Here is a 120,371-nt window from a genome sequence, read left to right on the forward strand (position 1 = left end):
CCTTCCCCAGAACATTTTCTATTGATGCTAAGAGTCACATTGAGGAAGTGGTTGTTGTGACCTCCATTCTGAGGGGTATGTTCATTCACAATGTCTGCCTTAAAAAAAGAATGAGAAATTACCAAAAAGTGGCCACATAGTGCAAAAGGCATCTGCCTTCTTGTCTTGGCTTACAACCTCACAATGCGTGACACGTTGTACAGCTTGTAGATTGGCTATTTTTGCTACTGTCATGTGACACTATCGCTCGATGAAGTAAGGCATTCATTTACAACAACAAAAAAACATAAAAAGTTGAAACATGGAGATCTGAGGTTTCTGCCGGACAGCTACAAAATGGAACAATTCATTTTCATTTCATTTCAAACCTTTATTTATACTCGAAGGACATTAAGGTTGCCCTCATTCTCACCGAGATACATCACAGTACAACTTCATTTTCACATCAATATTCATATCAGTGATAAAACTAGACAAAACAGAAACAAATACAGAAATGTTCCCCTATCGTGTGATACAACACAAATTTAGAAGCAGTTGCAGACGCTTATGGGTAGGTCTGCAATCAAGGATTTAAATTGACCATATGTTATGGGAGAACAGATCTTAAATTTAAGCTGTGGGTCATTCCAGGTGGTTGGGGCACTAAAACAAAAAGCTGTTTTCCACAGTTCTGTCTTTACTTTGGGGACCTTTAGCGTGAGCCAGTCACTGGAGCGTGTCCTATATGTTACAGGATTCCAATCCAGCAGAGATTTCATATGGTAAAGTCCCATCAATTGCCTTCCATTGAGGCCTGAAGTTCCGATTCTGCAAAATGTCTTCTAAATCCTAACGGTTTTCTGAAAAACATATGTTTCTACATCAGTGGTTTTCAAACTTCTTCATGTCAAGGACCCCCAAAATGATATGAATTTGGCAGCGGACCCCCATCTCAAAATATTTTGTTCCAGGGACCCCCAAGACGCAAAGATTTGAGTTACAAATGTTCGCTTGAAAAAAATATATATTCAAAGATGTGCACACATTTTCACGATTTCTCAAAAATAGCAGATCTACAAGCTCGTAGCGCGGCACTCGGTGCCGCGCTATGAGCTTGTATATCTGCTATTTTTGAATAGCCAAAGTGTAAAATAATGTTTTTTTTTAGCTCAAATCAAGAAGTGACACAGATGGTACCAGTGTTTGTTTCGCCTGTCAGCCAAGGGAGGCCAACCCCACTCTATCATACATGATGCAGTGATGGCTTGTTCCACTGTCCAGCTCTCTACAACTTAGCCTTGACACTAGTGTTGACAGACTCTATCACTCCAGCTGTCAGCATCTGCTCTATTTCCACCGGACTAAAACCACGCTCCTGTAGGACCTGACACGTATGTTCTCCGATAAGGGGGTCACGTGCCAAGCAAGGTTCCGCAGGGGTCCGAGAGAGGAGCGGAGCCGGTCGGGGGCTCTCCTCGCCCTCTGGATCCTTAATGAAAGAGCCTCTCTCCTGGTTGTGGGGATGGGAGCTTACTTCGTCGAAAGACAACACGGGCGTAACGCAGGCATCCGTCCCCTCAAAAACACTCAGCCAATGTGCTTGGGGTTTAGAGGCAAAACGCTCTGTGAAGATCTGCCTGAGCTCAGGCCAGTCTCCTGAGCTCATCTGAGGAGGCAGGTCGTCTCTCGTGTCCAAACCCAAGCCTGCAAAACAAAACCAAAAAAAAGTGAGGGGAAATAAAAAAAATAGAAAGGTGTGCTCAGTAGAGCTCAAAGCTATATTAGGAGGCATGCCTTATGCACGTAAACCCATATCATTTACTTTGTTGACTGGGGCCCAGAGGTCCGTACTTGGTCTCCTCCTTGTTTGCCAAAAAATGACAAAAAACTCCCATATCTGCTGGGCGAAGTACAACAATGTGCAAACACAGCAGCAAGATTCTTGAGTTACTGTGATAGGAGAAGGATATCAAACGGAACACAACCACCCTAAAGACTAATCATTGTGTATATTCCTGCACTATACCTGCACCCAGTGATCTTGGTACATAGGAATTGATCTATTGAAGATTCTGACTTTCAAATGTACATATTTTTTGTTTTGATTGTATTGCTGTATTGTTGTATTGTGCTTTCTGCTTTGGCAATGTAAACGTATGTTTTCTCATGCCAATAAAGCCCTTTGAATTGAAATTGAGTTGAATTGAATTGTTTGCCCGTGTTATGACCCTAGGGTCATATATTTACCTGTGTGTGTCACCCTATGTGTCTTTCTTCCCTCGTGTGTGTGTGTGTGTGTGTGTGTGTGTGTGTGTGTGTGTGTGTGTGTGTGTGTGTGTGTGTGTGTGTGTGTGTGTGTGCGTGTGCGTGTGTGCGTGTGTGAGTGGTGAGGAGTGACTGATGAGTACCAGCTGGAGTGAATGAGTGGTGGCTGAGTGTCTTGGGATTCTAAACCTGTGTGGCATGGCTGTTTGGGGACTGGGAAGGAGGGAGTCCAGTGTTTTTGTTTTGCGACTTTAGGCACACCTAGGCCCGGGCGTGACAGATGGGGGGCTCGTCTAAACTTCCCTCGTTTTGGTAAGTTCACCATCTTGTTTCTGGTTGGCATTATTTCATTTTTCTGCAGTGACACAAATTGTTGATGTGGGACTTTTTTAATAGGCAAGTGTCATTGAATGTTAAGTTAGGAGTGCTCATGATAAAGAAGCTGGGGGGAGAGGGGTTGATACATTTTTGATCTTAGGGGGGAGGTGTTATGACCCTAGGGGTCATCATCATGGACATAGGGACATTTAATAACAGACTTTATTGTCCCACTTTTAAAATTTACTATATGAAAGAATCAAGGTCCTTGGCCTGCTTCCTGCATACAAGAAATATGATGCTGGTTAATATGCAGACTCTACGTCCTCCTGGTTTAACTCCTCCTGGTTTAACTCCTCACACGTGGGTTATACCTCCTAAAACCATCCCTAGGACAAGCAGTCCCAAAACCAACCACTGGAGGTCAGCAGTGACAGGATTACACAAGTGCATGGGACTACTAACCCCACATGCTTCATGTGATGGAAGAGAATCAGGGCCCTACTCAAAACATTCATTCATCCCACTCAGTGGTGTAAAGTAACTAAGTATATTTACCCAAGTGCTGTACTTAAAGGTAGGGTAAGTGATTTGCTTTGGTTAAAATAAGTGTTAAATAGTTCTATATTCTGATAGTACTCATTGCTATAGAGTGTTTGTTCAGTAAAAGGAGTGTCCTTGTCTCTCCAGCTCTTTATAAAACAGAAAATGCATTTTCATTTCAGTTTCAGTTTCATTTCCAATTTTATCCAACCAGGACAGAGAACTCAATCAGGATACAGATTAAACAAGTTAAATTGGAAGTGATGACACTAAGAAATGAGCAGACAAAATTGGAACTGGAACACTATACAAATTAAGCTTAAAAATGGGTACTTTCTCCTGATTGGCTGAGATTATGACACCTACCGAAAAATGTATTTTCTGTTTATTAAAGAGCTGGAGAGACGGGGAGACATCTGTTACTGAACAAACACTCTATAGCAATGATTACTATCAGAATATAGTGCTTTAACCTTTTAACAAAATACTTTTTGTTTTAACCAAAAAATATCACTTACCCTACCTTTAAGTACATTTTGATACCAATACTTTTGTACTTTTACTCAAGTAAATGTTTTATTCCGGACTTTTATTTGTAACAGAGTACTTCTACGTTGCAGTATTGATACTTTTACTTGGGTAAAAAACAATTGTAGTACTTTTTCCACCTCTGCTCCTCTCTCCTATATTGTGTGTTCTATACCATTGGTTCTCAAAGTGGGGTCCGGGGACCCCCAGGGGTACTTGAGGGGGTTCCAGGGGGTCCCCAGCTAAATGATGGACAGGGACCAAATGGACCCTTATGGGTCTGTAACTCTTGAGAGTGTACAAATGGAACCAAATGGACCCTAACGGGTCCATTTGGTTCCATTTGTACACTCTCAGAGTTAAATTAACATTGGTTTTACAATGTGAATTGGGGTCCCAGAGATAGGAAATGACATTAAATGGGGGTCCGTAGCCCTAATGCATGTCAAACTGGGGGGTCCTTGAAATTAAAATGGTTGAGAATCACTGCTAGAGAGCCGTAAAAACCTTCTCTTATTGGGGGTCCCTGGCTTATCTTTTCAAATGGGGGTCCGCGGGGTAATAATTGTCAATTAGGGGGTCCTTGACGTGAAAAAGTTTGAGAACCACTGTTCTATACTCACCATGGAGGAGCTTGTGGTAGAACTGTGGCTCCATGGCTCCTACAGCCAGATGTTTTCCATCAGAGGTCTCGTAGGTCTCATAGAACGGAGCTCCTCCGTCCAGCATGTTCTCTCCTCTGGGTTGGTCCCACATGCCGATGGCACCAGACTTCCAAATGAAGGAACCTGTGTACGCCGCTCCCTCCACCTGTAGATAGATAGATAGGACACAAGTTATGCTTATGCCAGAAATTACAGATCTACAAGCTCTTGTAGATTGACTTTTTTTGTTTGGCACACGACACTGTCTGTCGCATGGCAATTTATAGATCAGGCTTTGGACCAGGGTTGCCAGATCTGCTTATTATAATTTCCCCGCAAGATTTGATTTGAAAATAGCCGATCTACAAGCTCACAACGCGCCGCGCCGCGACGCGTTGTGAGCTATACTTTTACTTCTACTCCACAACATCTCAGAGGCAAATATTGTACATTTACTCCACTACAATTATTGTACGCGACGTGTTGTGAGCTTGTAGATCTGCTATTTTCAAACATTTTAGAACTTTTACTTTTGGTACTTAAAGTACATTTTGATACCAATACCTTTGTACTTTTACAAAAGTGAATTTTACAAGAATTCCTTCTTGTAACAGAGTAGGCTACTTCTACATTGCAGTATTGATACTTTTACTTAAGTAAAACATTTGAGTACTTTTTCCACCACTGCGTAAAAGCTCTTTCAAATAAGAAGGATAATTAAAGTGAATACATTTGAAAACAAAAAGCAACCAATGAAAATTGGAAGAGGATATATAAGTAATTGAGCGTATCATACAGAACACAGTGATGTGTACGTCCTGTAAGGCCACCTGAGTACAAATCTACAGATATCATTGTAGATAATCTACATGTAATGAATGAAGATGTGTCTCAGAGGTGTTCTGATAAATGATGTCACCATAATCAATGATAGGAAGTAGAAGCTGCTGAACAATGTGTTTTCTTATTTGAAAAGTAAAACAATGTATTGATTGATCTATACTTTAATCTGAGACTATCATTTGCTTTATACTCCTAGTCCTAACAGAATCAATATGAGGCTTAAAAGAAAAATCAAACCTAGATAATCTAGATAAAGACAGAGCCAGGAAGAGAGAGAGACAAACACACGCACACACACACCACACACTACACACACACTCTCTCACACGCACGCACACACACACACACACACACACACACACACACCACACCACACCACACCACACCACACCACACCACACCACACCACACCACACCACACTACACCACACACACGAGAGTGAATGATCTTATTTGTAATACAAAATACACATGCAGCATTGCAAACTGTTTAATTATTTGTTTAAAACTGTGAGCTTGTACATCTGCTATTTTTGAACATTTTTGAAAAATCTTGAAAGTGGTGTTTGAAAAATGTTAATGAATAATTTGAAATTACAAAAAAAAAGTTACTGAACTACTGATTTAGAAGGCATTTGTAGAATGGCCCTCAGGTCTTAATGTATTCATATTGCTGTGGAGTGTGGAGGTACATATGAATTCCAATGACCTTACAATGGGCACGACGAGCCAATTCATGTGGTGAAATGGGGGGTGTTTCAAATAATAAGTGGGTTCACGTGACTTAGGGGTGACCAGGGGTCCTTGAGGGAGTTCCAGGGGGTCCCCAGCTAAATGATAGATTAGGCACCAAATGGACCCTTATGGGTCTGTAACTCTGAGAGTGTACAAATGGAACCAAATGGACCCTAACGGGTCCATTTGGTTCCATTTGTACACTCTCAGAGTTAAATTGACATAGATTTTACAATATAAACTGCGGTCCAAGTGATAGAAATGCCATTAAATGGGGGTCTGTAGCCCTAATGCATGTCAAACTGGGGGTCCTTGAAATTAAAATGGTTGAGAATCCCTGCTAGAGCCGTAAAAAATCTTCTCTTATGGGGGTCCCTGGCATATCTTTTGAAATGGGGGTCCGCGGGCTAATAAGTGTCAATTTGGGGGTCCTTGACATGAAAAAGTTTGAGAACCACTGACTTAACCACTTCTATTCTTAGTTAAACAGACCAGAGTTGCTACTGTACTTGGACCGATATTGTCCGTCTACAATCTCTTCGCCAAAAATATCTCGTTGCGACGCGTTGTGATCTGCTATTTTTGGCTAAAGTTCTCCTCAGAAAAGGGATGCTAGGGTTCAAGTGGTTAATGTAAAAAAAAAAAATCACACCCAGTGTGAAGTGGGCGGTGTGGTCACAGTGGTCATCACAGTGATGGAAGTGATTCACTTAAAAAAAAACATAAATGTGTTTTTTTTTTAAGTCCATACTGCTATTCATAGGGCTGCACGTGTCATGTGTTTCGCTAGCCAATCGCAGTCCTGAATTTGCAAAGTCAGCCAATCACATTACAGCTAGTGGTGATGACACTAGCTGTAATGTGATTGGCTGACTTTGCAAAAGTATAGATTTGCATTGACTGTGGAAGGGTTAGGGTTGTAGACTGCGTTGTAGACTATTGGCCAATCACGGTGCAGGATTGGTCAGTGTCCAAACCTCACTTAGAGGAGGCGGTTACACCGCCCCAAAAATCATATCACACAAAGATTTGGCGGCCCCCCTGTAGTAACTCTGAGGACCCCCTAGGGGTCCCGTCCGGGCCGGACACCCTGTTGAAGACCCCCTGGCTTATAGATAATAAGCTTACCATGCTAGCGTCTATGACCTGTCCCTTCCCTGACCTGGTCCTCTCCAGCAGCGCTAGGACCACGCCCAGAGCACAGGACAGACCCCCTCCTGCAAAGTCTGCCAGCAGGTTGAGTGGGGCATAGGGTCTGTCCCCACTACGACCCAGCCTGGATAACAGACCTATAGGACAGGGAAAAAGAAACAACAGAGGCAGTGGTGGAAAAAAGTACTCAAATGTTTTACTCAAGTAAAAGTATCAATACTGCAATATAGAAATACTCTGTTATGAGTACTGTGAGTAAAAGTCCGGAATTCAAAATGAGTAAATGTACAAAAAGTATTGGCATCAAAATGTACTTAAAGCACCAAAAGTAGAAAGTACTCATTATGCAGAATGTCCCATTTCAAGTTTTTAAAATTACTAAAAAATCTTTTGAAAATAGCAGATCTACAAGCTCACAATGCGTCGCATAGCGACGCATTGTGAGCTTGTAGATCGGCTATTTTCAAATGGCCGAAATGTATATAGGGCTGAAGTGGTTAATGTATGTTTTGTAATAATAATCAAAATCTACAAAGTAACTAGTAACTAAAGTTTTCAAATAATTGTAGTGGAGTGAATAGCACAATATGTGCCTCTGAGATGTAGTGAAGTAGAAGTAAAAGTATTGGAAATTGGTAATACTCCAGTAAAGTGGAAATACCTCAAAATCGTACTTACAGTACTCAAGTAGATGTACTTAGTTACTTTCCACCACTGATGTGATGTATTATGTACAAATGCATCAACCAAATAAAAGTCCACAACATACAGTGAGTTTGTACCTGACATGGCGAGGTAGTTGATGTCATGGCCGGCAGCAGTGGAATAGGAGCCAGTCTGTCCATAGCCTGTCAGACGAGCATAGATCAGTCCAGGATTCTCCTTTAGCAGATCGTCTGGCCCGAGGCCCAGCTTCTCCATCACACCTGAGAAAAATACAAGATCTGATCAAAAACTATTCTCTATGATCATCTCAGTCAGCCAATCAGAGGGGGAAAAAAACCCTGATGGGTTCCCAGATTGGCCAATCCAAAACCTGTAGGAAACAGAGTCCAAAACGCATAGGAAACTGAGTTTACAGAAGTACAGAAACATTTTACCAAGTATTTGGAGTGCCTGGCATTTTATCCAGGAAATCATGTAACACCTTGGAAAATGCACTGTAAAGGTAAAAAGTCCTTTTCAGTGGTGCTGAGGTACAGACATACAATAAATGCAAATAGCAGTGAAAGATTGCATGACTACTGTATATTATTTAAAACACATAAAATATAGCAGCACTAAAGAGAGAAAAGCACACAAATTCACAGTCCAAAAAATAATTAGAGGAATACAACATTGAGAACAATCAGAATAAAACACACTAAAAGGGTAAAAGCAATGACAATTAAAAATCAATAAATTTGGCAATGAAACCCTGGAATTGGCTCAACTTTATTAATGAGGTCAAATGGCCTCTTGCACCTGTCTCAGTCTTTAATAAACTAAATGAATCAAGAGCGCAAACATTTCTACACTATTTGCATCTGTTCTGCACAGACAGACAGACAGACAGACAGACAGGACTTTGGTACCTCAATAAAACAATGAAACTGTCTACATAAATGGTGCCAAAGGTTTCAGTATAAAGGCTAGCAGTACATTGTTGCATATACTGTAGAATGCTTTAGAGCGAAGGTTCTCTACTGTCTACCACTAAGCTACATTCTGTAGGAACCAGACTAATGCCAGCCTTCTTTTAAACCGTTGTCCTTGTTAAAATTTGATTTATTTAGGAGAACCAACATGTTTTACTGACTGAATGACAGAAAAGCAAACATCTTCCTCATGGTAAAGGTTAGGTACTCTAGTCCATGAACTACTGACTGCATGTTGTAATACTACTTTTTCTGTTCAATCTTTGATTGTACTTGTCAGGAGTTATTGTAACTAACAAAATAGGCTAAGGCAAAAATAATGTTTTCCATCATGAGTAGAGGACGTGAAGGTACTGTAAGTGATATTTTTGTGGTTTAAACAAAAGTGTACGAGTTCTCTGTCCTGATTGAATGAAATTGGTATCCCTTCCGACCTATCACTGTATACGTATTTTCTATTTAGGCTACTAAAGAGTTGGAGAGACAGGGAGACTCCTGTAACTGAACAAACACTCAATTGCAATGATTACTATCATAATATACAGCTATTTAACCCTTATGTTAACAATGACATATCACTTATAGCCTTTAAGTGTTAACCACTTAAACACTAGCATCCTTATTCTGGGGAAACAAAGCAAAACAACATAGCAACAAAGCAAAGAAAATTGCGTTGCAACGTGTTGTGAGCTTGTCAATTGGCTATTTTCAGTGAAGACATTTTTAATGTAGAGCAAAAACAGAAAATACACTAGTATAGAGCTCTGAGGGACTCCACTCAACAATGAATGGGATTTAAGTGGTTAATGAGTTCTGACCTTTACGGTAGGGTTCCAAGACCACGTCTGATTGGACGCAGAGTTTCCGGAGCACGGCCACGCCCTCTGAGGTCTTCAGGTTCAGCGCTATAGAGCGTTTACCCCGGGCCATCGTGTCCATTGCCATGGCAACCCGAGTGCGGTCCACGCGGATCACCTCGGCACCGAAGTCGGCCAGAATCATGCCACAGAACGGTGCCGGAGCCAGGCCTGCCAGCTCAATGACTCTCACCCCAGACAGTGCCATAGTAGGACAGACAGACAGACAGACAGATACAGGGTGCAGAGCTGTGGGGAATAAGCAGTGGTGGAAAAAGTACTCAGATTTTTCACTTAAGTAAAAGTAGAAATACTACTACCCTCATTTTGGCCATATGCCCTTTTTTATTAGAATTATATACCCAAAGGCCACAGTGGCATTGATGCAGTGTGCTAGCTGATTTCACCATTTTTTCCTTTAGCTTTTTTTCCTGTCTATGTTTTTTAGACACCAGTGTCTGAATTCTGAAATTCTGTATTTAGTTATACTATGCATTTAAAATGAAATTGTTTTATTTGACGGCGTTGCTGCCCTGCATGGCATTTGGCCTTTGTGCCCTCAAAAAATGGACTACACCAAAGGCCATGTGGCCTTGACCCTAAAACAAGGCCTGGTTAAGTAAATGGCCGTAATTCAAACTTTACTTGAGTAAAAGTACAAAAGTATTGGCATCAAAATGTACTTAATGTACCGAAAGTAGAAAGTACTCATTATGCAGAATGTCCCATTTAAGTTTTCAAATGTATAAAAATCTTTTGAAAATAGCTGCAAACCTACAAACTAGTAACTAAAGTTTTCAAATAATTGTAGTACAATATGTGTCTCTGAGATGCAGTGGAGTATACGTTAAAATATTGAAAATTGGAAATACTCCAGTAAAGTAAAAAATAGTACAGTACCTCAGTAAATGTACTTATAGTTATTTTACACCACTGGAAATACGACAATAATAAAGGCATATAATCTATATCAATACCAGAAACCTGTGTGTGTGCATGTCTGTGTGCCTGTCGGACTGTCCCGTGCATAACCTGAGCTTTTTGAAACTCTGTTTTTAACTATGTTTGACCAATGACGTGAACTTGAAAGTTGTGTAGTTGAGCTTGGGCTTTAAGAAGACAAAGTCCAAAGGTGGTGCAAGTCTGCAATTTACTGTGACAGTGTTTAACATTATTGTTTAACAGCCACAGTTACTTGTTTTTTTTAATGACATGTCTTAAATCATGACATGGCTGCAATGCATTTAATATAACACGTAATAAAACACTGGCAGCTTAAACACCAGTAATAACTGTATGTTAGTTGACTCAAAGTCACCCAATACAAGGATCTGGAGTTGGCTGTTGCCTGCTGCATATTGACTATTAATACTCTGTGTTCTATCTACTGTATATCAGTGAATGACATACATTTACAACAGTACATAACTGGTCTATCAAGCAATGTTAATGACAGGTGCTTACCTTTAGGTACACAGGCTACCAACAACAGCAGCTCTGGCTTTCCTGTAGCTTCATTGGTGATGTCAGAGTAGGCTGCAAGATTTCTGGGAAATGAAGTTTTCATATCTAAATCAATGGACCATGGTCCACAGCTTTGTAAATGTTCATGTGTATCAATACAGCATCCACATATGAAGTAAGAAATGTAACACGTGATTTTTGGAAGAAGCAATTAAACCATTACTTATTAGGTTATAATTTATGTATTTATTATTATTTAAATTCATGGAGCGGTGCTCCCTTAAAAATAAGTTTTTGGCTTTGTTATTATCCCTGTTTTCTGCGGAGGGTCATCATTGCCCCCTGCAGGTCGTAAAATGGAACAATAATTTGTATTTTCAAAGGTGAAACGGGGTCAATTCTAACGAAACCATTGCCTCATATATTTGGGGAAACCGCAGGTCAGTTCTAGTCATTTCCTAACATCATTATAGAGCAGTGTTTCCCATTATCTCCCCAATGGCTCTTCAGGAATCCTCTATCACCAGTTCATCCTCTGTGCATCTGAACTAATGTGTCCCCTGTATGAGGCCACCGAGGGCAAAGCTCTCAGGCAGGATATTGGTTGGACAACATGATTTCATAGACACCAAGCTGGCAATTACCCTAAAATGAATAGGCCTAGCCTAAAGAAACAACGTGTTTCTTTTTACAACAGCTATACCGTTGTAAATGTAGGCAATAAAGTCTACCGACAGCTATCATTTCAAGTTGTGTGTCTGTTTGTTTGTGTATGTGTGTGAGAGATGGAGAGAGACTAGAGCTGAGAGAGAGAGAAAGAGACAGAGACAGAAAAAACACAAGAAAAATGGAGAAAATGAATTTACGTTATGATAACGTAAATTCTACTACTTTTTGTCTGTGTGAGGGGAAAGGAAAAAAGCTTCCGATTTTCAGGAGTGTGAACAAGAAGACCATACCTGGCAGACATGCATCCTTTGACCTTTACCAAGAATTCCAGATCTTTTTGACAACCTTAGAGGTTGTTCTCCATTGTAGATCAAGGTTCACATGACAGATTTCACTACACCCCGGAGCTGGAATGATTGATGAATGCCCCAGCTGCGTTTCTATCCATCGTGGTGCATCCGGCTTTGTCGGGCGTCTATGTGAACACAATTGGCCTGTGTTTGGGGGAGGGAAGCTGGGCCGGGCGGGGAGGGTGATATTGGTCATTGCATGTACTCCCACGGGCTGGGGCGGCACCTGTCAGCAAGGAGTGGGCGGAGGGGTATAGGATGAAGGCTCTACGTCCTCCTGGTGGGGGCTCCTCACTGGCAGGTGAGTCAGTAGGATACAACAGCAGTGACAACACAGAAATGTGTGTCGGCAGTAATTAATTGGCATAAAGACTAAATTGGGGAGAAAAAGGGCCCGCCAGTCGGCCCTCCAATTTTAAGCCGATTTTGATATAGGTGTAACATGGTTGTCTGATGTCTGCACGTATGTGTCAGCTATAGTGTGAGAGAGAGTTCTTGTTGTTGTGGGTGCATTAATGTTCATCTCAGTGCTCTGTAATCTCTCTTATGTGATTACAGAAAAAAATGCTAATCTGTAACTTGTTGCATCTTTAATGTGAGTAAAATTATCTGTGGCTCCGATGGAATCAATTTTTAAGAAAAATAACTGAAAGTAGAAATAAACCAGTTGAATTTCCTACTGGTACCTAGCTGCTGGAATGTCCAGTTGGCCGGGCACATGCACAAGCTTTATATGTGGCTCTCCGTTGGTCTATAAATAATGTTATGATGAAGTCTCTTTTTCTCTTGACCAAGTGTCAAGCTAATTATAGAGCCATGATGTGTGCAGTACCCGGTCGTAAAGGGGTTGTAAGTGATATATGACTAAGAGTTAAATAGCTCTATGACCTGATAGTAATCATTGAACACACCCATAGAGTGTGTGATCAGTAGCAGCGGTCTCTACCCTCTCCAGCTCTTTAGTAAACCTGAATCTATTTTCAGGTTAAGATACCAATTTCATCCAATCAGGAGAGAGAAGACAAATAGTGTGTGGGGTTCTTTCTCCTGATTGAACAAAATTGGTATCCCAACGTGAAATGTTCTGTTTACTATAGAGCTGGAGAGCTGGATCTCATAGTTTATTTGTTGCAATAAACACATGTTTCTCAGCCACTTTTTACATTTCAGTTCAGCAGTGTTGATTTTGACAGCAAATTTGTATTTAGTTTTAGTCATAGTCTTTTGAATAAAATTCCATTTAGTTTTAGTCATATTTTAGTCGTCTGAAATGTTTTAGTTTTTGTCTAGTTTTAGTCGACCAAATATAAGATTATAGTAGACTAAATCTAAAAAAGTTGATTTAGTCGACTAAAATGTATGTTGGCGGTGCCGTGATGGCGTCGTAATGGCTGATTTTACACTTGGTTGCATGCTGAAAATAGCAGATCTACAAGCTCACAACGCGCCGCAGCGCGACGCGTTGTAGATCGGCTATTTTCAGAGCACAACACCTGAGTGCAACCAAACATAAAATGCCTTGTCTTTTAGTATTACTGGATCTCTTCTCCACTCGTCCCTCACTAACATTTTAGTCTAGTTTGTATTTGTTTGTCAATACATTTAATCTTAGTTTTAGTCATCGTAGCTTAGTTTTTTTTAAGCAGTCAAATATTTTTTGTCATAGTTTTAGTCAACGAAATCAACACTAAAGTTCAGTTGTGAGCTTGTAGATCGGCTATTTCTGGGTTGCGACACGAGTATAAATTACGCTTTAGAGGGCCACGCTCGTGTGAGTGAGGGGGAACAGCTGTTTCGTCCATTGGAGGAATCATTTTCACCGTTGAAACACAACAAATGCTGCAGCAGAACACCTGCCAACATGCACTTTGGACGGTCACAGGGAATAGGCAGAAATGGATTTGGCATGCTACATAAATCACTCTTTGTTGGTGTGTTGCTCTGCATTGCTCACATTGTTCAGAGGCAAAACAGCATAGGTGTTTCTTTATGCATTAACACATTGAATGTAATTACATTGTCCATAATGCATAATTAAATGGTTATCTACTGTTTACTTCGACAAGATCAACACAATTTATTATACATATTATGCATGCAAGTGTTAAATAAAAGGCAATATAATTTTTAAAAAAGTGTAAATATGGATGTAAATGCATAAGATCCATGCATTCTTGAGGTTATTAAAGACAATTGATAATGATGTCATTTTTCTTTAGTTTTTGATTCTGGCTGCATTGAAAGACAGTCATTGTTGATATGCAGTCACTTTGAGTAGGTCGCTTTTGACCTACTTTCTCATTGACTTTACTAGTGTTGAGCTCCCCCCAGCCCCCCCCACACACACAACCTGCACGAGGGCCGTTACCACCCCCACGTCAACATGCCCGGCATGCCTCCACCACGTGGTCGGTGGTGTTGTTGTTGTGTCTTGTGCCAGCCCAAGCCTCGTGTCCTTCTAGGTTTTGCACATGCATTCGGGGGGCCTTCAGGGGGGTCACATAAACCAGTGGTTCTCAAACTTTTTCATGTCAAGGAACCCCCAAATTGACACTTATTAGCTCGCGGACCCCCATTTGAAAAGATATGCCAGGGACCCCCCATAAGAGAAGATTTTTTTTACGGCTCTAGCAGTGATTCTCAACCATTTTAATTTCAAGGACCCCAGTTTGATATGCATTAGGGCTACGGACCCCCATTTAATGGCATTTCTATCACTTGGACCGCAATTTATATTGTAAAATTGATGTTGGTTCCATTTGTACACTCTCAGAGTTACAGACCCATAAGGGTCCATTTGGTGCCTTATCTATCATTTAGCTGGGGACCCGCTGGAACTCCCTCAAGGACCCCTGGGGGTCCCCGGACCCCACTTTGAGAACCAATGACATAAACGTATATGTGACCCCATGCTGAGTTATCTAACCAGATTAATTTAGGCAGTTATCAGAGGCCACACATTCACGTGTGGACGTGTGGAAAACAGTGGGAACAGTGCCATTTGGTGTTGTTGTGGCCAGAAAGGACGCTGACCATTTGGCATGGTCAGTGATTGTTGTGGGCAGAAAGGACAGTGAGTGTAGAAGAAGGCTATTGTGAGTAGGCTGTGATTTTTGCTGGCAGAAGACTCAGGTTTTGGAGTGTGATGGTAATTGGATAAATACTTGAGATTCGAATCCGGATTTCCCGCATTGGGGCTAGGGTTAAGGCTTCAGACTGCTAATCTGCTACATTCACCCCCTTGTTGACCCAGTGAACAGTGAATTGAGCAGTGAGCATGTCTTACTTTCTATTTTTACTGTTCTCTCTCACTGTGAACTGTGGAAGTGAGACCACTGAGTCAACTGATTCATGATATGTTAACTACGCACCCAAAACCCTCACTATCGTTTTCACTTCCACAGTTTGTTGAAGGTTACTCGTTCTAAAGAACAGGATTATCAAAGGTTAAAGGGCTTAACAGGATGTTGACGCATCGTTCAGTCTTTTTTTCTTGTTTTTAGTCATGTTTTGGTAGCAACCTCAATGATAGGCCTTTTAAAAAAGAAATCTGCACCAGCAATGGAATGCCATTACGCAGTGGTGTAAAGTAACTAAGTACATTTACTCATACCTATACCTAGGCTGTTTGAAAATATCCGATCTACAAGCTCACAAAGCGTCGCATCGCGTTGTTGTAGACCTGCTATTTTCAAACATTTTAGTACTTTTACTTTTGGTACTTTTGATACCAATACCTTTGGTAAATTTTGAATTCCGGACATTCACCTGTAACAGAGTATTTCTACATTGCAACATTGATACTTTTACTTAGGTAAAACATTTATTAGTACTTTTTCCACCACTGCCATTACGGACATCCTCCGTGCCCCTCCCTCCCGTTTGTATGCGAGAGCTGGCGAGAACATCTGGGAACTCAGATTGTTCTCCATGTGACATCAGGGTGAATCAGGATGTTCAAGGAGACATCTATCTATCTATCATACTTGTAGCTGATTCAGCTTGTCAGTCGTCAAAAGCAGACCTCTGTCAGTTAGTGTTGATGCGTTGTAACAGAGAGGTCCTCTGTTACAAATGTTGCACATATATATGATAACCCAGAGTTGATTTAATTGCACAGCATATTGGCACTTTAGTCATTTGCACAGCGTATTTTGCACAGACATTATTTTATTGTTAAATACAGGGGTCTTCAACGTTTTCAGGCCAAGGACCCGCTAGCTGAGACAGAGATGAAGCAGGGACCCCCCCTACTCTATATTGTATAAAATTGTGTTTCAGATTCAACTTTTTTTGTTTACTTGGTCTGCCCTTTTTCCCCTCCACACCTCCACCTCTTTGCCAAAAATAGCCGATCTACAAGCTCACAACGCCTCGCAGCGCGAGGCGTTGTGAGCTTGTAGATCGGCTATTTCTGGCTAAAGTTCTCCTCAGAAAAGGGATGCTAGGGTTCAAGTGGTTAAGGTAAAAAAAAATTTTATATCACACAAAGATTTGGCGGACCCCCTGTAGTAACTCTGAGGACCCCCTAGGGGTCCCGGACCCCCTGTTGAAGACCCCTGGTTTAATACATGTATTTGTTTCCTGTTTGGCTGAGATGGCCACTCAGCTAAAGAGTTCCACCTGGGGAGACAGAAGTGTTTGACAATCATGATGGGCAGGTACAATGTGTGTTATACTGTAGGTGCAATAGAGAGACGAGGTGCAATATGGTTGGGAAGTGCAATGTAAGGTTTATTGTTAAGGTTGGATTGAATGCCTAACAATTGCCTGTGTGTTTCAGCATGATTGGGCTGGACCATGTCGTATGATGTGTTGGTGTGATTGAAATGATGTTGTAGGGTGAAGACTTGTAATACTTGTGTGTTTTAAGGCCATTTATATGAATGTATTTCTTGTATGTTTAGTTAGGTATGTATTATGTTTTGGAGACACCCCTGTGAATGGTGCAGTACAATGGTACAGTCCAGACTATTAGCTCCAGCTGGCTATAAAGGGCTGCCATTTCACTTGAGGAGAGTTGAGGGTGAGAAGCTTGACACCACCATGCTTGGGTGTTTAGCTAAATGTCTTTTGTCATGTTTTGTGAAGAAATACACCTTTGGGTTAAACCCTACTACGAGTGCCTCTGTGCTGTTCCAGCCGCTAACACGGTCCTCCTCACATGCGTATTTGTTCAGATATCCTATAGACCCCTTAACAGACGACGCCACACTGGCTCTAAGCGTCATACTGGCTCCAAATGAAACCCGTTTTGTCAGGTCTCGGTAGGGCGTGCAGGACTAGCCCACACACAAGAGGGGGTTGGGGTGTGCTGAAACCACCCCGAAACAACAGGTTGAGAATTGATTGCATGAAACAATCACCTGTGCATCCAGTCTCAATGTTAGTAAACAAATAATTGATCTATTACCCAGGTTAAGAATGATGGAAACGGTTTAATTAGAATTAGCTTAAATCAACGGCATATTTATTTTTTACAAAATACCAAAAGCAAGAGATTGAGTATTGTATCAAATAAAATGTAATAACCCCCTGGTTTGTTTCACGACACACGGTCGCTCCACAAGACAGGAAAAGGGCGCGTCCAACCAGCACGACACAGAGATAGGTGTTAGGCTAATCTGAGGGCGAGGAGAATTCTGACGTCTGAGAGCGTGTATAGGGTCATTTTTACCCCCGGCGTTTTGAGACTGCCTTGTGGGAGGGGAGTGAGCAGGACAAGCAGCAATAGACCATATTCACCCCGGTTGCCACGGCAACGGGGTGGCACTTTCAATGTTAAATTCCAAAATGGCCGCCGTGTGAATATGGTCTATTGGCGTCGCCTGCCTATGTGACTCCCCTCTCCCCAAGGCGTTGGCTGTAACTTCTCTGTCATTTCAGGTCAGACGTAGTGTCCTCTCTGGTCATCCTAGGTCAGACGCTGTTTATCCTCTTTTGTCATCTCTGGTGTTGGGCTGTGGCGGGCCGTGCTGGGCGCACCCTAACAGAAAGTTGAGAAAGTTTAGCTAAGTTCCTGTCTACTTGGCCTGCAGTAACTTATCTTGTAAACACTTTTTGGTGCACCAGTGGCTTCGGCACGTCTCAGTGGCCTTGCCACTGATCAAGGTCAGCCAAGTTCACAGTCAGGACAGTCATGGGGTTAATACATTCACATGTTTTCACATCAATGTAAAACAGTGGTTTTCAACCTTTTTCATGTCAAGGACCACCCAAAATTGTAATTTGGCTGCGGACCCCCCATCTCAAAAATATTTTGTGCCAGGGATTTTTCAAAAATAGCAGATCTACAAGCTCATAGCGCGGCGCTATGAGCTTGTAGATCTGCTATTTTTGAATAGCCACACTATATTAACTCATTTAGCTGGGGACCCCCTGGTACCCCTTCAAGGACCACTGGTTGTCCCCGGACCACTGGTTGAGAACCACTGATGTAAAATAAAGTTGCAGGAGGACGCTTTGCCGTTCTTCTGACCCACCATCTCTGACCCCACTCTCTCTCATTTGACTTTAGCATAACTATTGTACAGTTCCACCTATTTCTTCTAAAACTAAATAAAATATAGTTATTGTTTTTCATATTTTGTAATGTTATCCTAATAACTGTCAATTTTAGCGCATTCCACTGTTTGAGTGGATCATAGTTTTGTATAGACAGATATTTTTGTAGGATTTGAGGGTACATTAATAGACATTTGTTATAATTATGCCAAACAAATCTTAATGTTAAAGGTAGGGAAAGTGATATTGTTTAGTATTTCTTTTGTTTTGTTAAAAGGTTAAAGTACTATATTCTGATAATAATCATTGCTACAGAGCGTTTGTTCGGTCACAGGGGTCTCTCCAGCTCTTTAGTAAACAGAATATAGAACATTTTCAGAAACAAACTTTAAGCCAATCAGGAGAGAGTACTGAAAATGTATTTTCTGTTTAATAAAGAGCTGGAGAGACATGGCCATGGGAGACTCCTTTTACTGAACAAACACTCTATAGCAATGAGTACTATCAGAATATAGAGCTATTTAACACTTATTTTAACCAAGTATCTCACTTACCCTATCTTTGATGTTGAACTGTCTCCCCCACCCCTTTTTTTGGCATGTTTCCCATTGACAGGGTTTTATTCATTTCATGTAGTTTCTGTTAAAAGGTTATCAGTACAGTTCTTATCAACTACCCTTGCATGTTTTGTCCTCCTCAAGCAGTGTTGCCACTACTGCCACTGTGGCCTTGATCATGAGCCAAGGATGTGCTCCATAAGGACATAGCATAGTTTTCAAAATTCTCCCATTTGGTATTAAGATCACCCCATGGAGACTTGAATTCATGGATATTGTTTTGTTTTTGTCGCATATTCCTAAGCCAATAATTTTGATGACCGGCAGCAGTTCCGGCAGGAGACGCAAAGAGTCTCCTTTGTGTCTCCTACCGGAACCGCTGCCTACCGGTCCGCTGGTAATCAAATTATTGGCTTAGGAATTCGACAAAAACAAAAACATATCTTTGAATTCTTTTGGGTGAACTATCTCTTTAAAACAAATGTATACTTACAGTAGTCACACAAAACCCATTTGGCAAGTGCACCAGTATTGGTATGCTTTGGCCTTCTTTGGTGTTCACATTGTTATGGTGCAGAACCATAGGGCACTGTGGGTAATCTAGGTATGTGTGGAAAAAACAAAAACATTTCCATGAATTCAAATCTCCATGGGGTGACTAATCATTTGGAAAAAAAAGTAATTTTGGGGGTGAACTATCTCTTTTTTAACTCCAATCTTTTTTATTGAATTAAATGACTCACCATGTGATGATATTACAGCAATAATGTTTCCCTTTAGTACAATTGTGTGATTTACCAAGTCTTGAATGTGCAAAACCTGGACACTATTGCTTCAGTCTGGCGTATAACTTCTCTGGTGGCAGAGCGAAGGGTTAACAGGGGTCATAGAGGTGTGGTATAGGAATGATTTAAGGGCTGATTCCCACTCAGGATCAGAGCAGCTCACGTGACTTGTGTGTCGGCCATTGGTAATAATTCTGACTTTGACAACACACCTATTTTGAGTGAGGCGAGTGCAACAGTGTAACAGACATTCCCTGTTGCATTGGGGGCAGTGGTGGAAAAAGTACTCAAATGTACAATACTGCGATGTAGAAATACTCTGTTGCAAGTAAAAGTAAGGTATTAAAAAACATACTTGAGTAAAAGTATTGGTGTAAAAATTGACTTAAAGTAGAAAGTAACCATTATGCAGAATGTCCCATTTCACAAGTTTTTTAATGTATACAATGTGTAAAAAATCGTCGCGATGCGACACATTGTGAGCTTGTAGATATATTCAAATAAGTCAAGTGAATGGCAGAGTTCACACCAACTATAAAAAAGGAAAAAAATACAATGGTGAACGATATACTTATCGTTATAGTTATAGTTATAGTGCTCAGTGTGAATGGCCCTTAAGACGGCTGATATCATACAGCAGACAAGTCCAAAGTCTGGCCCGGGGGCCAAAGGTGGCACGCGTGCAGATTTTATATGGCCTATGACTTCCGTCCTAAAATGTATTATTATTCATGGTCTGGCAGTCTTGTGAAATTCATAAACTGAATTTGTGTTTTCGGAGTGTACACTCACTCCTATTCTGCATTGTGTGTAAGGATTCCTAAACTGCTTGTTGTCTCATTCTCAAGATGTGAAAACTATTTATATTTTTATTTTTTTGTAGAATTCTTTTCACATGGCTTATATTTGGCTACACTGTCATTTGAACAAAACACAATTTATTGGACTATAAATATAAAAGCAACATGCATGTGAAAAACGTCTGGATTGTTTTTGTTTTGTTCACAGCACAGTGGGACATTAAGCCACACACCAAAGGGGATTCTAACCCCCGGGTTAAAGTTACAAACCAGTAGGCTACTGTATGTGCTTTCTTTGGTTCTTTGCTAAACATAATTTGTCAAATGTCGGACATTCCTCCTAAGGTTAAGGGTTCCATACCCATGCTTCCAAGTTCCCATATGGTGGACTAACCAGCGCAATAAGAAATACATAGATCCGCAAACTGAGTAGTCTTGGCCGGGATGCCAATACAGATGTCATATACAGTATATAAGAAGGGCCTATATAAGCTACACTTCATACGCAAATATAGATCATTTGATGGGGAGACAATGGCTCTATTTTATAGATTTGTCACAAAAAGCATCCTTACCATTTACTTTGTCACTTTGTCACTTGATTAGTAAACTAAAAAAACAGAATAGCCAAGATAGCAAACACATAAAATTAGCAGGGTTGAAATTCCTCTGTATACAGTAGCCTATAGGCATCCCAAACATTGAAGAAAACCAATGCCATTATTAATGATAGATGTATCATTTTGGCTATACGGTAGTGTGTTGAGCATGTGTTAAAGCGAGGGGGAGGGCGCCAGCATGTTTTGACAAACAATGGCATTCCCCTTGTTTATCAGTACATGTCACATCACACAATAGGGCTTCAAGAATTAATGAAAGCTGTGTCCAAAAAAAGTATAAATAATGCAGATTGTTTATAACAATGGCTGCACCTGACTAGGAATTCTGATCTAATCAGCCACGTCAGTGACAGACGGGTCATCTGGACAAAGATTTGTTTCACTATAGACTAATTACTCTGTAAGAAATGTAAAGATACTGAAATATAAATTAGTTCTAATTTGTATTTTTATAAACTGGACTCTATGGGCCCCTTTAGCAGGGGTTTTCAACTGATTGTGAACCAGGAACCACCACCTTGCCTGAGAATCAACCTGTGGACCACTGTTGTGTTGGGTGGGGATATGTGGGCTAAGATTAGGTGGTTTGGGGGTGGCCCTTGAAGATTGCTTGAAATATGCTAGTGGTCCAGAGGTGAAAAAAAGGTTGAGAACCAACCACTGATCTGTTCCTCACTGTATCCAACCTTCCATATTAAACTCATGTATACTGATTTGAAACATTTATGAGTGAGCAAACACATTTCCTAATAACGATGACACTTTCCCGTCTTGAGATTCTAACTCCCTTTTCTGTGGCATTTCTTGACCTCAGACTTCCCAGTAACTGACTTCATTGACATTTAGAAATTAGTGCACTGCTATCAAGTAGTGGTCCATGGACCACTAATAGTTCACCATGGCATGATTACAGGTGGTCCATGTCTGTCTTTTCTTGGCGATAGTGGTGGTGGTTAGGGACAGAATCTCATGTCATTTTCTGACTCCAACCTTGCCCTGTACATAATACTTTTATATAATACTAATAATATATTCTTCAGGTATGCCAGTGTGGCGATACCACTCTCATAGAGATGGCCTACATCGTTACAAAAGGTAAATTACATTTAGCTTCTACTGTGTATGAAAACTCCTCGTCCAATGACCACTGATAATGTTTTTAATTCCACTGTCCTCATATCACACAAATACCAAATGACTAAGATTCTTCAAAATAAAACAACGTAAAATGATGATCAAAAACTAAATCTTCACTTTATACATTACTGAATGGACCACATGAAATACCTTAACGTACCACCCAGTGGTCCACGGACCACCAGTTGAAAACCTCTGCTTTAGAGAACAACATCAGTGTGTCTTTGTCTTTGAGTTTACTTCATGCTCTCTGCAAGATGAACCCTACTCTAGCACCACCCATAGGGAAAAATGTCCATGTGCAAACCACTTATATGGTTGGGTGTTTTCTTGGACCATTTCCAACAGCCTTCCTTGTTTCCATTGGGTTCTGTTTGTTAGTTTATCAGTCATCGGCAAGTTTCCTGAATAGCCTATCGTGTATTCTCAAGCGGACAAATAATAATAGGAAGTGAGATTAATGTTGTGGGACGAGCATCTTTACAGATAAAGCTGACAAAAAGTGTGTTTTGGCACCTACACGTGTTAATGCCAGTACAGAGACATACACAGTCAGTCACAGATTCTTCTGTTCTGTGCAGTGAAAGTTTTAGAGAATGAGCTAATGGTTCTGGATTATGATTAAGATGTGAAACCTGGCTTATTTGCCTTGCTAAAGAGCCTAAATGCCTAAAACCTGCATGTGCAGGGCCAGCCTGGTAGCCAGAAAATGCAGAAATGTACAATGGTGATTGTAGTGTCCAGTGCACACAGGTGTTACCTGATTATTGAAAGCGGACAAGTAAAGAAAGTACACGGCAGCTCCGTCTCCTAGTGTTTGTTGATTGGTGTTCTAAATGTAGAACTCTACATTTAGCAACGAGGAAAATGTCCTACTCGTTGTGGGCTCTTTTAACAAGAAAGTGAATTAGTCTGCAAGAGTTTTGCGAAAAGCAAGCAAGTTTAACCTTGTTGAGGAACAATGAACACTACAGTAATGTAATGTTTCTTCTCTGGCGATCGGGATGCCTGGGTGGACCTGGAATGATTCCCTGATGAGTCAAATAAGGAGACAGGAAATTGTTCACGATTGCAAAGGTTTTGTCCTGCTTTGTTACTCTGTCACCACAAGTAGGGGAGCTGCAACTTTCACCTATATACAGCACTATACTCTGAAGGTGCAATTCATTATGGTCACTCAACCATGCTTCTTAAACTTTATTACATACTAAACATAACTTAGATCTGTATTATAACTTTTGTTTATACTGTACTTTTACCTTTTATTGCCTACTATTTTTTTCAACAATATTTCACTGCTCGTACTGTACTGTTTATGTATGATGAGAGTGTGACAAATAAAGTATTTGAATCTTGATTGAATCACTTCTGATATGACTTTCCATCCTAATTTGGAGCATATCTCAGTGCTCACCATAAGAATTGTCTGTGTTGTGGAATCTCTCGAGAAAAAAGGCACTTTGAGCAAAGATGACGGACCAATCTGTAAGTCACTATTTATTCAACACGAAGTGCTGAATAAATAGTAATATGTCCTGTCCCTTTCCCATCTTTATTGAAATCAGAGACCTTTAGTGACCAGCAGGTTACACAAGTGTCCAGTAACTGGTCAGTTTGACCCATCCAGGTATCATGTGTCATCATGTTTCATCCTTCTTAATATAGCAGCTCAAGCAGACAGTCTGACCAGTAAAACACAAGTGTTGGAGTATTTACTCAAATACATACACACATTGTATCATTTGGATCTTGCATATCACTGCATAGTGTAGAACATTGGTTCTCTAAGTGGGGTCCAGGGACCCCCAGTGGTCCTGGGGTGGGGGGGGGGGGGGTTACCAGGGGGTTCCCAGCTAAATTAGTTCATTTTGCATTCAATTCAGTTTAACCACTTGAGCCCGATATACATTGGCTATTTGAAAATAGCCGATCTACAAGCTCACAACGCGTCGCTTTGCGACGCGTTGTGAGCTTGTAGATATGCTATTTTCAAAAGAAATTCCGATGTTTAACAATTGGAATATTTTTGAAACATTTTAACACAAATCTTGTATGGGGGGTCCCTGGCACAAAACATGTTCAGATTGGGATCCGCGGCCAAATGCATATCAATTTAGGGGTCCTTGACATGAAAAGGTTTGAGAACCACTGCTATAGAAATTCCTTAACATCCGTCAAAGATAAAATATAGCCATGAACAAAATACCTAGATAGTAATTATTATTATATGCCAAGACAGGATATGTTTGAGGATATAGTTCCCACCATGGTCAAGGCTGACACTGTGGAATTACTGGGTGGCCAAAATCCAAAGTAAAAGATCGTGTATACGAACCTGAAGGCTGTCTGAAGGCCAATCAAAATAAAGACGTGTTTTGACTCTCGCATTATGCTCCCACTCGACAAAACATTAGGAGAACTGTGGGTGTCATAGCTGAGACGCTGTGAAGGTCGAACGAACGAATTTCACCCACTTTTTTACCTTGTAAACCTGTGATGTGACGATAAAACTGATTCTGATTCTGAGGTCTTTGAACACCTGCTCTCACCAAGACAGAACCTCTACATAGGATCCTGCTCCTGGTCACCTCAGGTGATTTTACAGTATTAAAGGGATAATTCACCGCAAAAAAACTTTTTTTCTATAGATTAGTCACCCCATGGAGACTTGAATTCATGGATATTATTTCGTTTTTGTCGCATTCCTAAGCCGATAATTTGATGACCGGCAGCGGTTCCGGTCATCACTCTTTGTGTCTCCTTTGTGTCTCCTACCGGAACCGCTGCCTACCGGTCTACTGGTCATCAAATGATGGCTTAGGAATGCAACAGAAATTTTAAAATATCCATGAATTCAAGTCTCCATGGGGTGACTAATAATAATCAATAGAAAACAAGTATTTTTGGGGTGAATTGTCCCTTTAAGTGTTGTTTTCTTCTAATTGGAATTTCTTCTCTCTGAGAGTCTTACATTTGGACACTTATATTGTACAGTTATTGTACTCCTGATTAACATCAGGTGATACCTTTGCACTGGCATTATGTAGATGCATTATATTAAGCCACGTTTTCACTACAGTACCAGAATTTGTCCAGCTAAATAATTTGCATAACTTGCTGGATTAGCAATGGGGAGAGACCGTTTTCACATGCCCTCATTGGCAGCAAAAGTTCTGGTATTGCCTGACCTATCGCGTCAACAAGTGATATTGAACTCCATGTTACAGATCAATCAAGATGATGTTACAGCATCATATCCTGCACAAAGGTTAATTTGTATATAGTCACATTTTTATTTGTATTTAAGATATTTTGGGGGCTTTTTATGCCTTTATTGATAGGAAAGTAGACTGACAGGAAATGGGGAGAGAGATGTGGGGGTGACATGCAGGAAAGGTCATCGGGCTCGGCAGTGGAACCCGCGACACACTGTCAGGCTAGGTTACCAGCCTAGGTGCCCAGACGGTTACGCCAACCGTCCGGGCCATATAGTCACATTTTTAACATGGGTTTACCATTCTTTGCAAATGTTTTTTGTTCCCATGATTCTGAGTTAAGACAAGCATGCCGGTGAACACTATCCAGTGAGTGACTGGGAAAGGATAATGTGAAGAGAAGACAGGACTTATCCTCCAATCCTCCAAATTACAATCATCATCGTCATTAACAGACTGTCTGAGATAGGGGAAACAACTCAGATAAGGATAAACAAAGAGGCCTGTATAAAATAACATTAACTCAGACTACCCGGGTAGAAGTGAACAGTGCTTTATGGTTTACTTTAATTCCTCCTTCCCCTTCCTAGCAGTAGCAGTAGTGTTTTGGCTATTTTGGTAAATTAGGCAATTAGACTGGCTATCATGCAGTTTGCATGATATTCTCCTTGTGTTCATGTGTCCTCCCAGTGCTCTGGTTTCTTCCCACAACAAAAGACACATGGCATGTTAGGAAGAGGAGCCTAAAGTTGACAAAAAGTTCACCGGTCTTCTTGCTGGATCTGGTCCCCCAGGTTCCAGATCAATAGCGGCCCGGTGCTCCTAATAGTTAGGATGGATTCAATGACAATGAACTTGGCAATAACTTATGCAAATACTTTGATGTCATTGCATTACATTCAGAGACACATCTAACGAACTGCAACGGTGTAATAAAATCAACAAACTATACTGTTGTCACAATGGTACAGTAAGACACAAAGACACTGTGTGTGTGTGTGTGTGTGTGTGCGTGTGTGTGTGTGTGTGTGTGTGTGTGTGTGTGTGTGTGTGTGTGTGTGTGTGTGTGTGCGTGTGCGTGTGTGCGCGTGGTGTGTGTGTGTCGCTGCAGAGCGAGAAAGATGCCGTTTAGTTCTTGACTTGAGATGAGAAGTGTCCTAGGTGAATGCATCGCTGGTATAATTGAACCTTTGGCATGTTTTCACACGTGGTTTTTCTATGTGTCTTCACAGTGTTCTTACTGGCAGGGAGGAGCAAGGTGTGTAACAAAACTAACAATGCTCTGAATATCTGACCACAAGAGTGAGGAACAGGAAACGTTGTTGTAGCTGCATTTATAAGAAATGAAGAAAAAAAAAATCTAAAATGACACAGATGCGTTCCTGGTCTTAATGGATTCCTTCGTAGCAGTAGTATTTTGGCTATTTTGATAAATTAGGCAATTAGAGTGGTTATGCAGTTTGCATGATATTCTCCTTGTGTTCATGTGTCCTCCCAGTGCTCTGGTTTCCTCCCACAACAAAAGACACATGGCATGTTAGGAAGAGGAGCCTAACGTTGACCAAAAGTCACCGGTCTTCTTGCTGGATCTGGTTACCCAGGTTGCAGATCAATAGCGGCCTGGTGCTCCTAATAGTTAGTGTAAAGAACATTCAGGGCATACTTGCCAGCATTAGCCATAGAGCCATAGAGATCCCCATAGATGGAGACAACCAACCTCCCCAAGTCTGACATCATAGAATCTCTCCTAGACGGCTATACAAGGAGATACACTACCTAACATACCTAGCCCTGACATCAGAGAACCCCTCTTGGAACTCCATATATGTCCAGGACCGACATCATAGTCCCAGATTTGGGCATAATTGACATAGCCCGCTCCATATATGGATATGACTGACACTAACTGACATCACCATAGTGACACCAGGGCCGCAGCCAATGGTATAAAGGAAACGGAATTCCCTGGTTAATTCAGTTCCATCAGAGAGATAAGCATCAATACAACTCATCAGTAGTTGGTTTCCACAGCCTAAACCATTACATATCGGTTTTACCTACTACTTGGATAATCTCATAGCGGCTTTCGGTCAACCAACCAGCCGATTATCTGTTTATCAGTTAGGATGGGTTCATCGAAAAGGACAAATGTAAATTAACTTGCCAATAACTTATGCAAATACTTGAATACACTGCATTACATTCTGAGACGACTCATACAACTTTCAAACTGTGTAATAAAATCAACAAACTACTGTTTTCACAATGGTAGGACACAAATTATTATCAAGTCTGTAACCTTTTAACAGTGTCCTAGGTGAATGCATCGTTGGTATAATTTCACTTTTGGTATGTTTTCACACGTGTTTTTTCTCTGTAGCTTCTGTTTTGTACTGGCAGGGAGGAGCAAGGCGTGAAACTAACAAGTAAGACGTGCGAACGCGGGAAGCGAACGCAGCTCGAAAATAACATAGCAAGAAGAAATTGACTGTAGCTGCTATATTTCTCTCAGAGGAGTGTAATTAGTCACCCAGGGGCAGGCGGATTTCAGCCAGACTGTAGTGCACTCTGAGATCTGTCAGCAGCCAATGAGAGCGTGAGTCACATGGGGGCGCGGCTGCACACAGGCAGTGCACACACTACTGCACACAGACAGACAGACACACACACAACCCGAGCACGGTTTCATAGTAAGCTCCACTTGCGCCGCGTTCGCAACAGGAGGGTCAATGCTCTGAATATCTGACGTGGGTGTGGGGGTGGGGGTGGAGGTGGGGGTGTGGTTGTGGGTGTGTGTGTGTGTGCGCGTGTTCTTGAGATGAGAAGTGTCCTAGGTGAATGCATCGTTGGTATAATTTCACTTTTGGTATGTTTTCACACGTGTTTTTTCTCTGTAGCTTCTGTTTTGTACTGGCAGGGAGGAGCAAGGTGTGAAACTAACAAGAGGGTCAATGCTCTCTGTGTGTGTGTGTGTGTGTGTGTGTGTGTGTGTGTGTGTGTGTGTGTGTGTGTGTGTGTGTGTGTGTGTGTGTGTGTGTGTGTGTGTGTGTGTGTGTGTGTGTGTGTGTGTGTGTGTGTGTAATAATTATAATATTACACAGTAAAGTTGAACAAATACCTGGATGGAAAAATGACTACTGTCCAATGTCTGGAGATGCACTAATTGACAGAGGTCACTGTCTATTATGTTCATGTGAGCAAACAAGTAAATATACAGCCATAGCCTGAAACCGAATACTCCATGTCATTTTCACACAGATGCCATTTTCCTTATCTCCTTTATCATAGTCTACTGTATACAATACAAACTTAGGAAGCAAGGGACAATGGCTATCTTTGCTTTATTTTCAAATAGATACTTAGATGAAAAAGCCCTCAGTGTCCTTCTCATGATCAATTTATAATCAATGGAGCAATTATTTTGTGTTTCCTGTCCACCTTTGGAGTTACATCATGGCAAGGTAACTAAACAACCTAAACCTCGACCTAAGTGGTCTTGCCCTTTAAGTCATTTCCACATAATCAGTGGTGGAAAGTAACCAAGTACATGAACTCAAGAACTTAAAGGGCAAGACCACTTTGGTAGAGGTTTGGGTTGTGTAGTTACCTTGCCATGATGTAACTCCAAAGGTGGACAAGAAATCATAAATAATTGCTCCATTGATTAGATATGAATTGATAAATCAAAATATGCTCCTCATTGACTTACATTGTACAGTGAAACAGTTCTCGAAGTCATTCTTTAGCACGTAAACGAACACAAACAAAGCTGATTCAGACAATATAGAACATCATCAACCCAGTTCTGTTTGTTTTTTGATTTTACTATTTGAATACATTTCAATATGAATACTGCTGAAGATATTGGAAAGGTTGTCTATCAGAGGCTGCTCTGTCACATTGAGTATATCCAATTTGGAATACTTTTACTTCTACTCCACTCTGAAGCAAATATTAGGCTATAGCCTACTACTTTTTTCATTTGAAAACTTTAAGTAGGCCTATAAATTGATGCTGATAGGCTACTTTTGCTTTGCACTTACAGCCTACTCAAGTTAAATGTGAATGGACTTGTAGAGTATTTTTATATTGTGGTACAGGCTACTATATTTTTATTATTATTATTATTTTTATCTGATCGTGCATTTTATGACGTCCATCTTGGCCCTGATTCACGCAGGCGAAACCAAACACCAGTGGTGTAAAGTAACTAACTACATTTACTCAAGTACTGTACTTTTTTTGTTATTTTTTACTTTACTTGAGTATTTCCAATTTTCTATACTTCTACTTCACTACATTTCAGAGACAAATATTGTGCTTTCACTCCACTACAATTATTTGAAAACTTTAGTCACTAGTTACTTAGAATTATTATTACAAAACATACATTAACCACTTCAACTCTATTTACATTTTGGCCATTGATGCTACACATTGTGAGCTTGAACAGTAGATCTGCTTTTTTCAAAATATTTGAAATGCATTGAAATGGGACATTCTGCATAATGACTACTTTTACTTGTGGTACTTTAAGTACATTTTGATGCCAATATACTTTTGTACTTTTACTCTTGTCAATTTTGAATTCCAGATTTTTACCCCTAATAACATAGTTCTACATTGCAGTATTGATACTTTTACTTAAGTAAGTAACATGTGAGTACTTTTCCCCACCACTTGAAGGTCCTGTCAACTGCTGTTTAGCAGGCGACCAATCAACAGCAGTCCCTGAGCATGTGCCACGATGACACACAACACAAGCCCCCTACAAATACACCCATGCAGTGGCACCATTCATTATACAGCTATACATTTACAACAGCCTGCAGGCACAGGGATCTGGAGCTGTTACAGAGACGTTTAGTTGATTATTAACCATAGGCTGGGTAAACTAATACCCCCCCATTTGCTCGTCGCTGTAACTTGGGGAAGTTAGATCAGAGCAAACCGAAACTTTTGTTTCATTGTGTCTGTTTCGTCAAGTGCAGCAACTTTGTTGCGAATAACGGACCTGTGGGAACTCAGCAGACAAACTTATTGGGAAACAGCGTTATAGGCTGCCAGTGCCTCTAAGAGCTTGACAAGAAGCTCTATCGCGAAATCTTTGTATCTTCTTTGCTCTTGACATTTTTTTTGTTAAGACATTTTAGACAATTTTCTTTAGACATTATTTTTTTTTAGACATTTTTTTTTTTTACATTATTGTTTTTTAGAAGAAAAAAAATCGGATTTTTTTTTTTTTTTTTGTTAGACATTTTGCTAGTCTTTGCTCTTGACATATTGAGCTCTATTTAGTCTAGTTTTTAGGTCGTTCTGCTGTGTTCAGGATGAGGAGGTCCTGTGCTCTGTACACAGTGGGGATCATCTGCGCTAGCCTGCTCTTCGTAGGCATTGGTTTATGGGTGGCTCAGGTCTTCAGGACTGTGATGCACAACCGTTTAAAGAAGGTAAGTTCAATCAATACATATGGCTACAAGTGGTGTAATTTAAAGTAACTAAGTTTTACTTCTACTCCACTACATCTCAGAGGCAAATATTGTACTTTTTTACTCCATTACAATTATATGAAAACCTTAGTTACAAATGACAGATTATTGTTACAAAACATACATTACCCACTTCAACCCTATAGCCTACATTTCGGCCATTTAAAAATAGCAGATCTACAAGCTCACAATGCATCATAATGCAACCAACTTAAGTAGTCTAATAAAGTATACATGATTAGAACATGATAGAACATTTGACATTTAAGGTCTAATATATAAGGATAACAATTGCTACAAAACGTGTAAATCCAATAATTTTGGACAGACACAAGAAGTTGAAGGGTTAATTTTTAACTTCTAATAATGATGTATGGGCTACTGTGCATGTTCAAATTATGTATACTTTATTACTAATGACAAATCTTCAACAACAACAAAAAAAAACATTTTGCACAAAATAGCACCTTTTACATTGAGGTGCCCACTTGTCCTTAGTGCCACTAAGTGCCCACTCTTCTCGTGTCCTGCATGGATAACTGCACGTGTGCCACGTGATTTAGTTCACGTAAATTATCCAATCATTATGAACCGCAAACTTTGCCAATATTCACACAATACATGGATTTTGCCATAATGTCAGGAAAACCAAAACTTTGAAGAACAACAAAAGGAGGGAAAAAAAGAAAAACACGAGTTTCAGTGGGTGCCTATAGGGTGCCCGGGGTGCCAGGCACCCAGCCATGACCCACAGACAGACCATAGATGATCTATTGTTTGTTTATGTTACGAACAGCTGCTGACCATTTCCCATCACTAATTTGGACCCATAGCCTCCCATAGCCTCCCACACTGAACTCAACTCAACTCAACTGAACGCACGCACTTTGAGCGTGCGTTCAGAGCAGTGGTTCTCAAACCTTTTCGTGTCAAGGACCCCCAAAATGATGTATTTGGCCGAGGACCCCCATCTGAAAATGTTTTGTGCCAGGGACCCCCAGAAGAAAAGATCTGTGTTAAATATATTTGCTTTAAAATAAAAAAATATTGAAAGATTTGCTAAATGTTCCACGATTTTTCGAAAAATAGCAGATCTACAAGCTTGTAGATCTGATATTTTTGAAAAGCCAAGTATAAAATTTAACACATTTTGCTGGGGACCCCCTGGTACCCCACCAAGGACCCCTGGGGGTCCCCGGACCCCACTTTGAGAACCAATGGTTCAGAGGAATAGATCCTGCACCACGTGCGTGTGATCGGATTTGTGCTGCACGCTGCACGGACTCTTCGAAGTTCGAACTCCAGTAAAGTGGGGAAAAAAATAACCTTGAAATTGTACCCAATTACAGTACTTGAGTACATGTACTTCGTTACTTTCCACCACTGCTGCTGAGTGGTGTTAGAGAATACATGATTACCAGTGGTGGAAGAAGTAGGCCGCTACTCAGATATTTTATTGAAGTAAAAGTATAGCAATACCACAATATAAAAATACTCTGTTAGTAAATGGCCTGTGTTCAAAATGTTACTTGAGTAAACGTACAAAAGTATTGGCATCAAAATATACTTAAAGTAGCATACCAAAAGTGAAAGTAGGCCTACTCAAATGTTTGAAAATAGCAGATCTACAAGCTCACAACTAGTCATGATGCGAGGTGTTGTGAACTTGTAGATCTGCTATTTTCAAATAGCCTAAGTATAAATTAGGGCTGAAGTGGTTAATGTATATATGTTTTATAATATAATCATTTATATCTGCAAAGTAACTAGTAACAACGTTTTCAAACAATTTTAGTGGAGTAAAAGTACAATATTTGCCTCTGAGATGTTGTGGAGTAGAACTAAAAGTATTGAAAAGTACTGTAAAAGTACAGTACTTGAGTAAATGTACTTAGTTACTTTACTCCACTGGATTTGGAAGTATATTTAGTTAGCCTATACCCTACTCTTATGCATACAGCCCAGCAGGTCAGGTGAAATAACATATCATTATGTCTCCCTCCCATCCCATTTTGGCAAACATATAGTATAGGCCTACTATATGGTAATACAAAGTGTCACAGACTTCAAATGACCAATGAATTGCAAATAACATGAAGCTGTTAGTTCAGATGCAATCACATTGCTGCATACAAAGGCAGTGAGAGTCACCAGCATTGCTTTCAATGGAGTGGAGCTGATCGAGTCGCAGTGTTGTTATGATATTATGGGAACACATGGCTACTGTTGTTGCTGTGTTTCCGGTTATGCCTCTGAGGAGGAGTGGCTTCATGGCTTAAAAAGCAGCTCATTACCAGAGATGATGGGAGTTATAATGGGTTTTTGTAGTCCATTATAACAGGCCCAGGCATGGCATAATGTGGCTTGTCATATGTTAAAGTAATTTAGCTGTTTATCAGAAATTATGTTTCCTGAGGTGAAGCTAAAATAGGGTGTCTCAGTGTCACACATTCTTATGATTTTGCTTTGACTACATATTATGTCATCAGAGATAGCCTAACTGGAATACTGCATTAATAGCTATAGGGTTTGGTTGCTAATACAGTAGGCCAGGGGTCTTCAACAGGGGGTCCGGGACCCCTAGGGGGTCCTCAGAGCTACTATAGGGGGTCCGCCAATTTCTTTCTGTGATAGGATTTAGTTTTTTTACATGAACCACTTGAACCCTAGAATTCCTTTTCTGAGGGGAACATTAGCCGAAAATAGCAGATCTACAAGCTCTCAACGCCTCGCAGCGTGAGGCGTTGAGATCTTGTAGATCGGCTATTTTTGGCTAAGAGGCTATAAGTGTAGAGGGAAAAAAGAGCAGACTAAGTAAAAAAAAAAACTTTAATCTGAAACACAATTTTATACAATATAGAGTAGGGGGTCCCTGCTTCATCTCTTTCTCAGCTAGGGGGTCCTTGGCCTGAAAACGTTGAAGACCCCTGCAGTAGGCTAAAACACCATTTTAGATTTAAATTGTGTCAAAGTGAGCAATTAAATGCATTAGTCCATATTACTTGATCATGTAATGGATGTAAGAAAATCTGTTGTTATTAGAGAGACTTGTTATAGAACCATTTTTGGTTCGCGTTGTGAGCTTGTAGATTGGTTATTTTCAATAGATTGGTTATTTTCAAATAGCCAATGTAATAGGGTTAAAGTGGTTAAACTGATTGTTATGCTATACTAACTCATTCCCCGGACCCCACTTTGAGAACCCCTGTTCTATATCAACTTCAAACTGAGGACAGCATAGCATGAATTCCAAGAAAGGCCAGGTACGCCAAGTAATATAGAGTTTAAGTGGTGAAAGCTTGGATAGAGACCGAGAAAGAAAGCATTCCCTGTCCGTCCTGTCCTGAATTAACTTGGAGAATGAAACTATAGGAACTGTCTGTTTTCACTTAGTTTAAAGCCGTTGAGAAGACATGAAGATTTTACATGTATTAGAAATGGTCAGTTACTTGAATTTTGATTATTATTACAAAACACACATTAACCACTTCAGCCCTATATACATTTCGGCCATTTGAAAATAGCCGATCTACAAGTTCACAATGCGTTGCGATGCGACGCATTGTGAGCTTGTAGATCTGCTATTTTCAAAAGTTTTTTGTACATTTGAAAACTTGTGAAATGGGACATTCTGCATAATGAGGAGAGAGAGAGAGAGAGAGAGAGAGAGAGAGAGAGAGAGAGAGAGAGAGAGAGAGAGAGAGAGAGAGAGAGAGAGAGAGAGAGAGAGAGAGAGAGAGAGAGAGAGAGAGAGAGAGAGAGAGAGAGAGAGAGAGAGAGAGAGAGAGAGAGAGAGAGAGAGAGAGAGAGAGAGAGAGAGAGAGAGAGAGAGAGAGAGAGAGAGAGAGAGAGAGAGAGAAATAACAACAGTGGGCAGTTGAAGGAAGTGCATGGTTGTTGACTAGATCAAGATGCTGAAGGGCGTGGGGAGAATGTGGGGTGATTGATGTTTTTTCAATTTGTTCCATCTGCCAGGTGATTCCCCAAACAGATTCCCCAGCCTTTTTTTTTGCTATAGTCCTCTCTCACACAGGTTGGCACTGTGGGTGGCTGGAAGATGTTTAATCAGCTGCAAGATGTTCTCCGGGCTTTCCTCTCATTCAACTCAATTTCTCAAATTCTTTCCTTTGCTGCCCTCTTAAAGGACGACTTCACCACTTTTCAACATATCTTCATATAATAGGTCCTCACTAATGCTCATGATAAAATGGTACAATTTTTTTCTAATCTGTCTGTGTCTCAGAGGAGGGCTGTAGACAGTTCAGAAACCCGTCTACCAGTGACATCATCAATGGGGAATCCAAGCTAATAGAAACTTCAGGCTTTGTATTCCTGGAAAGTTGCAACGCAATAATAGATCCCATTGTTCTCGCCTTAATACAAATCTGAATAAAAAAATTGCAATCTTTTTTGGGGGAAAAATCCTGCCTAACGATGATGTCACGGGTAGACGGGTTTCTGGACTGTCCACAGCCCTCCTATGAGACACAGACCAAGTAGGAAAAAATTGTATCATTTTATCATGAGCATTATTAGTGAGGACCTATTATATGAAGATATGTTGAAAAGTGGTGAAGTCGTCCTTTAAGTATTGGATTGTCAGTCTGAGAGATGTAAAGTAAATGTATAACATATTCAAACATATTGTCAAATAACACATTATGTACTGTATTAGAAGAATTTGGCTGATATACACCCAACATTATACCAGCCATCACTTTTTTATACCTGACCCCAAGAACTATTCGTTAGTAACGTTTAAAAAGCCTATACCAGGGGTCTTCAACAGGGGGTCTGTCTCACAACGCCTCGCTCACAACGCTCACAACGCCTCGCGCTGCGAGGCGTTGTGAGCTTGTAGATCGGCTATTTTTGGCAAAGAGGTGTCGGTGTAGAGGGAAAACGGAGCAGACCAAGTAAAAAAGTTTAATCTGAAACACAATTTTATACAATATAGAGGGGGTCCCTCTCTCAGCTAGGGGGTCCTTGGTCTGAAAACGTTGAAGACCCCTGGCCTATGCCATTTAAAGTCATTATAAATACATACATATAAATACATTGATACAAATTATTTCCACCCACTAGCATCTCAAAATCTTCTTGACTAGTTTCAGCACCATAAAGTAATTGTTCTAAGCCTACAGTGATTATAATGTCACAGCTTCTTTGTCATCTTAATAGCAAAGTGTACTGCTGTGTAATAGACCGACGGATGGCTATTGTAATAGAAAAGAGGATTTTATGTTTGATACAAGCGCTGGTTAACTTGCATGACCTCAGGAAAGACCTTGTGTGACCTGGCCCACTTTATGCTCAAAACAAAAATGTGTCAAGGTGTCGTGTGACACATTGGCAGCAGGTGGGAAAGCTTAAAGCGTTGAAAGAGCACATGTTCAAACTGTTTGGTGTGTACATACGTAGAGGTAATGGGTGAGGGTATACACACACACATACACATATATTGATGTAGGTAATGGTTGAGGGTGTACATACATACATACATACATGCAGGTGATGGGGGAGGATAGTCGCTACAAGGAGTTTACACACTTTCTCTAGTTCTGCCAGAGGTTGTCTGAAGATTGTTACAAATGAAAACAATAATGCCGTTTCCCAAGCCTTGCTCTGGCTAGCTTTGTTTTTGCCATGGCCAGCTCGTTCATGTGTGTAATTGTCTGAGGGGGGAAAAGCTCTTTAGCTCTTTTTTAGCCTGATGCCAGTTAGCCTAGAATCCAGAATGACCCGCTTACATTCATCTTTTGGATCTTTTCACAAAATCCAAAAGATGAACATTGCCAGTCAGTCTGGATTCCAGGCTAGCTGCCAGTGGCCCTCTGGCCACATAGCCACATAGCCACTTCCCACCAACAACCATTCAAGACCTAATTGGTTCGACATTATAACAAAAACAATAGGATCTTTAAATAGTCAAATCAACAGGTTGTTGATGTTTGTAGTTAAAAAAAAGAAATGCTATGTATGTCATGTCAATGGGGTGACTATTTGGATAATCAGTTTCCAATCAACTGAGCAACTATTGAAGATTCCTCACCGACATTTGGACTAACTACACCAGTGGTTCTCAAATTTTCTCATGTCAAGGACCCCCAAATTGACACTTATTACCCCGCGGACCCCCATTTGAAAAGATAAGCCAGGGACCCCAATAAGAGAAGGTTTTTACGGCTCTCTAGCAGTGATTCTCAACCATTTTAATTTCAAGGACCCCCAGTTTGACATGCATTAGGGCTACAGACCACCATTTAATGGCATTTATACCTCTGGGACCCCAATTCATATTGTAAAATCAATGTTAATTTAACTCTGAGAGTGTACAAATGGAACCAAATGGACCCGTTAGGGTCCATTTGGTTCCATTTGTACACTCTCTGAGTTACAGACCCATAAGGGCCCATTTGGTTCCTGTCCATCATTTAGCAGGGGACCCCCTGGAACCCCCTCAAGTACCCCTGGGGGTCCCCGGACCCCATTTTGAGAAACAATGAACTACACAACCCAAGTGTCATTTAAGCTTTAACGTGTCTGTCTTATGCTGAAATAATGAGTACAGTAGCATCTCTGGATATTGAGTACATGCTCACATAAAATATTGATACCCAGACATGTTCAGAACATTCAGAAATCAGAAATGCAGGCAGCTTGTAGCTTGTACATCAGCTATTTTCTTTATTTTGTTTAACTTTTTTAAGATTTTGACTGGTTGAAAGTGGTTCAAGATAAGGACACATCAGCTGCATAATTTCAGATATCAACGTCAACAAAATAATCAAATAATGGCCGATATCAGGTTCTAATCTACATAGAACTTACAGTAGTAGTAGTAGTAGGATGTGTTCAACAACACCTGACTTTGTGGCTTATTAACCAGTTCGATAACACTAAATATAAGGCCAATGTTTGTTTACCCCGCTAATTTTGTTTGCAGTTGTTGAGATTGGTGACCTATTAACGGGAACCCCGGCTCACAGGCTCAGCCTAAATACTGCTAACCCAGATGTGACATCGATAAACATGCTTGTTTTTTTATAAAGGAATGAAACGTGTGTAGCCTATGTTTTGTAATCCATGAAACGATATTCAAACAATGTTTAATACAGGGCTGGAAAATGTTATTTTAACATTTATATGTAGGCCTATTAATGGATTTTGTCCAGTTTTGAGGTTACTACAGAACTGTGTTATGTTTATCAACCGCATTTCACAAAGCTGGCTCTACTCCAGTGTTGATTTTGACTATCTACAGTTGATTTAGTCGACTGAAGCGTATTTTGGCGGTGCCTTGATGGCGTCGTAATGGCTGTTTTACACTTGGATGCATGCTGAAAATAGACGATCTACAAGCTCACAAGGCGTCGCAGCGCGACACGTTGTGAACATAGCTTTAGTCGACGAAATCAACACTGCTCTACTAAAAACACCATTTGTTTTGTTGAGGACCCTACATCAGTAAAATATTTGTGCATGTGTGAAGGGGTCCATTCCACGGAGACCCTCCTTCTGCTAAGCTGGGGGGGGGGGGGGGGGGGGGGTAGGCAGCCTCGCAGCTTCCGTGTGAGGCACCGCATAGGTCACAGGGGTCAGAGCGGAGCATTTTCTGCTCTGCGGGGTGAACGGAAATTACTTTTACAGCTTCACCCAGCTGACGGCTGCTCAGAATGGCTCTGATCAGCGCACGGGGTGGTGGAGCAGTTATAGGGGTTAAGTGTCTTGCTACTGTGACACTTTGACACGTGTGAGCCAAGGGTCGAACCGGGGGACCTTCCTCAGATGACCTCTCGACCCACTCAGCTATACGGCCTACATAGTGTGAGAGTCACCATAAGCACAGAGGTCAGCTCCCACAGTGAGTCACTTATAAACACAGAGGTCATGCGTACAGTTGCCTGATAAACAGTGGTGGACTCAACCCCATTCAACCCCGTTACTTGTGGAAGTGAAAGTTGCTGTGTCAAATTTGTACTTGAGTTAATGTACTGGAGTAGCCTACATGAATTTAAAGCTACTTAAAGCTGCACTATGTAACTTTCCTCTTCTACCCTGGATTTGAACCCGGTTTCCTGCGCAAAAATAGCAGAGCTACAAACTCAAAGGCTACTTTCACTCAAATTAAAATGGGGCTTAACTGGTTAATTCATTGGGCCCTATTTTCGCCGGTGCCTTACCCATTATCCCTAAACTTCTTTGCCATGTTTTACTATTTTTAAAAACATTTTCAAATAGTTCAACTAGACGATCTACATGGACATGTTGTGAGCTTGTAGATTGGCTATTTGAACTATTTGAAAATGTTTTTAAAAATAGTAAAAAAATGGCAAAGAAGTTTAGGGATAATGGATAAGGCACTGGCGAAAATAGGGCCCATGTACTTTTTCTCTTACCATACACACACATCCTCAACAGTGCATGCATAGTGCAGGACACAAATACATAAGTACACACCACAGTAACCACGTCAGATAGTTTACTTCCTTACTTTACTTTCAGAGTGAGAATAACAGTGGAGAACCTTACTGTGTGGGTCAGAGCTTAGCGAGGGGATTGAGTTCAAATGAATCAAGCCATATAAAATATGCGGCGGTACGCAGCGACTTAACCAATGAACCCTATAGAATCCCTATTCTGCGGGGCCAATATTCAGCAAAAAATAACTGGTCTACAAGCCAGTGTTGATTTCGTCGACTGAAACTATGACGGAAAATGTTCGTCGACTACCTTTTTTCAACGAGGAAAACTAAATAAAAACTAAGCCATGATGACTAAAACTAAGACTAAATATATGGACAATTTCCTCAACAAATAAAAACTAGACTAAAATGTTAGTGAGGGACTAGTGGAGAAGAGATCCGGTAGAACTAAAAGACAAGTCATTTTATGTTTGGTTGCGCTCTGGTGTTGCGCATTGAAAATAGCAGATCTACAAGCTCACAACGCGTCGCGCTGCGACGCGTTGTGAGCTTGTAGATCGGCTATTTTCAGAGTGCAGCCAAGTCTGAAATCAGCCATCAAGGCACCGCCAAAAGCATTTTTAGTCAACCAAATCAACTGTAGATTTAGTCGACTAAAATCTCATGATATTTAGTCGACTAAAACTAGACTGAAACTGAAAAATTTCAGATGACTAAAATATGACTAAAACTAAACAGAATTTTATTAAAAAGACTATGACTTTAAACTAAATCAAAATTTGCTGTCAAAATCAACACTGCTACAAGCTTACAGCTCGTCACAATGCGACACGTAGTGGGCTTGCGGACCGGGCTATTTTTGGCAAAAGGTTTGTAGGAGACGTGGGTCTGTGTGGGTTTTATAAATATTGACAATAAAATCTAATAAAGTCCGCAGCACTGTTTTTTTTTCAGCTCCACTTGTTTATTGCTGTTGGTTTTGTGATGGATTTATTCCTGATGAAGATCCAGTAGGATTGAAACTTTGAACGAACAGCAACAAACAAGCGGAGCTAAACATGCCAGCGTTGCAGACTTTGTTATTCTTATTCTTATTTGTATTATTATTCTTTGTTTGTCCAGCAACTGGGTGAGAGATCGGATGTGCATGCATTGCCTTGGAAAAATAAATATATATATCTTGAACCAGTGAAAAGCATTAAAGGGATAGTTCACGCAAAATCTATCGATTAGTCACCCCATAGAGACTTGAATTCATGGATATGTTTTTGTTTTTGTCGCATTCCTAAGCCAATAATTTGATGACCAGCGGACAGACCGGTAGGCAGTGGTTCCGGTAGGAGACAGAAAGGAGACTCTTTGTGTCTCCTACCGGAACCGCTGCCGGTCATCAAATTATTGGCTTAGGAATGCGACAAAAACTAAAACAATATCCATGAATTCAAGTCTCCATGGGGTGACTGATCGATAGAAAAAAAAGTCATTTTGGGGTGAACTGTCCCTTTATCAAGAGATTGTGACTAAATTATAACTACTGGATCCATTTTATTTTTGGGACCTTTTCCACCCGACAGCGATGAGATAATAGGGTTCAAGTATTTGATGTTGTTAAAAACACTGTAGCTCACCACCAGTGCTTTTCATTTGCATGGGGTTTTAAAAAGTGTGTGCAAAGAGCATCTCCACATCAAAGCACTTTGCAGTGTGTGTATTCACCTGCTATGTGTGTGTTTTCATATCGGGAGTTGGCTTTGGAGAAGCTGAGATAAGAGAACTCTGTTCCTTGTTTTCCATGAAGTAGTTCATGTACAGTCAGTGGTGGAAAAAGTACTCAAATTCTTTACTTAAGTAAAAGCACCATTACTGCAATATAGAAATACTCTGTTACAAGTAAAATTCCGGAATTCGAAATGTAGTTGAGTAAAAGTACAAAAGTATTGCTATCAAAATGTACTTAAAGTACCAAAACTAAAAGTACTAAAATGTTTGAAAATAGCAGATCTACAAGCTCACAAGATCTACAAGCGATGCGACGCGTTGTGAGCTTGTAGATCGGCTATTTTCAAATAGCCTAGGTATAAAATAGGGCTAAAGTTGTTAATGTATGTTTCATAATGTCATCCTTTCTAATAATTTTCAAATAATCGTAGTGGAGTAAAAGTACAATATTTGGATCCGAGATGTAGTCGAGCAGGAGTAAAAGTATTGGAAATTGGAAATACTAAAGTAAAGTATAAATACCTCAAAAGTGTACTTAAGTACAGTACTTGAGTAAACGTACTTAGTTACTTTCCACCAATGTGTACAGTAGCACACTAGGGAAGGTGACCATGTTGACTGTTTTCGACCATGAAAGGAGGCTCCACATGGAGAGACCATGCGCTCCCCCTTCCTCAATCCAAGGTGACAGCCTTTGTCCTTAGCCTCTCAGTCGAGGCTCTGAGTAGACGGGACCCCCGATGGAAGAGGGGGGCCTGGACTCCCAAAACAACCCTGACCCCCCACCCCGTCTCCCTCTCTACACTGTTTAGTTTTCTTGGGTTCACATCATAGAGAAGAGAAGACAGATTCAACTTTAATACAGATGTGAGTGACAGAACTAGGCCACCGGACCTTTTGTCTATGGAAACAATTAAGCATTATCCACCACTTAAGCTAACCTATATACTGTGTACTAGTACAACGAATAACGGAAAATAGACAATCTACAAGCTCACAGCTTGTCGCGATGCGATCTACAAGCTCACAGCGTGATCTACAAGTTTACACGCAGCGCATTGCATTGTTTTGATTAACAATTATTAGCTTGTGGATCTGCTATTTTCAAAAGATTTTTTATATACATTTCAAAACTTGTGAAACAGGACATTCTGCCTAATGAGTACTTTCTACTTTTGGTACTTTAAGTACATTTTGATACCAACACTCTAGTACTTTTACTCAAGTAAATTCTGAATTTGGAGTATCAAGTAAAACATTAGAGTACTTTTTCCACCACTGGTACATACTACATACTGTATCTGCTGGTCTTATGCTATATGCATATGTTGATATCTTGATTTTTTTTTTTGTTCTCTTTGACATACTTCTTTACGGCAGGGGTCTTCAACAGGGGGTCCGGGACCCCTAGAGGGTCCTCAGAGTTACTACAGGGGGTCCGCCAAATCTTTGTGTGATATGATTTTTTTTTTACCTCAACCACTTGAACCCTAGCATCCTTTTTTTTTAGGAAAACTTGAGCCAAAAAATAGCAGATCTACAAGCTACAACAGAATTTTATACAAAATAGAGGGGGTCCCTGCTTCATCTCTCTCTCAGCTAGGGGGTCCTTGACCTGAAAACGTTGAAGACCCCTGCTTTACGGTTCAATTTTTCTCCATGCTCTCCCCTCTCCCTGTCCCTCCTTTTTTCTTCTTCTGCCTTTTCTGGAAAAAAAAACAAAATGCTGGAGCTTGCGCAAAAAAAATGCATTTCACACACTTCTTCTTTACACCTGTAGATTCTTGAGTCACATCATGGTTGTTGTCTGTGGTGGTTGTAATGTTTTGGCACAGTGGTTGCTGCTATAACGGGGGATGGTAGGGGGGATTGGTGGTGTTGGTAATGTTCTGGCACTGGGGTTGTTGTCACGATGGTGTGGTGGTGTGGGACGGTGCTGCCAGGGCCTCTGAGGGCTCAGTCCCGACTGAGGAATGTGGTTCAGATCATTAAGGTCACAATCAGCGTTGCCATGTCTGCTTATTCTAAGTGACTTTGGACTTGCTTTTCGGTAAAGTTTCTTGTCAATATTGGTAGTTGCGGGTTGCGTTTTTTTGGGCTTGTTGTTAAAGTGTAGTTATTTGGAGCTTGCTTCCAATTTGTGTACTTATTGTTTAAACCAGTTCTCAATCATTTGCATGTCAAGGATGCCCAAATTAATGTATTTCTCCACAGATCCCCCATCAGATTTATTTTTTTCAAATATATTCCAAATATTTAACTTTTTCTTTTCAAGATCGTTTTGAAAATAGACGATCTACAAGCTCACAATGCGTCGCGAAAGCGACACATTGTGAGCTTGTAGATCGTCTATTTTCAAATGTATATAGGTTTAAAGTGCTCATGTAGCCTAGTCGCTTCTTTTGGGCTTGTTTCCATAGACCCGGTTGCTTATGTCTCCCACAAAACCTGGCAACGGTGGTCACAATACAACCCCAACTAGTGGCTGGCCCAACTTACGCCATCACATGATCTGTGGGCGGGCGGCTCTCCCAGAGAGCTGGTTGTCGGGGGCAACCGCCGACAATGGAAAGGCTGCTGGGGTGTCTCCAGACTCAATTAATGTGTGTTGTCTGGGCTCTGTAGTCTGAAGCTCCTCCTGCAGCTCTATCCTTCATCACCCCAGAAGGAGCATTATCTCAAGTTTCAAAACATGGAGTTGATATTCAAAACCAGCATAATGTCCAATTATGCATGTCTAAAGTTAAATGGTTCATCCAAGAACCATTACTTTTCAGGAAATTGAAAAAAGAACCCCATTTGTAATGGATCCATTCAATGTAGTTATTACTTAGTTACTTATTATCTTGTTAATACTTTAAATTGGTTAAATATTACAGACCGACGTAACCACTTTCAAACTGACATAAGAACATTATAATGTTCTTATTTTGTTCATGTAATTTGCGACGAAAGCACTTACTGTACTGATGAGACCCAATTATTGAAATGCCAGCCTCGACACTATATGTCACACTGGTATACGTTTAGGGATAGATCTGTGTTGTTTCTGGTAATCTTATTGACTGCTCATTTTGTATGTCCATGGCAAAAAAATGCAATTTGCAAGCCAGTGTTGTAGAATTCTGTGTCTGGGTCTTCGCTTCCAGAGAAATAATGATCAAAGACGTGAGACAGTAGATGTTGCTCAAGCGTGGCTTTATTTATGCTATGAACAGTATGCAGAGCAGGGACGTGCACAGATAGGTGGTGCTAGAGCACCTGCCCTTTGCCCTCTTGACCAGAAGTGCCCTTTTTTTCAGTTTACACCAGGGGTCTTCAAAAGGGGGTCCGGGACCCCTAGGGGGTCCTCAGAGTTACTACAGGGGGTCCGCCAAATCTTTATGTGATATGATTTTTCTTTTTACCATAACCACTCGAAACCTATAGCATCCCTTTTCTGAGGAGAACTTTAGCCAAAAATTGCAGATCTACAAGCTCACAACGCCTCGCGCGAGGCGTTGTGAGCTTGTAGATCTGCTATTTTTGGCTAAGAGGTATAGGTGTAGAGGGAAAAAAGAGCAGACCAAGTAAACACAAAAAAAAGTATAATTTACTTGAGCACCTGCCCCTCAAAATGTCTGTGGACGCCACTGATGCAGAGGTTAAGTCTAACCTTACAGAGGCATAAGTGTAGCATGCGTGATACAGATGGTCTCCTCTTCAACTTCGTGACATAATCTATTGTTTAAGATTTGACATGAGTAATGACTGTATTGGAAAGATTTATTTTTATGATCAGCACTTCATTTGAGTTTTACCTTTAGCAGAACAAATAATAAAACAAATGTTCAAATAAACATGTTATAAAATTAATATTCAAAGAAAATCTACACACAAAAAAACACAATACAAATATACATGCACATTATATATGAGAGATATTGGAAAGATAACGGAGAGGAGGGCTGATGATTTCGAAAACACTGGACATGATTTTAAAATCATGTCCAGTGTTTTGGGCTTGTTTTTCCATAAAGTTGCAAACAATCAATATTTTCGTCTAATATCTGTTCAGCTCAATATTGTTTCTTTACATCCTTTATTTGGATTCGCTGTCAAATCGATCAATTAAGTGTAAGTGGAATATTCACTGTCCACTATCTATTTTCATGGCATCAGGTTTTTCAACTGGTTACTATCCTCTTAATGATGGTTTCGCATGCTATGTCTTCTCAGACTTCGGTAGGCATGCCACTTGGTTTATTCTTATCCTTAATTGAGAATGTGTAATTATCTCTAATTAATGATACTTAGCTCCACTCTTGAACGTTTGCTCCGAGAGTAAGAGTAATTTGTTTATTTCTTGTCTGGTTGACAATTTATTGTAGAACATCTTACATAAACATATCGTGACATTCACTCGTGATCTTATCCTTAATTGAGGATGTGTAATTATCTCCAATTAATTATAATTCTGCCTCCACTCTTGAACGTTTGCTCCGAGATTTAGACATTTGTTCATTTCCTGACTGGGTGGCAATATAGTAGTTGATAGTTGATAACTATTAATCGATTAATTGATAAGCAGTGTTTTTTAGGACCAAAAGGAAAATTCCTGTCCGACCCAAGCCGGAAATGAGGGCAGAAACATAATGTCCTTGATGTATATAACATTAACGAGCATCAACGAGCATCAGCTGGACACAGACACACACACACCTCCCCATTACCCTTTATTATTCTCTCTGTCCCTCTGTTCCTTGAATTGATGCCACAACACCAGCATTGATGATGACCACTGACTATGATATATGTTTGTTTGTTTCCAGGAGATTACTTTGACAGAAGGCAGTCGGGTATTTGGTACATGGAAGAGCCCTCCACCCCCGGTCTACATGCAGTATTTCTTCTTCAACCTTACAAACGCAGATGAGTTTGAGAGAGGAGAAGCCAAGCCCATCCTGACTCAAGTCGGACCCTACACATACAGGTAAGATGCAGGGGTGGACGGCAGTGGTGGAAAAAGTACAAAAATGATTTACTTAAGTAAAAGTACCAATACTGCAATGTAGAGATGCTCTGTTACAAGCAAAAGTCCACACAATTTCTGTGTACTCACTCTGTGTGTCATTGGTGGGCTATGGTTAACCATTATATGGTTCAGAAGCTGTGTTCACGTTCACTCTTCCATTGGAAATAATAGACTCCAACCTGCTTCCTGTCTCCTAAAAAGGCGTCAACCTACGTCATGCAGATACTGGAAGTAAACCGGAGATGGCATGTCTTGCTATATCCGTCTTGGGGACAGTTCAGACACCTGCCTACCAATGACATCATTGATGGGGATTCCAAGCTGAAACTATACAGCCTTTCTCTTCTTGGAAAGTTAGCGTGTTCAAATAGAAGCGCTTGTTCTTGCATTAATAAGAAATAAATCAAAAATACAAATACAAAGTTCAAAAAGCTTGTGTAGATCAGCTAAGTTTGGCCAATGTTCCCCTCAGAATATGGATGCAGGGGTTCAAGTGCTTACAAATCTGTGACTAATAATTTTATAATATAGACCCCACTCCTTTGGTGTATTTTTTTTGTCACAGTACGTTTGCAAATTATGTGAAATTTGTCATTTACCCATCCTAACTATTAGGAGCAGTGGGTGCTATTAATACAGCACCCATGGGGAACAGGTAGGGGTTAAGCCAGGGACACACTGGCTGCCCCGGGGTTGAACCTGCGACCTTCTGATTCCAAGACGACCTGTCCCTCTCAGCTATGCTATGGCCTTCCTGTATTTAACTTAGGCTTTATTGCTGCACTGATATGTGGAGACAGGCAGACACACACACACACACACACACACACACACACACACACACACACACACACACACACACACACACACACACACACACACACACACACACACACACACACACACACACACACACACACACACACACACACACGTACACTCAGATCACAGTTGTTCCTCATTATTACCTGAAGTTCAGAGCAATGCAATGTAAAGGATCTTCCATATGATCCTTTGCATTGCTCCACGCCCCCATTTAAGACCATAAAGGTGTTTACACTCAAAATATGGGTGTAAACACCTTAGTGAATGACACTATTGCTCTATTTATAATGGCCATGTATACAAATTCCTCTAATGAGAGGATTAATGGGGGTTGTCATCAGGTTTATTTCCATGAATTAGACCTCACAACACCTCAGAATGCCCAGTCGTAAAGTTTACTGTCCCAGAATGACCTCCTCTGCCGCTGTTCCCGACACTGCTGAACCTGTCCATGCAGCGTGCTTTCGAATAACACCGCACTCTATCCGAAGTGCCTTGTAGATCGCCTTTTAAAACACCAATCTGTTTGCTGCAGGCTATCTATCTATAGCGATTACGACGCAAGTATTATTGTCTCTATGTTTTCACTTTCCGTCCCCCCCCCCTCGGCCAAGCTAACATTGGTCAAGCCTCACGTGACACGTGACAATACGTTGAAAGAGTGTGCTCGGATTGGCTAGTGAGACGCATGACGTATAGCGGCCTATAAATAGATGTGTCACTTTGAAAGAGTCTTGGTCTCTTTCAAAGTGAGGTAAGACAGGAATAATCACGAAATGGCTGAGAAATGGCGGTGCAATACATTATGTAGACACACTGGTGTCATCACAATACGTAATATAAATAGCTTAGACAGGATTAATCAAGAACAGTACATTCCAGTACAAACTGATATCACAGTTGATGACAGTTGATAGCACGGTTCTGCTGGCGGAGACTTGTGCTCAGAGGAGCACATTTTCTAGTTATTTCATAATATTAGTTAGTTATTTCCTCCCTTTCTCTTCTGGATGATTTTCCTATCAATGGAAGTTTAATTGAACTGTTTACTGTAACTGTACATATTTTTATTTTCGATTTCTACTCGTTTATTTGCATAGTATTGTACTTGTACTGTATATAGCACTATGGTTTATTTCCATTGGGGTCCTTTAAATAAACGAGTAGAATAGAAATATATCTAATATCATTAAGAATAGGTGTTTTAAAAGGCGATCAGAAAGGGGGAAATAATAACTGTTAAAAGCAGCAGCAAACAGAATGCTGTTTTAAAAGGCACTTCGGATAGAGCGCGGTGTGATTCGAAAGCACGCATCCTTCCCTATAAGCTATGTTACTCCATTAATGTTAGGCAGACATATAGCTTAGCCTTAGTGGGTAGAGAGCCCCCCCCCCCCCCCCCCCCCGCCCCCCATTCCGCACAGTATACTTACGTACTTACATACTATACGCCCCTGAGGAAGACACTTAACCCCTAATGGGACACTATAGTGCTTAGCATTTTGCATTTTTACAATTAGGCTTACCAGAGTTGACAGTTTGCTTAACCTTATCTGCCATGTTCTGTCACTCGGCCGTTGAGATTTCGTCTTCATTTTGAGACTGAACTGAATTAACTAACTAATAGGTGTGGTTACTGTCAACCAAACTCATTTATTTAATCAATTATAGACAGGAAAAGAGAGACTTCACTTACAGCAAAAAAAATTCCAACCTCCATCGGTTATCTGAATTTAATCAATTATAAAATAGTGAAAATAGCAGACCTACAAGCTCTGTTAGATTCACAAGATGTACGAGGCTACGAGCATATGTAAATCAGCTGTTTTTATTATTGTTGTATTATGTATTATTTATGTAGTATTAAATAGGGCTTAAGTGGTTCATCAGACAAAACGATTTAGTCTATTATAAAGATCTATTCTAATTGTTTCAAGATTATTCGACAAGGCTCATTTGAAAAGGTAATCGATAGAGTAACTGCTAAGAAAATAATTGATATTTTCAGCCCTGATTTGGAATACAATTTGGATGTTCATTGTGTGTTGTGTTTGCCTTTATAGGGAATACAGACCAAAGGCCAACGTGACCCATGTGGAGGACGGAACCATGGTGTCAGCCTACAGCCCCAAGACCTTCATCTTTCTGAGGGAGAAATCTGTAGGTGACCCCTCAGTGGATGTCATCACCACAGCCAACATTCCAGTTTGGGTGAGTGAGCCTATGGGTCACATGTTCATAAACACAACAAGTCGCTGCTGTCAGGCAGAAACCTTGTATATCCATATTTAAACTCGTTTTTAGTTTTTCATAAATGAAATGGCCTATTTCAGGGGTCTTCAACGTTTTCAGGCCAAGGACCCCCTAGCTGAGAGAGGGATGAAGCAGGGACCCCCTTTATATTGTATAAAATCGTGTTTTAGATTAAACTTTTTTTGTTTACTTGGTCTGCTCTTTTTTCCCTCTACACCTAAACCTCTTTGCCAAAAATAGCCGATCTACAAGCTCACAACGCCTCGCGCTGCGATCTGCTAGATCTGCTATTTTTGGCTAAAGTTCTCCTCAGAAAAAGGGATACTAGGGTTCAAGTGGTTAAGGTAAAAAAAAAAAAACATATCACACAAAGATTTGGCGGACCCCCTGTAGTAACTCTGAGGACCCCTAGGGTTCCCGGACCCCCTGTTGAAGACCCCTGGCCTATTTCATTGTACGCCAACGCAAAAGCAGCCAAAAATAGCCGATTTGCAAGATTCAACGCACTATTTTCACTGCTTTTGAAAGACCTTGACAGTGGAAGTCGTTAAGTCTGCCTGCAGGTGTTAGTAAAGACTCCTCCCTCCCAGGGGTCCTTAGGGGGTTCCAGGGGGTCCCAAGCTAAATTTGTTAATATAGCATCAAAGTCTATTTAACCTCTATACCAGGGGTCTTCAACGTTTTCAGGCCAAGGACCCCCTAGCTGAGACAGAGATGAAGCAGGGACCCCCTACTCTATATTGTATAAAATTGTGTTTCAGATTAAAGGTTTTTTTTTCTTAGTCTGCTCCTTTTTCCCTCTACACCTATAGCCTCTTTGCCAAAAATAGCCGATCTACAAGCTCTCAACGCCTCGCGCTGCGAGGCGTTGAGAGCTTGTAGATCGGCTATATTTTCCTTGGAGCTTTTAAATCTGCTATTTTCGGCTAATGTTCCCTTCAGAAAAGGAATTCTAGGGTTCAAGTGGTTAATGTAAAAAAACAAAATCCTATCACACAAAGATTTGGCGGACCCCCTAGTAGCTCTGAGGACCCCCTAGGGGTCCCGGACCCCCTGTTGAAGACCCCCTGCTCTATACTATAATCAGCTATTTGAAAATAGCGGATCTATCAGCTCACAACATGTCGCGATGTGACGTGTTGTGAACTTGCAAATCTGCTGTTTTCGAACATTTTAACAACGGAAATCTGACACAAAATGACAAACTCCCATCTGAAAATATTTTATTGGTAATTGTATGTTGGGTTGGTGGTCCTTCACATGAAGGATCCTTTCTAATCCTTTTAGGATCATTTCTAAAAATAATAACTGGTACCGGTTTCCATCTATTCCTCTCCATTTCCATATCTCTAGGCTGTGATGGAGAAGATGAAGCCGCTCGGCATGTTCAAAAAGACTGGTTTCAACTGGTTATATAGCGCCCATTTGAGCATTTTCACCAGCCGTACTGTGGACGAGCTGCTGTGGGGCTACGTAGACCCTCTGCTAGAACGCCTCCACAAAACCAAGCCTGAGGTGGAGGAGACCTTCGGCCTCATGTACAAGGTACCACGACTATTCTGTAGCAAATGATCCAGCTGAAACAGTGGTGTAAAGTAACTAAGTACATTTACTCAAGTACACGAAGCGACATGGAGCTCGCAATTGAGCAACTGCGGGGTACGGGGAGGGGCCTGAAAGTGAGTGACGGGTGCGTCACTGGTTATTGGGACAGACTGCGCTGCATTTTAGAATGCGCTGGCTGCGCACAACCTGAGTTTATCAGCCGGCAGCCATAGTTTGGTGTGACCGTGCCCTAACAGAGTATTTCTGCATTGTGGTATTGATTCTTTTACTCAAGTATAACATTTTGAGTACTTTTTCCACCATTGGAGCTGACAGCTGACAGTGCTGGAGAAAGTACTCGACCCCAGTACTTGAGTCAAAGTATAGATACTCCTGGCCAAAGGAGCTATTAAGGCCTTCGGCCTGGCGGAGACAATAAAAAGTCAAATAATATCCATTAAAAAATTTAAAAAGAAGAATACAGCTATTTTCACTCGTTTGGGGACCTGGGGAGACATCAAATTCCTCTTTTGAGACATCAAATTCCTCTTTTGAGACATCAAATTCCTCTTTCCTCTCGAGCTAAAACGCTTGGGAACCACTTGAACTATGCTACTAGCTAGCCAATTACAATGCTCATTCCCCTCTGGCATACTGTATGAGATGTAACCGTACGAGCCAAATGGAGAGATGCAAAATTAAAAAGACCAGCACAAGTCCACATTAGATGAACACCAAGACCCTCAGACCAAGCTGTTTTAAGTCAGTCTTTAGCTCTCTTTGAGTGCTGACATTGGACCTCTTAACCCATTAAGACCGGGAACGCACGCATCTGTGTCACTTTAGATGTCTTTGCCTATTCAAAAATAGCAGATCTACAAGCTCATAGTGAAAATAGAGATGAGAATATTATTGATTTTAAGAATCAGACACATTTTAATTACAGAGCGGCACAATTAATATGTATGAAAGAGAGGGGGGGGCAGTACAGATGGTGTACACCTGGTAATAACATGTTGCTCTACTCTGTCATGACTGTAGGTGTTACCTGCATACATGTTATTATTAGGGCATGGCCTCCTGGTGGAGATTTGTGCTCTTCTGAATGAATCTTTCTAGAACTCCAGGTGCATTAGGAGCAGGAGGAGTAGTGGATGTTTGAATGATGGAGAATTTTATTTTGTTAAAACAGATAAAGCATGACTGTTGAGATGTCGGATCTTATTCTTTCTTTTTCTTTCTTTTTAGAAAAATGGAACTTACGGTGATGAGTTTGTTTACCACACTGGAGAGAGAAACTACCTGGACTATGGCCGAGTCCACACTTGGAGAGGTGAAAGGTAAGTCAAATGCACGCACACACACACACATGCACGTGACGTGACTCACACACGCGCATGCATGCGCGCACACACACACACACACACACACACACACACACGCACACACGCACACGCAGACGCACACAGAGGCAACAATTTTTTGTTTTTATCAAATCCGCTGATATTGGCAGTTTTGGAGTACTGTCCCTGTCTGTTTATCTTACTGTCTGTTTGTCTATCTTGGCCCGACAGGGCAGGACATCCTGATACTGTGATGATGGAATGATTTAATAATGTGTTTACAGTTACAGTGCTCATCTCACGGTTGTGAGCTTGTCGATCAGTTATTTATTTATTTTTTGCCTCTTTCTCATATTATTCGACAACTGGTCAAATTTGGCAATTTGACCAGTTTTTATTGTATAGTTTGTTGATTACGTTTGAAGCAGTAATGGTCTTTTTTTTTATTATTAAAAAAACACTCTACTAGTGGCACAGTATGTTCGTCCATCAGTGCCTAAACAAGATATCTTAAAAGTTGTTGGCTGGATTGCCATGGAATTTGCTGTGCACCTTCACGTGCCAAAATATGAACACTGCTGATTTTGGTCACCCCCCCCCCCCCCCATGGCCTTTCCTCTATCACCTTTTGGCCAACATTTACATTTTTTGTTCTTTCTTTCAAAGGGCAATTAGAAGGTTTTCATCTTATGTTGTTGTTGTTTTTTCAGCCAGCTGTCATTCTGGGCATCGAACCAGAGCAACACTATCAACGGGACGGACGGCAGTGCGTTCCACCCACTGCTGAAGAGGGACGAACGCCTCTACATCTTCACCGCAGACCTTTGCAGGTGAGATTACAGCCATGTGTTTGCTGTTCACTCTTTAAGTCAGAGGTTCTCAAACCTTTTTCCTTTCAAGAACCCCCAGTTTGGTGTGCATTAGGACCATGGACCCTCATAACTCTGGGGGTGTAGGAATGGAACCAAATAGCAGTGGTGTAAAAAGTGTTTAAGTGTTTAAGTGTTTACCTAAGTAAAGCTATCAATACTGCAATGTAGAAATACTCTAAATGTACTAAAAGTACCGAAAGTACTCATTATGCAGTATTTTTGAAAATAGTCGCATCGCAGCGCATTGTGAACTTGTAGATCGTCTTTTTTCAAATGGCCGAATTGTATATATAGGGCTGAATGTATGTGTTGTAATAATAATCCAAATCTACAAAGTAACTAGTAACTAAAGTTTTCAAATAATAGTAATGGATAAAAGTACAATATTTTCCTCTGAGATGTAGTGGAGTAAAGGTAAAAGTATTGTAAATTGGAAATACTCAAGTAAATGTTTTTGCACCACACCATTATGCGACAAAGAAATTAACCAGTTTGTCAATATATATTTAAAAAAAATCTTAAATAAATTAATTAATCGATTAATATATATTTATTAATCGATTCTTCGATTAATCTGAGAAGTAATTGATAGAAAAATCACTAAGAACTAAATCTATAGTTTCAGGCGCAACAATACGTTCCTGGACAAAAGCAAGCAATGACAAGAGATTTACTACAGAAAACAAACAACATCCCCCGTCCTTACATCCTCAATGCCAAGACGGGAAAAAGGAGGAAGAAACCCTGGGAAGGCTCACAAAAGAAGGGGGTCCCCTTCTTCCAGGCCTTACAGGCGATAGGTGCCGAGTCGGCAATATTGAAATGCAAACAAACAAAGAAAACGACGGTAATAGCGCGTTCACACGGGCCAGATACAAAGATAGAAAAATACACAGCATCCGTCTCGCTGTGTCGCTTTGTATCTGTCGGTCGTTGACCTCATCTTCATCATCCGAGCTACAGTTGTATCTTTGTATCTGGAAGTTGAATCCAGGTCAACTTGAATGTGTATCTTTGTGTCTTTGTCGCTAGAGCTACGGCTACAAACGTAGGATGTGTCTTTGTAGTATCTTCGTGTTGCTGGCTTCCAGGACATAGAACGGGCGTCATGTTCAACCTGGTCTAGGGAGCAGATACTCACACCATATGTAAAGCATATATATTATCAGTGGTGTAAAGTAACTACTGTAAGTACATTTACTCAAGTGCTGTGCTTAAGTACACTTTTGAGGATTTTTTACTGTACTGGAGTATTTTCCATTTCCAATATTTTTTACTTCTACTCCACCCCATCTCAGAGGCAAATATTGTACAGTCTACTTCAATTATTTGACAACTTTAGTTACTTTGCTGATTTAGATTATTATCACAAAACATATATTAATTACTTCAGCCCTATATACATTTCGGCCTTTTGAAAATAGCCGATCTACAAGCTCACAATGCGTCGCATCGCATATTTGAAAATATTTTGCTATTTTCAAAATATCTTTTATATATTTTGAACCTGAAATGGGACATTCTGCACAATGAGTAGGCCTACTTTTACTTTTGGTACTTTAAGTAGATTTTGATGCCAATAATGATGCCAATACTTTTGTACTTTTACACAAGTACATTTTGATTAGAGTATTTCTACTCTGCAGTATTGATACTTTTACTTTGTGAGTACTTTTTCCACCACTGTATATTATGCTCAGATGTGTCGGCCCCCAGAACCTGTCCATGTCCGTTAAATACATAAAGTCAAATTTAGTAGAGGCAGCAGTCTTATTTGAGAGTGATCTATTATTTAATATGAGACGCAATATCACGATCATGTTGTGATATCATCAAGATGGAGCAACAACTTAATGTGTTATGAGGTTAAATGTCAGAGCACAATGGGACAAAGGCACATTACGATGAAGAATGGCCTCGTGTAGCCCGTGTTCCCACACACGCCATTTCACCTGGAGAGGATGTGTGATAGATGAGATAATGGTGGGTCTATTTCCAGTTCAAACGTTGCCTCAACATCCTTATTAGTTGTATAACATGACATTACAGGATATATCTGTAATTGTTAGAATGTTGATGGCGCGTGAGTAGGTGAAAGGGGTAAGAAATTAAGGAAAGAGAATGGTTGCAAGGGATGGAGAGAACGATAGATGAAGCCCCAGAGACACTAATAGTGGTATGATATTGAATGATTTTCTAATGTGTACATAAAAGTAAATGAAGTGGACTACATTAAACATGTAGTCCACATCATTGGTTCTCAAAGTGGGGTCCGGGGACCCCCAGGGGTCCTTGGAGGGGTTCCAGGGGGTCCCCAGCAAAATGTGTTACTATAGCATCACAATCATTTTTACTAACTTTTATTCTTTGGCTATTCAAAAATAGCAGATAGGGGGCACGGTGGCGCAGTCGGTAGCGCTGTCGCCTCACAGCAAGAAGGTCCTGGGTTCGATTCCCGCCGGGGACGCTGTGGGCGCTGGGGGCGTGTCTTCTCCTCCGCGTCATCAGCGCCCATACCCTAGGTGGGGTTGGAGAAAGGGCCTACTCTGTGTGGAGTTTGCATGTTCTCCCCGTGTTTCCCAGGGTAGTTAGTACCCTCACAAAAACATGTAGTAATCCTCCCCCATGACAGCCGGGGCGCCTGATGGAGGGGAAGGGAACTGGTTGGAATAACGCGTTCCTTCCACGCGCTACGTCCTACCGGGAAAACTCCCCCCTATCAGGTGACAAGAAGGTCAGTTGGCTCTCATGCACTGAAGGAAGCATGAGCTCGGCCCTGGCCTCCCCAGGCTGTGGGGGACTGGTCTAACGCTGGTGTAGGGCTGGTGTAGTGCCCAGGATCACTTAGGAAATTGGCACCGGGTGAAAAAAATGGGTTACAAAAATCGCGGGATAAAAATTATAATAAAAAAACAAAAATAGCAGATATACAAGTTCACGATTTTTCAAAAATAGCAGATCTACAAGCTAGCGCGACACTTGAAAAATCGTGAACAATTGTGCAAACCTTTGAATATAATATATATTTAAAGCGAACATGCGTAACTCAAATCTTTACTTTCTGGGGGTCCCTGGAACTAAATATTTTGAGATGGGGGTCCGCGGCCAAATACATATCATTTTGGGGGTCCTTGACATGAAAAAGGTTGAGAACCACTGGTCCACATGCAATGGATTATGCAAGAGCAGACAGTTTCACATTGTCCTTCTTGGCACGTATAAACTTGGATATCTTTCACAAGGTCCTGGCAGACGTGTTCGCTGAGATTTTAGTTCCCACATGGAGGAGAAAAAAAAGAAGGAAAAAAAATCCCTTTACGAATCCTGTAGGACTTAAGGACTTGGATCCTGTTGTCCACATGGAATTACGTTTTACCCAATGAGAACGTCATGTTCTCAATCATGTCCTTGAGAACCCTTCACCCTCAAACCTGCTGCACGCTTCCTCCACCCCTTGTGGAAAGAATCCCTCGGGGGGGGGGCGCCAATAGCGTCTGTCCTTTAACACAGATAGGGTGTTTCCAGTCAGACCACCGCCCCCCTCCCACCTCCCCCTCAATGTTTCCTAAACACTTTACCCTCCTTACTTATAGCCCGGTTAGCGTCACGCACTGACATCTGTGTTATTGTGGCTAAAGGGGAACACGCACACACCCCCCTACTTCTTCTTCTTGCTTCCCCTTCCCTCTTGATTCAGATAGGAAATGCCTCTCACACATGCGCGAGTGCGCACACACCCACACACACATGCACACGCGCACACACACACACACACACACAACATGGCTGTAACGTGTTCCCCAAGGCCATGGCGTGACGTGATGTACGCAAGCTGTGAAATAACTCAACAGCACTGTTAGGCCTATACTGTGTTTTATTAAACAAAAGTATCAATTATTAGTAGGGCCCTGACCCCTTGTTGTTTATTAATCGATGAATCCAGTGCTTCTCGAAGGTGGACTCACAGGGGTCCTTGAGGGGGTCGCCAGGGGTCCTTGAGGGGGTTCAAGGGGGTCAGCTATTTGAAAATTCTTGAAAAATCTTCTCTTATGGGGGTCCCTGGCGCAAATTGTTCTCAAAAGGGGTCCGAATACATATCAATTGGGGGTCCTTTACATGAAAATGTTTGAGGACCACTGAATTAATTTGCCGATTTGGTCTAGTCGAACAAGGCTAGCTGAGACAATGGTAAACATGGACTCCTCGTGATAAGGATTAACCCATTAAGACCGGGAACGCATCTATGTCACTTTTAGATTTCTTTAGGCTATTTTTGTAAAATCGTGAAAATGTGTGCAAATCTTTGAATATGTATGTCTTTTTTAAAGCGTTAGGATTTATATTTTAGACCTTTTTTAGATCGGCCTCAGGTCTAATGGGTTAAAAGTCAGGTTGTAAATGACCAGGGTGTGTCAGACACGGCCGCAGGAGGATCAAAATGTGACACTGATTAGCGGCTCTCCTCAATGGTGGGTCACTCAGTGCCCTGAGCACGTGCTCCCCCCCAAAAGAAACACTGCTTTCTCTTTTTTCAGGGGTCAATGTGCGACCCCACCGTCGCCTTCCCGCGACCCCAACTTGGGGTCCCGGCCCATAGTTTCGACAACCTCTGACCTCATCTATTAGTTGGCTAAGAATGTCTTTAGTCGCGTGCAGCCCTAAATATAAGATGGAGTTTAGTATTGGTCCTGACATCCCCTCCTCGACCGTGTATAGTCATGGAACTTTGACCCAGTGACTGACCGACTGGTGAATGACACACACATGGAAGAGGAACTGGACGGTCACAGGCAGGTGTAATTGTTAAAATAGCCGCGTGCCTTTTTTTTTACGGGAGGTTAACCTCTGCTCTGCTAAACCAGTGGTTCTCAACCAGTGGGTCAGGACCCCCATGTGATTGGGGGGGGGGGGGGGCCCAGGTGACAGTGAAGTGACAATTTAAGGCATTTTAAGACCCTTTTAATACCTCAAAAAGGACCATTACTGCATCAAATGTTATCAACGAACTATACTTTAAAAACTGGTCAAACATTGGCCAAATTGTCAAATAATATAATAGAGGCAAATATTGTGAAAATAGCAGATCTACAAGCTCACAAAGCATGCTGTGACCTTGTAGATCTGCTATTTTCACAATATTTATCTGTGGAACTGAGTCTTAAATATAATGCCTCAACTCCTACAATTCCAATTCAAATGCTTATCAGGGTGGGGGGTCCCCACTCCCCAGTTCTGAAATATGAATATTTTTGAATATTTTTGGGGGTCCCCAGTTCAAATATGATTATTTTGAGGGGTCCCCAGTTCAAATATGATTATTTTGGGGGGTCCCCAGTTCAAATATGATTAATTTGGGGGGTCACGGCCTGAAAAGGTTAAGAACCACTGTTCTAAACCATGATATGCATGTATGTTGAAGGGATAAGTTTCTCAATAGATTCTGCTATGTTTCTTAAAGAAAAAAAGAAAAATCCTTGCCCTTAATGATTAACAATAATTGAGCACGTTTACAAAGGACCTTGTGTCTTTTTAACCCATTAAGACCTGGAACGCAACTGTGTCACTTTAGATTTCTTTTGCTATTCAAAAATAGCAGATATACAAGCTCGAGTGCCGCGCTATGAGCTTGTAGATCTGCTATTTTTGAAAAATCGTGAAAAAAAATATATATATATATTTTTTTTTTTCAAAAAACTGTTAGGATTTAGAAAACACTTTAAGAATCGGACTCAGGCCTTAATGGGTTAAATTGTCTGTCTCATGGAGGTCTAAGGGAGAGGTCAATTACAGTATTGTTGCACATGAGGTGGGCCGCTGTGGCAGAGGACCACATCCACTCGCCTGTGGGCTGACACTGTGTGGCCTCTTTTGTTCCTCCTCCGAACCATAGGGATTCCCTAGACTGAACATACATACAGATACATAGTGCACTATTGTGCTGCTCACAATAACGTGGTGATGGGAAGAAAGTAACATTTTCAAACGTTCACATGCAATGTAGTAGGACCACCAACAGCAGTTTCTGTAATTTGCGATAGGGACATTTCACCAAACAAAGACCATTACTGAATGAATGCAGTACTCAGCAGTGGTGGTGGAAAAAGTACTGCATTTTTTTACTTAAGTAAAAGTATCAATACTGCAATGTAGAAATACTCTGTTACAAGTAAAAGTCCGGAATTCAAATTTTACTTGAATAAAAGTACAAGAGTAGTGGTATCAAAATATGCTTAAAGTACCAAAAGTAGAAAGTACTCATTATTCAGAATGTCCCATTTCACAAGTTTTCAAATGTATAAAATGTATAAAAATCTTTTGAAAATAGCTGATCTACAAGCTTGCAGTGTGAGCTTGTAGATCAGCTATTTTCAAATGGCCGAAATGTATATAGGGCTGAAGTGGTTAACGTATGTGTTGTAATAATAATACAAATCTATAAAGTAACTAGTTACTAAAGTTTTCAAATAATTATAGAGGAGTAGAAGAGTAATATTTGGATCCAAGATGTAGTGTAGTAGCAGTAAAAGTATTGGAAATTGGAATTACTCAAGTAAAGTACAAATAACTCCAAATTGTACTTAAGTACAGAACTTAAGTACGTAGTTACTTTCTACCACTGGTATTCAGCCCATAATGCGTTTCAACAAGCAGAATGTCATGTCCTGTTGTTTCATGGTGCATTGCGCTCTGCTCTCCAGGTCCATCTTCATGGAGTATGAGAAGGACGTGGACGTTAAAGGAATCCCGGCGTACCGCTTCACGCCTCCACGGGGGGTGTTCGCCAGCAAGGAGGAGAACCCGGCCAACGAGGGCTTCTGTGTTACCCCAGAGGAGTGCCTGGGAACGGGCCTGCTCAAAGTCAGTCCCTGCCGTAAAGGTAAATATATCAACCTATTCTCAGCTTCACTTTAGTTTTTACTTTCAGTTTCAGTCAAACCAATTCTTTAAATGTAATGTCTTCATTTCAAACTAGTATTGGTTTGATTCCCATAATAAACATGGGTAAATTAAACTGTAATAAAGGGTTAAGAGGCAAGACTGATTAACCAAGCCCCTGATTCTCCTGATGATATACCAAGTGATCTTGAAACTTTGTTGGTCACTGTATGTATGTGTTCTTTCAATTTTCGATAAATCGACTAGGACACCTAGAAATTTGGTGGATGAACTTGACTAATTTCAATCCCACCAATAAATAAAAATAAAATCAATATTTTTAATTTCTCACTGCCATTTAGATTTTATATAAATATGCTTTCATTTCGACAAGGCCTATTTAAATAAGGTTTATTGTGATTATTATAAGTCATCCAGAGTGTCAGAGTCATCCACATCTCACATCTACTCAGTTTGCACACAAAAATGATCTTGTCATAGTAACAGTAAATTCTGATTATTAGCATTATCGTAAAACAAAGAAATATATCTACCTTCTCTCCACATTGGATCACCAAAACAAACTATATTCACCCTCTAAATGACCCATGGGATCGCACGCCCCTTTCTCCTGCCCCTCAGTGACCATCTGACCATAGCTGGCCCGCGTGTCTGGAAGGACAGTAAGCTCTATCACCTGATCCCCTGGCCTCGGTACACACAAGCCAAGCATAAACACCATACCTACGTCTAGTACAGCCCACAAGTGTCTTTCAGATTTATGACCACTGTCACTATTTATTATGAGTTTGTTATGTTGTTATCATCAGTGTGTTTCCATATAAAAGACAAATAACTGAAGGGGCAGTACTAGTAGGCAAGAGCTCCTTCAATTTAGCAAGCAGACAGACGCCTAATTTCATAAGTAGGTAAGGGGTGAGAACATTTGTGTGTGTGTGTGTGCGCGTGTCTGTCTGCCGCTCTCTCTCTGTCTCTGTGAGGGTGGTGCGCACGTACTGTATTGTGACCTTGGGCTATATCACAGGAACAGCCACTCAGGTGACTCCAGTAGCCAAACACGGATCACCTCTGCTCCACTTGGCTCAATAGCCAAAGTGTAAAAAAAAAAAAAAGTGTCGCGACGTAATGTGTCGTGAGACTGTGTGTACGTTTGTCATCATACGACAAAGTAAATGAGGCTTAAGTGGTTGGAGGGCTGTCCGTGCCAAGCACTATGTACGTATAAATAAATTGATAGATCTCTTATCTCAACCCTTAACCCATTAAGACCGGGAAACCGCATCTGTGTCATTTTAAGATTTCTTTGGGCTATCTCAACCCTCGTGAATATGTTGTGCAAATCTTTGAATAATACATATTTTTTTAAAGCGAACATTTGTAACTCAAATCTTTGCTTCTGGGGGATTCTACAAATGCCTTCTAAATCCTAACCGTTTTTTGAAACGCACTTATGTTGCTATGATATCAGTGGTTCTCAAACCTTTTTCATGTCAAGGACCCCCAAAATGATATGTATTTGGCCGCGGACTCTCATCTCAAAATATTTTGTTCCAGGGACCCCCAGAGGCAAAGATTTGAGTTACAAATGTTCGCTTTAAAAAATTCAAATATTTGCAAAAAACATTTACAATAGAAAAAAATGTGCAGATATACAAGCTCATAGCGCGGCACTCGTGCTATGAGCTTGTATATCTGCTATTTTTTTAGTAGCCAAAGAAATCGGACAGTGACACACAGATGCGTTCCCGGTCTTAATGGGTTAAGCCATATGGCCCATAGTTTAAGGAAAGGAATGTCTCCTGTTGACAATGTTCGGATGGAACTCGGTGCGAGGGACATGGATGTCAGCATACACATGCAATAAATGTTTCCAGACAAGTTCAACGCCCTGGCTGTCTATTGTGTTGTGTGTTTTTGGTGGGAAACATGGTCATGTGTGAAAACGTGTCCTGGGTAAGAGGTCAAATCCAATCTAGTATCCTTTCTGTCCAGGACTCTCTGGGTCTACTCTATTGTTCTCTTTTTGCAATTTCGTGTCATAGGTCAAACCATAAAAAGGGGCAGGTCCTTGATTATGATTTGCCACGTTCAAGGTTGTTGTAGGTCGTGTGTCAACTTTCGGCATGATCACATAACGTCATCTGTCTTTCAGCAGCTTGGTTTTTAGGGGAGTTGACTAAGACCATCATTGAGAAATCGTTATCTGCTGACACTATGTGTTTTTTTATTACATATATGACTCACATATATGTAATAAAAAACACAAAGTGTCAGCAGATAACGATTTCTCAACTTCATAATGTGTTTTAGTGACTCAATCTACATGATGCTTTGTCAGGGACGTGCACAGATAGACTCTAGGTGGTGCTCGAGCACCTGCCCTTTGCCCTCTTGACCAGAAGTGCCCTTTTGAAAAAAATAAAAAAAAAGTTTTGTTTTTTTCAGGGGTCTTCAACAGGGGGTCCGGGACCCCTAGGGGGTCCTCAGAGTTACTACAGGGGGTCCGCCAAATCTTTATGTGATATGATTTTTCTTTTTACCATAACCACTCGAAACCTAGCATCCCTTTTCTGAGGAGAACTTTAGCCAAAAATAGCAGATCTACAAGCCCACAACGCCTCGCGCTGCGAGGCGTTGTGGGCTTGTAGATCGGCTATTTTTGGCAAAGAGGTATAGGTGTAGAGGGAAAAAAGAGCAGACCAAGTAAACAAAAAAAAGTATAATTTACTTGAGCACCTGCCCCTCAAAATGTCTGTGCACGCCACTGTGCTTTGTAAGTAGCCAGCAGCCACTTTAACTTCTCCTCTCCTCTCCTCTCCTCTCCTCTCCTCTCAAGGTGCTCCTGTGGTGGCGTCCTTCCCTCATTTCTACTTGGGAGATTCTAAGTATGTCAATGCCGTCGAAGGACTGTCTCCTCAGAAAGAGCACCACCAAACCTTCCTGGATCTCAATCCGGTAAGTGACAACACAGCATTACTGTATAACTCAATGGTTCTCAATGAAGGACCCCCAAATTGACGCTATTTTCAAATAGCCGATGTAAAGTGGTTCAACATGTTTTGATGCTATATTAAGAAATTTAGCTGGGGACCCCCTGAAACCCCTTCCAGGACCCCTGTGGTCCCCGGACCCCACTTTGACAACCAGTGGTCTTGTACATATCTATACATAACTCAAAATCTGGGCAAGGTTTCAGACCGGTGAGATCCCCAATGATTTCCGTTATAAAATGTGGAGGTACTTTTTTTTTGTCCTACTGGCAGCATGCCGTGCATACAAAGTCACTGATCAGTCCAGCAGTTTGCGAGATTTGCTCCAGACACATTTAACATCTTATCTTATCTATCAACTTCCTGTTGATTTCGCTATTTTTATTAAGAAGAACACCCGGACTGGATCTTCAAATAGTAAAATCAACAGGAAGTGGACATTTCTATTAAAAAAACAAACAGCACTGGGTTTTGTGACGTTGTATATTGTCTGAATCAGCTTTGTTTGTGTTCGTTTACGGGCTGAAAGAGTGACTTTGAGAGCTGTTTCACTCTACAATGTACTGTAAGTCAATGAGGAGCATATTTTGAATGATCAATTTCTAATAAATGGAGCAATTACACCTTTGGAGTTACATCATGGCAAGGTAACTATCCAACCCAAACCTCTACCAAAGTGGTCTTGCCCCTTTAACAAAGACATTCTTGAACACAAACAGCAGTAGATGCAATACAAACTTGTGAAACTCAACAACAAGTGTTTCAGGATACAGATCACGGGTACAGGAAGCATTGCCTCCTCGATACAGTATGTGGCGAGCGACTGCCAATTATCACAGACACTGAACAGAATTTAGCCAATGCTTTAATAATTCTGGGCCGGGGCATTCCTGCAATCTGCAGGCCTCTCACAAGTGATTTATGGACATTAACCGAGGCTTCAAAATCCAAATATGAACACAACCAGTTTACATTTGTAACCAAGCTGTATAATACCATCCTTAAGACGTTGGTACTTTAGCACCTTGGTAAGAAATGCCTCTTCTAGAGACCATTGGTTCTCAAAGTGGGATCCGGGGACCCCCAGGGGTCCTTGAGGGAGTTCCTGGGGGTCCCCAGCTAAATGATAGATAATTGGGTCTGTAACTCAGAGAGTGTACAAATGGAACCAAATGGACCTCAACGGGTCCATTTGGTTCCATTTGTACACTCTCTGAGTTACATTATCATTGATTTTACAATATAAAGTGGGGTCCCAGAGATAGAAATGACATGAAATGTGGGTCCGTAACCTAATGCATGTCAAATCACAGCTAGAGCAGTAAACATCTTCTCTTATGGGGGTTCTGGGCATATCTTTTCAAATGGGGGTCCGCGGCCTAATAAGTGTCAATTTGGGGGTCCTTGACATGAAAAAGTTTGAGAACCACTGTTCTAGACTGTGGTTGAATGTACATGCCACTTCCAGAATGGTCACTTCTCTGCTGTCCTCATCAACAACAACATCATCTGGTGTATTAGCTGTAACATCTGAAAAGGCATCGTTTTCATTATTGCACAGTTGGAACATATGGGATTTGAAACACGAGAGTGCTTATACATTTTGGTTGATGATGAAACTTATGCCCTCAACTAACAGGTCAACAATTCTGTCATGCCTAGCAATGTACATTCCCTTATATACATAGCAGCCGTTCAGAATATGTGAACAAAGTTCAGTAACTGGATTGTGGTCATGGTGCAGACACACGCATGCACACACACACACACACACACACACACACACACACACACACACACACACACACACACACACACACACATAGGCGGCGGGTAATGAAGGCTAGGGTAGGCTAAGCCTTCCCAAATGTTATGCTGGGAAATTCTGGGAATTAATAATAAATCAGTAAAATCAGGCAAAAATATGAATTAAAAAACCTAACCCTAATCTAAGCCTAACCCTAACCCTATAACCGAAATAAAGTAACCAAAAACCCAACAGAAACTAACAGAATCCAACCAGAAACCGCAATTTTTTGCGCGCGGCCGATCCCCAGCCTTCCCAATTGTCAAGCTCACCCGCCGCCTATGCACACACACACACACACACACACACACACACACACACACACACACACACACACACACACACACACACACACACACACACACACACACACACACACACACACACACCCTCTCATAGACAGCTTGCCTTGTGCTGAGCCACCCTGTACAAAATAATATGTTTTGATTTCATAAGGTTATGCTTTAGCCCCACCTAGTGTTTCACTTGTTGAAGTACAGAAATATGTTATGTTGGCTTCGTTTGTTGACTGTTTTTGTCAACTCTCATACTTCTTAACACTGTATTTATTCAAAGAGTATTTTGTTTGTTCATAGACCACTGGGGTCCCTGTTCGTGCAAACAAGAGGGCCCAGGTCAACATCCTGGTGGAAAAACTCACGGGATTCCCGTAAGTACAGTATCTGCATGCAAATACTGTATATAATATAACCTGCATTTGTTGCAGTATTTCCTTGATTATCACCTTCGTCTTGTTGTTTACAGAACTACAAGAAAGCTGAATTCAACGGTCCTTCCAGTTATGTTCCTCAATGAGGTGAGAACAAATATTTATTTACAAATATACAGCCTGACATTTTGACCGTGACAATGACAAGATAAATGTTGTAAATGAATGACTCTTTTGGGACATCTATAGAACATAGTTATTGATAATGTGTCTGTTGACTATATGGTTCTCAACCTGTGGGTCGGGACCCCCAGGCCCCCCAAAAGATGTTGGGGGGGTCCCCAGATGATTAGCTTAATGTGCAACATTGTGTTCTCACTCAACAGTAAACAAACCAACATACAGTATAAGTGCATAGAGGGTATCTGCACATTTTCTAAAGTGACAATCTAAGGACATCCAATACCTTTTTAATACCTCTAAGACTATTACTGCATCAAAAGTAATACTTTTTTTTTTTGCCAAATTGTCAAATATTACTAAAGAAAGAGGCATAAATTGCGAGGCGTTGTGAGCATGTAGATCAGCTATTTTCACAACATTTATCTGTGGAACCGAGTCAAACTAAATGTAATGCCTCAAACTCCTACAATTCCAAGTGCTTTATAGGGTGGGGGGTCTCCAGTTCAAATATGATTCTTTTGGGGGGGCGTGGCCTGAAAAGGTTGAGAACCATGAGCGTACTTATTGACAGTGGTGTAAAGAAACTAAGTACATGTACCAAAGTACTGCACTTAAGTACAATTTTGAGGTACTTTTACTTTACTGGAGTTTTTCAATTTTTTCTCAGAGGCAAATATTGTACTTATACTCCACTACAATTATTTGAAAACTTTAGTTACTAGTTACTTTGTATATTTTGATTATTATTACAAAACATACATTAACCAATGTAGCGCTATATATACATTTCTGCCATTTGAAAAATAGCCGATCTACAAGCTCACAATGCGTTGCGGTGCGACGCATTGTGAGCTTGTAGATCTGCTTTTTTCAAATGATGTTTACATTTTATACATTTGAAAAGTTCTGAAATGGGACATTCTGCATAACGAGTACTTTCTACTTTTGGTACTTTAAGTACAATTTGTATCCAAATACCTTTGCACTTTTATTTACTCAAGTAAATTTTAAATTCCGGTATTTCTACATTGCAGTATTGATACCTTTTACTTAAGTAAAACATGTGGGTACTTTTTCCACCACGGCTTATCGACATTGTGTCTGTCATCTGTATAGAGCGTACATTATTGATGATGTGTCTGTCATCCTCTACAGAGCGTGGTCATCGACGACGCGTCTGTGGCGAGACTAAATAAGCTGCTGCTGATCGTGACGTTGGTGTCCAACTTCCCCCTCCTCATCGTGGGTCTTGGCGGCATCATGCTCATCGTCTTCATCATCCTGCTGGTCCGCGACCAGAAACAGAAGGTATGACGTTCCAGCTGTGATTGATTGATTGATTGATTGATTTTTTTATTAGGCAAAAGAATGTTAAAACAACACAGTTACATTTATAATACTTTTGTCTAAAAGGTCCGACCAAAAAAGTCCTTGCGGACTTGTTTCCGTTGGGGTCGTTGAATTAATTTCATAGACATATATAGTAGCAACCAAACAGTTCAAAAATCAACATAAAAATACAGGGAAAAAATACCACTATGTACAAAAAAAGCATGAAAAATAAAAAATATATACAAAAAAGGGGCGGGGGGGGGGTCGTCTGTCTACAGGGAAACTGGTACTAGCTCCTCTTTTGGCCTCCAGAAAGATGAGTTTTTAGGGCTGTTTTGAATGGGTCCAGCGAACTACATTTTTTGAGGGATGGGGTTAGACTATTCCATACCTTGGTGGCTGTGCTGTAGAAGGAGAATTTGCCCATGTTTGTTTTATGGGTGGGTGGTACCAGATTGTTGTTGTTTACGCTCCCTCTAGTTTCGTGACTGTGGGTGTCACTAACGTTTTCGAGGTATTTATACAGATATGCAGGTATGGGGGCATTTCGGGCAAATCTGCATTTACAATTTTGAAGACCAGTCCCATTTTTAGTTGTTTAACCCTGTCTGTGATGCGTGAATATATACTCGCCATAGAAACCTAGATACCGCATTGGCCGTTCTGCAGTTCATTGGAGCGACCTGTATCGTGGCTGCCATATTAGAGGGGGCACGCTTCCTCGGCTATTTTCGGCACACGACGCAGGCCAAAATATAAACGTGCCTAAAGCAAAATGACACTTTGGTAGATGTTTGTTGTTGTGTAGTTTACCTTGGCATGTAACTCCCCAATATAGTTACTCTGTTGATTCCAAAATAGTCTGCTCAGATTCTGCCAATACTGTATGTAACATTACAAAACATGGCATATTACTTTATTTTCTTATAGAAATGCCAATTTAAGGCCTTTGCAGACAGGGTGCGATTAGTCAATAAGTTTTTACCGCATGCGAAAAGACGCACGAATCGAACTGGGTTCGATTGGGAAAAAACGCATCATCGCATCGCCGCACGGTAAATTCGGAGCCGGTGTGCATGAGGTCATTGAGAACCATGTGTTCATTTAAAAAATGATATTGTCCGTTTTTTCCGTGCGAAAAATCGCACCCTGTCTGCAAATTGGCCTTTAGTGTTGATTTTACTATTTGAATTAGGGAGAACATCCGGGCAGGATGTCAACTTTGGATCCGCTGATACGAAGTTTACATAAAAAAAGGACATAAAAAAAAATCGTCTAGGTTATGTAATGTTTTATATTGGCAGAATCTCCTTTGTTTGCAATCATTTATGTGCTAATAGACTTGTTTCACTGTGCAATTTAAGTCATTCAATTAAGAGACTATGTTGGATGAGCTATTCTATTGAAGATATCTTATCTTGTCAATATGGCAATATCATTGCAAGGTACTGTAACTAGTAACTACACAACGCAAACCTCAACTAAACTGTATTTTGCTTTAAGAAGGAAATCCGGGAAGGGATTTACGAAAGCTACTTTTTAGAATACAATGGGAATGATTGTGTTATACTAGTGTGCTGTTTAGGCTTTGTTACATTGTAGATCTGCTTGAATGGGTTCAAGTCTTATTTCCCATCAATCTACTTTTCCTCACTGCATTATGAGTTGCTATTGTATGCTATAATTTGCGCTCCAAACCACAAATGATCTCCGCTTGTACTTGGAGATCATTTCTACATTTCTGTGGTACATAAGTTAAAGGAAGCATTTGCCTGCTAACAATCTTGCTTTTTATATCATAGAAAACTGCTGAGAAGGACACGACATACACCCCAGTCAATGATAAGGAGATGGACGAAACACACAAGTCAAATTATATCAGCATGACGCCCACTGCTGATAAAGAGTCCTGAAGAAGAGCTGTGGGGATCGGAGTGGAGCTGGGGAGTCCAGGAGTTATGCAGTGGCACATTCAGTTCAATGAGAAGAAAAAGTCCCATTTGTAATTATAATACAAAAGTCCCATTTGTAATTATAATACATCACCGTGGTCCCTGTTAAGAATCCATTATGGAGAAGGGACGCAAACATGTTTTTGGAATAAGTCAAATGTATAAATCATATGTGATGTACGTACAGCTGTACGTTACAGTACATATCACAGCCTAAGTGTCTAGTTAGTGTCTAGAGGAGAAAGATAATTAGTTTGTCAATGATGAGTCATGGCTTTGGTTTAGGCCATCATGCATTGCACAGCTGGAGTTTACAATAGCTGTGAACAGGCAGGGGTTGTCAGTTATAGCGGACTCAAACAGACTGTTACACCCTATAGGAACAATGGAAGGTTTATTACCTTGCCTGTCCTTCTGACTTGCTGTTTTTAAAACAAATATCTACAAATAAATATATGATCCAGGGGTCAAATAAATAAAATCTATGCTGTTTGTACATTAGTTTTCCCATTATACTTAGACGATGCCTTCGTTTTGCTAGGATAGCTTTTGTAATCATTTATTTCTCAGACCCAAAATAATCAATAACAGTCATATCAATCCTTAAATGTATCCAAAAAAAAAAGAAAAGTCTTACTAAACGTTTTCATAAGATTACCCCAGAATCATTTCAAACTATTTTATTATGATTGGCTTTTATTTATTTTATCTTATTTTTTGGGGTGGGTGTGGCCACATGTGTGTGACAATAGGGCTAAGCGAGTCCTTTGGGACCAGGGCGATGTGTGTAAACTGTGAATTTTAGATTTCAAAGTCCACTCTCAGGGGCCTGTGCTGGGAAATGTATAGACATTTTCTGAAAATTGTGAAAATATATCTACAAGACCACAATGCGTCTCCACGCGATGTGTGTTTTTTTAATTGTTATTATTATTATTATTATTGTACATATTATTGTACATAACATTATGTACTATAATGTTCACAAGTGCAAGCCAGGGGACCAGTATTGTTAATGGCCACTTCGCTCGCCTAGCATCGGGGCTCATGTCAACCTGTTACCAATTGGGAGTGAGAACGTCATTTCCGTATTCTAGTGTGGGTGGGACTAGCGGGAGCATTAAGAAAAAGAAAATCAGGTGACAGGGGATCCCATCGTATCAAACGGGTGACCTTTATCCAACTGGTCACTAGTATGACCTGAGAGTGGGAATGTTAGTAATCACACATCTCTCTCTCTCTCTCTCTCTCTCTGTCTTTATCTCTCTCTCTCACTGTTGCGGAGCTCTCAAACCACACTGGCATGAACTCTTGCTTTCTCTGTACTCTTCTTTCTTATTTTCTTTCTTTCTGTCTGCCTGTCTGTCTGTCACACCAGAGCCTTCCCTACAAATCAACATAAGGGAACGTGAACGGCAGCATTAATGAGAGAGGACCACAACTTAGTGTTTCTTTCTTCTTCCGGTATGTTCATGCTTTATTCAGATAGTTACAGTGAGGAGAGACAGGAAATAAGGAGAGAGAGAGAGATGAGTATGGACATGCAGCGAAGAGCCTCTGGTCGGATTCAAACTCGTCCAGCTGTGCAAGGACTGAGCCTTAACTTAGTGCTTCAATCAATTCAGTACTGTGATCTAATTTCATACACTGCAATTGAAGTTTTTTCTACACCAATTATTTTTAAACTCTCTTATAACTCACCCCACACGAAATGCAACACATTTCTAAGTTATGCAGTGTATGCGGAGGTATGTTTTACAGGAAAGTTTAGTATGTGGCATATTTTTTGTAATATAGTATAAGAGATACTACATTCCTCCACATGTTTGGTGAGGATGCGACGAATCCCGTATATTTTCAAAACAAAGTTAATTAATCTAATTTTATTTTATTAAGTAAATATTTAGTACAGGTTTAACACAACAGATATTCTTCAGTGCGATGAAGTGCCTGAGTTTTATCATTCTGTGAATATATTTTTTGAAGAGTTAATACAATACTGAATGTTTCAAGTGTCCTTGTCCTATAGTTAGAGCACAATATATTATACATTTCGAGATATGAAAGTTCTTCAATAAATGAAATTCATTATCAAAAGCTTTTGATTAATTAGCTGATCTGCATAGCAATTGCAAAACGTATGTATGCATGTACAGTGTAGGCTATGTATGTTTGTCGTCTAAAATAACTCAATATTTTGTATGAACATACAAACAACACAAGGTCATATAAAATAGATCTCTAACTCAACATTTGACATGTGCTGCAACTGGGGGGGACAGAGGTCAATGTCAAATTGGTCAACTATTGATTAAGACACTCATATAACTTCTGATCCATTCATCATAGAAATATGAGACTGCGTTTGAGAGCTTGTCTGAAGCCATTTCACTTCCCTGCTTTACGTTTCCTAGATGATGTACGATCATGATGTAAATTGATGTTGAAGTTTGGCATGTTTTTTTTGTTACATTTGTTTGAACATTAGGTATTGTCCTTAGATTATGTCAGTGCTGCTGATGAATGCCATGACCTCCTTTGTTGTGTTTGTGTATATGTTTTGGAGGGCTCAAAATCATAATGATTCAGCAGCTATTTGTAACATGTGCCATTGGAAAATACCTAGATATAGATATCCTAATTTAATAAAACATTTATTCCATTCAGCTACCAGACTAAGACATATAGACTGGGACAGCCTGCATTTATTTTTCCTTTATGGCCATTTATCATTTATTACACTGTGAAAATATTTGAGGTCATGTCACGGTGAATTTCTTCAATAAAGTAATGAAAGAAAGGGTGTGGAAACAAGATTGTACTGATGAATAAACATGACTTGCACTGTTGTACTCAGTATTAATTAGAAAATGTGTTTTTGCTTGCAACAACTAATGTAGGCCTATTATACATACTAGTTAGTAAACTAGTTGAAGAAACGTGGTAGAGTAATTGTAATAGGCTACTATGAAACCAAACCACGACATGCTGTGTGTAAACATGGCTGTTTGTAAATACTATTATGTGCCATTATTTTGATTTCATGTGAAGCTTCTTGAAAGATTCTCTGTTGCAGAAATACAACACAATTATTTTGTTTAGTTTTTTTTTCTCCAGAGAATGTGATATTATGCAACAATGTACTGCTATACAATTATTCACCTACAGTATTCATATATTTCCTGTTTTAATTCTGGAATGCAGACTATAATACAGAGGACTATATGTGTACAATGAAATAAAAGCTATCACTTGGATTCATCTGCAAGTCATCCTTCTTTCTTCTTTGGGCCATTGTCTACAGGTAGACTCTAGAATGTGTCCATTTGATATAGGCTACAGTAGGCCACATACATACTGTTATTATATAATCTAATATGTATGTTTTTGTATATAACAACTTGATTAACCACTTAATGTTATTTTACTTTATAGCTACAATAGGTGTAGAGCAAAAATAGGCATACCATATGTATATATAAATATATATATGTATATATATATATATATAGAGAGAGAGAGAGAGAGAGAGAGAGAGAGAGAGAGAGAGAGAGAGAGAGAGAGAGAGAGAGAGAGAGAGAGAGAGAGAGAGAGAGAGAGAGATATACCATATATATATATATATATATAGAGAGAGAGAGAGAGAGAGAGAGAGAGAGAGAGAGAGAGAGAGAGAGAGAGAGAGAGAGAGAGAGAGAGAGAGAGTGAGTTGAGTTGAGTTGAGTTTACTTGAGTAATAATAGACCAATTAATTGTTTACTAACATTGAGACTGGATGCGCAGGTGATTGTTTCACGCAATCAATTTCCAACCTGTTGTTTCGGGGTGCGCTAGTTTCAGCACACCCCAACCCCCTCTTGTGTGTTGGCTAGTGTGGCACGTCCTGGCGAGACCTGATAGAATGGGTTTCATTTAGCGCATACTGGTTGCACGCATACTGGTTCTTATCAGTGTGACGTCGTCTGTTAAGGGGTCTATAACCCTCCCTTTTATTATTAAGCAAGAACACGAGCGGAACTTTCATGCGCACCACCATCGTTTTAACCGGACGCAACTAACCGTGGGACCAGCACAAACAACATGGCGTTCACATTTGGCGGTGGTGCGACTAATCCTGCTGCAGGTTGGTTTATGTTTATACATGTTTAATAATGAGATGCTCAGCTCATAAAAGACACGATGGGAGATGTTAATACACTATGAACAGTACTGTATGTCTGGTAAAGCTGTAGAATACAACTCTCGTAGACGTAGTTATGATTCTGACGTTTTCAATCTACGAGAGTTGTAGGGTTCACCCCCCATGGACACAGGGACTTTCAGCACTATACCCCGTAGACACTCCAAACATGTACAAATTGAAAGTAAAGGTGCTTACCCCCACGCCCCCAATTGTTAACTCTCGCTACGGGGTAGTAGTTTAATGTAATAATCCATATCTTTCAATAAAGAAGTGTTTTAATGCGGTCTGTGGCCGAACGCCATTTTTTCACCCTCGTTTACTTCCTGTTTACATTGAGTGTAATTCCGGGTTTCACCAGATGGGGCGCGTCACTACCGACAGAATCGGCCACAGAACCATTTGATTTTGGTACACTCTCAGAGTTACAGAACCAATATATGGTCCATTTGGACCCCTGGTGGTGGCTGGACATTGAGAAACAATTATCTAGACCAGGGGTCTTCAACGTTTTCAGGCCAAGGACCCCCTAGCTGAGAGAGAGATGAAGCAGGGACCCCCTCTATATTTGAATACAATTTAGGTGCAGATTAAACTTTTTTTGTTTACTTGGTCTGCTCTTTTTTCCCTCCACACCTACGGTATGCCTCTTTGCCAAAGATAGAGATCTTGTAGAGAGCTTGTAGATCTAGATAAAGATCTACAAGCTCAAGACGCCTCGCACGTCGTGAGCTTGTAAATCTGCTATTTTTGGCTAAAGTCCTCTTCTGATGCTAGGGTTCAAGTTAAGGAAAAAAATTATATATTACACAAAGATTTGGCGGACCCCCTGTAGTAACTCTGAGGACCCCCTAGGGGTCCCGGACCCCCTGTTGAAGACCCCTGCTCTTAAGTAAAACGTTTGAGCACTTTTTCCACCCCTGACTCTGTAACTCTGTAACTCATTTGTGCTCTGTGAGTTGTGTGAGTTATATTAACGCTGTGGATTTCAGTGTAGATTGGGGGGTCCCAGAGATAACCCACTGATTGTACACTCTGAGTTACAGACCCCATAATAAGGGTCCGTTTGGACCCCCGCTTTTAGAAGCAAACCGTGTTACAACATGTTTTGCCAGCGCTTGGTCATGCATCCAGTGAGGCGGTGATGACAGATCATTATGATGATGCTCCACGCCTCTTACTGTAAACCCCTTACGATTCTCATCAGCTCTTTAACCCTTTCAGACCGGGAACGCATCTGTGTGGCATTATTTTTCCCGGGTCAGTCTGCACAATCTTGGGTTATATTGATATTACATTTAGTACCTCCAGCAGTTGAAAATCTGTCAGTTTTCAAATTAAAAATTCCAACAATTATCCACGTTTTCTTCATTTACACATCGTTTGCTTCATCCTTGTCATGGCATCATCTCACACACCACAATTGCATTCTCATTTTATTGTAAAGGCACGTCCGGATTTGGTTCATTTGGTTCATTTGGTGCTAAAACCACAGCCTCCACAACATTTGGCACCACCACCACCGCCTCTTCAGGATTTGGTAGTAAGTTCATCCACCAGTAGCTCCATTTTCAAATGGATCCCCCGACAGATCCCCCGACAGATCCCCAACAGATTCTCCAACAGATTCCCCAACAGATCCCCTAACTCAGTGGTTTTCAACCAGTGGTCCGGGGACCACCAGTGGTCCTTGAGGGAGTACCAGGGAGTCCCCAGCAAAATTAGTTAATGGCGTCACAATCATTTTTAACCACTTAGCTTTGGCTATCCAAAAATAGCAGATATACAAGCTCATAGCGCGGCACCGAGTGCCGCGCTATGAGCTTGTAGATCTGCTATTTTTGAAAAAATCTTGAAAATGTGTGCATATCCTTGAATATATGTATTTTTGAAAGCGAACATTTTTAACTCAAATCTTTGCTTCTGGGGGGTCCCTGGCACAACATTTTCAGATGGGGGGTCCGCGGCCAAATGTATATCAAGACAATTTAGGGGTCCTTGGCATGAAAAAGGTTGAAAACCACTGCCCTAACTCACCCATTGTCTGTTGTCAACAACTGTCAGACAAGTCTTCTGCTCTGGTTAGACCATAGAATGTCCATAGAATGAGGACACGAGAAAGGTTCAGGGTCTGTCATCATGATGTATCATATGATGGAAAAGTTGATGAAGTCCAAAAGCTAAACCGAACGTACAAGCTCACACCGCGGTGCACTCACAACACGTTATGAGCTTGTAGATCGGCTATTTTTGTCGTGCGACAGAGGCTCACAGAGCATAAATTTGGTTAAGACTAACCGATGCCGCCTCAATCGATCAAGATGAATATGATGCTGGTATTTGGTATTATTTCCAGTTGGAAATTCAAATGACTTCCATTGCTTTCATTTTATTCACTAATGCAGAGAAAACAAATTAACCAGCCACTTGCCTGTAAATGATCCTTGGTGTAAACTTTTTTTTAAATGTTTTATTTTTCACAATCAAGTTGTATTATTAGTGCAGGGTTCCCACGGTCATGAAATTCCTGGAAATATTTTGAAATCATAAAAACAGTTTTCCAGGACTGGAAAAGGTTTGAAATGAATCTAATGTTTTGGAAAATCTTTGGCTATCGTGTCTGTTGGGTGGAAAACCTCATATGTCCAGGATTCAAATTCTAAAATGGCAAAAGTAGCAGATCTACAAGCTCGAAACGCGTCGCTTTGCGCCGCGTTTCGAGCTTGTAGATCTGCTACTTTTGATGCTTTTGTGTGACGCTGTATGATTTACGAAAAAACACAAAAGGTTAAACTACGCACTGTACGGAGATAAGAGGTTTCTGCCCGACAGCAACGAAATACATTGTTTTTGTCTAACATTACGTGAAAGATGGGTAAAATGCAGTGTTACTTGATACGTTGTTAGCTTGTAGATCTGTTCTTTTTGTCACGTGACGCCTTTGTTCGAGTCTGTCTTGGGGAATTGATGGCAGACTGGTTTAAGAGTCGCATTATTGCACTGTATGATTTCTATAGTCCTGGAAATGGGGTAAAATACTTTGGAAAAGTTATGGAAAAGTTTTGAAAATTCATTGTTAAAAAATTGTGGGAACCCTGTTAGTGGTGTCATAATTTGCATTTGTTTCTTCTATCTCACAGCTCTTTCAGCCCCTGGCTTTGGGGCGCCTGCCACCACAACCGCAGCAGCCACAGGTTTTGGGTTCGGCTCCACCACCACTGGTAAAGACACAATAAAAGTTAAAACACAATACGAACACTTAAGAAATGGTCAAATGTTTGTAGCCTAGTTTTTTTTTGTAATCCCTAGCAGCAAGCAATTAACGATTCTTAGTCTTAACCACTTGAACCCTAGCAGCCCTATTCTGTGTCCCATGTCATAGTAGGCGAACATTAGACGAAAATAGGAGAAGCGGGTAGGGCTGCCTGTCACTGTTACAAATTTAAGTTGACGATTACCAGTTGGGTTACCAGGCTAGCTTTTGTGAGCACCTCAGACAGTTTAAGTTGCTTGATTCAGTATTTAGATGTTTGATATACATTTTTCAGACAAACCTATTTCCTATACAAACCCATTGTATTTTCAAACTCCATTTTAACCACGATAGATTCATCAAAAACCCCCGTTCTTTATTACGTGAGGGGGCTGTGTTTTTTCAATTACTTTTTTTCACTTATTTTAATAAAAAATAAAAAAACTTTTCTCCCAAAACGAATACAAAATGATGGCCCTCTCACACATTAGAAGGCCAATATCAGTCACCAGAACCAAGGACGGGTGTTTTCAATGAATCTAACATGGTTAAAATACAGTTTGAAGTTACAATGGGTTTATATAGGAAGGGGGTGTGTCTGATAAAATCAATATTAAATATCTAAATACTGAATCAAGCAACTTAAATACTGTCTGGGGTGTTCACAAGAGCCAGAGTAGACGTTAAGATGACCCCCAAACATGTTTGAAAGTGAAATATCCCTTTAACATTAGGCCTGTATTAACCCTCTGCTAGAATGTATGAAAAACCTCTAATGTCTAACACTCACTTTTTTCTCCTTTCCGCTGCCTGCCTCCCATTGGCTGCAGGATTTGGGGGGCTGGGAGCTGGGAACACTACGGCTGGTGGGTTTAGTTTTGGCGGGTTTGGCTTAAATGCCAACCCAGGAGCAGTCAGCCTTAATGTGGGGTGCTTTGGTACAGCCACCACTACTGGCACTGTTTTCAATTTTGGTAATAGCCTGGCTAGCACAGGTAGATGCCCTTTTTAATTGACTAATTAATAATCAGCACAGTCTGTCTATTAAGTGACCTTTTTCTCCATCCCCCTTTTCACACCTATGTGTTATGGTGCCTTTTCACGTCTTACATGAATTATTTATTTTGTATTATATATATATTTTTCTAAACTGTTTAGTTTGCATGATGTGACAATGTAAAATCACATTTTAATGTCTTCATAAAAATTCATTTAATTTGATTTTTATCTGAGGTCTTGAGCAAGCTCCCCGTGTTGTCATCTCCATTGTAAGAAACGGAAGTAGAATGGTGTTTTCCCGGTTGATGTGATCTATAAATCCTATTTAAACATAATGATCTAGTTCTGAAGTTTTTTAGCACTAGGCAGTTTATTAACCCATTGAGACCGGGAAAGAATCTGTGTAATTTTTATATTTCATTGGCTATTCAAAAATAGCAGATCTACAAGCTTGTAGATCTGCTAATTTTTTAAAAATCGTGAACATTTGTGCAAATCTTTGATATATATATTTTTAAAGCGAACATTTTTAACTCAAATCTTTGCTTCTGGGGGTCCCTGGAACAACATACTTTGAGATGGGGGGTCCACGGGGTCCACGGCCAAGGGGTCCTTGACATTAAAGTTTGAGAATCACTGATTATAGCAACAAAAGTGTCTTCAAAAAACTGTTTGGATTTAGAAGACATTTGTAGAATCCCCAGAAGCAAAGATTTATAGAAACATATATATTCAAAGATTTTCAAAGATTTTCAAAGATTTTTTCAAAAATAGCAGATCTACAAGCTCATAGTGCAGCGCGCGCTATGAGCTTGTAGATCTGCTATTTTTTAATAGCCAAATAAATCTAAAAATGACACGGATGCGTTCCCGGTCTTAATGGGTTAAACATATTATATCTAGTTCTGAAGTTTTCAGCACTAGGCAGTTTATTAATTCAGTTTCCTCATCTTAGCCATTGTTGTTAGCCCTTAAATAACGGCCCTCTTGGTTTCCGCCGTCTCATTGTGTGTTCTGTAATTTTAGGTGCATTCGGGGGCTTTGGGACCACCACTACTGCTGCTGCCGCTCCGGGGTCCACGTTCAGCTTTGCTGCTCCCGCCCAGACAACAGGTTAGGACAGGGGTCTTCAACAGGGGGTCCGGGACCCCTAGGGGGACCTCAGAGCTACTATAGGGGGTCTGCCAAATTTTTGTGAGAATTTTTTTTTTTTTACATTAGCCACTTGAACCCTAGAATTCCGTTTCTGAGGGGAACATTAGCCGAAAATAGCAGATCTACAAGCTCTCAACGCCTCGCAGCGCTTGTAGATCGGCTATTTTTGGCAAAGAGGCTATAGGTGTAGAGGGAAAAAAGAGCAGACTAAGTAAAAAAAAATCACACCCAGCGTGAAGTGGGCGGTGTGGTCACAGTGGTCATCACAGTGATGGAAGTGATTCACAAAAAAAAAACATAAAAGTGTTTTTTTTAAGTGCATAGTCCTATTTATAGGGCTATGTACAAGTACATGTGTCATGTGTTTCTAGCCAATCACAGTCCTGAATAGAGTCATGGTGGCCAATCACGGTGCAGGGTTAGGGGGGTACACTGGTGGCCAATCACAGCGCAGGGTTGGGGGGGTGCAATTTGTAAACCTCACATATAGAGGCGGTTGCACCGCCCAAAAATCTGAAACACAATTTTATACAATATAGAGGGGGTCCCTGCTTCATCTCTCTCTCAGCTAGGGGGTCCCTGGCCTGAAAACGTTGAAGACCCCTGGGTTAGGAGCAAGAGTTGAAACAATTTTGAATGACTTGTGTTTCAACATTCTTACTGTAATATTTGCAGGAATACATTGAATTCATAATATTTTATAAGTAATTAATGTAGGCATGTTTCGGTCATCCAATCATTTTACCAAAATTGTCGCAGCTGGTCAACTTACTTTCCTATTGTTTTCCCCTGAATTGAATTGTACAATTCAGAGTCAAAATGGGCCCTATCACCAAATATGAAGGATTGATATGGTACCGTAGTATATTACCATTATAATACCAATACTGATGTCATCAGAAAAGTCCAATAATGGCTGATATACTGTATTTGCTGGACTTTAACATACACCCAACATAATCTTATGCTCATTTCTCCCACTGCACACATATCTGTATTGAAATGGTCATGCCTTAATGCCACCACTAGATGTCCCACTTCATAATTTAGTATCAGCTGCAAACTTCTGTGAACTGTGTGAACCACACTGATCCTCAATAGATTTAAAACGGCTGTTATTTGTGCTGTTGTCCTCTCTTTAGGTGGTCTGTTTGGTAACACCCAGAACAAAGGCTTTGGGTTCTCCTCTGGTCTCGGTACCGGAGCTGCAACCGGGGCCACAGGATTTGGAGCTGGCCTAGGTACTCTGGGCGGGTTTGGAGGTTTCAATGTGCAGCCAGCTCAGCAGCAGCAAGGTGAGAGACTGTTGACAAACACCGTAGTGATTATTTTATATTGATAATGACAAATAAATGGACTAATGCCTTCGGAACTTGGATATGAATTTCTGCAAGTCTGAAATTATTGATAATATAAAAGCGAGGGGGATCCAAAATAGAGGAAAGCACGGGACCCGGTCCAAAACAGACGCGCAAAACTTTTGGACTAATTTTTTATTTTAGTATGGTACTGTATGCAAATTGTAGTCAATGCAATGCTAACCATGCAATAACACCCGTATGGTCCTTTAAATATAAATGTATGTTGTCTGTATCTAATGTTGTGTTAACGGTAAACAGAATTAAAGCTTGACTTATAAAAGACTAAATTGAAAATGTAATCGCTATCGCAATATTAGTCTGAAAAGTCGCAATTAGATATTTCCTCCCAGTCGTTCAGCTCTATTACAAATGCGGATCCCACTGTTCTGATTCCATGAAAAAGTAACAAAATGTGTTCAGATATTATGCTTAGGTGGTGTGTTCTTTATACTATGACAGTTTTCCTAAAATTAGACTGTATGTACTTTTTTTAATCACAATATATCACCTTGCTTACACTATCTCAATATATTGCAATATATTATATTGTTTATTGTATCACCTCACCACGTTATCGCGATACACGACGCATTGTGAGCTCGTAGATCGGCTATTTTCACTAATTCGGAGTGGTTCTCAAACCTTTTCATGTCAAGGACCCCCAAATTGACCCCCATTTGAAAAGATATGCCAGGGACCCCCATAAGAGAAGATTTGTACAGCTCCAGCAGTGATTTTCTACAATTTTAATTTCAAGAACCCCCAGTTTGACATGCATTAGGGCTACGGACCCCCATTTAATGTCATTTCTATCTCTGGGACCCCAATTTATATTGTAAATATATATCAATGTTAATTTAACTCAGTGTGTACAAATGGAACCAAATGGACCCGTTAGGGTCCATTTGGTTCCATTTGTACACACTGAGTTACAGACCCACGAGTCAATTTGGTTCCTAACTATCCATCATTTAGCTGGGGACCCTCTGGAACTCCCTCAAGGACCCCTGGGGGTCCCCGGACCCCACTTTGAGAACCAATGCTCTATGATGACGTGCCCAAAACATGGATGCTATTAATCACAGTGTTCCTATAAAGCTCTGACCTGTTCCTCCTCATTTCTCTCATCTCCTACAACACAACCTAAAAAACAGGAGGCCTGTTCGGCCAGCAGCCCCAGCAGCAGGCTCAGCCCTCCCTGCTGTACCAGCAAGTCACGGCTTTGTCGGCTCCCACGCTGCTGGGCGACGAGCGAGACGCCATCCTGGCCAAGTGGAACCAGCTGCAAGCCTACTGGGGCACGGGGAAGGGCTACTACAGCAACAACGCCCCGCCCGTCGACTTGACGCTGGAGAATCCCTTCTGCAGGTTCAAGGTCAATAGAAGAACTCTCTTGTAGATGTTTATGTGCTTGTATGCACCTTGGACAAAGTGTCATGACATGGCTGATGGCCCAGAAACCTTGTATATCTCCATTTTTTTTTCCGTAAATGAAATGGCTGATTTTTTTTTTATACGACGCAGTGTGAGCTTGTAGATCTACTATTATCGGCAATTTGATGACCAGCGGGGAGACTCTTTGATGACCGGAACCGCTGCCGCTCATCAAATTATTGGCTTAGGAATGCGACAAAAACTTAACAGTATATATACGGTGCCAAAACCGTATATATACTTCTTTTCAATTACAACCATGGAGCGCCAAAACCGTATATATACTGTTTTTGAAAAAAAAAAAAATCTTCAATTTTTTTTCCTTTTTCCTCCTTAGCAACAGGAGATATCATTTTTCGAAGATTTAGACTCCCATCCACTTCCTGGTTAACTTATGACTTCAAAAGCCTGTATCTCGGCTCCTGTGTACTTTTTTTTTTACAATGTATTTTTGACTATTTTTGACTATTTTCAACTGGCTGCAACTATGGAACGGATTTCCGAATGTTTTTAATTTTTTCTCCCCGATTGTACGAGACCTCTATATAATGAATGGATGCTTTTTTTTACATGGATTTGCTCGTCGTGGATTCTAGAGCTTTAAACAGTAAAGCGCAGTCAATGGGGAGAATGCTGGCACCCAACGTAAGTTGTTATGAAAAAATCCTGGCACCCCATGTGTCAAAAAAGGCCTGGAATTCAAGTCTCCATGGGGTGACTAATCGATAGATGAAAAGTCATTTTGGGGGTGAACTATCCCTTTAAGTCTTTGGGTCTTATAACTACATAGGATACGTCAATAACTACATTGGGATCCATTGGAACACGGCTTTTTGCCATTTCCCTGAAAACCAGTGAGGTCATAATATATGGTTTCTGCCCAACAGGGACGATATTTCTTGACTTCTGTGTTCCAATATTTGTGTGATAATAATGCTTCTTGCTGTGATTAAATCTCATTCCACTGTACCTCTGTGTCTCCTAGGCGGTGGGTTACAGCTGCATCCCTGGCAGTAAGGATGAGGAAGGTCTGGTGCTTTTGGCCCTGAATAAGAAGGAGGCCGACGTGCGATCGATGCAGCAGCAGCTGGTTGAGTCTCTCCATAAGGTTCTGGGAAGCAACCAGACCCTCACTGTCAACGTAGAGGGCGTGAAAGCACTGCCCGACGACCAGTACGTTTCTATAACATGTTAAGATAACGTTCATAACATGTTAACCACATTAAGACCGGGAAAGCATCTGTCATTTTAGATTTTAACTTTGGGCTATTAAATAAGCACCGAGTGCCACGCTATGAGCTTGTAGATCTGCTATTGAAAAATCTTGAAACTTTGTGCAAATCTTTTAAGTTAACATTTGTAACATTTTCGTTTTAAAAAACTATATATATTCAAAGATTTGCACACATTTTCACGATTTTTCAAAAACAGCAGATCTACAAGCTCAAACATAAATCTAAAATAACACAGATTTTAATATTGCTCAAAGTGGGGTCTGCGGACCCCCAGGGGTCCTTATCCAGGGGTTGCCCAGCTAAATGATAGATAGTGAGGAACCAAATTGACCCTTATGGGTCTGTAACTCTGAGAGTGTACAAATGGAACAGGGTCCATTTGGTTCCATTTGTACACTCTCAGAGAAATTAATTAATTGATTTTACAATATGAATTGGGGTCCCAGAGATAGAAATGCCATTAAATGGGGGTCCGTAGCCTAATGCATGTCAAACTGGGGGTCCTTGAAATTAAAATGGTTAAACTCACTGCTAGAGCTGTAAAAATCTTCTCTTATGGGGGTCCTTGGCATATCTTTTCAAATGGGGGTCCGTGGGCTTATAAGTGTCACAGGGTCCCCACGGTCATGAAATTCCTGGAAATATTTTGAAATTAAAAAAAAAAAAATCCAGTACTGGAAAAGGTTTGAAATTGATCAAACATCATCAAAGGTCCTGGAATTTATCAAGGGTCCTGGAAAAATATTTGGCTATGCATTGTTTTTGGCTATTGATTTTGTTAAAACAAAACGTTTTCATAAACATGAATAATATTACACGAAATATGTAACATAAGTAGTTTTTCGCCGAACGGGCTGTGTGACGGCAGCCTAATGTATGTCTCAAACTTTATTTTTGCTACACTGCCTATCTTTGGGCATTCTACATAGGAGTAAGAGACACATTATTGCGCCGAATGATTGTTATATAGGCCTGGAAATTGGGCTAAATATTCTGGAAAAGTTTTGGAAAAGTTTTGGAAATTCATTGCTAAAAATGTGTGGGGACCCTGGTGTCAATGCGTTCCCGGATGGGAATGGGTTGCTAACATATCGCACGCTATGCCCATAATACAGACGGAGGGAGGTACAGCTGTTATAACTGTTATTTATCGTCTTTCCATTTTCCTTGGTACTCAGGACGGAGGTGATCATCTACGTGGTGGAGCGCTCCCCTAACGGCACGTCTAAGCGCATCCCGGCGTCCACGCTCTTCAGCTACGTGGAGCAGGGCAACGTCAAGGCCCAGCTCGCACAGCTCGGCGTGCTCATGAGCGTCACGCGCACCGAGCTGTCGCCAGCGCAGCTCAAACAGCTCATGCAAAACGCCCCTGCAGGTAAGCTTGCATGGCAGGTGTGTGTGTGTGTGTGTCAGTGTTGATTTTGACAGCAAATTTTTATTTAGTTTTAGTCAAAGTCTTTTGATTAAAATTCCATTTAGTTTTAGTCATCTGAAATGTTTTAGTTTTTGTCTAGTTTTAGTCGACTAAATATCATAAGATTATAGTCGTATAAATCTACAGTTGATTTAGTCGTAATGGCTGATTTTACACTTGGTTGCATGATGAAAATAGCTAATCTACAAGCTTGTAACACCCGAGAGCAAACAAACCTAAAACTTGTCTTTTAATTCTACTGGATCTCTTCTCCACTAGTCCCTCTCTAACATTTTAGTCTAGTTTTTATTGTTGACGAAGTTGTCAAGATCTTAGTTTTAGTCGTCGTAGCTTAGTTTTTATTACATTTTATTTCGTTTTCGTCAGTGAAAAAAGGTAGTCGACAGACTTCTTTTGTCTTAGTTTTAGTCGACGAAATCAACCCTGTTGTGTGTCATTCATAAAATCGCCTCCCTTAAACATTGATATCCTCACAACAAGTCCAGTAATACAAACGTGTTTGTGTGTGTGTGTGTGTGTCGTCCTGTTTATGCACTCACAGTGCAGTTGAATACTGATGTAATGATGAGCATTAGAATAACTCTGCTGTTCGTGTCTCCTTCCCCAGGTGTGGACCCTATAATTTGGGAACAGGCCAAGGTTGACAACCCTGACCCTGAGAAGTAAGTTAGGAGTGATTGTTTAAGGCAATCCCACTCTAAGGTATATTTAAGGGTTTCAGGCACACTTTAATGGCACGATGTCTTGTCTTCTCCAGACTGATTCCAGTGCCCATGGTGGGGTTCAAAGAGCTGCTGCGCAGATTGAAGATCCAGGAACAGATGACCAAACAGCACCAGAGCAGAGTGGATGTGAGTGCTAACTGGAGCCTGACCGATATATATTGGATTATCGGACAATATTTTACATTTTTGATGACATCGGTGTCTGTAATTATGCAGCCATTGTGTCCCAAAGTTTTACCACTTGCATTAAACCTGCCGTTTTAACTACTTTCAGCCTCCTATCTTTGTCTTACTCTTACCAGCATCTTGTGTCTCTTTTTTCTCTCTTTTATGTCCTGTCCCATTCACTCTCTCCCTCGCAGATTATTTCAAATGACATCAGTGAACTGCAAAAGAACCAGGCTACCACAGTGGCCAAGATCGCTCAGTACAAGAGGAAGCTAATGGACCTTTCTCACAGGGTTCTACAAGTAAATGCCCCAGTTTCATTCCATAGATGACAGCACATGGGCCTATTATACTGCTTCATTTATACTGTGTTGCGCTCTGAATAGCAGAGTTACAAACTCACAAGTCACATAGCGTTGTGAGGGTTGATCTGCTGTTTTTTGGCACACTACAGTGGTGCACAACATAATGTCAGACGACTGGCTTCGAAGGCTTATGTCAAACCCTTTTAATTGTTTCCATGCCTCTGTCTCTGTGTGTTCCTGCTACTGTAGGTGCTGATCAAGCAGGAGATCCAGAGGAAGAGCGGCTATGCCATCCAGGTGGACGAGGAGCACCTCAGGGTGCAGTTAGACACCATTCAATCAGAGCTCAATGCTCCAACACAATTTAAGGTAAATAAATAGTTCATTTCTATAGCACCTTTATCCAAAGCGCTTTACCATTTGCATTACATTCCCTCCTGTTCAGTTCACACACACACACACACACACACACACACACACACACACACACACACACACACACACACACACACACACACACACACACACACACACACACACATTCACACACAGATGACCACACACACATTCACACACAGACGGCCACCCCATTCGGATGCTATCAATGCATTGAATGGGACATGATCACGTTTTATCAGACCATTGAATGGGCGAAGTAGGCGACATACTGACCTACACACGATTTATCAGACCATTCATTGGGTGTTATCAGGACATACTGACCTACCGACGGAGATGACTTTTATATAAGTTAAGTTTTGTTTTCGGACCATGACAGAGGCGCGCAGTTTTGTTTTTAACGTAATTCATAGCATTGCTGACCTAAAATGTTTGTTTCTTCGCCCAGGGCCGGTTGAACGAGCTGATGTCCCAAATCAGAATGCAGAACCATTTTGGGGCCGTGAGATCAGAGGAACGTTACAGTGTGGATGCAGACCTTCTCAGAGAAATCAAACAAGTGAGAGATGTGCCTTATTGTCTCTTAAAATGTTTTCTTTTTTTTGTAAATGAAAACCGTATTTCGTCATACTGCAGTGTCAGATGAGGAAGATTATATGGCTGCTTATATCTAACCTTTATATTATACCATCACTTAAAATACTTCTACAATACATTATGATATTTGACAGCTTGGTAAGAGCCTAAATGTCTCCACTAGGCCTAATACTGTAGCTATTGTGGTCTTATTATGGTTCAGTTTGTCCTTCAAGGCAGCTACAGTATAACTATGATCTCTGCCTTGTGCTCCAGGCAGAACTACCGTCCCACTGACATGAGTGTTAATGTACTTCTGACCATGATATCATGTACATAAAGCATAACCACAACCCCCTAGAATATTGCCTCGACTCCTATATGCCTTATCGATTGCTGATTGATCCAGAAGTCCACGACACAGGCAAAAGTATCAACGCAATATCAGCTTGTAAATTGGCAATTTTTTGCTATTTAAAAAAAATAAATGAGTAAAAGTTCAAGTGGTTAAGTGTCTGTGGGTTTTATGAATATTTGAAAAGTAAATATAAATGAAAAGTATTACCAAGAGCTTGTGACTAAATAATAACTACGTTGTCCTTCCCCACAGCACCTGAAACAGCAGCAGGAGGGTCTAAGTCACCTGATCAACGTCATCAAAGACGACCTGGAGGACATAAAGCTCATTGAACACGGGCTAAGTGACAGCGGACACATACGGCATTAGGGTATGCACCCTAATGCAGGGGTCTTCAACAGGGGGTCCGGGACCCCCAGGTGGTCCTCAGAGTTACTACAGGGGGGGGGCGCAAAATCTTTGTGTCATATGATTACTTTTTTTACATGAACGACTTGAATCCTAGCATCCCTTTTCTGAGAAGCCGGAAATGTAGCCAGAAATAGTAGATCTACAAGCTCACAACGCCACGCGCTGCGAGGCGTTGTGAGCTTGTAGATCGGCTATTTTTGGCAAAGGGGTATCGGTGTAGAGGGAAAAAAGAGCAGACAAAGTAAAAAAAGAAGGTTTAATCTGAAACACAATTTTATACGATATAGTGGGGGGTCCTTGATTTATCTCTCTCTCAGCTAGGAGGTCCTTGGCCTGAATAACATTGAAACCCCTGCCCTAATGCCTACATTTATAATCCATCGTACACAACTGTCCATAGCTGAAAGTAGCTTCTGGTGTAGGCAGGGGTCTTCAACAGGGGGTCCATGACCCCCAGGTGGTCCTCAGAGTTACTACAGGGGGGGGGCGCAAAATCTTTGTGTCATATGATTACTTTTTTTACATGAACGACTTGAATCCTAGCATCCCTTTTCTGAGAAGCCGGAAATGTAACCAGAAATAGCAGATCTACAAGCTCACAACGCCACGCGCTGCGAGGCGTTGTGAGCTTGTAGATCGGCTATTTTTGGCAAAGGGGTATCGGTGTAGAGGGAAAAAAGAGCAGACAAAGTAAAAAAAGAAGGTTTAATCTGAAACACAATTTTATACGATATAGTGGGGGGTCCTTGCTTTATCTCTCTCTCAGCTAGGGGGTCCTTGCTTTATCTCTCTCTCAGCTAGGGGGTCCATGGCCTGAAAAACGTTGAAGACCCCTGCCCTAATGCCTACATTTATAATCCATCGTACACAACTGTCCATAGCTGAAAGTAGCAAAAAATATATTTTTAAAGTGAACATTTTTAACTCAAATCTTTGCTTCTGGTGAGTCTTAAACTAACAGTTTAAAAAAAAAACTTATGTTGCTATAATCAGTGGTTCTGAAACCTTTTCATGTCAAGGGCCCCCAAAATGATTATGTATTTAGCCGTGGACCCCATCTCAAAATATGTTGTTCCAGGGACCCCCCAGAAGCAAAGATTTGAGTAAAAAATGTTCGCTTTAAAAAATATATACATTCAAAGATTTGCACACATTTTCATGATTTTTCAAACAAATAGCAGATCTAAATCGGCATACATTGGTCTATAGTTTGCTTTAGGAAATGTCTACTTTTAAGTAGATTTTGTTTTTGACTTTTTTATGCAACAAATTTTCCACTTTCTGTACTCGCATATCTTTGAGAATTGGGTAATTGGTTTAGCTATGCATTCTGGGATGGCAGAATGGCTAGTTGAATGGGTCATCAGCTTATTAATATGAAAATTTAACTATGGATGTAAACTGTTTGTGTGTAAACGTTATGCGACAAGCCCAGCATTGTTTTATAATAAAACATATTAAAATGAATCGGTTCCTAATCATTTTTTATATATACAGGCAATAATCCTGCACCTGTTTTTAAATGTTTAACTTCTCATCATCATCTTAGATGCAACCCAAGACGGTTGTGTGGTCATACTGTACCACTTTGACAGTTAAGTCCATAGTAATACACGTATACAGTTACAGTATGTATATTACATTTCCATAGGGACATTTCCCCACCAACATGGAATGCTTTCAGTAATATATATACAATGCATAAATATGATATGCCATATTTTTTTGTCATATGTACTAAGTCTTTCTTTCAAAAATAAATGACAATGTATTGTTGCAAGAAATGTCAAAGCATAGTAAATTAACGGAACACTACACCAGTGGTTCTCAAAGTGGGGTCCAGCTATCCCCAGCAAAGTTAGTTAATATAGCATCAAATCTATCAATCTACAAGCTCACTCACAACACATCGTGATGCATTGTGAGCTTGTAGATCTGCTATTTTATTTTTCTTTAAATCCGGTAAACAAAAATGACACATTTTAATAGTTTTTAAACATTTTAACAACACACATCTTGTATGGTGGTCCACGGCCAAATACAATAATTCGGGGGTTCTTGACGTAAACAAGGTTGTTTGAGAACCACTGTACTGCACTACACTATATCCAAAAAAATACAGAATACTATTATATCAGTGGGGGGGGGGGGGGATCACTTATTGATCAAATGTCACACTATTATAGTATAGTGACTATACTACATCAATAAAACATATACCATGAATACATTATGTTGTCAGTGCCATAAAGTCCTGCATTGATTTCTTTCAGCCAGCAGGTGTCGTGGCAACACAGAACCTTTTGTTGCCTTTTGGAGTCATAATGTATTACATGATGTCATACATTATGAGTTATGACTACAAAAGGCAAAGAAAAGTGTAATGTGATGTAATTTACATCAACGTGTGTTATGTAGTTACATCAATCAATATGTTTAATAATAATACCAGCTAATGTTCCTGCCTTGTTGACAATTATCTTTGCCTGCTTTACATGTTCTTTATGGTAGTTCATAGCAATCATTTCTTTTCATTTGTTGTTTTAGAGGGAAGGGAAGGAATGTACCAATGCTACCATTTCTTAATTCATTTTCAGTAATCCCATCAGTGTCTTTTTGCAACGAGGTCTGACTTGGACGTCGTGTTGTATGGAAGTGTTTTTGATCTGGTCTGTAGTTTTCAAACCATGTGTCTGTCTCTGTAAAAGGATAGATAGTATATGGATCATTAGATTACAGATTAGGGACTACAGAGATTAAGATAGTAATTGTTGCTTGCTACAGTATATTATTGTATATAAATTGAACCACTATTATAGGCATGACCTTTTGTGGGAAATCCTATAAAACTAAAGGGACACAGACAGACAGGTACAACGTGTACTCTGACAATGCACCTGTAACTATGACTCAGACATATTGGTCGGATTGGTGCTGCGATGTTGGTGTGATGTTGGCCCGAACCTCTAGTGTCGAAAAACGACCTATTCTGTGCCTGGCTGGTCGTAGTTTTACATAAAAAACATTCCAATATAATGTACTCACTCCATCACTCTTTGTGCTTCGGTGCTGCAATGTTTGTCCATATGAACAATAAACAAGCCTTAGATTTCCATATCAACACTTTTATTAAAGGGATCAAAGGTATAAAAGGTCAAGCAGTATAAAACCAGACATAACAAAGAAACAACAGAATATATACAGGAGTCATTATGAGTGACATACTTACAGTGTTTACTATATAAAATAATATTAACAACAGAATACACATAATATTAATAACCGATGCTGAGGAAGGAGACATATTACTGTAGAATCTACAGTATGTTATTTTTCAGATGGCCACAAGGGAATCCTCTAATCTGCCCCCCCCCCCCTTTAGTCCCTGATAGTGAATCACATCATCATTGGATGAATTTTTGATTTAATTGACATTTAATACATTTATTTTTTACATTTTTTACAGTATACATTTTTGAGGGATTATTTATTAACAGCTGAGCTTGCTTACACTGGACTGGACTTTTGCGGTTGTTGTTGTTGTTGTGTTAACGGCGTGTGCCACGGTATGATGCAGGTTTCCTTGTTCTGCTGCTGCTGTTTGGGGCGATGCCTGGCGTGGGCTCTTGGTGGTAGTGGTTCTTGAACCATTTGAACAGTTCCTTGACTGTACGGAACATCTGAGAGCGATACCGCAAACCGCTTGGGGTGATGGTCACGTACTCTACCAGTGGTCTCGAACGAGGCTGGTAGCCCAGTATGAACTTACCTGGAAGATCTTTACAAGCCGAAATAATATATGGAATAAACTTGTGCTGCTCCCTCTTCGTCTTTACCAACAGCTCCTCCATTTTCTTCCTGTCTCCTCCATCGCACTCCTGGAAGTGTTCGTGCCTCAGTAGATCCCGAGCGAACCCCGCCATCGGCTGAATGTAGCGAACTGTGATCTCATCCAGATCATCAAACTCCTCTGTGTTGATCCAGAGCTTGCGTCCCAAGCTTAAGGCGTTGTCCTTGCCCTCCTCTCTAACACACGCATGCTGGTGAATACCTTCCGCCACCTTCCAGGTCACAGTGAGGTAATCCCTTCCTTTGCTGCTGGGCCTGATGACCAAGTCTCCCTGGTCCATCGACTCCATCAGCTCCTCTGCCTGCTTGAAACCAATATTGTGGAAGTTGCTGTGATGGATCGAGCGCTTTAAATAGGGTGTTTGCTGTGTTTGCTGTTCTTTCTTCTTGAGTTGTTCCTCTTCCTTCTGGTCCTCTCTCTCCATGTCAAAGTCATAGTAGCTGTCCTTGGGGAGCTTCCACTCGTTGCTCTTGTCCATCAGGTCAGAGGTGCGGCACGTCAGCTCAACGCTGAACCTCTCGATGTTGATGTTCATGATGCGAGAGTAGACCATCATGCCCACCTTGACCTTCTCCTCGGGGTGTTTGATCGCCTTGTCGCTGAGGGAATTGGTGCGAATGAACCCCTCGATGCCATTGTCCAACCTGGTCCGAACACCAATAGCCTGGCCTGGACAGGACCTGTTCTCCAAGTGGTCCCACACCTGGTTGAGTTCAGGGAAGTTGTCCTGCAGGCAGGAGGGACACTGCCACAGGCCTGTGACCTTGTCACGATTGACGTGGTCATATCTCTCTCGTGGCGACCGGTGAACGATGCCTGTTACCACACTGGTGATCAGCTTCCCTATATAGAAGGTCTCTGGGGTCTCCTTTGTGAGCAGGTTAAATATCTGCTCAGTGTTGGGGACTCTGAAGGGAACTCTCAAGTCTTTGTACCTGCAGCTCAGCTCAGCACGGATGTCATAAAGAGTGATTCCCTTCTTGCCATAACGCTGTCTCTCCAGCTCCTCTGCGAAGGTGTCCAGATCTATATCTTTGAGATGCCCTGGGTTCTTGAGGATCTCCTCCAGTGCGCCAGCCAAGTTGGCATCCTCTGCTGACCTTTCATACTCCATGGCGTCTTCAGCCATCTTCCGAGCCAATGCGTACGTCTCTGGGTGGACCCGGGAACTATCCAGAACCTCGATGTACAAGTCTGTTCTGTCTCCAAGGGACGCAGTGTCAATCTTGATGAAACCGGCACAGTTGATGAAGACTGTGGGCTCCATGTGACACATGGTGACCAGCTGGGATCTGTTTTCCAAACGAGTGTTTTTCTGCTTCAGAATCTTGAGGAGGTGAGGGCCCTTCCTTGGTCCAAGGCCACACACATACTGGACAAGGCTCTGGGTGTAAGGATGGGCGATGGCCCTGTTTACGTCCACTCCCACCTCGTTGACCCGGTTAATGAATTCACAGTGCAGAGCGTTGAGCAGTTCCTCTTTCCCTATGTTCTCCTGTAGTGGGTGCAGTTTGAGGCAGAGGATGTCCTCGTCACTGCTGCAGACGTGAGTGTACTCTGACAGAGGATCTTGGATCTTCCTGGCTATGGACACAGCCTGTCGCAGCACTGGTGGGAAGTCTCTGAAATCAGTCTCAGACTCCTTGCTGTTCATGTACAGTGTAGCCAGTTCATTGTCGACCAGCTCCACTCGCACAGGGGGCAGAGAGGATTCTTGTTGAAGCTCACTGATGGTCCTCTTGATGTCCTCCATTATCATGTAGGCGTCTCTATTCTCTCCGGCAACTGCAACCACATGAGGTTTCTTGCTCTTCAGAAACTTCTTCAGGTTTTGAATATCATTAGCCTTTTTAACCCTCTCATCTTCTCTAAAGGAGTTCTTCCTCTTCATGAAGTAGGGCAGACGCAGGAAATCAGTCACCTCTCCCTCACCATTGATGAGAGCACAGAACACTGGTGTGTCCCTGCCAGGGGCATAGGCGACTCCCAAGACTCGGACGCCTTTGCCTTGACTCTCATCCATCAGGTCTTTCACCACCTGCTGATCTGGCCTGTACGGAGCCACCTTCAGCCAGTTGAACAACCGCTTACAGCAGGACCGGACAATGTTTTCCTTGGCCTCTGCAACAAGCTTGTTCTTGAGTTCCTTCGACAACTGAGGGTAGAGGAACTGGGTGAGGGCTGTGTCTATGGTCAAGGCCCACTGCCTGTTCCATTCTTGCACCTGGTGACTGAACTCCTCCCTGTAGTAGAACTGTTTGATCTCGTCGGAATATGTCTGAGGAGGATGCCCTTTGACACCAATCATATCAATACAGATATCTATGGTGAGCAGCCCCTCCTCCTCAGCCAAGCACATCTTAAGGAACTCATCCCCTTTCAGCTGTGTCACACCCTTGTTCTTAAGGTACTTGAAAGGGTAGGCAAAGTGAGCCTCGTCTATCTCCTTCTTGCCTTTCTTGGTCGGCTTGATATTGATCTTTGCCCTCTCCTGGAAAGTCTGCCTGAGAACACGTTGAATTAAGGGCTCCCGGGCAATCTGCACTGCCACCATGTACCTGGCCCCTTCAAGCACTGCCTCTGGAGTTGTGAACTGTCTGCAGACATAATCCTTGGCCAACTCCATCGGTTCATCTGGGAATTGCTCCATCTCGTGGCGCTGGTATTCGTCTCGCAAATTTTCTCCGAATTGCTCCGGTGTTAAGCCAAATTTGTTGGCCATACTATGAAGTCCCACACTCTGGCAGATGTTGTACATGTCCCTGTGCGAGGCATGCTTCAGATCCTTGAGGCAATTCTTGCCTACTTTCACAGAGTTCTGCATCTTGGGGATGTCTTGGTTGTAGTACAGCAGGAAGTGCTTGTACACATCCCTCAGTTCGACGAGGGTCTGGACTTCGTTCAGCCTCTCCATGTCGGTTGTATCCAGGGGACGGATGCCTTCGGTCAGGGATTTGTCAGGGTTAGCGGAGATCTGCTCACGCTGGTAGGACTGCATCCTCTGGAAGAGCCTCATCAGGTTCTGCTTGCGATTCTTCAGTTGAGTCCACTTCTCATCCCATTGCCACACCTTCCACAGGTCATTGATGTTTAGTTCTGGTTCCACATACTCCTTCCTGTAGAACGCTATGAATGGAACCTCAAAGTGCTGGTTCCTCATCAAGTCAAGGGCCTCCTTAATCTTGACAATTGTCCTCTCACCTTTTTCCTTCCTGCTGAAGTTCTTGGTCCTTCCTCTGTCTAGGTAATCTGTGCTTTCCTGCATGGAAATAGCTGGGGTGGAGAAGCCATGTCTAAAGATCCATTTTGCTTCCTCCTCCAGCTCATCATCCTCAGCAGATCTCACAGGGACTGGCCGTAGCTGGAACCTCTCAGGCATGTCGGTGCAGCGGATCTCTTTGTCCTGGTGGGTCATGTAGTTTCTCTCCAGCTCACTGGGCTCAAAGAAATCCAACACGCTTTGCCTTCCCTGCCGCCTCTTGGTCAGCTTCTTGGGCCGATCCCGGCCTTCCTCATCCTCCTCCTCTTCCTCTTCTTCCTCCTGGTCATAAGTGTCGCCAAAGTCGAAGTCCCCACCAAAGAACTCCTGGGCCTCCCGCAGGGCTGCATCGGTGGTATGTGCTGAGAATGTCTTGCCCCTCTTTTTGGTGACAGGTTGGTCGTCATTGTCCACAATGAAGTCATCTATGTCTGACTCCTCCTCCTCCTCCTCATCATCTCCCTCTTCGTCAGACATATCATCATCATCTCCCTTTTTGTCATTGACGCCACGCCGAACAGGCATATCAACAATCTCTCCCTCTTCCAGCTCGACCTCACCATCCCCATCAGCAGCAAAGATCTCATCAGCAATCAAGTTCTTCAAATCATTGTCCTCTTCATCATCATCCATCGTCTTCACACGTTTGTATTTATTTTTCCTCCTTCTCATTTTAACACCTGTATTCTCCTCAATGAGGTCCAAATCATCGTCATCTAGTTCGTAACTGCGTTTCTCCCGTCGACGTCTGACTTTACCCTCTGAGTCACTAACTCCTGCACTCACACTCCTGGCCTCCGTCTCGTCCATCTCGTAACTATGTGGACAGCCACAGTCAGTCATCTTCTCATCAGCTCTCTGACGCTTCATTCCTGGACGCTGCCTAACAGGGGAAAGACCTGCCTTTTCCCAACACCGCTTCAGGCAAATGTTGATGGACATGTTTTTCCTCTTCTCTTCTCTTCTCTTCTCTGATGTTCTCTGCTGTTGCTCACTGTCTCTGCTGTTCTGTGATTCTGCTGCTCTGATCCGTTGCTGTTCTGCTCTCAAGCTTCTAGAACTTCACACTGAGGTGTTAGTGACATTGCAGGCAGGGTCATTGCCAAATATTGACTGCCCTGTCACTGCCACGTCAGTGACGTGACGTCACTGCCACCGCCACGTCAGGGCAAGACGAGAGACGCGCGCGTAACCATAGCAACGTCCACAATCAACACAAACACCTGTTGACATCGCCTCGCGCTGCATTGATTGTGGGAGATTCGGTAACCATAGCAACAGCAGAAATACAACAGTCACCTACCTTACCCGAAAAAACAACAACAACAACAAACACCTGTTACTGACGTCGCATTGCGCTGCATTGTGGGGGATTCTGTAGGTACGACGAGTTCTTAGCATTGAGCTATATTAATGTAGAAGTAAAGTTGTTGATTTGATTGATTGAATACTTTATCAACATTTTGCAAAATAGTACATTGGTACTAGTCTTACATCAAGACTACCGTAGATCAGCGGTGTAACGTAACTAAAGTACATTTACTCAAGTACTGTACAATTGTTTAGGTATTTTTACTTTACTGGAGTTTTTCCAATTTTCAATACTTTTACTTCTACTCCTTACATGATCTCAGAGGCAAATATTGTACTCCACTACAATCATTTGAAAACTTTAGTTACTAGTTACTTTGCAGATATAAATTATTATATTATAAAACATGCATTAGCACTATTGTATACACTATTTTGTTGTGAGTTTGTTTTAGTGCTTTTAGTACTTTTACTTTTGGTACTTTAAGTATATTTTGATGCCAATACTTTTGTGTAATGTATTGATCCGTATCTTTAATTAAAGAAGTGTTTTAATCCCGTCTGTGGCCGATTCTGTCGGAAATTAACTATGGGCGGTAGACTAGTGACGGGGCGCATCTGGTAAAAGCCGGAATTACACTCAATGTAAACAGGAAGTAAACGAGGGGGGAAATGGTGTTCTGCCACAGACGGGCTTAAAATACTTCTTTATTGAAAAATAAGGACTAATACATTACACAAAGACTCCGGACTGCTATTTAACATTTGGGGCAACCGGGTAAGCACTAAGCACCGTGTATATATATATATATGTGTGTGTGTGTGTGTGTGTGTGTGTGTGTGTGTGTGTGTGTGTGTGTGTGTGTGTGTGTGTGTGTTTTTTTACGGAGAAGTACGGGCTATACTGGTGAAAGTGCAGGCCGCTAAGACTCTAAATATAAAAAAGATATCAAAATCGATAAAATACATCTACGATAGTCTTGAAGGCTAATGCTAAACGTATAACACAACAAGTCCTAAGTCTAGCTTGTTTGCTGCAGTTCCTACACGAAAAACTAAAAACAATGTAAGGGAACAATGACCTTTCTACTATTTTCTTTTGTTTTGTTTTCAAACTGTTTGTTATGATGTTTTGCATAGTAGTGTATATTTGTCATTAAATGTTTGATGAATTGAGTACAAAGGACCCCAATGGAAACTTGGGTTTAAAATCCTATTAGCTGACCTTGTATTGAACTGTACTTTCCTGTGCTTTTTTGGGGCAAACTGCCAATACAGTATTCAATCAATCAATCAAAATTCAATCCACATTTTAAAATAATATATGGTATTTAAAGTGATTCATTCAGAGTTGCTAAACTACCTGATAAACAGTATATAGGCTACCTGTAGAATTGATCTGGTATGCATGAAAATAATCCAAACATGTATTAATGCCATTATCAAACATCTGCTTCCAGTAGCCTAAACCTAACCAAACCTAACCTAACCCTAACCAAACGTTGAGCCAGGGGTCTTCAACGTTTTCAGGCCAAGGACCCCCTAGCCGAGAGAGAGATGAAGCAGGGACCCCCTACTCTATATTGTATAAAATTGTGTGTCAGATGAAAGTTTTTTTTTTTACTTAGTCTGCTCTTTTTTCCCTCTACACCTATAGCCTCTTTGCCAAAAATAGCCGATCTACAGTGCGAGGCGTTGAGAGCTTGTAGATCTGCTATTTTCGGCTAATGTTCCCCTCAGAAAAGGAATTCTAGGGTTCAAGTGGTTAATGTAAAAAAAACGAAATCCTATCACACAAAGATTTGGCGGACCACTTATAGTGAAGGCCCTATAAGTTGTACATGCTGTCATTCAATACAAAGGCTCCACCATGAGCTTGATCAGAATGACAGTCATTCAGAAAAACACTAATGATTTCTGTACAGAAAGGTTCCCAAATCTCTTCTAAATCCTAACAGTTTTCTGAAAAACTTATGTATATGCCTGTATCAGTGGTGCTCAAACTTTTTCATGTCAAGGACACCCAAAATTATATTTGTTTGGCCACTGACCCCCATCTCAAAATATGTTGTTCCAGGGACCCGCCCAGAAGCAAATATTTGATTTTATTGAAATGTATTTATTTTTTAAGACTTGGCAGATCATGAGCTTGTATATCTGCTATTTTTGAATAGCCAAAGTATAAAACAAGTGGTTGCACAGATGCTTGGTTTTAATGGCTTAACATGGTCTGTTATAGTTAACATTCTTTTACTCAAGTAGAAGTATCAATACTGCTATGTAAAAATACTCTGTTACAAGTAAAGCAAAGCAAAATTGACTGAGTAATATAGTACAAAAGTACTGGCATCAAAATGCACTTAAAGCACCAAAAGTAGAAAGTACTCATTATGCAGAATGTCCCATTTCACAAGTTTTCAAATGTATACAAATCTTTAGAAAATGGCAGATCTACAAGCTCACAATGCGTCGCATCGCGACGCATTGTGAGCTTGTAGATCTGCCATTTTCAAATGGCCGAAATGTATATGGGGCTGAAGTGGGTAATGTATGTTTTGTAATAATAATCAAAATCTACAAAGTCACTAATAATTGTAGTGGAGTAAAAGTATGATATTTGCCTCTGAGACGTAGTGGAGTAGAAGTGAAAGTACTGAAAACTGGAAATACTCCAGTTATGTGAAAAATACCTCAAAATTGTACTTAAGTACAGTACTTGAGTAAATGTACATGGTTACTTTACACCACTGCTTTTCACCCCCACTCACCAGCATGTCTGTGTCTCTCACTCTGTAGCCTGTGATGTCTCGACTGACCTTCCCATCGAGGTCACAGAGGGGAAACAGACGAGAGGGAGAGAGAGAGAGGCCTGAAGCGTGGATGGACAGAGGGAGAGAGAGAGAGAGGGATGGACAGAGGGAAGGAAGACGGGGAGAAGGTGTAGAGAAACACAGAGGTACGTAGAGCTACCTGCACGCCAGTCAACTATGGTTTTATCATGTTTTCAGCTTTTGAGTTGCAGGTTGCCCTGTGGTGAGTCAGTAGCCAGGGGGGCTGCTTATTTGAGTGTGATTTGAGTGCAGCTGTGCTCCAATCACTGTTTTTGCCAGACCCAAGGGGTCGGCCTACATGAGGCTTTGTCCCTGTTTCGCCCATAAATGGGCATAAAAGGGACCTCGGTCCATTTCGTCCATACATGGGCATAAAAGACTCCGAATTTCGTGCCCCTTTCGTCCATACATGGGCATAAAAGGGACCTCGGTTATTCTGGGTCTGGCAGAACCAGGTCTCCTGGTCTTGTCCTTCCTCCACTTGGGGCGTAAAAAAAAAAAAACGGTTTACCAAGGTCATGGACTCACACAGGAAATCCGCTACGCCCATAGGCATATATGGAGATCTGGTTGTCCAGAACTACCGATATGCCCATTATGGGCATGCCCATATATGGGACCGACCGACTTCAAACTCGGCGAGCGTATCGGTGAGGACCCGAAAGCGTGATGCACCGAGTAAGAAGTCGGTCGGATCAGCGGATCTCTCAAAATATCGATAAATCTGAAAATCCCCATACATGGAGTATGCTGATGTCATCAATGTGACGTCATAGATTGGCCTAGTCTCCATATTTGGGCATCTTTGCCACATAACTCCATATATGGGCATAAAAGGGACGCAGACAGACAGATACAGAGATCTCCATATATGTGCATAAAAGGGACAGACAGGTTCTCTGACAACGGTACAGCGGCATTGCATAACTGGGTGGGGCATGCATTTCCAACTTGCATCGTTCCGAGTTGAGCACCAGGGACGTGCACAGATAGACTCTAGGTGGGGCTAGAGCACCTGCCCTTTGCCCTCTTGACCAGAAGTACCCTTTTGGAAAAAAAAACGTTTTTTTTCCCAGTTTACAGCAGGGGTCTTCAACAGGGGGTCCGGGACCCCTAGGGGGTCCTCAGAGTTACTACACGGGGTCCGCCAATTCTTTATGTGATATGATTTTTCTTTTTACCATAACCACTCGAAACCTAGCATCCCTTTTCTGAGGAGAACTTTAGCCAAAAATAGCAGATCTACAAGCCCACAACGCCTCGCGCTGCGAGGCGTTGTGGGCTTGTAGATCGGCTATTTTTGGCAAAGAGGTTTAGGTGTAGAGGGAAAAAAGAGCAGACCAAGTAAACAAAAAAAGTATAATTTACTTGAGCACCTGCCCCTCAAAATGTCTGTGCACGCCACTGTTGAGCACCAGTCTAGTTCTGTCTATTAAACTGAATACTACTGAACAAATGCAATGAATGAATTAAATATAACATGCCTAATCAGAATTATATTAGATACTTATATTAAAATTGGCTAAAAGGAGGACCAGCCGGCGGCCGAACCTCTGACTTCACGCTCATATCACCATGACTCAGCCATAACTATATAAGGAGTTCCCCAATGCAGTTTGTTGTTTAACCTCAATGTGTCATCATGGCATCAGGCACAAACAAATCAGCATAAAAGGGACAAAGACTGACAGATGCAGAGATCTCCATATATGGGCATATAAAGGGACAAGGCTATATGGGGCATATCAGTCGGATCGGTAGTGCAACGTAGGTGTGAGGGCTGCGTAGTGGCCTGAACCTCTAGTATTATATATAAGTATATCTGTCATATAATATCTGTTCTTGCACATTCTTCTCAGTGTTTCTCTCTGTCACCTTATCTTCTCTCACTCAGCGACTGACCGGCCAAACTCTCAGAGGTCAGCACTCCACTGTCATGGATGGGACAGTTCAGCTCTGGTAGGCGTAGTAGTGTGGTCTGTCTGCCACACGGTGGCACCGTTGTACCCATCTCTCAGCCTGTGGCTGTGCACTGCAGCAGTCCGCTGTGGTTGGCATGCTCTGGAGTCTGGACTGGCCTGTGAATGTATGAACTGAGGCTCAGAAACAGTGAGGTGAGTCCAGCCTTGTGGCTCCCTTTTCATAATCTATACCCTTTGCCTGTAGTTACATTCACAACATTGTGGACAGGACCTGTTACTTTCAAGAAACACCACGATGAACGCAATATTCACTTGTCCCCTATTGGAATTGCATGTGTATTGGAAACTAGAACCAGGAGACCTGGTACTGCCAGACCCCTAGTGGTTGAAATCTGAATGGCCGGACTTCGCATGACGTGTGTATCTGTCTGTGTATCTGTCTTCCCATTTATGCCATATATGGAGAAAAGAGGGACAAAAGAAGGACGAAAGAGGGACAGACAAAGCCTCATGTAGGCCGACCCTCTGGGTCTGGCAATATTAATATCCAGTCAGAGTGTTAACCATAGAGCACCGAAGTCTGATGTAATTTACACATCCTACCTGGGTGGCCTGTTCCAGGCAGCCCCTCGGGTCACTAGCCTCCTGAGGTGTCGTCTTCAACACCTCTTTATACCCCAAGATGCTATTCTAGAGAAGGATATGTGCTAAACTAAGTGACAGTACAGTAATACTGTAGGTTACAGTCACTACCCTGACCCTTCCTCTTAGCCTTGCCTAGCTGTTGTCAATTATTTGTACGAGCTCTTGTTTTATTGGATCCTGTTTATTTGATACACTTATTGGTTTTATCTCTTGCTCATTTGATTTTCCTATTTGTCTCATCTGTTTAAGAAAGTAGGTAGCTGATATATTGCACTTTTTACCATAGTGCTAGGTATACTCTTAGTTGCTTGTTTTAGAAGAGAATGCACTTAAGACTTCTGGTGATTAGTAGTTTTCTTGCCTACCTGGGGCATAAAAGGGACCTCGGTCCATTTCGTCCATACATGGGCATAAAAGACTCCGAATTTCGTGCCCCTTTCGTCCATACATGGGCATAAAAGGGACCTCGGTTATTCTGGGTCTGGCAGAACCAGGTCTCCTGGTCTTGTCCTTCCTCCACTTGGGGCGTAAAAAAAAAAAAACGGTTTACCAAGGTCATGGACTCACACAGGAAATCCGCTACGCCCATAGGCATATATGGAGATCTGGTTGTCCAGAACTACCGATATGCCCATTATGGGCATGCCCATATATGGGACCGACCGACTTCAAACTCGGCGAGCGTATCGGTGAGGACCCGAAAGCGTGATGCACCGAGTAAGAAGTCGGTCGGATCAGCGGATCTCTCAAAATATCGATAAATCTGAAAATCCCCATACATGGAGTATGCTGATGTCATCAATGTGACGTCATAGATTGGCCTAGTCTCCATATTTGGGCATCTTTGCCACATAACTCCATATATGGGCATAAAAGGGACGCAGACAGACAGATACAGAGATCTCCATATATGTGCATAAAAGGGACAGACAGGTTCTCTGACAACGGTACAGCGGCATTGCATAACTGGGTGGGGCATGCATTTCCAACTTGCATCGTTCCGAGTTGAGCACCAGGGACGTGCACAGATAGACTCTAGGTGGGGCTAGAGCACCTGCCCTTTGCCCTCTTGACCAGAAGTACCCTTTTGGAAAAAAAAACGTTTTTTTTCCCAGTTTACAGCAGGGGTCTTCAACAGGGGGTCCGGGACCCCTAGGGGGTCCTCAGAGTTACTACACGGGGTCCGCCAATTCTTTATGTGATATGATTTTTCTTTTTACCATAACCACTCGAAACCTAGCATCCCTTTTCTGAGGAGAACTTTAGCCAAAAATAGCAGATCTACAAGCCCACAACGCCTCGCGCTGCGAGGCGTTGTGGGCTTGTAGATCGGCTATTTTTGGCAAAGAGGTTTAGGTGTAGAGGGAAAAAAGAGCAGACCAAGTAAACAAAAAAAGTATAATTTACTTGAGCACCTGCCCCTCAAAATGTCTGTGCACGCCACTGTTGAGCACCAGTCTAGTTCTGTCTATTAAACTGAATACTACTGAACAAATGCAATGAATGAATTAAATATAACATGCCTAATCAGAATTATATTAGATACTTATATTAAAATTGGCTAAAAGGAGGACCAGCCGGCGGCCGAACCTCTGACTTCACGCTCATATCACCATGACTCAGCCATAACTATATAAGGAGTTCCCCAATGCAGTTTGTTGTTTAACCTCAATGTGTCATCATGGCATCAGGCACAAACAAATCAGCATAAAAGGGACAAAGACTGACAGATGCAGAGATCTCCATATATGGGCATATAAAGGGACAAGGCTATATGGGGCATATCAGTCGGATCGGTAGTGCAACGTAGGTGTGAGGGCTGCGTAGTGGCCTGAACCTCTAGTATTATATATAAGTATATCTGTCATATAATATCTGTTCTTGCACATTCTTCTCAGTGTTTCTCTCTGTCACCTTATCTTCTCTCACTCAGCGACTGACCGGCCAAACTCTCAGAGGTCAGCACTCCACTGTCATGGATGGGACAGTTCAGCTCTGGTAGGCGTAGTAGTGTGGTCTGTCTGCCACACGGTGGCACCGTTGTACCCATCTCTCAGCCTGTGGCTGTGCACTGCAGCAGTCCGCTGTGGTTGGCATGCTCTGGAGTCTGGACTGGCCTGTGAATGTATGAACTGAGGCTCAGAAACAGTGAGGTGAGTCCAGCCTTGTGGCTCCCTTTTCATAATCTATACCCTTTGCCTGTAGTTACATTCACAACATTGTGGACAGGACCTGTTACTTTCAAGAAACACCACGATGAACGCAATATTCACTTGTCCCCTATTGGAATTGCATGTGTATTGGAAACTAGAACCAGGAGACCTGGTACTGCCAGACCCCTAGTGGTTGAAATCTGAATGGCCGGACTTCGCATGACGTGTGTATCTGTCTGTGTATCTGTCTTCCCATTTATGCCATATATGGAGAAAAGAGGGACAAAAGAAGGACGAAAGAGGGACAGACAAAGCCTCATGTAGGCCGACCCTCTGGGTCTGGCAATATTAATATCCAGTCAGAGTGTTAACCATAGAGCACCGAAGTCTGATGTAATTTACACATCCTACCTGGGTGGCCTGTTCCAGGCAGCCCCTCGGGTCACTAGCCTCCTGAGGTGTCGTCTTCAACACCTCTTTATACCCCAAGATGCTATTCTAGAGAAGGATATGTGCTAAACTAAGTGACAGTACAGTAATACTGTAGGTTACAGTCACTACCCTGACCCTTCCTCTTAGCCTTGCCTAGCTGTTGTCAATTATTTGTACGAGCTCTTGTTTTATTGGATCCTGTTTATTTGATACACTTATTGGTTTTATCTCTTGCTCATTTGATTTTCCTATTTGTCTCATCTGTTTAAGAAAGTAGGTAGCTGATATATTGCACTTTTTACCATAGTGCTAGGTATACTCTTAGTTGCTTGTTTTAGAAGAGAATGCACTTAAGACTTCTGGTGATTAGTAGTTTTCTTGCCTACCTATGTTGAATGCACTTATTGTAAGTCGCTTTGGATAAAAGAGTCTGCTAAATGACTGTAATGTAAAGTAATGTACCGACTGGTTAAGTTAAGAGCGTCCATACTAAGATGTACAGGCTTGTTACACTTATGGACATCAATCTCGATCAGTTAAAAAAAGAACAGTGCAGTGGAAATAGACTTAGAAACAGTTGTTGAAATGACAGCAACAGGAGCTGTGAAAAGGCCCAGAAGCGAACACTCTAATGGTCGAAAATACAGTTATATAGAACAGAAATGATGTAGAACAGATTGGCGTTCTAAAATATCTATTCTATTTCACTGTTTTTCTTTTTGTAAAGGAATTATCATATATTCATTTACATATGACAGGAGATTTATAGAATGACAATTCAATAGACATTTAACCAATGTTACTACATGTTGACACAGCTATATGGCCTCCATAGAGCGCACCTCCAAAACCGCTTTCTCCTCTGCCCATAGGGGCCACCCAGTGTTTCCCCAAGCCAGAAGCTGAAGGTGTGGGGGAGGAATGCGCCGCGTGCGTGCTTGAAAAAAAAAAATGCCGTTTGGGTTCTCAAAATGCATATTTATGCTCAAGCACAAAGTCTTATATCTTATATAGCACATGTGCACAGTAATAATCTGTATAGTTTACATATGAATTGTCTCCAGATTTAGGAAAATATACTTTTATTAGACAAAATAGTATAGACAAAAGTATACAAATCAGTCAGTCACACATCAACAACTAGTGATGACACAGATGGCATCCTGCCTGAGAGCATTTGAGCATTATATCAATGCATTTGAGCATCCAAAAATCGCACCCTGTGTGAAGGAAGCGGTGCCTTTGATGAGTGGCCTCCTGGTGGCGCTATAATAGGGCGCTTCAGCAATTAATGCTCGTCCCTATTGGTGGTGTAAGTCCACATACCAAAGTTGGACTTGGTGGCATGCTGCAAACTGGAGTTATAGCTGTTTAAAGCCAGTGGCCTCCTGGTGGCGCTATAATAGGGTGGGGCGGGGCTTCAGCAGTCAATGCTCGTCCCTATTGGTGGTGTAAGTCCACATACCAAATTTGGACTTGCTGGCATGCTGCGATCTGGAGTTATAGCTGTTTAAAGCCTGTGCTCAAACGGACATCCGGGCTCAAACGGACATAACGGACAAACGGACAAACGGACAAACGGACATACGGACGGACATAGTCAAGTGTAGAGCGGCTGGCACCGCTAAAAATCATACTGTGGCGGTCGGATTTAAGGGGTGGCAGCCCGTCTGCTGCTTAATGCATATAGGGGAAACACTGGGGCCACAACAAACCCGAACAGTTGCACCGTCTGTCGCACAAACTCTTATTTCCTCCCACAGCTTCCTCATGTCCTGACACAGGGTTGCACCCCACGGCTGACACAGCCCTGTGTAGGCTAGTACCATTTGTACACACATTAGTTATAGAAACCATTACGGTCTATTTGGTGAACAATATACAGTAATAGCAAGACAGTAGGGGTTTTACCTAACAGTGAATATTAGAAAGTATTTGTCGCATGACCTGAAGGAAAATCTTGAAGTGTGCCATTAACCAGCCAATCCCTACTGACCTTAAATATCATATTTTATCTGACCCGGGTAACAGGTATCCATGCGTCCTCGGGCTAAATATTGTCAGCCGTAGTAGATCTTTCAAAAGACTAATAAGCTCACATACATCATAATAATACGCATAAAGATTAAGAGAGAGATTACCATTCATAACTACACACACACACACACACACACACACACACACACACACACACACACACACACACACACACACACACACACACACACACACTCGTTCAGTTGAGTCCAAACACGCATGCTACACGTGGAGCTCTCTTTCGTTCTCACGCCTCCCTGTCCCTCGCTCTCGCTCAGACTTGTTAACCGAAACCTACTACATTATCCCCTCCTCCCAGTGAACGTGTGTCTCGAGACCACGGGCCACAAGACAGGCTGAAACACACTTTACACTTAAATAACCCTTCGGCCCCTTGCCAGCGGAGCCTCTTCATCTGTGTTCAGTTGAGTAATCTTCTCAGTTCTCACTTCTCTGTCTCACCTCATCTTTCTGGAGCAACAAGTGTGCTTTGATATCACTTTATAAATTATACCTCTCCTAGATCAGGGGTCTTCAACGTTTTTCAGGCCAAGGACCAGTGTTGATTTTGACAGCAATTTTTGATTTAGTTTTAGTCATAGTCTTTTGAATAAAATTCCATTTAGTTCTAGTTATTATTTTAGTCATTAGTTTTTGTCTAGTTTTAGTCGACTAAATATCAACAGATCAGAAACGTATTTTTGGTGGTGCCTTGATGGCGTCGTAATGCCTGATTTTACACTTGGTTGCATGCTGAAAATAGCCGATCTACAAGCTCACAACGCGTCACAGCGCGTTTTGAGCTTGTAAATCTGCTATTTACAGAGAGCAACACCCGAGCGCAACCAAATATAAAATTACTTGTATTTCAGTTCTACTGGATCTCTTCTCCACTAGTCAATCCCTAACATTTTAGTCTAGTTTTTATTTGTTGACGAAGCTTAGTTTTTATTTCGTTTTTATTTCGTTTTCGCCAGTGAAAAAAGGTATTCGACAAACATTTTTCATCATAGATGAAATCAACACTGCCAAGGGCCCCTTGGCTGAGCGAGAGATGAAGCAAGGAGCCCCATTATATAGTGTATAAAATATCATTTTTTAGATAGATTTCATAGATAGCTTCATAGACATGTTTGACAACACTATCATGTTTGATTCATGTTAATGTGGATTTTCAGACATGTAACCACTTAAACTGTCAGTGCTAAGTAAACTTGACCTTTCACTCTGTACTTGGTCTGCTCTTTTTTCCCACCTAACACCAAACCTCTTTGCCGAAAATAGCCGATCTACAAGCGCACAACGCCTCGCAGCGCGAGGCGTTGTGTGCTTGTAGATCTGCTATTTTTTGGCTAAAGTTCTCCTCAGAATAGGGATGCTGGGTTGAAGTGGTTAATGTAAAAATTTCACAAAGAATTGGCGGACCCCCTGTAGTAACTCTGAGGACCCCCTGTTGAAGACCCCTGTCCTAGAGCAATGGTTCTCAAAGTGGGGTCCCCCAGGTTTCTTGAGGGGGGGGGGGGTTCCAGGGGGTCCCCAGCTAAATGATTGGTGGTAACCAAATGGAGCCTTTCTGATCTGTAACTGTAAGAGTTGTACAAATGGAACCAAATGGACGCTTTTTACGGATCCATTTGGTCCCATTTGTACACTCTGAGAGTTATTGGGGTCACGTGGCCTACTGCATACCAAACTGGGCGTCCTTGGTTTTGAGGACCACCAACCTAGAGGCATTTGACACTTTTATTTAGGATACACTCAGGCATTTCATCAGAGAGGCCGTGTTGTATTGCCTCAGGTCCTGAGCCACTAAATCTCTAAACTGTTCCTGAGGCTCAGGAACAGTTTAGAGATTTAGTGGCTTGTTACCGTAAATGGCAGTTTAGCAGCAGAAATGCCCTTAAAGGAGTAGTTAAAAATTACTTTTCTATCAATTACACAATCCATGAAGCCTTGAAGTCATGTAGATTTTTTTGTTTTTTGTTGCATTCCTCTAAAAATAACAAATTTTTTAACTACTCCTTTAAGCTCTGGAAAGCTGTTATACAGCAAAAATATATTATCATTAATAGTGACCTTCTTGTTATTAGTTGGACTTTTTGAATCTCTGAGAAAGTGGACAACAAATGAAATATATAGAAAATGTTTTATCTTAATTTCCGCTTTCTCACAAAAGAATGGCCTACACGTGTGATCATTGACAAGTGGGGATCAATAAAGGCTTATATTTTGATTGGTCATTAGGTTTGAGAAACCAGCGTGCATAACATCTACCTGTTGAATTGAAGGATTTGTAGGGATGGCTCTGCGATATCACATTTACCAGTATCATGGATAGAATCATTGGGGAACCTATATGACTTTTTTCTAACAATCCAAATGTAAATAAAACAGTTCAGTTAGACCTGAAAACTGATAAACTGATTGTATGACATTCTGTATAGTAGTGTGTATATCTGTCTGTCTCTTATATGTCAACATGATTTGTGTGCATGGGGATCTCATCTTAAACAAGCTACGTGCTTAACTGAGCTATCCAGTTTAGTAGACCTTGTATTGCGAATTTGTACTTCCATGTACTGTTATGTACTGCCATGTACTGTTCTCATGTCTTACTAAATAAAGTACATCAATCAATCAATCAAGTAGTTCAGTGGAAGAGGCCCTCTAACTCATTTTCTCAAACTAAACAATCTCTGAACAGTAACAACAGTAGGTTGATGCTCAGCATGTCTTCCTTGTTGGGACGTTTGCACCTAGTGTTGATTTTGACAGCAAATTTTGATTCAGTTTTAGTCATAGTCTTTTGAATCAAATTCCATTTAGTTTTATTCATATTTTAGTCATCTAAAATGTTTTACTGTTACTATAGTTTTTTTGTCGACTAAATCTCCAGTTGATTTAGTCGACTAACCATTTTTTTTTGTCATAGGTTTAGGCGACGAAATCAACATTGTTCGCAGATGTGTAATGGCTGAGATATTAATTCAGCTTAAAGATAGTAGTTTACATAGACAGAGGAGGTGAGCGTTTACGCATGCACACACACACACGTACACACACACAGGTTTGTTTTTAGCCACATGCTGAAAGCATAGCGGCTCTATATTCAGTCTGACTCTGACCCGACATTTTTCCGACATGTATTAGACACTTTTTTTGCGTGATTGGCTGTCGTTTAAGCCAATGGGATACTTTCCCATACTCTGCACGGGCGCCCTCGTCCTCCCAAGCTATGGGACTAGACACACCTCTCTCAGTGGATTCGTCTGAGCGCTAATAGTTAGCTTGTATGCTTGTATGATGTTACTAACTGTTTTTAGCCAAACGCGGTAATGTCCACTCTCTCCATTAGTTCTCGACGCAAATTGCGTTATTAATCCCGTAATTTTCATGTATTGTACATCCCAAAATCAAATGTATTAACCATGTGAGAGAGAGTAAAAAAAAAGCGATTCTGGGCGAGGTAAACAGAACACTCGCCCCAAAACACACTCACCCCCATTCATTTCGCGGACAGAGGCCGCCGGGCGAGTGTGTTTGGGGACGAGCGTTCTTATAATCCATTGCCGCATATGTAGCCATGGTTCACATTCATGTTTCAGGGCTACTGCCTACCGCATGATGCATCCATATCAAGGGCCCTTTTAATACAAAAACCCACGGCAATTTCGGTCTACAGTACACCAGCCTTCAACAATAGTGTACATTCAGTGGTCAGGTTCGTTCAGAAATCAATTGAAGAACGCAGGAGCGAGTTTTCCATATATAGCAAGCCACGCGCGAGAACGTGCATACACGCAGTACACTACACATGTGTCGTTGTTAGGGTTGCCAACCGTCCCGTAAAATACGGAATCGTCCCGTAATTGAAAACTAAAAGACGCGTTCCGTATTGAACTGATACGGGACGCACTTTGTCCCGTATTTAAGGTCGGGGAATCAATTTGGTTTTTATTTGCATGACAGGGCGATTTATGAGCTGCCCTGTCTCTCTGCTGTGTGTGTTACTGGGAGAGTGGGAGCGCACTCGCAGTGAGTCAGTGTTGCCAAGTATAGTGAGAGAAATGAGCCAGGCGACCTACAAAAACAGGGCAAAAACAAGGAAAAAACAAGGCAGAATTTGTCCACAAGTTGCAGGAAATAAGCAGACCTGGCACCGCTGGCTATAATGCCATTGTCTGGGAGTGTGCTCAGCACCTCATTGGCTCATTACTCAAAACACGACCAATGACGATAGCGCTTTCACGTTGCTAAGATACCTTCTGTGCGAGCCGGAGCTGTGCCTTGTAGACAGCGTCAGTGGAGATGTTTGGAGCAAAGCAAACTGTAAACTTTTTAAAGTAGCCTATGTCGGCGTATGTTTTCTGTGGTCCATGGTGGACTGGCTGACATCAGACAAATATAATATATAAGAACATATAAGAACCCAAGCACAAGTGTCACAGTTCTTCATGAATGAAACATCTCCTGAGATCGATTCTGTATGGGATATTACATATTATTTATCTATCTATCTATCTAGTATTTCTATTTACCTGCCCTGGCAGCCTACATATTGGCTGCTGATGTGGGCATAGTCCAGGCTATTTCAGTAGACTAATATGGTTGATTGTTTATTAATGTTGTGTTTTTAAAGTCTAATAAATAAACATGTATTTAATATATATTAATCAATATAATTAAATAGTGTGCCCGTTTAAAGAATAACTCTTATATATATTAATCAATATCATTAAGACTCGCTCGAGAGAGGCAGAGAAATGCAGACGATGCATCTCATTGCACAGAGGTGCGTGAGCAAGATAAGGATTTAACTTCATTTTAATCAGCACAGTGTAAGCACAGTGTAAGTTAATGTCCGCTGCCGTCAGCGCCATCTTCATAATAGATAAATATATATTCAGAACAGAATAATAATATTAAAAATATTTAATAAAACAAAAAATCGAAAATCTTCTTTTCTTTTTTTTCGGGTTTTGGGCCTAACATGATGGCAATAGTCGGGTTCGGGCCGAGCCCCGGGCCGGCCCAGTCGGGCCCAGTTAGGGCCGAGCCTTCATTTTCAGGCCCGTTGAGAACTCTATAAATGATTAGTAGCCTTAAAGCTACTATTTGAATACTATTATTATTTTGCCTATACTGTGTGGCTCGCTGTGCATCACTCTGATTGCATCTTTCATTCATTCTGCAACGTGTTAATTGTCCATCACCTGACAACCATTAGCTGTCTTTTGTCATCTTCATTTCTTTATAGTTAAATGTTGTGTTGTTGACAAGATTGGGGCCAAAAAAGCCTGGCGCATGCGGCTTTATTATGACTTGTCATTCTTGTTTATTATTCATTATATTACCTCTAACTCCAACCTTATCTGTACAAGCACCACTTTACAATGTTGGCCATTAGACAATACCATTATGTCACACTGTGTGATGTGAAAAAGGTCAAATTGTGATTATCCACCTAAATCCTGATTTATACTTATACTCTAAAATGCCTCATTTATATTCCAATGAGTCTAATGATCAGACAAAACAAAACTATGACCAGTACTGTATATCACCTGAATTATACTGAGGGCAGTATTTTAACTAAACTAAACAAAAAAGAAAGGAGGAAAATGTGGGCCCTGTCCTGACTTGGCTGAGTTGACAACATGGGTGGGCATTTCTCCAAACTGATCATTATCTCCTGCCATTTTTCATAAAACTGTCTGCACATACAGTAGACTGACAGATCAGGGTGATTCCATGTGATTTAGCACATGAAACCGGTAAAGCTGGTAAGACCTGAAGCCGATTCTACAAATGTCTTCTAAATCCCAACAGTTTTCTGAAAAACGTGTTGTTTCTATATGAGTGGTGCTCAAACATTTTCATGTCAAGGACCCCCAAAATTATGTATTTGGATGTATTTATGAATGTATTTGGCCGCCGACCCCCATCTCAAAATGTTTTGTTCCAGGGACCCCCCAGAAGCAAAGATTTGAGTTACAAATGTTCACTTTAAAAGAATATATATTCAAAGATTTGCACCCATTTTCACGATTTTTCAAAAATAGCCAAAGTATAAAATAATGCTTTTTTAGCTCAAATCAAAAAATTACACAGATGCGTTCCAGGTCTTAATTAAAGTAAAAATAGCATTATGACACTAAAATCACGGGGAACTTGAGAGCCACGTGGGAACAACATGGCTTCACAGGCCAGGGACTGGGGTCGCAAATTAGCCTTGGCTATTAACCCCATATACAATGCAATGCAACAGTTTCATGTTTTATAACTTGATACATTGTTTTTTGTATTGTCCCTGTCAAATAACCATATAAAAGTATTGTGCAGTCTGTGGTCACCTTACCCAAAACTTAATTCTACAACTTCTATTAACCCTAAAATAGTCCCATAGAGACGGAGGACCAGTAATAACACTGAAGGACATTTGTGAGCACATTTGGTCCTCACTAAGATCAGAGCAGTGAGATTGTGTGACTATTAGATTGCATGAGCAGGTTTTTGGCTCGGATAGCAATGACATGATGAAACGATTATGGTTCTGATGATACTATCTGTCTAATCTCTTCATAATAAACCATCCACCAGAGCGTAGACAGTGAACAGGACGTTGCCAGTAGGCTGTTTTCTCGCTCTAAAATCATTTCTAACAACATAAGGTACACATTTATGACAGAAGTGAAAGTGCTTTTAGAGTTGTGTTCTACAGAGGCCACTTAACATGCAATGGCAATTTGGGGTTGATTAGGCCAGTGGTTCTCAAACTTTCTCATGTCAAGGACCCCCAAATTGACACTTATTAGTCCGCGGACCCCCATTTGAAAAGATATGTCAGGGACCCCCATAAGAGAAGATTTGTATGGCTCTAGCAGTGATTCTCAACCATTTCAATTTCAAGGACCCCCAGTTTTACATGCATTTGGCTACGGACCCCCATTTAAAGGTATTTCTATCTCTGGGACCCCAATTTATATTGTAAAATCAATGTTAATTTAACTCTGAGAGTGTACAAAAGCGAACCAAATGGACCCTCCATTTGTACACTCTCTGAGTTACAGACCCATAAGGGTCCGTTTGGTTCCTAAGTTCCTAACTATCTATCATTTAGCTGGGGACCCCCTGGAACTCCCTCACGGACCCCTGGTCCCCACTTTCAGAACCAATGGATTAGGTGATGTGTACATTTTTTGTAATTTTTTGTATTTTTTTGTACACATTTTTACCCCTCCCGCAAACCATGGAGGTTATAGCCAATCAGAATGGAATATGAAAAATGTGAGTTTTGGACACAATCTGTAGGAGTAGTAGCAAAAATGTGAGTTTTGAAGAAATGTGAATTGGCCTGTATGGGGAGGCCTCTGTGGTGAGTTGTGTCATGTCAAGGAAACCTAGAGAATGTTTTGATTATACAACCTATACGGTTCAAGAGTTAGAGGCCAAAACATAAAGCAACCCAAAGCGGCCAGTATAATATGGAAGCGAATAGATGCCATAATTCAAATGAAATGGCAAATTAAAAAATTCCAATTGAAATGCTTCAGCATCTTCAGGATGTCAAGGGATTTTTGTGATGTTATTTGAAATGAAAACGCAAACAGTAATTAATCTCCCAAGTATGCTCATTCTATACCAAATTTCAATTGATAAATAAAAGATCATTTGATTTTACACCGCTGTGAGAGGCTAATTTAAAAAGTCTTTGGTCCTTTGCTTCTAGGAGGTCCCTGGAACGAAATATTTTGAGATGGGGGGGGGGGGGGGGCAAATACATATCATTTGGGTGGTCCTTGACATGAAAACGTTTGAGCACCACCGATATTATTCTAGCAACATATAGGTTTTTCAGAAACCAGTTAGGATTTAGAAGACATTTGTAGATGCGTGCCCAGATTGAATGGGTTAATATGTGACTATGTATGGTAGTGTGGCACAGAACATCTGGGACTATAGTGATGCATACAAAACAGTGCAAAACCTGACATGTATGCAGTATCTATTATAAAATTGTTATCTACTGTATTATGTAGATTAAAATCCAATGACCATCATGACTGTAACTCCTTTATCCTAAACTGCCTGCCCTGTGGCTTGGAGCCTATATACTGGGTTTGTCAAGAATGGTTTTGAGTTTCCTTCAGATGCGTGTCCTCTCAGCAGGCCTTCCCCCCCCCAACAACCCCCCCCCCCCCCCCCCCCCCCCCCCGCCTTGAGCACTGTGACCACCACGCTTTAACCCATTAAGACCCGAGGTCGATTCCACCAATCATTTCTGTCGGGTGGAAAGCTCGTATGTCCAAAACTGTGACTTTTCAGGATCCAAATTCAAAAAACGCAAAAGTAGCAGATCGACAAGCGTTTGGAGCTTGTGGATATAGGGCTGTGACGATTACAAATTTAAGTTGACAATTAATTGTCACTCAAATAATTGCGATTATAACGACTTAATTGTGTGTTTGGCATTGAACATTGAAGCATAAGAATAACATTTTAAAAAATCTGTTTGCCTTTTAGGCTTCGTAATAAAAAATTACACAGGTCAAATATGACATAACTTAAATATACAAATAAATTATTGACATATTTAATAATTTTATACATGTAAAAATAGCAGAAATAGTTGATGTACAAGCTTACAACGCGTGACAAAGGCACGCGTTGTAAGCTTGTAGATCTGCTATTTCTGTTGTTTTTTAATATTGAAGATTTTTCAACATAGAAACGATTATGACGATTATGCAAAAACAATTGTGATCTCAAATACTTACGATTAGACGATTATGTAATAATTGTGACAGGCCTACTTGTAGATCCGCTACTTTTGATGCTTTTGCGTGACGCTGTAGTATGATCAAGTAGGGCGTTAATTTATGAAAAAACGTAAAAAGTTAGAATTTGGAGATGAGAGGTTTCTGCCCGGCGACAGCAATGCCTGAGGAAAGGTGACCGAAACGTTTGCCTCTCCTTCAATACAGGTGCTCCTGTGTTACCGGGCAGTTCGGCAGTGTGCGGGCGTGTTATTTTATCATTGATGACGTGCCCGACATCAATGGAAATGCCTTCTAAAATCCCTAAGAAAATACTGAAAAACACATGTTGCTAAAAATCTAAAATGACACATGGTTTTAACATGGTTAATACTGCATTTCACAGTGGTCCGATCGCCTTTCTCCACGGCGTCAACTGGGTTGCCCTATACTCACCCCCTCCACCCTTACTTACTCGCCCCCCTCAGGCCCCCCCCCCCCCCCCCCACTGGCATGTGTTCAAACCCAGCGGTGTTTACTAGGGGCTGACCATTTAATGGGGTTAGCGTTTCACTGAGGCAGCTGTTGGCACCATGTGCCTTCCCCCTCCGGCGGCTGGCCGACAGCATGCACGCCGCTGCTCCACACACTCGCTAGCATCCCCCTTAGGACCCTCCCCCCCCCCCCCCCCCCCCCCTCTCCTCCTCTCTGCTCCACACACACCCGCTATAGCATCCCCCTCTCCTCTCACTCTCTTGCTAGGCTCTGGTCAGAAATAGGGAATCGATTAATTCCTTAATTGATAGTTGATAACCTTATCGATCGATTAATCGATTAATTGATAAGCGGTTGTTTTTTAGGACCAGAAGGAAAATTCTTGTCCGAAATGTATATAACATTAACGAGCGTCAGCTGGACACACCTCCACTCTGCAATGCTCTATGGAGTCTGTTTCATTTCTCTCCAAAAGCCCTTGAATATGATGGAATATGATTAAGGATTACTGTGAACTTTAAAAAAAAACTACATTTGTTTAAAAAAAAAATATATATGTATAATTAATTGAAAATAGATACATTTAGTCAAGTAAATTCTTAACGGTCGAGTTCATTCTTAAATTGTTAACATCCCTAGGTCAGAAACAACCATTAACCCATTAAAGGACAACTTTAGTTTTTTACAACCAAGGTTTATGTTTTAGATTGTAATTAAAGTAAATAAAATATGAGTGTTAAATTTTTTAAATGTACTTCTTTCTATAGTTTTAGCAATTTTCGCGATCTTATTTACAGTGGGCGGGGGCATTCTGTCCGGTGGCTAAATATGTCTTTTTTTACACAATAACCTGGCGTTTTCTTTATTATTATTTACAGTAGCTCTTCTAGCCCCCAATAACTCACATCTGGCCATCAAAGACCACAGGACCTTTTTTATTGTGTAAAAAAGGCATATTTAGCCACCGGACAGAATGCCCCCGCCCAATGTAAAAAATATCGCAAAAATTGCCAAAACTGTAGAAAGCAGTAAATGAAAAAAAAAGTACACTCATCTTTTATTTACTTTAATTACAAGCTAAAATATAAACCTTAGTTGTAAAAAACTAAAGTTGTCCTTTAAGATGCATCTGTGTCATTTTTAGATTTCTTTGGATATTCAAAAATAGCAGATATACAAGCTCATAGAGCTTGCAGATCTGCTATTTTTGAAAAATCGTGAAAATTTGAGCAAATCTTTGAATATATATATTTTTAAAGCAATTTTTTTACTCAAATCTTCGCTTCTGGGAGGGTCCCTGGAACAACATATTTTGAGATGGGGGTCAGCGGTCAAATATATAATTTTGGGGTCCTTGACATGAAATAGTTTGAAAACCACTGATATAGAAACATACGTTTTTTTTTTTAACTGTTAGGATTTAGAAGACATTTTGTAGAATCGGAACCTCAGGCCTCAATGGATTAAAGCCTATAAATCCGCCTAACGTAGCCCTGGGTTTAATCGTTTTAAACCTTATTTTATAGGGCAACGCGACGCAACAAGGCGATGCAACACGAGAGCTGTGAGCTTGTACACCTTTACTATTTAACATTTTCTGGACAATTTTGTTTTACACTAACACACAGACCGCCCCTCTTCATAGATGGCTATAGGCTCCTGCAGAGCAAAAAATGAAGACGTGGAAAGTCCAGAACAGGGTGAAGATGAATGTAAGAATAGACGGAGGGTGGTGAAATATGTCAGTCATGATGAGATGGAAAATAAAGAGTGGATAGAGGTATGTGAGCTAACTCTGTGACATTTAGCTGGTTAGCTGGGAGAGAGACACACACACACACACACACACACACACACACACACACACACACACACACACACACACACACACACACACACACACACACACACACACACACACACACACACACACACACACACACACACACACACACACACACACTTATACATGACTCGCTAATCAGCCACTTATTCTTGGCCGGCTGCTTGTCACCTGCCACCATAATTCAAGGTGACAGGCATCAAAGAACCAGGCAAATCCACGCGTGTGCTTATGCACACGCTCTCGCTCTCTCTCTCTCTCTCTCTCTCTCGCACACACACACACACACACACACACACACACACACACACACACACACACACACATATGCATGCCCACTAGGGCTGTCAACTTTCCTCAGAAATTATATTCGAATATTGGTCTTAAAAATTGGCAGATATTGGAATATATTCAAATATTATTATTATTATTAAAAAACATTAAAAAAAAACAAACAACAACACATTTTTCAAAAAACAATACAAAAAACAATGTATCGAGTGCTCGGATCCAATAAAACATATCTTTTGTTTGTTTTTATAACTTGATACATTGTTTTTTTTGTATTGTCCCTGTCAAATAAACATAAAAAAAAGGTTTGTTTTTCTTCTTCTTTTTTTTAATATTCGGTGCAGATGCTTTCATTGTGTGTGACTTATACTATTATGAGAAGTTGACATATCAGTGTCTCTATCAGCCATCTGCCCCCTGAAGTCTTCCATAATCATCCCCAGCATCTCTCTGCATGATTGAGAGCTGGCAGCAGAAGGGCCCTGTAGTGGGCCCTCTATGTGTTTTTATGAAGAGAGACAGAAGAGATTATGAATGTGGATCATCCTGTCCCACCCTGCCTCAGGACGGGACAGGGATTCTGGGGAGTCTTGGGGGGAGAGTGCTGCATGCATGGTGGTGGTGTTGCCAGATTCTGTGAGAGAAACAAGCAACCAGGTCTAAGGAAAACCAGCCCAAAAAGAAGCGACTATGGGGCCACATCATGAGCACTTTTAACATATACATCAGCTATTTGAAAATAGAAGATCTACAAGCTCACAACGCGTTGCGATGCGACGCGTTGTGAGCTTGTAGATCGGCTATTTTTTCAAATAAAATCTTTGCGGGGGAAATTATAATAAGCAGATCTGGCAACCCTGACTGGTGGTGGTGGTGGTGGTGGGGAAGAGCAAGGTCAGGGTGACAGTTGTCGGACCCCTCTCTCTCTCTCTCTCTCTCTCTCTCCATACCACTTGGTTTGGAAAGTGATACCGCAGACAGCTGAGGCTGCTTCTGTCACTCGCGGGGTTAATTTGGACCATCTTAGCATTCACTGATGAGTAATGAACGTGGAACTGCTGGGTAAATGGGAGTCTCAGCATCTGCTTCTCTCACTCTCACTCCTTTCCCTCTCTCTCTCTCTCTCCCTCTCTCTTTCCATCCCTCTCCATCCTATTCTCTTCCTCCCACTCTCACTCCCTCGCTCGCTTGCTCCCTCCCTCCCTCCCTCATAATATTTTAAATACTTTCATTTCATAGGAAATATTACTTTCCATATGGCTACATGCTGACAGCTGTGAAACATATATTTGGACATTATGTCTGTTTTTTTACTCAGTGCCTTCCTGTTACTTGACTTGGTTCCTTGTTTTGTTTCTTCTCATATTCTTTATTCCTCTATTCTAACTCTTCCTTGAAACTGTCAAATGTTGGGAGCTTGTACTGAAAACATTTTTTTCCACACTCCTTGATGTGACAATAAAGTTTTTATTAATATTCTAATAATAATAATAATAATAATATTCTGATTCGGATTCGGATTCGGAATCTAGAAAATAGACTCCGTTGGTTGCCTCGTTTTCAGTTTTCACAGAGATAAACTCCTGGGCTGTGTGTTGTGTTCCGGGACGGGACGGTACAGGGGAGCCCCATAGAAGGATCACCCCCCCCCCTCACTTCCCCAAAACATGCTGGTCTGGTGGCTCTGGAAACAGCATGCTGTTGACCTATCATGATGAGAGTTGGTTCTATTGGTGCCAGATCTTGCCGGCTGGGTATCAGGGTGTTTTAGACTGAAATATAGGGCTGCTTTTTGTAAGCTTTTTGCCACCAAAAACCACGGACCAGGAGGCACTGGCGGAAAAATGTCAAAGAAATTTTAAAACACGCATTGTGGGGTCGGCTATTATCGGTGCGCGACACAGCTGCAGTGGTGTAAAGTAACTAAGTGCATTTACTCAAGTCCTACTGTACTTAAGTACAATTTTGAGGTACTTTTACTTTACTAAAGTATTTCCAATTTTCAATACTTTTACTTCTACTCCACTACATCTCAGAGGCAAATATTGTACTTTTACTCCACTACAATTATTTGAAAACTTTAGTTACTAGTTACTGGATTTCGATTAATATTGCAAAACATACATTAACCACTCCAGCCCTATATACATTTTGGCCATTTGAAAATGGCCAAAATAGCCGATCTACAAGCTCAGAATGCATCGCATCGCAACGCATAGTGAGCTTGTAGATCGGCTATTTTCAAAAGATCAGAAAACTTGCAAAATGGGCCTAAAATTCTGCATAATGAGTATACTTTCGGTACTTCAAGTACATTGTGATAACAATACCTTTGTACTTTTTCTCAAGTACATTTTTAATTCCGGGCTTTTACCTGTAACAGAGTATTTTTATATTGCAGTATTGATACTTTTACTTAAGTAAAGCATATGAGTACATTTTCCACCAGTGCACAGCTGTACGATGGAGTATAATAAAACAGTCTTAAGTGGTTAATGAATGTCCCTCTGCTTCCTCACGGTCAGTCCGCGTATCAAGTAGGCCCTAAAATAAACAGTGAGGAAACAGAAGGAGGGTCCACGGACACTAGATATCCCTCCTCCAAATGGGACGCACAGAGTTCCACACACGCCAGACGGGCCAGCGCGTGGGTACACAGGGAGTTATATATGGGTCCGGGATTGGGGGAGGACAGAGTGCTAATGGGTCAAAAAAAATAGTGCTATGTGTAGGGTCTAGGGTTACCTTTAGTGGGTCTAACTGAGCCGTCCAACCAGATGCTCTGTTTGCCATAAGTTAGATCAGCAGCGGTGGGCAACGTTAATGATGGAGAGGGCCACTATATTTCCACACTCACTCTAGAGGGCTACATTGAATATCCTGTCTCTCCGTATTTTAACTTTTTTCGCCATTTTATGTCACAAAAGTAGCAAAAATAGCCAATATACAAGCTCAAAACGTGTCGCAGAGGACGCGTTCTGAGCTTGTAGATCTGCTACTTTTGCTTTTTTTTTAAAGCGAACATTTGTAACTCAAATCTTTGCTTCTGGGGGAACAAAATTGAGAGGGGGTCCGCGGCCAAATACACATTTTGGGGTCCTTGACATGAAACAGTTTGACACTGACATAGCATACGTTTTTTTCAAAAGACTGTTAGGATTTGACATTTGTAGAATGGGAACCTCATTCCTTAATGGGTTAACTTCAAAAGTTGACCTTGCAAGGCTCTCACATGCACTCACATGCACACGTCCATGACTTGACACCTAAAATTGACCTGCTCTTCAGCGTTGTTACTAATACAAAAGAGAGACTTCAGACTGCAAGCACTTTGGATTTGTTTTTTGAATCTGAGCTTTAGGTTCTGTTATTTGATCAGATGATCAGATTTAGATGTGTGTGTTCAGACATTGTCGACCTGTGCCTGCATTGGTTGCCGGGGATTACGATGTAACACAACATAGGCGTGAATGACGCTTAACTTATTCTCTGTCGTATATACGACAATTGCAACGCATTGTGAGCTTAATGTCAATTACCTTTACACATCTTTACGAAACAGATTTTGAATCACATTTCAAACCACCTAGGAATGTGCTTCAAAGCTATTTGCTGTTCACACTGGATAAA

At 41.2% G+C, this 120,371-nt stretch overlaps 4 protein-coding genes across 6 annotated transcripts; 2 read left to right on the top strand and 2 right to left on the bottom strand.

Moving 5' to 3' along the window:
* Nucleotides 1-1,267: 1,267 nt before the first annotated feature.
* On the bottom strand, nucleotides 1,268-9,712 carry amacr (alpha-methylacyl-CoA racemase; the record flags this gene model as incomplete). Its single annotated transcript, XM_084046803.1, has 5 exons — nucleotides 1,268-1,686; nucleotides 4,260-4,446; nucleotides 6,987-7,147; nucleotides 7,793-7,936; nucleotides 9,466-9,712. 5 exons carry the CDS (start codon nucleotides 9,710-9,712, stop codon nucleotides 1,268-1,270), a joined length of 1,158 nt encoding a protein of 385 aa, XP_083902929.1.
* A 20,731-nt stretch (nucleotides 9,713-30,443) lies between these two features.
* scarb2b (scavenger receptor class B, member 2b) lies at nucleotides 30,444-68,983 on the top strand. The gene is made up of 12 exons (XM_084047482.1): nucleotides 30,444-31,055; nucleotides 46,051-46,211; nucleotides 49,142-49,289; nucleotides 50,685-50,876; nucleotides 52,125-52,216; nucleotides 52,930-53,049; nucleotides 59,790-59,968; nucleotides 62,825-62,943; nucleotides 65,382-65,455; nucleotides 65,551-65,602; nucleotides 66,794-66,946; nucleotides 68,773-68,983. Exons 1-12 carry the CDS (start codon nucleotides 30,936-30,938, stop codon nucleotides 68,881-68,883), a joined length of 1,521 nt encoding a protein of 506 aa, XP_083903608.1. The 5' UTR covers nucleotides 30,444-30,935; the 3' UTR covers nucleotides 68,884-68,983.
* A 4,009-nt stretch (nucleotides 68,984-72,992) lies between these two features.
* nup54 (nucleoporin 54) lies at nucleotides 72,993-87,327 on the top strand (the record flags this gene model as incomplete). Of its 3 annotated transcripts, XM_084047601.1 has the most annotated exons (15): nucleotides 73,003-73,045; nucleotides 74,550-74,645; nucleotides 76,243-76,323; nucleotides 77,186-77,350; nucleotides 78,381-78,467; nucleotides 79,652-79,804; nucleotides 81,025-81,245; nucleotides 82,290-82,477; nucleotides 83,718-83,914; nucleotides 84,582-84,636; nucleotides 84,732-84,825; nucleotides 85,062-85,169; nucleotides 85,422-85,541; nucleotides 86,020-86,130; nucleotides 86,758-87,327. In XM_084047601.1, 15 exons carry the CDS (start codon nucleotides 73,003-73,005, stop codon nucleotides 86,872-86,874), a joined length of 1,836 nt encoding a protein of 611 aa, XP_083903727.1. In that variant the 3' UTR covers nucleotides 86,875-87,327. The 3 variants fall into 3 exon arrangements, with proteins under 3 accessions (XP_083903726.1, XP_083903727.1, XP_083903725.1); XM_084047599.1 differs by lacking the exon at nucleotides 77,186-77,350; XM_084047600.1 differs by lacking the exons at nucleotides 74,550-74,645; nucleotides 77,186-77,350 and having other exon boundaries at nucleotides 72,993-73,045.
* Nucleotides 87,328-90,464: 3,137 nt separating this feature from the next.
* On the bottom strand, nucleotides 90,465-94,895 carry LOC311037781 (transcription elongation factor SPT6-like; the record flags this gene model as incomplete). Its single annotated transcript, XM_084047071.1, has 1 exon — nucleotides 90,465-94,895. The coding sequence occupies one exon, from the start codon at nucleotides 94,893-94,895 to the stop codon at nucleotides 90,465-90,467; it is 4,431 nt and encodes a 1,476-aa protein (XP_083903197.1).
* Between the last annotated feature and the right edge of the window lie 25,476 nt (nucleotides 94,896-120,371).

The sequence above is a fragment of the Gymnoscopelus microlampas genome (assembly GCF_963454915.1).
Source record: "Gymnoscopelus microlampas genome assembly, chromosome: 21".
In the NCBI taxonomy this organism is placed as follows: Eukaryota; Metazoa; Chordata; class Actinopteri; order Myctophiformes; family Myctophidae; genus Gymnoscopelus; species Gymnoscopelus microlampas.

Coding starts and splice junctions, on each gene's coding strand:
- scarb2b (XM_084047482.1), top strand. CDS start 30,936: ATGAGGAGGTCCTGTGCTCTGTACACAGTGGGGATCATCTGCGCTAGC. Junction 46,212..49,141: donor GTCGGACCCTACACATACAG/GTAAGATGCAGG, acceptor TTGCCTTTATAG/GGAATACAGACCAAAGGCCA. Junction 49,290..50,684: donor CAGCCAACATTCCAGTTTGG/GTGAGTGAGCCT, acceptor CCATATCTCTAG/GCTGTGATGGAGAAGATGAA.